The 124,934-nt window shown below is 37.0% G+C and overlaps 13 protein-coding genes and 1 pseudogene across 14 annotated transcripts; 7 read left to right on the top strand and 7 right to left on the bottom strand.

Moving 5' to 3' along the window:
* Positions 1-12,179: 12,179 nt before the first annotated feature.
* Positions 12,180-14,278, top strand: LOC143561341 (beta-glucosidase 18-like; the record flags this gene model as incomplete). The annotated part of the gene is made up of 9 exons (XM_077049457.1): positions 12,180-12,255; positions 12,340-12,414; positions 12,612-12,699; positions 12,778-13,020; positions 13,097-13,216; positions 13,296-13,545; positions 13,637-13,739; positions 13,805-13,910; positions 14,044-14,278. Coding segments are annotated over 9 exons (1,251 nt in total), but the record flags the coding sequence as incomplete, so codon positions are not given.
* Positions 14,279-22,061: 7,783 nt separating this feature from the next.
* On the top strand, positions 22,062-26,612 carry LOC143561355 (COP1-interacting protein 7-like). The gene is made up of 8 exons (XM_077049467.1): positions 22,062-22,120; positions 23,071-23,244; positions 23,318-23,430; positions 23,698-23,750; positions 23,838-23,881; positions 23,963-24,115; positions 24,180-25,365; positions 25,435-26,612. The coding sequence occupies exons 1-8, from the start codon at positions 22,062-22,064 to the stop codon at positions 26,461-26,463; spliced, it is 2,811 nt and encodes a 936-aa protein (XP_076905582.1). The 3' UTR covers positions 26,464-26,612.
* Positions 26,613-26,797: 185 nt separating this feature from the next.
* LOC143561327 (leucoanthocyanidin dioxygenase-like) lies at positions 26,798-28,735 on the bottom strand. Its single transcript, XM_077049444.1, has 2 exons — positions 28,233-28,735; positions 26,798-27,445 (listed from the first exon to the last, which is right to left on the bottom strand). Exons 1-2 carry the CDS (start codon positions 28,733-28,735, stop codon positions 26,881-26,883), a joined length of 1,068 nt encoding a protein of 355 aa, XP_076905559.1. The 3' UTR covers positions 26,798-26,880.
* Positions 28,736-31,344: 2,609 nt separating this feature from the next.
* LOC143561325 (uncharacterized) lies at positions 31,345-32,155 on the top strand. The gene is made up of 4 exons (XM_077049443.1): positions 31,345-31,466; positions 31,578-31,628; positions 31,708-31,759; positions 31,886-32,155. Exons 1-4 carry the CDS (start codon positions 31,365-31,367, stop codon positions 32,083-32,085), a joined length of 405 nt encoding a protein of 134 aa, XP_076905558.1. The 5' UTR covers positions 31,345-31,364; the 3' UTR covers positions 32,086-32,155.
* Positions 32,156-33,078: 923 nt separating this feature from the next.
* On the top strand, positions 33,079-34,993 carry LOC143561354 (phospholipase A1-IIdelta-like). The gene is made up of 2 exons (XM_077049466.1): positions 33,079-33,625; positions 33,985-34,993. The coding sequence occupies exons 1-2, from the start codon at positions 33,115-33,117 to the stop codon at positions 34,827-34,829; spliced, it is 1,356 nt and encodes a 451-aa protein (XP_076905581.1). The 5' UTR covers positions 33,079-33,114; the 3' UTR covers positions 34,830-34,993.
* A 699-nt stretch (positions 34,994-35,692) lies between these two features.
* Positions 35,693-39,925, bottom strand: LOC143561324 (plant intracellular Ras-group-related LRR protein 6-like). Its single transcript, XM_077049442.1, has 20 exons — positions 39,777-39,925; positions 38,941-39,141; positions 38,765-38,851; positions 38,603-38,678; positions 38,432-38,506; positions 38,291-38,360; positions 38,128-38,205; positions 37,974-38,034; positions 37,809-37,887; positions 37,638-37,728; positions 37,493-37,553; positions 37,340-37,407; positions 37,206-37,273; positions 36,985-37,122; positions 36,802-36,906; positions 36,594-36,718; positions 36,406-36,502; positions 36,254-36,328; positions 36,009-36,064; positions 35,693-35,905 (listed from the first exon to the last, which is right to left on the bottom strand). Exons 1-20 carry the CDS (start codon positions 39,839-39,841, stop codon positions 35,827-35,829), a joined length of 1,755 nt encoding a protein of 584 aa, XP_076905557.1. The 5' UTR covers positions 39,842-39,925; the 3' UTR covers positions 35,693-35,826.
* Positions 39,926-41,228: 1,303 nt separating this feature from the next.
* Positions 41,229-44,367, top strand: LOC143561353 (nuclear/nucleolar GTPase 2-like). Its single transcript, XM_077049465.1, has 11 exons — positions 41,229-41,498; positions 41,970-42,103; positions 42,188-42,317; positions 42,430-42,587; positions 42,696-42,797; positions 42,880-42,984; positions 43,075-43,203; positions 43,288-43,428; positions 43,513-43,613; positions 43,710-43,767; positions 43,869-44,367. Exons 1-11 carry the CDS (start codon positions 41,249-41,251, stop codon positions 44,145-44,147), a joined length of 1,587 nt encoding a protein of 528 aa, XP_076905580.1. The 5' UTR covers positions 41,229-41,248; the 3' UTR covers positions 44,148-44,367.
* A 237-nt stretch (positions 44,368-44,604) lies between these two features.
* LOC143561352 (MLO-like protein 11) lies at positions 44,605-48,048 on the top strand. Its single transcript, XM_077049464.1, has 15 exons — positions 44,605-45,072; positions 45,153-45,210; positions 45,304-45,491; positions 45,575-45,691; positions 45,771-45,831; positions 45,910-46,004; positions 46,085-46,159; positions 46,277-46,362; positions 46,580-46,629; positions 46,724-46,764; positions 46,926-47,096; positions 47,250-47,285; positions 47,386-47,453; positions 47,549-47,609; positions 47,695-48,048. Exons 1-15 carry the CDS (start codon positions 44,941-44,943, stop codon positions 48,046-48,048), a joined length of 1,593 nt encoding a protein of 530 aa, XP_076905579.1. The 5' UTR covers positions 44,605-44,940.
* Positions 48,049-48,085: 37 nt separating this feature from the next.
* LOC143561340 (uncharacterized) lies at positions 48,086-51,114 on the bottom strand. The gene is made up of 8 exons (XM_077049456.1): positions 50,669-51,114; positions 49,200-49,245; positions 49,055-49,104; positions 48,913-48,954; positions 48,706-48,819; positions 48,537-48,615; positions 48,388-48,459; positions 48,086-48,305 (listed from the first exon to the last, which is right to left on the bottom strand). The coding sequence occupies exons 1-8, from the start codon at positions 51,112-51,114 to the stop codon at positions 48,258-48,260; spliced, it is 897 nt and encodes a 298-aa protein (XP_076905571.1). The 3' UTR covers positions 48,086-48,257.
* Positions 51,115-51,769: 655 nt separating this feature from the next.
* On the bottom strand, positions 51,770-56,476 carry LOC143561323 (E3 ubiquitin-protein ligase RMA1H1-like; annotated as a pseudogene). Its single transcript, XR_013140286.1, has 3 exons — positions 56,394-56,476; positions 55,053-55,301; positions 51,770-52,209 (listed from the first exon to the last, which is right to left on the bottom strand). The product of XR_013140286.1 is annotated as an E3 ubiquitin-protein ligase RMA1H1-like (transcript).
* A 4,591-nt stretch (positions 56,477-61,067) lies between these two features.
* On the bottom strand, positions 61,068-63,011 carry LOC143561351 (uncharacterized). The gene is made up of 2 exons (XM_077049463.1): positions 62,743-63,011; positions 61,068-61,621 (listed from the first exon to the last, which is right to left on the bottom strand). The coding sequence occupies exons 1-2, from the start codon at positions 62,939-62,941 to the stop codon at positions 61,308-61,310; spliced, it is 513 nt and encodes a 170-aa protein (XP_076905578.1). The 5' UTR covers positions 62,942-63,011; the 3' UTR covers positions 61,068-61,307.
* A 1,466-nt stretch (positions 63,012-64,477) lies between these two features.
* Positions 64,478-77,960, top strand: LOC143561339 (uncharacterized). The gene is made up of 4 exons (XM_077049455.1): positions 64,478-66,753; positions 66,904-67,102; positions 77,620-77,754; positions 77,910-77,960. The coding sequence occupies exons 1-4, from the start codon at positions 64,478-64,480 to the stop codon at positions 77,958-77,960; spliced, it is 2,661 nt and encodes an 886-aa protein (XP_076905570.1).
* Positions 77,961-79,814: 1,854 nt separating this feature from the next.
* LOC143561338 (uncharacterized) lies at positions 79,815-81,766 on the bottom strand. The gene is made up of 3 exons (XM_077049454.1): positions 81,166-81,766; positions 80,419-80,804; positions 79,815-80,312 (listed from the first exon to the last, which is right to left on the bottom strand). Exons 1-3 carry the CDS (start codon positions 81,764-81,766, stop codon positions 79,815-79,817), a joined length of 1,485 nt encoding a protein of 494 aa, XP_076905569.1.
* A 7,643-nt stretch (positions 81,767-89,409) lies between these two features.
* LOC143561337 (replication protein A 70 kDa DNA-binding subunit C-like) lies at positions 89,410-91,587 on the bottom strand. Its single transcript, XM_077049453.1, has 6 exons — positions 91,567-91,587; positions 91,169-91,436; positions 90,084-90,144; positions 89,832-89,962; positions 89,649-89,733; positions 89,410-89,554 (listed from the first exon to the last, which is right to left on the bottom strand). Exons 1-6 carry the CDS (start codon positions 91,585-91,587, stop codon positions 89,410-89,412), a joined length of 711 nt encoding a protein of 236 aa, XP_076905568.1.
* Between the last annotated feature and the right edge of the window lie 33,347 nt (positions 91,588-124,934).

The raw sequence follows: 124,934 nt of genomic DNA, 5'->3' as shown, positions 1-124,934 counted from the left end.
GTTCAATTTGGTTCAAAAGATGAACTGTTTTTCCCAGCCACCATAAACGGCTTGCATAAATTCTTCCAGAAAATTGCAGGAAATATTTTCGGTACCAATAATGTTAAATAAATGTCACCATTAATGGCAGCAGATGATTTCAATTTTTAGTTGTTATTTTTTTATTTTAAGTAATTTAAAAGAATTATATTACAAATATGTAGCACGAATACTTTGGCATAAATGTATAATAATCAATTAGTTATCAATTAACAAAATGATCTAGGCCAACTTTACATTTTTGGGCCAACTTTCTTTTTTGTGGCCCAAAATTTTGAATCGAAAAACCAATCTCGAATGGTTTTCAAAAATTCAAAAACCGAAGTATCGATATTTTGTTTGATTTTAGCAAAAAAATGAATAAAAGTAAATCATGCACACCCTTAATTCTTGGTATTTAGTTTGTATTGTCTTAACTAACCAATTCATAATATACATCTGTTATAGGTATTTGAAACATTTGAGCTTTGAAGTTAAATATGTGCGAACAATGCTGCGCAACATGTAGCTGACAAGGTAACATGCTCAAAGTTTATAATATCAATCATCGAAACAAAAGAACAATGTTGCACAAAATGCTATGAATATGCAATATGTTTTAGGTAGACTTGCTTCACTTTTAACTTCTAATAATATGATTGTAAGCTATTCGCATGCAGATTATTAAACAAGCTAACGAGCAACCACAAGATTCACCTTTAAACAAGCTAACGAACAACCACGAGTTTCTGATCATATGGATCAAACAAAGGATATGATACAAAAAGTGCCATGCTTTTAGTATTTAAAAAATGGATAATAGGATAATACATAATTCACACTTATTTTCTATTTGCTCTTAATGGAGGGTTTACGATTTTTAACTCTTAACTTCATATGTATTTAAATTCATGCCTTAAAGTCATTTTAATTTAAATAACTCATCATACTCAAATTCCAAACTCATGTTTTAGGGCTTTCTATCACAATGATAATACAGGTTAATTGTTGTAAAACTTAGTTTGAAAGGGTCCTCCAAAATGACGATACAGTGTTTTAATTCGGGTGTTAAAACTTTGAATTAACAAAAATCAAGTCGTTTTGGATCACCTTTTCGAGATCAATTTTACATCAATTGACTCGTATCCTCCTTCTATCAAAATCTCTAAAAAATAATTTTGAAATTCGGGAAAACGTATACGTTGTTAAGTCATTTTTAACGGAGGACCATGGGGGGCCAACTTTTTAAAATCTGGGAGTCAATAGGGATTATTAAAATCCAATAAACCTAAATTAAACCATGAAAAGTTTGAATGGTATATAACAATGATGAAGAGCACAAATTAAAACAATGAAACTTTGGTGGGGCTAATGTGAACATCTAGAAAATTTTGTGACAAAAATAAATAAATAAAACAAAAGTTACATTGGCATTTAGTTGTGCTTTTATATATATAAATAAAATCACCACCTTCATGAACACAATTTAAACTTTTTGAAATGATACAATTTAACCCAAATTCATTTTGTTAAAATTTGTTTTAACATAAACTTGTTTAACCAGTCAAGCAATCTAACTCAACTTGAATGTTTTACCAGGCTTAGTTTAAACCCATCATGCAACCATCCAAATTATTAACATAACATAATAAAAGTATGGAAACTTGGAAATTAATAATCTTTAATTAATACAGTTGGTCAATATTAATCCCAAATTTGAAAATAGTTTCCACTGGTCTCAACTTTCACACTATTTGTTTTCACTGGATCGCCGTTTTGAGGTAAGGTTTACATCAATCGACTCGTATTCTTATGCCGATCAAGAACCCTAAAATATCAGTTTGAAATTTGAAAAAAACTTAGCCACTTATTTGCATTTGAAGCATCACAACACAACATTTAGATTCATAATAAGGTTTTAAATGATGAGATTAAATCAATGCATTGGTAAGCAAGAATGAATGGTATTCTTATCTGATTGATGCAAACAACTTATTATAGCCCTCGATCAATAATTTGCTTTCCCATCCAACCACTAACCATGACCAGCAATATATTTGCACACTTGGATGACCTGCTATGTCATACGTTTCTACAAACCAATGAGTTGCTACTCTAGAACCCCACAGCCATGGCATACAAACGTCTACCAACAAATGAATCTCATGGCCTTTATAACACTATAACACTATCAGAAACCCTTTGGGATTATAGAATGACCCTTCAAATGACAGAGTTTCGCATATTAAACGTATCACATGTGTCCTTACAGGACACATTTATTTAACACAAACAACAACATGGACACAAAGGCCCTTCAACACAGATAGGGAACATGTAAGAACGACTTCTGTGGGAAACGAAACTCCATGTCAACATGCGTTGCACTTCGTCGATTAAGAGGCTTGGTCTGTGTTTATGAATGCTATTATTAAGTTTCAGACGAGAATGGAACAAGTTAAAGAGATGGTCTTCCCTCATGTTCCATCAAAATCAACTTTTATGGCCCATTTGGGAAACATTGACAACTCCATTCAGATACTCGGTATCTGGGAAGGCACAAAATATCATACAACCTATGGTCCGTACTCCGAGATAAGTGGACCCCATGTTCACAACCCCCGCAATCGCATCTATATCCTTGCACTTGTGGATCCCCATTACCTATTACGTTACAAACAGAAATTGTTTGCTATGTTGGTACAACAAAACTATATGAGATTGCGATCGTCAACAAACTGTTAGGAAGACCTACTACATTAATTGGTTTACGGGCGAAAAGGGTGTAATCTTCATTGAGACCCTTGTCTCTCCCACTATAGAAGTTTGTTAATGTCATATCGTTTTCTTAATTCTCATCACATTCCTACTTGTCAGTTTGTGATGCCCCAAATAAAAAGTTTTGTTTCTAGAACTTAAGTACCCGGTAATTCATAACACCATTGATCCAACATTTAAACTTTAAACTTTATAAATTATAAGTAACCCCCCTGTCAACTTAGTTACTTTGGGAGTGATAAACGAATCAGCTTTATTTACAAATATTTCCAAATAAGTGTATGTGAAGAGGTAGGTCCCAGCAGAGCCCAGTTGGACCCGCAAGACTCACCTCAAAGAGGGACGTCTGCGCAGTTGAACCCGCAAGACTCACCTTCAACAGGGACGTCTGCGCAAAGGCTAAACTCGCAAGACTCACCTTGAAGAGAGACGTCTGCGCAGAAACCAACTGGATCCGCAGGACCCACCATGCTCAGAGACGTGACGTCCTTACGCGCAGTACGCAAGCTGTTCCCGCAGGAAAAGCCTCCCAATGGTCGACGTACTCCGCCTGTTACCGCAGCAACGGATACTAGCCATCAGGGAAGGCTACCCGCGCAGCAAGGCTACACGCACAAGGCACTTAACTCTTAAATAATTCAGTAATGTCACCTGAAGAAGGAGTGAGCAAGCCGGGAACACTCCCGCACAAAGCCGGGAAAAACTCCCGCCCAAATGAGCTAGTCCGTACGATACTGGAGGATCTTTTGTACTGTACCTGACGAGGTATGGACAAAAGATCTGACCAAAGATACGATAGCTCACTGACAACAGTATGACGAGCAGCACGCTCTTGTACTGTATGTCACTATCAGCCGCTGCCTACTCACCAACCTGTCGGAGGACGTGCATAGCCTGCAGTTGGTGGAACAGGAATAGTACACAGCCGGCCTGGTCATTATCAGCCGCTGCCTACCCACCAACCACCAGCATGGCACGTGCGTAGCCCACAGTTGGCAGAACAGGAATACTATTCAGCCGGCTGTACCTGCTTGGAAACCTACCTTCGGCTATAAATACTCCAACACCTTGGAACGGTATTATCATCTCATCTCATACCATCATATCTGCTCTAGTCATTTCTCTTAATATACACTTATATTCAAGAGCAATCTAGTCTGATTCTCACGCCGGAGGGTGGCCACAAGGAGGTACCCCCCCCCCTCTCAGTGACGAGCTCACGGTGTCTGTTTTGCAGGTCATCTGAAGAACCATCTTTGCCGGATCTAACCCCTCGTGGGAAACATCTATTTAACCCCCCAGATTATCCGTAATCTGCCCGGGGTCGATTAGTGTTTCTTCATTGGCGCCATCCGTGCATAAAAGCTAGAACTTATTCTTTTTCAGTTTTTTCAAAATTCTGGAAAGATGGTTAACGTTACTCCGGTCCCAAGGCTAGCGAGTGACCAAGAAACCCCGGTAATCACAACCCCAACTACTGGGAGGAACACCGGCGAGTACACAAATTTTACGAACACTACCCCGGTTACTCAAGCCGGGGCAAGTGCAGTAAATTTTACGAACACTACCCCGGTTACCCAAGCCGGGGCAAGTGCAGTAAACAATCATCCCCTGGGATTCATTGATACCCAGGTGGAAAGACAACAGACGAGGCTCCCCCGCCAAACACTTGAACAAGTTAAAGCGTGGGCGGAAGCACGTCAGAAGGAATTCCAAGCTGAGTTGGACGAACGCTTACGTTCCATCCAACAGGCTGACGAATTTGGAAGCACTCAACAGCTCAACATGAGTAGTGAGTGCGAGTACTCGGAGGAATCCGACACCGACGCAAACCCTCGCCATAGGGCGAAAGGGAAGCGTAAGGAAACGGACTTCCAACCAAGAAGGAATTTCGGAGTCACCTTCAAACCAAGGAACGCGGGGGGAAACCCGCGCGACTTCTCCAAAACCTTTAGACCAACTGCTGCAAATGCGGGAACCTCCAAGTTTGCAAGGGACATTGCGGAAGCAATCGCCCCAAGAAGTGCCAAACAGATGTCCAACATCGGCATCTATGATGGTATATCCGACCCAGACGATCATTTGAACAGATTCATAGCGGGGGCAACCGTCAGCAACTGGACGGAACCCACGTGGTGTTATATGTTCCAGATGACGTTGGTTGGAGCAGCCAGAGCGTGGTTCGACCGTCTACCGGTCCACCACATCTACGATTGGGCAGACTTCCAACAGAAGTTCAGCCAACACTTCAGTCAACAAAGAAAGTACACTGAAGAGCAATGGACAATCCTCAACTGCATCCGAGAGGAAGATGAGTCTTTACTAGACTTCATCACGCGCTTCAATTCTAAGAAGCTAAGTCTGGGCAGTATTAGCGAAGATCTTGTTCGCGCTGCTTTCATCCAGGCGCGAAAGACCCAGAGCTCATCCGCACCTTAACGGGTAAAGATGGCATGCCATCCACATGGGATGCCATCATGACAGCAGCTAAACGCTTCGCGGAAACGGAAAAGCAACTGGGTAGAGATCTTCCCCAGAGCACAAACCTCTACACCCAGAAAACAAGAGAAAACAATATCCTTACCGCCCGACTAAACAAAAAGAGGAAGCTAGGCATTTGGGAGTCAAGGGTAAACTTTGACACCTCATCCGGCTCTCGCCCTCGGTTAGGCGGAAAGGATAACATGCGGTCGTCAAACCGGAACTCCAGATGGACGCCACTCACTAAAAGCGTCACCGAAATATTTGACACCGAGAGGCTCCCATGGCCAAAGGCTCCAATAATCCGAGAGCGTCACAACGCTGATCAGAGCAAATTCTGTGACTTCCACATGACAAGAGGCCACAACACCGAAGAATGCTTAGACTTGAAGGACATCGTCGAAGCATTTGTCAGAGATGGGACGCTCGCACACCTCGTGGCGTAATGAACGCTGAGCAGGCAATGCATGTAGAACCCCGGTTGGGGAATACAAGAAGGAAACTGCAGCTTCAATGTTGGAGACTACATACTGCGTAAACAACGAGATCCCGAACCAGGTGCATATCGGCTCGATGGCACTCCCATCCCAACAACATGGAAGGGAGCTCAATTACACAGTCTGCATGTAGATCAATTCCAAACTTGTAAAGAAATGGCCCAGAGCCACTTCTAATGGAAATGATTCTCCTTATCACATTGACGCTGATGATCTTACATTTATACTTATGAACTTTCCACACTGATATGCCGGTCTTCACCGCATACATAAGTGGGGAAGTAAGTCGTTGCGTGTGGAAGGCGGAAAAACCCGCATAAACATAAAAAACGGCAAACCTTCACGCAGGTCAGTTATAGGTGAAGTTCAGTCATCCCACTAAATGAAAGTGCCGGTCCTAACCGCACAAATCATGATAGAGGAAACCGAACTAACCTATTGACAACCGCGCGTCGAACGGTTAACTTATTCAAAACACTGATATGCCGGTCTTCACCGCATAAATAAGTGTGAAGAAATCGTTGCGTGTGGACGGCGGCAAAACCCGCGTAAGCACAAAAAACAGATGACAACCTTCACGCAGGTCAGTTATAGGTGAAGTTCAGTCATCCCACTAAATGAAAGTGCCGGTCCTAACCGCACAAATCATGAAAGAGGAAACCGAACTAACCTATTGACAACCGCGCATCGAACGGTTAACTTGTTCAAAACACTTGGAAAATTGCTAAGTTAAAATATGCATGAGCAAGTCGTATAACGTTTATAAAGCAAGAGTGACGGTCCTACCCGCACAAAAGATTTATATTCCATAAAAATTCAACTGTTACAAGAATGGCCAGGTATCTACCCGCCTACAAGAATATAAATCTATACAAAGACGTAAATCTATCCTAACAGTGGGAAAGGATTTAAAAAATCAAGCTTCAGGGCCACTCCCTCCAAACCCACTTGTACCCGCACCATCAGTTAGCTGTGGCGGTTCAAGGAAGGTCTTGAGAATGGTTAGCCCATCATCAGCAGCAGCAACTTCGTTCACCTTCTCCACCACCGGGTGCGGGAAGGCGGCATACTGGTTTACTGTTTGGTCATATACAGCTTCAGTATCCACATCATATAAAGGGAAGTTGGAAGGCGGGATGCCCTTCTCAACGAACCCTAGACCAAGCAGGAAGCCAGCCTTTTCCCCATCCTCATGAGAAGCGTTGAGGGCTGCGCTCATGGCATCGTCATATGATGTGTCCGTGAAGACCCGATGCACAACCTACAAAACAAAAATACAAGTATCAAAACCTTTTCTAAGTACAAAGAAAAGCGTAAAGATATTATGAAGCTATGCATACCTGCGACAACGCTTCTCGTAGAAGCCATTCCTTGGTAACCAGAGCCTCCTGGAGGGCAGCTTGAGCTTCATTACGGGCGCGTTCGGCTTCGTTCTTTGTAAGGTTGGCAAGCAACACATCTTTGGCTACAGCCTCTTTGACGCCCTTTAGCTTACGCTCAGTGTGGTCAAGCACCCCCCTCTGGTCCAAGATCTCTTGGAGCTTCTTGGCATCTTCCATGGCCAAGGCATCATGAGCCTGCTGGAGCCTCTCTAATTTGGCTTTGAGCTCCTCATTCTCAGTGCGTAGAGGCTCAGCAACAGCTTCAGCCTTGGTGGCCCTCTCAGTTGCGTTCCGTGCAGTTTCCTTAGCCAACCGAAGTTGTTCATTAACAGCTTAGGTAGCCTTGGAACGGGCCTCGAGACGGGCCTGAACTTCAACCTCGAGGGCCTTGAAGGTCTTCTCCTTCTCCGCAGCAACGGCGGAGAGTCTCCTGTTCTCCTCCCGGATAGCCCGCGCCTGAGCTACTTCTTGGATACGAGCCGCCTTTAACTTGTCGTTTTCACGACAAAGCAGCTCGACGCGCGGCTGCATCCGGGCAAGGAGAATTCAAAGCTCGATTGTCAGCCTACCCTCTTGGTAGCTCGACATAGCTTCTCCCAGTGCACCACTGGGGGCGGCGTGGCGCGCCCACTCGACGCAATCCACAGCCCTCCGAAGGGTGGTTCCCCGGCGGATGTTCCACCGCGGAACAAACACCTCATTCGAATCCGACACTGCAAAAACAAAAAGCAGTTAGGAAAAGATGATAAAAAACAAAAATATATATAAAAAGGCCAAATTAACCCTACGCACCTGTAGGGTCGACAGTAGGCCGGTAGCCGCCAAACCCATCACCCGAACCTAATGGATATCCATCCAAGAGGTCAGGCAGATGGGAAGGAGGCAGAGATTGGCTTGAAGCCCCGAACATACCTGCTGAACCGGCCGGGGACTAGGTAGTCGCCGGCGCCGGAGGCACGGTCGAAGCCGCTGCGGTAGAGACCATCGGAGGTGAACTCACTGGAGGTGAACTCACAACCGTGGCCGCCGCTGCGGAAGAACCCGCAGAAAATATCACCGCCGGCTCAGTGAAGGATTCCGTGAAGATCGCACTGATAGCCGACGGAGATGACGTTACAGTTGGAACAGTTGCCTCAACAGGATGAGCAACTGAACCAATACTGCTAACAGGCGCAGCCGCCTGGGTCGTCGCCTCGGGTAGGTTGACCAAACCTACCGTCATGGGTCCAGAACTGCTCCTTCCCGCATAACTTTGGAATGCAGTTGCATCCACGCCTGCATGAAGACAAGATAGTTAAATATAATGGCGGAAGGATATGCAGTTAAAGTAAATGAAAATTACACTTACAAGTCCTCTTGAGCTTGAAGGTGCGAATAGGCGGGGACGAACCCGATGGAGCCGGCCTCTTCACGCCGGTCACCGTCGTTGTACTACGTTGCCCGGAGGTGACAGCTGTCTCAACCTCCGGAACAGTGGTCTCATCACCACCAGGGTTCCCCGCCACCTCTTCACTCTCGGTCTCTGACTCTGACCGATTCCCCTGATCGGCAGTAGAGGCAACCTTCGCCTTACCCTTCCCGCCAGCAGCCTTCTTCTTCCGCGTGAAGAAAGGACCATCTGCGGATTCCTCATCAGAAGATGACAAAATTAGAGGAATTCCAGCAGAGGTTTGAGCATTGACAGGGCGAGGGTTAAATAACTCCTTACCTGGCCGCGTGGCGCCCAGAATCTGGTGGCCCGGCGGGTAGACCTCCACAAACCGATCCGCCGTTTGCTCCAAGATGGGCAACTCGTTCTCATCAAGAACACGGGTACCCATCCGAGCGGGACCACCAGCTTCCCGCGGATGCTGGAGCGATTGTAGGTCGTTTCCCTCTGAAAACAAAAAAACAGTTAGAAGAAAACTTTAAATCAGCAAAGAAGACAGAGCATACCGTAAGGGATAGAGTTCAAACCGTATTCAAGGACGATGGGAATCTGTGGCACCTCCGCCCCAGCATCCTTCCACACCCGGCTCATCCCGAGCATCACCATCCCGGACTCCGCAAAGCGGTAAACCGGAGACTGGACCCGGGAAATCTTGGAGAACCATTCCGCCTCCTCGTAGTTGAAGGCGTGAAGGTTCGGGAGAGCTCTCCCGTTCTTGAACGTCATCGCTATGGGGACGACGCGAGTGGAGATATAGAAGAACTCCCGCTTCCAAGACCGAAGACTGCGCTCGGTAGCGCATATCTTCAAACCCTTGATCCGAGTGACCAAGGTATACCACCCCTGGATGCACCTCCAGGAATAGAAGGTCATCAGGCGATCGACATGGGGCTCCACGCCCAGAATGAGGCACACCCATTCAAAATGGCGAATCTTGGCGATCGTCATTGGGTGTACCTCCGTCAGATGTACACCGTGTCTCTCCAAAACACGGTACACAAACTTCGTCATAAACGAAGAATGCGGCATACACCCCTATCTTGCCCTTGGGGGCATCGTACACCGTCTGGTGTGGCTCAGGAAACTCAGGCTCGAAAGGCTCGAGCATGAACTTCCTGACGATGTACTGATACTGGTCGACGGGAAGAGCACACTGGCACTCGCCAGCAGTACTCTTATCGTCCCTATCAGAAGTGGACGTCGGGTTCTCGGCATACACGTCAGACTCCTCGGCGGTAGCCTCAAGATCATGAACGGAAGACATGTTTTGAATGTAAAGAAGAACGATTTCAGGAGAATGCTCGACAGAAAAGTTAGAGTATTCGCCAGAAATCGTTTAGAAGAAGAAGAGAGGTGAAACTGTGAGTTGAGATGCAACCTCTCCTCCCTTTATATACTCATCGCAATGAATGCGATGAATTTAATGCGGAAGAGAGAGGAAAGCACAGGTGCAATGAAACTATGACACGTGGAATATGCAAGCTGGCAACAACTGTTGACAGGACGCGTGCCGTAAACTTCGCGGCCACGCGCCTGAAAACTCGCGCCCACGTGCCTGAAAAAGCGTCTGGAATGACCATATACTGTCACGTCGCCATAACTTCCTGCACGTCCTGACACTGTCAGAAGAAACCGTCGGACGACGTTTCAACAGTTTGGACTGTTCTTATCCTTTCACCAACTCTTCGAATTTCAAAAAGATTCAAAAAGATTCAAAACTAAGCGGGACTATACCCCTTACCTTGGCAACCAAGTAACTATAAGACAGGTACGAGTACAGTGTTAAGGCTCACATACTTAGCACCTGCAGGGAATTGAAGCCAAGAATACCTCGGCAACCAAGTAACTATAAGACAGGTGCGGGTACAGTGTCAAGGCAAAACCCTTCACATACTTAGCACCCGCAGGGAATTGAAGCCAGGAATACCTTGGAAGTAAAGTAACTATAAGACGAGTGCGGGTACAGTGTCAAGGCAAAACCCTTCACATACCTAGCACTCCGCGGGGAATTGAAACCAAAAAGGATCTTCGGGGCCATGCTTGCGGAAACGGGAATAACATCCCCGCATAGCGGGAACGTCGAGAACTAGATTGTTTGAAGCTCCAAGATGGAATTGGTTGTTTAACATAATTGATCACTATGTTCAAAACTACCAAAACCTCATGGAGAATCTATACAAGTGGAACTCAACGCTCCTGACTTGCGAGGAGGTTACAGACCTACCCGCATCGTACCCAAAGATCAGGCAGAAAAGTCGGGAATTTCTGCACGTGACATTAGGACTTCCGCGGGAAGAATCCCCATGGAAAACCTTAAAACTAAACCCTTTTCAAAACCCTTTGCTTAAGTCCAAAAGTTTACCTCACTTATTAACAATTCATGAGAAGAACATTGGACTGGAGGGACTTGAAGAGGTAGGTCCCAGCAGAGCCCAGTTGGACCCGCAAGACTCACCTCAAAGAGGGACGTCTGCGCAGTTGAACCCGCAAGACTCACCTTCAACAGGGACGTCTGCGCAAAGGCTAAACTCGCAAGACTCACCTTGAAGAGAGACGTCTGCGCAGAAACCAACTGGATCCGCAGGACCCACCATGCTCAGAGACGTGACGTCTTTACGCGCAGTACGCAAGCTGTTCCCGCAGGAAAAGCCTCCCAATGGTCGACGTACTCCGCCTGTTCCCGCAACAACGGATACTAGCCATCAGGGAAGGCTACCCGCGCAGCAAGGCTACACGCACAAGGCACTTAACTCTTAAATAATTCAGTAATGTCACCTGAAGAAGGAGTGAGCAAGCCGGGAACACTCCCGCACAAAGCCGGGAAAAACTCCCACCCAAATGAGCCAGTCCGTACGATACTGGAGGATCTTTTGTACTGTACCTGACGAGGTATGGACAAAAGATCTGACCAAAGATACGACAGCTCACTGACAACAGTATGACGAGCAGCACGCTCTTGTACTGTATGTCACTATCAGCCGCTGCCTACTCACCAACCTGTCGGAGGACGTGCATAGCCTGCAGTTGGTGGAACAGGAATAGTACACAGCCGGCCTGGTCACTATCAGCCGCTGCCTACCCACCAACCACCAGCATGGCACGTGCGTAGCCCACAGTTGGCAGAACAGGAATACTATTCAGCCGGCTGTACCTGCTTGGAAACCTACCTTTGGCTATAAATACTCCAACACCTTGGAACGGTATTATCATCTCATCTCATACCATCATATCTGCTCTAGTCATTTCTCTTAATATACACTTATATTCAAGAGCAATCTAGTCTGATTCTCACACCGGAGGGTGGTCACAAGGAGGTACCCCCCCCTTCTCAGTGACGAGCTCACGGTGTCTATTTTGCAGGTCATCTGAAGAACCATCTTTGCCGGATCTAACCCCTCGTGGGAAACATCTATTTAACCCCCCAGATTATCCGTAATCTACCCGGGGTCGATTAGTGTTTCTTCAGTATGTGTATGTTTTTATAACGTCTACTGTGTGGCGCACTGGCGCATACAATGGATTTTATTGTGCTATAATGCTTAAAACAAACCGCACAATGTGTTTACAGTTTATTCTTATTATTAACCGTCGCAGAAAGATATCGAGATCATACAGTCTCTTGGTGTAGACGCGTACCGATTTTCTATATCATGGGCAAGAATTCTTCCAAGTATGCATACAATTTTGAATTTTTTAAGTGGATACAAATATATTCTTATGTTCTTGATCCGAGATTGTTCTTGAGTTTTATCAGGAGGAAGATTTGGTGAAGCTAATCCAAATGGGATTTTGTTTTATAACAAAATATTGGATGATCTTGTACTCAAAGGTAATATGGAAATCAACTAAAAAGTGGAAAATGAACGGGTTTGGGTTATGGGTCAAAATGATCATTTTTTTGTGCGGATAGAACTGAGTCAAATGGGTTGACCCGAATTTCTTTTTGTAAAAAGATTTAATTTTTATAAATGTGTAACAGGGTTTATGCATTAGAAATAAACTAACTGTAAATTCCAACTAATGCAGGAATTACACCATTTGTGACGATTTACCATTTTGATATTCCTCAAGAACTTCAAGATCGATACGGGTCTTGGCTCAGCCCGTTAATGCAGTAACTAAAAACAAACTAATTCCATCTGTTTTATCCAAATAAACAAAAAATTTACCATTTTTAATACTTTATTTGCAGGGAAGATTATATCCACTTTGCAGAAACATGTTTCAAGAGCTTTGGTGACCGAGTAAAGCATTGGGTCACTATCAACGAGCCAAATTTATTCACACAAATGGCCTACCAAAAGGGAAAGTACCCTCCCGCCCGTTGTTCACCACCGTTTGGCAATTGCTCAGCTGGAAATTCTGACACCGAGCCTCTAATTGTTGTGCATAACATGTTATTAGCACATGCAAAGGCTGTGAAGATATACCGAAGATATTTTCAGCCAACCAACTGACCTTAATGTTGGCTTTCTTTTACAATATTAAGAATATTTGTTGACCAAATAAATGAACTTGCAGCAAAAACAAGGTGGATTAGTTGGGATTGTTGTAAATTGCTTGATGTATGAGCCTCTAACAGATAATGATCAAGAAGCTGCTAACAGGGGTCTGGCTTTCAATATTGGCTGGTATATTATTATACACACACACACACATATATTTTTATATTAAAAAGCAGCAAAACTTGATGTTGTTATTGTTGAATAGGGTGTTGGATCCACTAATTTTTGGTGATTACCCGTCAGAGATGCGTGAGTATCTTGGAAATCAACTGCCAAGATTTTCGAGTTCCGAAAGAAACTTTATGGAAGACGGTATTGACTTTATTGGGGTCAACCATTACACAACTGCATATGCAAAAGATTGCATTAATTCTAGTTGTAGTTTAACTGGAAACCGCGCAATTAATGGCTTTGTGGATACTACAGAACAGGACGGTGTTCCAATTGGTGATCCGGTATGTATGATGCGTAAAGTGTGAATTACTTTTTTTGCCCCTCGTTTACCGTTGGTTTTTTGTTAGTTTCATTGTTTAGTCGTGCTGACAGATGGGCATAGAAGTAATGCGTGTAGTTCCAAGAGGCATCAGGGAAATGATAGAATATTTAAAGGAGAGATATGACAATAAACCCATGTTTGTCACTGAAAATGGTATGCCAAAAATGTTGACTTTTTGAATTTGGTCAATATTCATGCTTACATGTTCAAAGTTGTAGGGTACTGTGAACCGTTAGCGGACAATGAAATTCAGAATGTACTTGAAGACGGCAAACGCATAGAGTATCACAAAACGTACTTGTCTTCTTTAGCCCAAGCAATCAGGTAATTAATCATATCATTTTCACGGGTTGATGAGCCGGGTAACGGGTTCAGCCCAAATTGGGTATCTTTTGGGTCGCGTAACGGGTTCATGAGTGAATCAAAATCTCACCTATAAATAGCACAATTTTGACAGTGATGGTGCTGATGTAAGAGGTTATTTTGTGTGGACACTTATGGATGATTTTGAATGGTATCATGGGTACCTTCCCACATTCGGGTTGTACTATGTTGATCGGGAAACACTTGATCGGGTCCCCAAGTTGTCTGCAGGGTGGTATAAAAATTTCTTGAACCGGCAATATATCAGAGAATACGTTAATTAAGGTTTTAGTAAAGTTATCACAACCGGATTGTATAAATGGACTTAGGTCCAGTAGGTTTTCTCATTTTACACACACCTATTCAAGGTTGATCTTGTATAGTGTAATATCTTCATTTTCATTATTTAGACAAAAAGTTTAAATATCTGATTCATTGTTGTTTGTTTTTTAAGACAAAAACTGTCTGCAATCTGATTTCATGTCATCAGAAGGTCTGCAATCTGAAAATATAATACTGTTTGTTTTATAAACTGGATTTCGTCTGCGTAAGCTGAAAATTAGTTACCTATCGTGTATATCATAGTAAATAGAAGTCATTTAACGTCTGTTGTAAACTGCTAAAATAATTGGCGGTGGTGTACGAACTATGAAAGTGGGTGGTGACAGACGATTGTGGTAGGCGGTGAACGGTGGTGGTGGACAGTGGGTGGTGGTGATGGACGGTGATGGTGGCCGACAGTGGGTGGTGGTGGTGATGAACGGTTGTGGTGGGTAGTGGACGGTGATGGTGATGGGTGGTGGTGGCAGACGGTGGTGGTGGGAGTGGACGGTGGTTGTGGCCGACGAGGGGTGGTGGTGGTGGACGGTGGTTGTGGCCGACGGGGGTGGTGGTGGCGGATGGTGGTGGTGGGTGGTGGTAGTGGACGGTGGTTATGGCCGACGGGGGTGGTGGTGGCGGCAGACGGTGGGTGGTGGTGGTGGCGGCGGACGGTGGGTGGTGGTGTTGGACATTGGGTTTTGGTAGGATGTTAAGAAGTGTGAAGAAGTTTGAAGATGGTGGATATTAGTTTATTTTTGAAGACCATATAAGCAGTTTTCAGATATTTTTATTTTTTTAAAACAAACTGTCTTCAGAGGCTTATGTCTGTGCGCCCGCAGACATAAGCCTCTTGCAGATGTTTGAAGCAAAAACAAACACACACATTTGGTGTGTAATGGTACGAGTTGTAGAATAATATGCGGTTTGTTGTATCACTGTTTTGTTGGTTACTGAACACGTTGTTATGGCTTGTTACTACATGTGCGCTTATAAGCTATGGAAAAGACTCAGCCTGATCAGTTGATCCTGACCCGAATCCTCAGCAAGCAGCACGGTGAACATGACTCAAATATCTTGAACTTGTGATTTATAGTCGATCTATAGACTTCTAGTGTATAAGCTTGATCTGAGATATAGCCCGGTGTATCTAATTCTTTTATGTTAGATATGTAAGATTGTTTGAAAAAAAATAAAATACATGAAGTCGGGCGAGAGCCCTTGCCAGCGTGACCCAACCGACCCAAACTTTGGAAGTTATATTTGGTTACCAACTTAAGATACTTAAGTTTCTTAGTGTAAAAGAGAGAAAAAGAAAGAAAGTAATTGATATGTTTGGACCTATGTTAGGACCTGGAATAATATAAAATCCTATACATTAAACTATTAAAGTGTGTTTTTCTCCAAATAAATTATATAAATTATTAGCACATTTTGTCAACCAACTTTTTTTTTTTGGCTTAGATGCATGGTTGCAACTTGCAAATGAAGCAAGATCATGCTAGACACAGTTATGATGTTCAGTTTTGACTCTACAAAGCATCTTGTAGTGTATTTAAGTTTTGATGAAACTTTAATTAATAGTTTGAATGTGTCCATGAAAAGTATGCATGAGGAAGACATATTTAATCTAAAAGTGTGAATAATTCATAAAATTATCCATTTGTTATAAATATATTAATATTATGGTTATCAACACCTAACACCTAATATAGATTAGCTTTCTCCCCAAGTTTTCCTATCCTATATATACATCTTATTGTATCTCTTTGTAATACACACCTTATTAATAATATCTCTCTCTTTTCTCCATACATCTCTTTGTCATATTACTTGGCTATTAGGTTTGTTTCACAACACTTTATCAGCACGAATTGCTTTGAAGATGGATTGCACATCATAAGGTATGTCGTCTAATTAACATATTATTGATCTTTATTATCTTAAACATAAACCATATTGTAATAAATACAATTTTGGGTTGAATTAGAAATTTGTTTTGTTGTTCTTAAATCTCTTAAAACAATATTTATACTGTAATTCATGGAGTGTTAAAAAATAAGATATACTCATGTTTTCATTAAAATTTAAAATTTGAATCACGTAAACTGTTATTGGTTTTTTTTTTGTATATATTTAATAGAGTTTTTTTTTTCCATTGTTAGTTGAGAAAGAGAAAAGGTTTAAAAGATAAACTAATTTAAATGATGATCTTTTCCACATATAAATTTAAGAATTTTATTTAGCAAAAGTCATTAGAACGAGTTTAACTACATTCATTATATGTGCAAAATTTTGTAAGATCTTTCATTGATCTTTTTATTGAGTCGATATGTCATTTATATGTACGAAATCTTCTATTTAATTCATCTTTCCTAAATTGTTCCTTTATAACCTACGTTTAAGCGTTACTCTCATATTCCTATTCTTGTTGAATTTCAATAGCACCTTTTGATTAACATGTTTATTATTATTATTTTGTTACGTTATGAATTCATGTTAATATGAATGTTGATTATTTAAATATTAGTATGTAGAATCAGTGGACCTAAGACTTGTGAAGTTATGATCCTATTTCACAATACAACAATTATTTAAGTGTATACTATTTCACAATAGTATCTATAGGAAATGCATAATGATCAGTAGTATATAATTTATATTTTTAGTTAATACATACTAGTACTAATTGATTTATATACATTTTTTGAAATATAGATTAAACCATGTGCGTATGTTTGTTTCGTATGGTTAAAGATATTATATTCTTTATATTGATCATTCATTGAGTTGATTTCACTATGGCTTTAGAATTTTAGTTAGTTTTCGAGACATAAGCTTGCACTTTATATGATATATTTTATTAGCTTTGATAATTGATGTAAGAAACAGATAAACCAACCTCATATTTAATTTGTTTGTTCCATCCCTTGAAAAAAGAATCACGATCACTTTTGTTGCATACATAAAAGAAAAGTTTAAACTCAAATTTAAAACATAAAAATTTGCAAATAAAACGTGCACTTAGCTTATATCTAAAGCACTATATTTGTTTATGTTTTAATGTATGGTGAAAATTTTATGTAAGATACCCATGTGATCATGTTGTACATGATAGGTTAGTATATAAGTTATATATTTGCTTGCAACTATGTTAAAATCTTATTTATTAAGTTTTTTTTTTAGCATAACTTATTTTATATGAAAGCATGTTATTATAACTTTGTGTGTTTTTACGGCATGATATACATGTTAAGTTATCATTCTTTTATATATATATAGTGTTGAATAGTATAATTAAACCAAAGTTATGGTTTATCATCATTATCATGAAAAAATATAAAGATTTTGATATGATACCTAAAGTGTCATACTCCATAAATCTCATTATAGATTTACAAAGGTCATAAGATTCTAGACGGATAAATCTTATTATCAAATTGCTAGTAAGATTTTAAAGTGATAAATCTTACATGAATTGGTCATATAACTACTTCTCAAATTATATTATGTGAATATAAAAATTATTTGTCACACCTCATATATGCTCTTGAAGTAGCAATATTATTATATGAGCATGAGTTGGTTTTAAGCAAATTTATATGTATGTCCAATGAAATAATGAAAACCATGAAGTTTAGTTTGTTTCTAACCCATTCTCTGAAATAAATGTGACTATAAAAATGATCGTTGTATATATCATGATCACGGACAGAATTGAGGAAACAGTAATGATGATCATGTTAATAATGAGATCGACCATCAAAATATTAGAAAATTCATGTGAATAATGAGATTGTCCACTGGAAGTGACAAAAGATATTGACCATATATGAGAACAAAATGTGGAAATGCAAAAGTGAAGTCACATAATCACTTAAAAGGATAATACGATGTTCTCTCGTATTTATAGTCATGTATTAAAGAAACACAATACATGTACGATCATAAACATGAAGTTTATGGATTATGATTATTTAATGGCATGCCCGGTTAGACCACACCGAGTCATTGATGTGAAATATATTGAAGAACCGAAAGATTTTCGTGATAATTAAACATGCAAAGTTTGCTCTAAAGTGAAATTACTTATTTCTAAGTAAAGTAGGGCACAAATCCCTAAGTATTATTGAAGTTATAAAGGATATGAACATCCTAGCATAATACCATTTAGTGTTTTAAATCGATTCATCGTCTAAATGGTTATTAAATTCACAACACGAAGTTTGTGATTTATGGTTTAGCTAATAAGATAGCAAACATATTATTCCAGATTGACATATTTATTTTCGAACTTCATATTGATTATATTCACACATAAATTGCTTTTGTTGAGACGCTAGTTGAACGTCTACAATTGATTTCGGAGCAAGTGATCATAAGAGCAAGAATTCATGTTTGCATTTGGGTACATGTATTTTACCATTAATTCACATCAAGCCAATAAGGTATAATACTTTCTCCCCGTTATAGTTACTTTTGGTCAGGAACCAAATATGTTTTCTTATATATTTTTGGTTGTGTTGTATTATTGAAATTAGTCCACCACAACGCACAAAGATTAAACCTTAAAGGTTGTTGGGAATATATATTCGAATATGAATCTATTATACTTAGCGCCATTTATGAGAGATATGTATATGGCTTACTGGTTTTCACTTTAAGTGAACTGAAATTCCCAACGTTAAGGGGAAACTAAAAGCAGTTGGAAAAGGAATGAGTATGAATGAATTATCATTGATCCTCAAAGTTAAGCATGCGAACGAAAAAGTTCAAAAGATAATTCATTTACAATGATTATTGAATCAGTTACCAGACATGTTCACTAACCTAAATAAAGTGACTAAGTCACATATACCAACTGCTAATACTCCAATTAATATTATTGTCCAAACAAAGACAAACACATATTGGTAATGAGTTTATGTCATGCCAAAAGCGTGGTAGATTAGTCGATTCTAAAGGTAAAAATTCCTCGGAAATTGGAGCAAGTAATAAAGGTGGTCAAGTCGAGGTACAGTAAAATGTCTCTTGAAAGAGATTAGACATGATGGTTCTTGAAGAATCTTAGGTACCTGAAAACAAAGAGCTCTCAATAAATTATATTGCATCATGTCTACAAAGATATATGGAATCGAAATAAAGTTGACGTCGCTATACTTTATATATATGTATAATTAGCGCTTGAAATGATGATGATGAGGATCAAGATTCTAAATCTGCCTATAAAATGATTGGCCAAAGTGGAAAGACGCAAACATGGCAGAGTTGAATTCTCTAAATAACGGAAAGTTTGTTGGACCAGCAGTCCGTACAACTAAAGTTGTAAAATGTATTTAGATACAAACGGGTATTTTATATAAGTTATGAAAATTCAATTAAATGATCTAAGGCAAAATTGGTGGCATAAGTATTTTTGCAAAGACCCATGACTAATTATAATGGTGGAATTAGTGATTTTCCGATACATAAATAGTCTGGTAATACAAAGAGAGAATTTATATGCGTTTAATAAATATTGTTATTCAGTTGATACTGAAAGTTTACAAGAAAATCTATGAAGGATTTGAACTATCAAATCATGTTAAGTAAGTTCTCGAGAACATAATGATTGTTATGTATATAGACATATATTTGTTGAACATAAATGGAACTCCTGAAGAGTTTCCCAAGGTAGTTGAATACTTAAAAGGTTAATTGATACATCTTAATGATGGAATTCTTGTGCATCAATAAGAATACACATCAAGAGAATGTACATGATGAGTACAATATCTAAATAAACAAAGAAATTGTACAATATGGAATTTTGGTATGTGATACAAAATGATGTCTTAATGAGCAAGTTTATACGGCAAAAACCCTGAAAAAGTGAATGTGTATGCATAATTTGTCAAGTTGAAAAGAAGCCCACGATGGATTGGTAAATGCATCGACTTACGCTTATTACGTATGGAATAAATTATTCAGATTGAGCTTGGCACAAATCAAGAGATATTTTGATAAAGCGGGGGATAAGTTGGATATAATTAGCCATACTTTTATCAAAATTTCACTCTTAAAAGGTCATTATAATCACATTTTACAATGATGATGTACATATCACTAAGAGAAACTTATGAGCTTTTAAAGAGAAAAATCTTTTTGAAAGACGTTGACACGGTGTGATTATTGTTCGACTTATAGTTCGAATATATGTGAAATTACATGTTTATAAATCCATCAAAGTGCATCTAAAAATGTTGAGACATTTTACCATGGACATATTTAATCCCTCAGCACATTAAAATATGTCTAACAATGACTCTAGCTATATCATTGTCTATCTAAATATGAATATTATTGGTTCGGAAATACCATAATTAAATGCATTTGTGCATTATGTTGTATTGTTAGCTATATATGATTATTATTATTTTCTTTATTTGTATTTATTGGCACTTGTTTAACTAGGAGACACCACAACAGGTTAGAACATATATTTCAGGTATGAAAATATGTGTTTATAATTTTACTAACCCATCAAAACAAGTTTGGTTAGTCTTGTTGATGCAGAGAAACACAACAGGATCATAGTGTTTACCAGATGAAGCAATAAAAGTTTTCACGTGAAGATCATACAACATCATTCAACTTAAGGATTCAAATGTCAACGAACGAAGACACAAATGATTGACTATAAAAGTTTTGGGCAACTTTCATAGAAGATCAATATTTACCATTTTGACGGATATATAATTCAGGGGGAGACAATACGCGCTGCACTCTTTTTCCCTTAGCTATGGTTTTGTCCCGCTGGGTTTTCCTAGTAAGGTTTTTAACGAGGCAACATCTCCAAGCGTATTAAGTTGATAACCAAGGGGAAGTGTTATAAATATATTAATATTATGGTTATCAACACCTAACACCTAATATAGATTAGCTTTCTCCCAAGTTTTCCTATCCTATATATACATCTCATTGTATCTCTTTGTAATACACACCTTATTAATAATATCTCTCCCTTCTCCATACATCTCTTTGTCATATTACTTGGCTATTAGGCTTGTTTCACAACACCATTAACTATAATTGTTATTTATTATACCCAATAAAGGAAACTCACCCAAAAAATAACTTGCATATAAATAGAAGACACTTAAGAGTTAAACTTATATACCAAATAATTTTTAAGGTGTTTTTTTTTCCTTAACAACAATTATTACTTTCTTAAATTTTAAAGAACAGACACACAAAACCTATATTATGCAATATTTGAAACTGAGACACACCACTTAACCATTCTGAACGTCGACATTTTTTTAAGGTTAGCTAAAGGAAAAAAGAAGTAGTAAAACTAATATTTTAACTTAAAGAACTATATAATAATGAAACATTTTTTTTATAGCACAATTAAAAGAAAAAATGATTCATGTGTAATCCTTAACTATTGTAACAAATAATTGTTGTCTACCAACATGTTTAGGATAATAAAATAAACTTGAAAAGAAAAACCGAACCAAACATTGAAAACGATGGACTTAGCTTCATATGTACACACACGTGACAATGGCAGTTGAGTTGGTTGGTTGTTTTATTCCAACAATGTTGCAAAAGTAATACTCAAGTAATCTCTTCCCTACTAACTGTCACCATCATATTCGGTGCAAAAGACATCCCACCAAAATATGATTTGATCATAGTCCTTGAAAAACAAACAACAACAGTGATATGTTTTATGGGTGCTTTTGAATCACTCGTAAAATCTTCCACAGTCATCACTGGATACAACAAGTAAGTTGGAACCAAACCAAAATGGATTCAAGAATGCGGTTAGATTATGCTTTGTTTCAGCTCACTCCTACTAGAACAAGGTACCCTTGCAACCTTAATTTGTGGATGACCGTATGGTATCGGGTACTTTCGGTACCCAATTTTTGAGGTTTCGGGATTGATAGGAACATTTCAGGACGGTCGGGTATTTACCCATTTTTTGTCTTTGGTACCAGTACTGTATGGTATCAAGCATTTTCGGTATCGATACTTATTTTTGGTGATTTTCAGTATCGAGCATTTTATTTTTGGTACCGGTACTTGTATTGAGCTCATCCCTAGTTCATGCTATGTTTTTCAAGTAGCTACCACCCCATGCGATTTCACTCAGACGGCCATTTTGAAAATGGTCGTTTGAACAATGTTATATTTGGACGGTAATTATTACCACTAGGGTCAAATTTCAAAAATAATTGGTCAAGCCGGCCATCCGGACAATATCCGGATGGCTGTTCTAACAATAGACGGTCAAACTTTAATATTTTTGCGTCAAAACATCCATTCGACTCTATATGGACGGTCGTTTGACACAGTGTGAGATTAGATATCAACCGGTGTGCGTATAGATGGGCCACTGTTTTTCGGGTATTTTCAGTACCGTACCAAGCTCATCCCTTCATACTCTGTTTTTCTGGTAGCCACACCACCCCATCTGATTTCACATGGCTATCCACAAAACACTAGGACAACCATTTTGGCCAAAAAAGTCATACTTTGAAAATGGTCGTTTGAACAATATTTGGACAGTCGTTCTAATCACTAGGGGTCAAACTTTGAAAGTTATTGGTTAGAAGTTTGGCCAATATCCAGAAGGCTGTTCTAACCATAGACTGTCAAACTTAAAAATGGTAAAAAATTGTCAAAACGGCTGCCGACCTCTGTCTAGAAGGTCGTTTGACACAGTGTGAAATTATATATCAGTCGTGTGTGTATAGATGGCGTCCTGTTTTTCTCATTTTTTAACATAATATCTTGGTTCATGATTTGGAAGATGTGACTTGATTATATGTGCTGGTGATTGCAAAGAGAAACTTGCATCTGGATTATTGGAACCATGTATTTCTCATTTGAAGTTTGCTAAAGATGAGGCTGCAAAAGGGGGTTACTCCATAACTCTTTCTGCACCTGATTCTGCTTCCTGGTTCACCAAATCCACTCTTGAAAGGTTCATGTTTTTTTGTTAATAATATGTTGGTAATTGTGGGTCTTTGATCTTTTATTATGTATTTGTGTACTAGATTTGTGAGGTTTGTAAGTACTCCAGAAGTTCTTGAGAGATTCGTCACGATTGAGACCGAGATAAAGAACATAGACGGCTCGATAAACACCAATGTGACATCGGACTCACAAAGTATGTATTCTTTACTTATGTTTTATTACATTTGCAGTCAAATATCAGTATTTTTAGAGTCACCTGTTTCTCAAGTTTGATCATTTTCACCCTAAATAATGATTATTCAAAAACTTTTCTAAAAGCCACCTTATTTTATTGTTTTTACTTCTCATATATTATGAATTTTTTAAGTTAAGCTTAAACAAATTGACTCTTAAAAGAAGTCAAAATTTGTCTGTTCTTTTGAGATTGTTTATAATGACAAATGTTTTTTTTTTCGCTTAGCCATTTACAGTTTGGATGAACACTTCAACAAATCAACCGCTCTTTCCAACAAGGTATCATTTCATTCTACACATTTGACTTCCATGAAAGATTGATTGATCACTCATAAGTCATACATTTCCACTTTCAATATATTTTAGCCTGAAGATAACACAAGTGATACTCTCCATGAAGACGATTCAAAGTAAAGTATACTGAATTACCTGTATTAAATATGTTTATATTTTCTAAACTTTTATTTAAAATATTAAAATATCATAAACAGGATTCATCTTCAGCGTGCTCTAGAAACGAGAAAGGCGGTACTTCAGAAAGAGCAAGCAATGGTCTATGCGCGGGCTTTAGTTGTCGGGTTCGAGACAGACGTCCTACAAGATCTCATATGTTTTACCGATGCGTTTGGATCTCCACGTTTAAGGTATGGTAAAACATGTTTTTATTCCACATATTCACGAACGGACTAAAACATGTTTTCACAACAGGGAAGCATGCTTAAGTTTCATAGAATTGTGTCATACAAAGAGTAATGATAGAATCTGGATGGATGAGGTGGCAGCAATGCAAGCGTACTCGCGTTCACAGTATTCATATATGGAAGATGATCTTGGTCAAGAACTTAGGATTGATGTCCAAAATGGTAACTTTGCTAACAAAACACAGAATGAAAGTCCACTTCCTCAATATATGCATTCTTATCAGGGTGGGCCCATGTTTCACCCTGCATATCAAGGGTATCCTTTTCCATATTATCAAGGGAATCTGCCATGGCCTCCAGAAGATTCTAGAAGTAGTGGGAGACGTTCTCACAAGAAAAGATCAAAGAAGTTGACCCAAGACGGCGGCTCTGACTCGAGTGATTCTAGTGATTCTGATAGCTATAAAAGGAGTTCTGCAAAGAAAGTTATTATCAGAAATGTTAATTACATTACTTCCGCAAGAGATGAAGAATCAGAACACGAATCGGATGCTAACCGTGAAGGCCAAAAGGTAACACAGCAATGGAATATCTTCCAGAACCTTTTAATGAAAGATGCAGATGACCAAGAATCTATGGAGGAATATGTTTCACATAAGTTTGAGGATCCGAATATTATTACATCTGGAAATCAACCCGAGTTTACCAACATATCATCCACCACTACAAAACATGAAGAAAAAGATTGGTATTTGAAAAGCGCACCAAATAAAGGAAGTCCCGAGAGAAGCAGAGACATTTTTGAAGACCATATCGAGGTTGTGGAAAGTACAAAAGAAGTTCATTTTCAATATAATATGACCGTTCAAGATCGATCTTTAAACGAAGATTCTGATTCACGGTTAAAAACACCCAACAGTTTCATGGTTTCAGAGAGTAATGTGGCACAGAAAAAGGTTGAAGCTGTGCGTGTCAATGAGCCGAACGATTTGCACATGGTGCTTGAAAGAGACACGGCTGGTAACCAAGCTGTGCCAGCTTGGACTCCGGAAATGGAGTCAGACAATAGAAATACTAAGATTGTTAAAATGGATTCACCTGAAGTCAACAAGTCAAAGACTAAAGGTTTGGTTGAGAAAGGTCTTGTAAAAAAAGGTTCCACTGTTGAAACAAAGTCTAAAGCTTTAGCTGGAACAAGAAAGAAGACGCCTGCAGCAACGAAAACAACAATAGTGAAGGGAAGATCAGAGAAGGTACTTAAAGTTTTAACTTTTTTATATTAAATCATTGCAATTTTGATCTTAATTATTGTTTCCACATAGGAGGAAGAAAAAAGAAAGAAGATGCAGGAATTATTAAACGAACGTCAAAAAAGAATTGCTGAAAGAAGTGCTTCTACTGCTAAGACTGCAAAGAACATTAAGCCAAAAGCCCAACAGACCACAAAGAACGATAAGCCGAAAGCCCAGCAGACCATAAAGAACGATAAACCGAAATCCCAGCAGACCATAAAGAACAATAAGCCGAAAGCCCAACAGACCACAAGGAACGATAAGCCGAAAAGCCAACAGACAGCAAAGAGTATTAAGCCAAAAGCCCAACTGACAACAAACTACGATAAGTTTAAAGCTCAACAGACACCAAAAGCCCAAATTGCATCTCGAGACGTAAAAAGTTCAAATAAGGCGGTCATTAGGAGTTCCACCATTGATCGTTTGTCAACTGCGCGTGTAGTTAATCCTAAGGTGTTACCTAGTAAACCAAAGCCCGGTAATAAATCTATGAACCCACCCACCAAAAGGAATGTTGTACCGCGAACCTTGTCATCCCAAAAGGCAGCTGAAGTGGAAAAGAAAAAAGAAAATCCGAAAACGGCTAAACCTCTAGGTAATAATATTGTTGCAAAGAATTCATATGGGCTGAAAAAGAATATTGTTGAACAAAATAAATCCAAACAAGTGCCAAAAGCGTCTCAAATCAAGAAAACTGGTAATGCGGTTGCTCACATTGGATCATTGGCACCTGCATACTCAGATCATACAAAAAGTGCGAGTGAAACATTACCTAAGGCTTCTTCGGTTGCTCAAAAGGATACCGCTGTTTCGGAGAGTAACGGTGGATCAAACAATAAAGCTGTTTCTTTCAAGATTAATGAGGATTTTAATGGTGCTAAGAAAAACTCTATTGCTAAAGTGAAGTATGAAGCTCCTGTGATGGAAACGTTGGCTCGACTGCCGGCTAAGGTGAGTTCGGAAAGCAGTAGTTCCAAGAAGAAATGGAGAAGTCTTGAAACACCAAGTAAAGCTCTCAGTAGTTTCAAAAAGCTTCTATCTTTTGGCAGGAGGAGTTGAAACTTGAAAGTCTTCTATGAAGATACACAAATGTTTATACATCATTGAAGTTGTGATTGTTCGCTTGAGTTGATTTATTTTCGGTTTGAAAGATTTGATTGTAATATATAACTATATGATTCCCTATAAGTTTGATTTATCTAACATCATAATTTGCAATGTATGTTTCTTAATGATAAAATATGATAATGCATATGAATTATACCAAATACATTCAAACACATATCATACCGTCGATCGATGCTATCAAATCAAATGTAATGATGATCATCGATCAGAAATAAGTCCATTCACTCAATTATTTGTATTTTAGTTTGCTTAGGCTCTGTCTCACAACAATTCAACAACACAACAATCAAAGAAACAAACACAAGAGCTTTAAATGACCAAACAATAACCAAACAAGTTCACACAATATTATTTTGGATCAACCGTCTCATTGTTCTTCCTAAACAACTTGTGTTCCATATGCTGCTGGAAGGTTCGTGGTGGAAAGCGTGGTGGTTCCTCCTCAGAAACCGTCTCCGGGAGTGGTTTCAGGATGATCTTCTCCTTGGGCGGTTCACAGAAAACCGCCCAAGAAATCCTAACCTTCTCCTTATTCACAAGCCCTCTATGCAAAATGCTTTTGTACTTGCCATTACTAAGGATCTCAATGGTATCACCAATGTGCATAATGATCGAGTCCGGTACGCATTTGGCAGTGACCCATTTCCCTTCATAAAACAGTTGGAGACCAGGGACCATGTTGTGGAGTATGAATGTGAGTGCACTGACGTCGGTGTGAGCTTCAACGCCGAGTGCTAGCTCCGGTTGAGGGCATTTTGGGTAGTAGTTGATCTTTAGTTGAAGAAGTAGCTCCTCCATTCCTCCAATCTCTGCTTCTAGCCTCCCCTCCTCTAGTCCCAAGCCTAGAGATAACGCCGCAAATATCTTGGTGGCGAGTGCCCTTAGTTGTCTAGCGTACTCCGTCGTAGCAGGGCTGTTTAACAAGAAAAGTCCGTCGTGAAGGAAATTATTATGAAATTAATAGCGCAGTGTTTCCTAGTTTTTTTTTGAAATAAGTGAAAGGTGTTTGTACGAAATTGAAAAAGATGTTTATCCCTAAGTTTTTTAATTGAAAGAATAGAAAATAAGATTTTTTCTACCCCCCCCCCCCAACCAAAAAAAAAACAAATAAAAAAATCTTGAACTTCTTGTCATTTCCGTTGAATTTAGGAACACGAAATTATATTATATACTTTCATTCTCTTTCTTTTCTCTCCTTAATACTATTTCCATTCCATTCTTTCATTAATTAAACTCAAGAACATAACTTTCTAGGGTATTTTTAAAACATGTTTGATTTGTCGCCGGCCCAACCGATCAAATTTGCCTACAAAGGAAGAGAACTCAACATTCATAAATATTGAATTTCTTTTATAGTTATTTAATCTATAACTCGATTTTTCTTTAATAATTTATAGTATTTAATCTTTTAAAACTAAAATCTAAATGCATAATTTTCTTTTTCCATACTCTATTATGAAACCAACTAAAAATAGATTTTCTCAAAATAATATATTTTTTCTTTACCATTTACAAGACATAAAACACTTTGATTCGTAGTTTTTAAAAAAATTTATATATATGTAGTTAGATTTTAAAGAAAAAAGTTAAATACTACAAAGTAAGGAGTTATCTAAAAACCAAACATATCCTAAAAACCGTTAAAGAAACTCTTATTAATTTCTTATTATACCACAAATATAAAAAATGTATACACTTACATGTAATCGGTAGGTGTGGATGGCCAAATAGTGAGATGACGTTTATCCTCCGGGAACACAAGGTGAAAGAAGTAGTCTTCCCATTCAAGCTGGCCACAAGCATTATTAGCCAACCTACTCCCATACCCTTGAATCTTTCCCGAACCAACGTCATTACAATACTTCTCCTTCTCTTCCACCGGCTGATCAAAGAACGCCTCACCCGCCGCCTTAACACGACTAATCAAATCACTGGAGATCCCATGGTTCACGAGGTGCATGACACCCCATTCGGTAGCGGCTTTCACGATGTCATCACGACACTTTTGTTGCGTCGTTGGGTCGGTTGAGTTGATGTTGTTTAAGTCGATTGTAGGGACTTGTGGGCATTGTTGGTTTTGTTCGGACTTGAAGATGTCGGTGATGGTAGTGAGCTCGTCTTGTGTTCGGATGTATTCTTTTGGGATTTGGTGGATGCCGCTTTTGGCTAAGGTTTCGACTCGTGTGTTGATTGAAGTCACCATGGTTGTGTGTTTGTGTGTTTGTTGGGTACGTTGTAAGTTGTGAGTGATATATATTATTGTTATTATTATTATGGTGGTGGTTTTATTATGGAAGTATTAGGTGTGAAGAAGTGGTGGTTTGGACTTTGTAGTGTAACGTAACCCCCGTTCAAAAGGCATGTGGAGGATGGTCACGTGGATAGTTTTAGAAGCTAAAATAAATTATTTGTATTTGTTTATTTAGTTATGTCAAATTATTATTATTATTATTATTATTATTATTATTATTATTATTGTTATTATGTTTATTTTTTAAAAACAGTGACTCTCTTGTATTTAGGCTACTGTACTTTTCAAATTCGGAGAGTATTGTTGCCCCACCATGGGCAGACTATGTTGTCTTAATCGGCTCACGCTGGCTTCAGAGTTTGACTTGAGCGTTCCCCCAGGAAACCATATCGTTGACTGTCACTTGACAACCTTGTGCCACCACAAGAGCAGAACTCTCTAGCGTAACACACGGTGGGATGAAAACCCGGGTGGGCTCGGGGTTCAAATTGACAACTATTGCACAAGACCTAGCTTAAATCATTCATTGTCAATATCCACCAAAAGTGACATCAATGAGAATCAAACTTGAGTCTTCATTGGAAAATTCAAGACTCCTACCATTAGGCCACAAGTGATCGTGCTGAATCTGCTTTGAGTTAAAAACAACTTCCTGGGAGAACTTTGAGTTTGCTCGAAATAGAAAGGGGAATCCCCCGTTTCGGTCACTTAACGATCCAGGGCAACATCCCGGGCTACAAAACAGTCGAAGACCCATCTTCGACAAATCCGAGCACACTCGCAACACCCTTCGATGCTCGTAACTTTAACCTCGTTGATGAAGACGATGATGAAGCGGTTAATTTAGGGGACGACAACGCCCAAGAGTTGGCTCGACCCCCCGGGAGAGGAAGAAAAAAGAATGGAAAAAATGTGAAGGGTTCGTCGTCGACACAAGCCGATGTGGGAGCCCACGAAGAACTAGATCGACTAAACGATATGTTTGGTCGTTTCAAAACCCAAAGCGTGGAAAGGACCACCACCTTCCAACATATCAACGAAACCAACGAACGGCTTGCCGGTCTATCTGAATTGCGGCAAATGGGACGAGACTACGAGTTCCTCGTCTTAAACATGTTTAACAAAGATGCCACATTACTGGAAGAACGACAATAACAAAAGATGCTCGAATTTTACAACCTAGGAAATTAGTTTTTAGTTTTATGGATTTTTTTTGTTATGTATTTCTTTTTTAAAATTTAATGTATTTTTTAGTTAACTAGTTTAATGAGTTTTTATTTGTTTAATTTAATTATAAAAAGAAAATAAAATAAAAAAAGATGACGTGATGATATGATAAGGCTACAAAACATTACATTCATAAAACAAAATTTCTACCTTTATTAACTGGGCGCAGCATATCACTTTCATTAGCCTTAGAGACGAATACATCAGTGAATGAGTGAACGAACGGTATATGGAAAAGCATACTGTCAAGCTGGGCCTAGTGGAATGGGCCGACCACATTTAATACCAATCTCCAGTATCCACCCGACCCGGAAACAGACCAAATCTACCCATATCCTAAAACGAAGGGTGTTTTGGTCCTGCCTTCTTCTCTTCTACAGACACACACCGGTAAGTTCAATTAAGTTCCCGTTTGCTTCCTTCTTGTAACAAATAATAATATTAATACTAAATATTGGATTTTAGGTTTCAACTTTACTAATTAAGAAGCCACTGTTTGAGAGTGTTGATTCTAGTAGTATTATTATTATTAGTCAATTACTTGAACCTAATTTATTATTATACTAGGGTTTTGATATTCTAGCATATGCCTCAAACTCCCATTGGAAATTATTCATTCTGTTAGCCAAACTAATAAAATATACCCACCTATTGACCACCGCCATAAATGGCTTCGCCGGGATCCTAAAACCTAGAGCTGCGGCTGCTGCGTGGTGGAGGATTACGCACCCCGAGCCTCTTTCCTTTCCTCCGATCTTAACTATTGCTCCGCTCGAGTGGCCTTTGTTCCTCTTCTAATTAGCAGCAGTACGTTTACGTCCCCCTCCCCTCTGTTGTTTCAGTTATTTATGATTTCATTATTCTAGTTTCAACCCATTAATCAATCATACACATCATATAGATATAGTGGATTTTATCAAACTAACCTCTCAATTTATTCGAGCGAGCTACAAGCCACGATCTTTTTGAACAACCTATATGTATCTTAGTAAGGCCGCAAGCAATAAGTAAAAAACACACACAAAAATCAAACGAGTTAAAAATGGGTAAATACCCGATTTTAAAGTTTTAGTTACATTAAGGGTAAAATAGTCATTATATAAACTATTTCTAATAAATTAAATCAAAATGGGTAAATTTAAGGAGGGGGAAATATGCAATCGAATTTATGGGTCGGGTAAATATGCATTTAACAAGTTAGGGAGGGGGAATATGCAATTGTCCCTTTAAAATTTTGCTGTCAAAATTCATGTGAACTTATAAAGAGATTCATTGCTAAAATGTTTACGACTCGTTGTTATTGTACTTACGGCTATCTTTTGTATACAGATTTCAAAAGTTATGGCGACATCCGATGATCAAGTGGAAGGTGAAGAAGCCGAATATGTTATTCTGGACTTGGGATGCAGTTTCTGAGCAAATTCACATTCCACCTAATGCTCCTTACGTCCTCTCTGTACGTATGTTAAACTTTCAAAATTAGTAAATGGTTAAAAATGTCTCATTTCGGTTAGTTTCTGTATGCACGAGATTTTTGTTTTGATGACTTGTTTTGTTTTAAATGCAGGGCTTGGACACGTTAAACCCGATTCTAGTTATTGATGACAAAATAAAGCTGGTAATAAATCACTTCATATGCACATATTTTTAGTCAGCTAGACGTATTTTACTTTACGCGTTGATTAAGGATTTTGCAGATTGGCGAGTATGAGGAAACTGTCGGGACATGCATTGTTTTTAGTGAAAATGGTTAGTTGAAACCTTAAAAAAACCAAAACCTTTGTGTCTGTGCAGAGGTTATGGTTTTGAATCATACGTTCAACCTGTTAACTTTATGTTTTGAAATGTAACTGATTAAATAAATGTCGGTTGCAGATGCTCCTGCTGAGGTCCATGAAGAAGTGGGACCATCTGGAGCAAATTTTATTTCCGGGAAGTCTATAATCAATCCAAATCAGGTTCCTAAGAAGCAAGTCAAACCTGTTTATCAACTTCAAAAGATTCTTAGGTTTAAGTTGTTATCAGACGGTCAAACCGGGTCAACAGTTGAACAGAGTAGCATGGAACCAGTGTAGTTCAAGCAAAGAAAGGTTCTAGTCGTGTCAATCTTATTAGAGGTGACAATATAATCTGTTTTGTTTCATATAGGTTGATGATACGGGTTATTTACTAGTCTAATAGATGCACTATTAACACTTAGTTAATCGAAACTTGTTTTCTTCCTCTGCACTTGTTTTAGAGGGTATGATGGCAATGTTGTAAGTTTTTATCTATCATTTGCTATTTATACCAAAGTTACAGCCAAATGGAAATATAAGTTTGGTGAACAGCCAGTGTCCAGTGACTTTATTCAAATCCAAAAATAATCTGGAAACAACACCCATAAGCGAACCAAATCGAACCCATACGTAAAACCGAAACCGATCGATTTCATGAAACCAAAAAACCCAAATTTCAGTTTGGTATAGTTAGTCCAAACTAATTCAGATTGATTTGTACACACCTCTAGTTCTAGAGGTCAACTAAGCTGGCTCATCTGGACTAATCTCTTAATATTATTATTATGGATACCACGTGTAGAGTTTGTTTAGATATTTAATTATTAACATATCCATCACATTTATAAAATAAATTAAATATGTAACTCTTTCTATGCTAAATTATGACTAAAAACATATAACATGACAAATACACTTTTGGATTCATTCATACAATTATTATGTCTTAATAATAAAGTTAATGTAACGATACTTATGATAAAGTTAGCAAAATTATTTTTATTGGTCTTAATAGCTGTTTCTTTTTTTGTTTATTAAATGTTATATGAATAAAGTTTCCATCCTATAAATCAATTAATCATAATTAGTCATATCTAGTAAAAATCTCACTAATTGCACAAGGTTCTACTGATCGTCAAATGGTTTGACGATAGCTCATACTCACTATACCTATTATTAAAAAATGTCCGCATGTAACACGAGATGTGCGAATCCTTGCAACTTGAGATAAGATGATAGATATTTCACGTGAAATAGTCCTCTTGTTGCCCCACAATACATAAAATACATGCATACCACCAAAATCATACACTCATTCACCACCCAATGGATTCCACCACTCAATCCACAACTCCATGGCCAGAGATTCTCGGAAGCAAGAACTGGGAAGGCCTTCTTGACCCATTAGACATCACTCTCCGAACGCTCATCCTTCGTTGCGGCGACTTCTGCCAAGCCACCTATGACGCCTTCAACAACGACAACAACTCCAAGTACGCGGGCAGCAGCCGCTATGGCAAGAAGTCATTCTTCCACAAAGTCATGCTGCAGCCATCCCCTACGGATTACCAGGTCGCCTCCTTTATCTACGCCACGGCTAAAATATCCGTTCCCGAAGCCTTTTTCCTTCACTCCCGGTCCCGTGAGTCATGGGACCGGGAGAGTAACTGGATTGGGTACATCGCGACCACAAGCGATGAGGTTAGTAAAATTTTAGGCCGAAGGGAGATTTACATTGCGTGGAGGGGAACTAGTCGGGATTTGGAGTGGATTGATGTGTTGGGAGCTGATGCCGAGTCTGCAGGACCACTGTTACGACAGAAAGCGTATACTAAGGGTGAGCACGGGTCGGGTAATTCGGTTATCAAAAAACCATAACCAATTGATTTTGGCCAATCGGTTATTGGCAGTTAATTCGGTTCGATTCGTTAGCCGATAAAGCAAAACTTTTGTCATGAGCTAAAACTTTTTAAACTTTTGTTAAGAATTTGACTAGACATCAAACCAAATGAACTACAAAAATATTAAAACTACATTAGTTTATATATAGTTGGTGTAGTTTTGTTAATTCAGTTAGTTTACATCATACATTAAAATCATAACTGAACCACAATTTTCAGTTAATCAGTTATGACTTAACCGAACCATCGGTTAATTCGGTTATATGCTCTAACGTAAACTCTATACGCAAAACAGCTACTGATACTGGCGATGCCGGTAGCAGCAGCAGCGATAGCGACGACGAAGACACGCCAAAAGTTATGCGCGGTTGGTTAACGATCTACGTTTCAGACGATCCAAACTCGTCTTTCACCAAAGCAAGCGCGAGAACACAAGTTTTAACAACTGTCAGACAGTTGGTGAGCAAGTACGAAACCGAAGAAGTTAGCATAGTCATCACCGGGCACAGCCTGGGTGCGAGTTTATCCATTGTATCCGCCTTTGATCTAGCTGAAAACGGCATCACAGTACCCATTGCAGCTTTTGTTTTCGGGTCACCACAAATAGGCAACAAAGCATTCAATGACCGTTTGAATCAATTTCCTAACGTCAAGATCCTACACATTAGAAACAAGATAGACCTCATTCCGCTTTACCCGAGCCGGTTGTTAGGGTACGTGGACTCCGGGGTACAGTTTGAAATCGATACGAGGAAATCGGACAGTTTAAAGAACTCGACGAACCCGGGCGACTGGCATAACTTGCAGGGAATGCTGCATGTTGTGGCGGGTTGGAACGGGGCGGACGGGGAGTTCGAGTTGAAGGTGCCAAGAAGTTTGGCGTTGGTTAATAAGTCGAGCGAGTTTTTGAAGGAGGAGTATTTGGTACCGGGTTCATGGTGGATTGAAAAGAACAAAGGTATGAATCTGAATGCAAATGGTGAGTGGGTTTTGGACCCACCTGATGCGGAAGACATTCCGGTTCCAGAACCAGATGAACTGGATCTTCCAGTTCTGGAACCAGTAGCAGTCCTTCCGGTTACAGAAGTTGCAGTTGTAAATCCTACAACTCGTCCTAACCGTTGGTGTTCAATATTGTAATTTGATTTGTATTTGTGGTATGATTTTTAGTTTGTTGTGCAATAAGCAATATGTTTTGTAACAAACATGTTTGATGTTGTGATGGTCATCCACCATTGGGGTGTAAACGAGTCGAGCTGAATTGTTAGGGAGCTACTTGTTAATGTACCAACTATTTGACGATCGTTGATGCGTGTTTTGTGCTTGAACGGTTGAGTTTGCTGGCTATGTCATGTTCTTGCATAGACGACCTCAACAATGTGTAAAGTGTATTTGTGTCTAGGTGTGTTTACACGTCGAGCACACCACTAGTCGGGAGCTCAGGCCGCTCAGTTTTTTGAAGGTCATATATACAAATGCTTTAACTTTCATTGTTAGCATTTTGCACACTCAGTGTTTTGAAGGTCTAACTAAATTAATGACAAACAAGTCTAATAGTGTACTGTTTATTTTAAAACTTTTGTAAAAGCTAAAGTACGACGGTGTATTAAGAGAGCGTGAAAGCTGATTAGACGAGGGATATGCAATCCCACCACCCTCATAAGTGAGACACAATGGCTGTCCATCGGGAAGCCGAGAACGCCACATGAGGCCTCAAAAGACAACATCGTAGCGTATTTTAGGTGCTAAAATCTCAAACCGAGTCGGGCTTAAACAAACTAGAGACTATATTATAGCTCATTCATGAACGAGCTCGAGTTGGAGCTCGAGTTCAACCTATCTTAGTTTAAACAATTTGATATCGGGCTTCGTTCGTTTACACGCCTAACCATAACCGCTTCAGCTAATCTTTGTAACAACGATACAAACATGAAATGTTAATCAGATCATAAAACTGGTAAAGGGGATAAGGTTTCAGTACAGAGACCGTTCACATTACATTACATAAGTACCAAAAATCAACCAAACATTAAGTTTAACATTACATTCAAAATAAAAAGAAAGAATACAAATACAAACACAAACACACAACAACACACAAAACAGCTTTCCTAGAATCTATTTCAAAGAATATGTTTTACTGCCAGTAGGGTATTTTATCCTTCAGGTACATTAATATAGCTTTGGTTCCACGATCAAGAATCGTCCTTCGGATGCTGCAAAAACAGTAAAAAGTTGACATAATCGTTCTTTGTATGCTGCAAAAACAGTAAAGAGTTGGCATTTTTACCGATCAAGCAGAGATATATAAGATCATACCTTCTCAAAGGATTCCCGTCAAGTTGCAGCACTTGAAGAGTAGGTTCTAGTAAACCCTGCAAAAACCAACTTCCAACATTAGGATACGTCTGCTAAAAATCCAACGCATTTTGTGCACATATTATAAATCTCTGAACCAGAAAAGAGTGGCATAACACATAATGAGCTAACCAGATATAATTTTGTGCACAAATAACAAATTAAGGTTTAAGAACCTTGAAAAACAAAAAAGGTTCTGTACACACCAGTTCAGGAGGAAGCGTGCTGATGTTATTGTCTGAAAGGCGAAGCTCCTGAAGAGATGTAGCATTTTTTAAACCCTGCAACAAATATTAATAAATAACATACTCTAAATTAAACGAATCTGGCTCGTAACTTTAACCAGGAAGAATGTTACCTCGGGAACCAACTGAAGGGAATTTTGACACATATCAAGAATCCTTAAGTTAGGCAAACTTATTATATCCGCTCTGATCTCAGAAATCTGCATCCTCCTGTTCAATAAAAGTAAAGGTTAATGAGCTACAGAGTCATTCTGACCAAAAAGCAAGGTTTTTTTTTTTTTTTTTTTTTTAACTAAATCACCTTAAATATAGTTCCTGCAACTGGATCAAAGAAGAAAATGCAGGATTTTCTGGTAAACAGCCTGCATTGCCACTTAGATCCAGAATCTGAAGCTTGGAAGCAGTTTGAAATCCATCTAATGGAATCTAAATATGATGAATATTATAATCAGATGCTGTTTGCTTAATATTCTTTATTGACAACAATATTAAAATCTAAATTTATTTACCTTTCTAAGTGGATTATTGTCAAGCTTCAAACACACAAGCTTATGAAGTGACTCCAATATTGCACTGGGCCATTCTTTAATCTTGTTTCTTGATAAAATCAAAGTCTGCAAGCAGATAAGAACCATGATCATGAATATAGTACCAACACTTTTTAAAAAGATGCCAAATTTTATAAATATAACCTCAATGGAAGCACAGGAAGAAAGTTGAACGGGTAAATCCTTAATCGAGTTGTTTGAAAGATCAACTTTTGTAATATCACTTGTCTCCCATACTTGTGGTGGAACAACACTCAAACCGTGTCCTCCTAAACAAAGTTCCTAACAAGTAAACATAGTAGTAACAGGTGAATATCAACTCAATATAGTTATCAATTCAATCAATATAGTAAACAAGATTAAACCTTTGAACCAAGATATAACCGAGAGGCTCTAGCAATGACTTGTTCTTTACTCTCGGATGTTCCACTCTCTGCATCATAATATTATTTCAGCTCACTCCACATGTAAATGAATTATTCGTATCAACAATACATACCTTCTTCAGCTGGAAGTCTACTTCGAAGAAACCTTAATAATGCAGGAGTGGGTCCCGTCACCAATGAGCTGATAAAAGACATGAAACTTGTTAAATTTAGCTTCCTTCATAAACATAGCAAAAAAACGAGAGACGCAGTTTAGTTGTTCAAACCTTCTAAGAGTCCGTATAGGATTGCCAGTGAGCACAAGCTTTCTCAAAGTTGTCATCAAACCTAGGTAATAATAACATTTAACGTTAACTTAATAACATTTATATAATGAATAATGTATGTATATGAATAATATGCTAACCTTACCGATCTCAGGGGGAAGCCCAGATAATGAATTATTGGATAAATCCAAAACTGAAAGCTTTAATTTGCATGCCTCCACTGGATACTCTTTTAACTATAACAAATGCTCAAAAAAAAACATTGAACAATTGAAAATTCATTGATTAAAGAAGAAATTGACTTTGGTGTTTCTACCTTGTTTGAATGTAGATCAAACGACCCTAGATTTATAAGTTCTCCAATTTCTGTTGGTAATGATGTCAGTAAGTTATTCCTACATATTTAAAGAATATCAAATGCAAGTATAAACATCAAAAGAAACAAGTTTTTAACTTTTTATTCACAAGTATAGAAAAATACCCCATATAGAGTTCTGCCAATAAAGTGCAACCCTTAATTGATGATGGAATCGATGCAATTTCTGCACCAGCATGACATGGAAAATGTATCACCAAATATAGATATAAGATCAAAGTATGAAAATTTAAGGCAAAAAGGAACTTAAAATACTTACTGTTTTGATGCAAGTCAAGTCGAATGAGACGCGAAAGACTTCCAATACTCTCTGGGATATCACCAAGTGCATTTTTTGCTGCATCATTAAAGACATGACTACAGATTAAAGGATTATTAACAACCAAATGAGCTAAAACATCAAAATAAAGCATGTGACTTGCCTGCATTAAGTTCGGTGAGAAAAGTCCATGATGCAACCATTTTCTCAGAGAGCATTGTCAGCTTATTTCCCTAAAACAACAAATGCTTTATGCCCGTCAGAACCAAAAATATGAAGAAACAATATCAGCATTTTGAGATACCTCTACATCCAACTTTGACATTTTTGAGCAATTGGATAGATCTTCTGGCAAACTGGTAAGGCGGTTGTTAGCTGCCTATAAGAAACCACAATTTGCAGCATAATTTAGTACATCAATCATAATTCATAATCACAAACCTTAAAACATATTGCATTATACAGCCAAACAAACCTTGAGATCTGATAAATCTACACAGTTTCCAAGAGAACAAGGAAGATCCTTAATCTGGTTACCGGAACAATCAAACCTATAAAAATGTGTTCATGAAAACATTCAACCAGTATTCATAATGTCATACAAAATTTACAATCCAAAGTACATTAAAAAACTTACTTTATTAGAGAAACCGCGGATCCAACTTCTTCAGGTATCTCACATAACAAATTATTAGACACGTCTAATGCCTTAAGTGCTTTGAGCCTGTCGATGAATATAATAATTAATAAGATACACCAAATAGAGATAAGCAATTTTAATTAATAGGCTTTAAACAATTTAAAGTATCTTACTCTCCTATAGCAGTTGGAAGGTGAGAAAGCTTATTGTGACTAACATTCAACACTGACAACAAAGGTAAGTTTCTTATGTCTTCCTTTAGCAATTGAATGTCATTATGAGCCAATATGAGCTTTTGCAGCTCAACCGCCTCCCACCAGTTTTCACCTTCACCAACTGCATCCAAACTTTTGTACACCTCATCTGGCACTTCCCTGATACAATAAAACATGTCATGCAATTAGTGCCCGTAAACCAACTGAAGTTCGTCCTTTTAACTAATGAACCCATGAACAAGGAATTTTGTTCAATTAACTAAATGAACGAACACAAACAGAGGCCATGTTCCTTCAATTTTGTTTGTGAATGTTTGTGTTATTTGTTAATGAATTTGCTAATCTTACCATATAGATTAAATCAAACTTATTAACTATGAATATGAATGTTATAAAAAACACCAACACGAACTTGGTAGCCAAACTAAATCGTTGACACCGGGTTAGGCAAATCAAATAAAACATTGTTTGTGTGTTGTGAACCACTGACAAACAAGTTCATTTCTTAATAAACAAACACGCACAAGAAATTTCGTTTCGTGAACCGTTGGCTTGTCAAGAGCTTGTTCCATTCGGTTCGTTTAGAGCCCTACATGTAATCGATCAAGGATCGAAGAAATTACAATTGCCAAAGTAACAGCAGCTGTGAATAATTGAATTAATAGCTAGATCTTGGTGAGCCAGTGTGTGTTTTAGAATGTGAATAATTTCAAATAATAAAAGAATTGAGTAGAGTATATATTGAGCTGATATCTAACATAAAAGGCAGATGGAAATGAAATGAAATGAATTACTTGAGAGAACGATTTGAAAGATTGAGAGAGCCAGACGCTCTGGCAGCCTTTAGCATCCGATCCATTGATCTATCTCTCTTTATTCTGATCAGAATAATAATAATACTTTCAACATCGATTTAAAGATGATGCATTCATTTGATTCTCTCTCTATTTCCTTAGTTTGAAATTTAAGTCAGTCCGATGATAATGAAAGATTGCCCAAACACTTGTGCCTATTTTCATATTTGTGTAAACTTTTAAAAACTTGTATTAAATTGGACTATAAAATGGTATAATCGGTTGAACTGGGTCATATCGGGAGGTTCAACCGGTTAAATAGTTTGCCTCATAATTCTTTATAAATCTAACATCAATCCAAAACTAAATGATTCCATAACAAAAAATAATTCAAAAACACTCAATTTTTAAAAAATAGTCCTAAAGTTTGCACGTTTGAATGTTAATTGTTGGGTTAAAAGTAATTTTGAAAAAATATGGGTCGCAAATATCAAAAGTTTCTCGGACATAAAACCGGTTTGCCGGTAAAAACCGGTATTTTAGACAATAACCGCCGGTTTGATGTTCTAGTAACCGGTCAAAAATACCGGACTCAAAATACCGGTTTGCTGTGTAAAATCCGGTTCAACCGGCCGGTTTAAACCGGTTTTTAAAACACTGATATCTACACATTTTTTATTTTTTAATTATGTAGCTTTGTTATGAGTCGAGCTAATTTGGCTCAACTAGTTTATAAAATAACCGATTTTAAGTCAATATTTCAAGTTATAGCTTATATATATTAATACTTGATAATCAATTCCAATAAGTGAGCTTGCTTTGACTCAAACTCAACTATTTTATACTATGTTAGCTTGACTCAACTAGTTTATAAAATAACTGATTTTAAGTCAATATTATACTTTTAGTTTTATATATAATAAAAGATTAAAAGTATATAAAGGAGGGTCTAATATGATACAAACCTTTTAGAATAATTTCAAGAATGCCCATTCCCTAATATGGTTTCGACTATTGTCCCTTATTTGTAAAGAATTCCTCAAGTGACGCTTATATTCTTAGAGGCGTGTGACACCAAAACTAATCAGGACAAGTATTTTAGGATAAGAAAATTGTTGAGACGGGTATTTTATAAATACGCATCCCGATCAGGTTTGGCGTCACACGTCAGTATTTTATAAACTACTTGTTCACTCTAAGAATATAAGCGTGACAAGTAGATTTGGGTGAAAATTTGTGGAATTCCTTACAAACAGGGAACAATAGTCGAAATTTTCAAGAATTTTGTTGAATCTTTTTTGTGTTTTTATTTAGAGACAAAAAGTTATCTATTAAAAGTCAAGGGACTGTTTCTGTAATTCAGTACAGAATAATGTCCCAATAATAATAATAATAATAATAATAATAAAACCCTAAAGCCTAAACTACCACCAGCTGCTTACCGACCGTAATCGAACTGCAGCAAAGCAAAAATGGTGAAGAAGACGAAAGAGAAGTCCGTGAATGTATCAGGTAAGCCAAAGCACTCTCTAGACGTCAACCGGAATGCCGCCGGAAACAAAAACAAAAGCGGCGGCGGTGGCCGTACTTCTGCCACCGTCAAGCGTCTTAAGATGTACAAGATGAAGCCGACACGTGACGCCAAAGGAAACATTATAAAACATGATCTGCAGTCAAAGGAGTTGCCGTCTACTCGTATTCAGCCTGATCGCCGCTGGTTTGGTGCGCCATATTTTTATTTATGTTAGATTGTAGATTATTATTATTATTGTGTTAGTTAGGTTTATTGTTACGTAATTAAGACTGATTGATGACTTGTTGAAACATTAGATGAAGCTAATTTTAACTTCCTTTATTAATATTATTATTCTGGTTCAAACTACACGGTTTGGTTCGGTTATTAGTTGAAAAGGAAACTGAAGTCATTTCATAGGTTAATTTATTTTATTAGCCAATCGGTTTTTAGGTTTTCCAGGTTTTGGTTCGGTTTTTAGGTTTTCCAGGTTTTGGTTCGGTTTTTAGGTTTTCATAGGTTATTGCTCACTTTTAACATGTTCTGCTAATTATGTTGGACTGCATTTTTTTGTTACTGTAGATGGTGTTAATGATGTATATTTTATAATGGATGAGTTGTTGAAACATTATGTGAAGCAAATTTCAACTTTATTAATATTGTTCTGGTTAACACTGTAGGTAACACTAGGGTTGTAAATCAGAAAGAGCTTGAATTCTTTCGTGAAGAATTGCAAACTCGGCTATCGAGTAATTATAATGTGATTCTAAAGGAGAGAAAGTTGCCTATGTCACTCTTGAATGATCATCAGAAGGTATTTCAGATTTAACGTTATATTTGCTGCTTAGGATGTGATGTGATCATAGTGTAATTTTTATGTTTTTTATGTAACTTGAAGCAAGCAAGAGTTCATCTTCTTGATACTGAACCATTTGCTGATGCATTTGGGCCAAAAGGGAAAAGGAGACGTCCAAAACTAATGGCGTCTGATTATGAATCATTAGTCAAGAGGACCGATGGTTCTCAAGGTAATTTAGTTGTATCTAGTTTTGAGAGTTCAATTGTAGTTTTTTCTATAAATCTTTCTAGTGATTTGCTAATTGATTAAATCTTGTATTAATATGTGTGCCAACTTTGTAGATGCATTTGAAGAAAAATGTGGGGGTGTTGATCCGACGGATGCAAATGTGGATGGATTTAGGGATCTTGTTCGCCACACAATGTTTGAAAAGGGTCAAAGTAAACGTATATGGGGCGAGCTTTACAAAGTCATCGACTCTTCAGATGTTGTTATTCAGGTTAGTGGTTTGCTAACTCGGTTTTTGTTTCAATTGAATGTTTATGTCATCATCTTTGATTTTTGAGGGAATGAAGTAGTCTCATGGTACACATGTTTCTGATTATAGGTCTTGGATGCTAGGGATCCTCAAGGTACTCGATGTTATCATCTTGAGAAGCACTTAAAAGAGCACTGCAAACACAAGCACATGATTTTATTGCTAAACAAGGTAACGATGATCTGTTTTTGTAACTAAGGTCTGTTAAACAAGGAAACAATGATCATTAACTTTTTTGCTCACATTTATGTAGTGTGATTTGACCCCACCATGGGTCACAAAAGGATGGCTTAGGGTACTATCCAAAGAATACCCTACTCTCGCGTTTCATGCCAGCATTACTAAGTCTTATGGCAAGGTATGCTAATTGTTATTTGTTATATATGTATATGCATGACTTCTGCCATTTTAGTTTCTGTTTGATGATCTTTTGTTTAATGGCTTACAGAATTCTCTTCTATCGGTGTTGAGACAATTTTCACGCTTAAAAAGTGACAAGCAAGCTATATCGGTTGGATTTGTTGGGTACCCAAATGTTGGAAAGTCGTCAGTAATTAACACACTGCGTACTAAAAATGTAAGTTCGTTATTTCTTTTTCTTTTTCCTACCGTGTGGAGGTCTTAACCGAACTTGATTTTATTTTATGGTTTTTTTATGAAGGTTTGTAAGGTTGCTCCAATTCCTGGAGAGACGAAAGTTTGGCAATATATCACACTTACAAAAAAGATATTCTTGATCGATTGTCCTGGTGTTGTTTATGGAAGCAGTGATACTGAAACTGATATCGTTTTAAAGGGCGTGGTATGTAAATTTTAACTTTTATCATAATAACAGTTTACTTTCATTTCAAAGATTTTGCTTACGGTTGGTGTATTATATTTGCAGGTTCGAGTCACAAATTTGCATGATGCCACAGAACACATTGGTGAAGTTTTGAACCGTGTCAAGAAAGAACACCTTGAAAGAGCATACAAGATAAAAGAGTGGTATGTCTTACTTTCTGATATAGTTGTCTCATAAAGAAGTATTTTATTTTTAGAACTGCAAATTGAATTTAAATTTTATTTGATTTTATGTCACAGGGAAGACGAGAATGACTTTCTGGTTCAGTTATGCAAATTAACAGGCAAACTTTTAAGGGTAACTTTTTTTTTCCTCTCTAACGGATTGAACATGTGAAAGTAATTTGCTTTATTCAAAAAATCAGTATTGTAATATATGTTTTATGTTTGAATATACAGGGAGGTGAACCTGATTTGATGACTGCAGCAAAAATGGTTTTACATGATTGGCAGAGGGGTAAAATACCCTTTTTTGTTCCACCCCCAAAGCAAGACGGACCAGAAGAAGCTGATGTGGCAAAGGAAGATGTGGTTGTTGACGAAGACAAAGAATTGGTAGCAAAAAGAAGCATTGAGAACATTGTTTCCTCACAGCAGTTAAAAGATGTCCCTGTACAAGAGGATCTGTTTACTGAGAATGAGCTAAAGGAGGATGCTGCAAATGAAGAGTTATCATAGGTTTCGGTTTTCTTGCATAGGTTTTTTTGGTAATTTTATCTGGTTTTGATGATGTGTTTTGCTTTTCGGGCTGTTTATGCACTGGCCGTTGTAACCAATGTATGCATGCACCTTTGAGAGTGATACGTAACTAAAATTTTGTTTTATGTGCTAGAACCACAAATTTATATTCAATTGAATTGTAACAGCCAAGTGCTCCTGAATGGTGAATCAATTAAATAATTTAAGAGCAGTGCTATAAGTACATCACTGAATGGGGTGTTCGTTTAATGTACACCTTTTTCCTGTCACATAAGTCGTTTCACTTGTATACGGGCGTTTAAAGTCGAGTATTTCTATGCAAATGGGCGTGATGATTCCCCTGTAAAACGAGTGTCCGTCCTTGTTTCATGTCCTGATAATAATAAAGTTGGTTTCTTCTAGCCTCACCGATAAAAAACATATAGAATTTACATAGAATAAATGTATGAAAACGTAGTCTGACTATATTAAAAGGTCCACTATTGTCCATATAAAATAGAAACGGCTACCTAACTTAACAGAATCAATATATCAAGATTCCATGTGGAGGGACTGCTATTCCTTTCTAGAAAAATAATCGTGATTCGCTCTTCATTCATAGTTTATTTGAAAATCAAGTATTATGAATTTTTGTCTGCGGAATCAGTTCTGGATTATAGTGGGTGTACTGGACTGTAGTCGGTTCATCTATTAAGCCATCGTATGTGCTTGTTATGCTGATAAATCGATGAATGTTCTTGAATCTTAGAGGGCACATAACTTGTTAGACTAAATGTCTTCAGAGAATGCCAAAGACGAATCAAGATCTTTAGCTTTAACTCCAACATGGGCGGTTGCTATACTTTTGACAGTTTTAGTCGTTGTCTCTTTGATAGTGGAGCGATCAATTCACCGTCTGGTCAATGTAAGTCAACTCATCATCCTGCTTTCTTTCTCCTCAAACGAAACCGTCTTCATGAGCTCTTATGTTCTTCTGCATACCAGTGGTTAAAGAAAGTGAACCGCAAACCATTGCTCGCTGCTGTTGAGAAAATGAAAGAAGGTAACTGGTATATAAAACCTGTTAATTAATAACAATTAGTATTTAGTAGGATGATCGTTGATGATTGATGATTGATGGTTTGATTGTTTTCAGAGTTGATGCTTCTTGGCTTCATATCACTCCTTCTAACAGCCACTTCTAATGCTATATCCAACATTTGCATCCCTTCAAAGTTCTACAATGGCGGTCTTCACCCGTGCAGCAAGCCTGATAACAATCAACATATTAACGATAGTAAACGTAGACTTTTAAACGAATTCGATAAAAAAATCTGCAAAAAGGTGAGCCAATTATTTGTATAATCACACTACGGTTTTTCAAGCTTCCGTCTTACAAATTTATGTTCTGAACTTTGAATATGCAGAACTATGAGCCATTTGTATCATATGAAGGACTCGAGCAACTGCATCGCTTTATTTTTGTTATGGCAGTTACACATATAAGTTATAGCTGCTTAACCATGATTTTAGCAGTAATGAAGGTTTAATTCTTTGTTTATTTATTATCTTCTAATGTAGATAATATTGTAAATTTTATTAACACTGTGGTAATTTAAGCAGATTCGCAGTTGGAGGAAATGGGAGGACGATGCTCAAATGGACCGACATGGTGTTCTAAGCGGTAAATAATGGTTGTATTTAGTAAAGCTAATCGATTATTATTAATTAACTTGTTTTAAGCTTATATATGCATATGCAGAAATATCAAGAAATGAGATAATGAGGAGGCAATCTGCCATTTTAAAAGTGAACATGTCAAGTCCTTTAGTTAGGAATGGTTTCTTCACTTGGATGGTAGTCACACTATCTTTATTAAACTACTCAATGTTATTTAATATATCTTAAATCTATTTTTCTTTTATATTAATTTGCAGGTTTGTTTCTTTCGGCAATTTGGGAGTTCAGTTGTCCGTGCCGATTACCTTATGTTACGTGAAGCCTTCATCATGGTATGTACTATGAACCCCGAGCTTGTTTTATTCATTACTAATTTATAAAAACATTTTTGAACAAGTTATACCTTTATATTGACAAGCACCTTTTTTTTTGTTTTTCTTATTCTGCAGAACCACAACCTTACCTCAACATATGATTTCCACAGATACATGATTCGCTCTATGGAAGAAGAATTTCAGATGATAGTTGGCTTATGGTAAAATAAAAATAAATTATATTCTTAGATTTGATAAAGTGTAGGGATATTAAGGATTTAGTGCAGTATCCAATTATCCATTCATTTGGTTTTGGATACTATAAGAATTAAAAACAAGATTAAATAATGGAAAAAAAAAATCCTTCCTTGGTATATTTGTTGGTTTTATAATTATTATTACAGTTAAAAACTGCTGAAATTCTGTTATTTCTTGCAGCGGCCCGCTCTGGGGATTGGTGGTGGCTTTTATGCTGTTTAATGTAAAAGGTAACTTTTTTATTACTATTTCCGCATAGAAATCAATGAAACATGAGGAAGCTTTAAACAAAATTTTAATTCAGATTTTAAATCTTTTTTGCAGGATCTAATCTTTATTTCTGGATTTCTTTAATTCCTGTTGCTGTAAGTACTAAATTCTGTTAAATTAATTCTCATCATCCTTAAAGCTTTGCTTGTATATCTTATTTACAATATTGTTTGCATTTAGGGTTCTGCGCCAGTTTCTGGTCTGTTTTCTGCATAATTTCCAATAATATTATCTTGTGGTTTGTGTTTATGTTCAGCTTGTTCTACTCTTGGGAGCAAAGCTGCAACATGTGATAGCTACTTTGGCACTGGAGAGTGCTGCAATTACCGGGTATTTTACAAAAGCCAGGTTAAAGCCTCGAGACGAGCTTTTTTGGTTTAAGAAGCCAGAACTATTGTTGTCACTCGTTCATTTTATTCTTTTTCAGGTGAGTTGTGTTATACCTTAGTTACTGAAATATCAATTTAAACGTTCATAATCTTGACTTTTAATTAGTGTTAATTGGGGTTGAGTCGGCTATCAATATTGTTATTGAACATTGTTGCCTAATATGTAACCAACAATTTAATACTTGTTTCAGAACGCATTCGAGCTGGCTTCCTTCTTTTGGTTCTGGGTAATTTCATTTTGTTTGTTTTGATTACACAATAATTTATCTTTGTATGAATGTGCTTATTGTTTCTTAAGTTATTGACTGTGTGTTATGTCTGTTGCAGTGGCAATTTGGATATAATTCTTGCTTCCTAAAGCAACACATGATGGTGTATATCAGGCTAATTTTAGGGTTAGCATAAGCTACTAAATGTCATATATTTTAACTAGGATTTGTAGACCTGTTTTACTGAATAAACCTGTGTTTTATTTCTTTTAACAAATTAGGTTTGGTGCTCAGTTCCTCTGCAGCTATAGCACTTTACCATTGTATGCCCTAGTTACTCAGGTATGATTTAACACAATGCATACTTCATTTACTTTATTCATATAAAACTTTATGGTTATATATAGCAAAAGATATTACCTTGCAGATGGGTACAAATCACAAGGCAGCATTGATTCCAGAAAGAATAAGAGAAACAATCCAATGTTGGAGAAAAGAAGCAAAGAGAAGAAGAAAGATGGGAGTCTACAGTGATTATTCAACTGTCCAGACAGAAACTTGCACTGTGGTATCTTTAGAAGATTTTGACCACCAAGAGCTTCATAGTCCCCCAACAGAGGCGGCACCTGGTGATGATTTGGCAGTTGAACTACACCCCCCTGCACTCATGACACCTGGTGCCCCTCGTCTTCGACCATCGGTTTCTGTATGTTCAGTTTCACCAAGCTTTATGCTTGAAACTGTTACTAGATCATTCTCATTGCCTACCCGAAAACAGTAATAAAAAACGACACTTTAGTTTAATACTTATGACATAATATCTTAAACTCAGGCTTATTGCATTGTCACACACAAGATATCAATTCAATTATGAGAACAAAACTTTAAAAGTTACTCGTTAACATGCAGCCCACCGTAAAAACTAGAAACTATTCACGTTTGCTAACGCATGTGAAACCTAAAAACCATTAATAGCTTCAGTAGACCCGTTCACATAGGAAGATCAGGATCCAGTCTTCTTTGAATAGCAGTAGCCGCCTGTAATTCAACAATAAGATGAAGTAATCAGCACACAATATAAGGTTTTAAACTTGGACCAGTTTGAATGTTTGATACACACCTCAACATTGCCAATTTTGAACAAATAGTTCATCTCTTCTCTCAGTATAGCTTGTTCTTTCATTGCTTGTGCCTAATAAATCAAAAATAGGACAAATAAGTTCCAGTTTTGTAATTTAATAAGCTAATAAGGTTTTTCATGTTAATTACCATTCCACTTTGCATCGAGCGTTTCAATGCTTCTACTTCGGCCTCCTTCTGTTTCTCACGCTCTCTCTGCAATTCTAGTCTGAAAACAGAGCATAACCAATATTATTCAAATGACAACACAAGTTTGCAATCAAATGATATTTGTTAGTAAAAACAGAGTGAAATATACCTTCGTTGCTCTTCATCATTAAACACGACACGTTCTGATTTTGTAGCTTTCATGGAGCCCTTTTTCATGGCTTTCTCGATTTGCCTTTGGTGATAAGCATCAAGATTATAGTATCTGCAGCCAAAAGATGTAAACTTTAACAACCTCCTAACACAACTTTGACTTATAATGATCAAAATGGGTTGAAAAAATGGGTCTTTTACTTACTTTTTGGAAGGAAATGTAGCTGTGTTATGGTCCTCCATAAACCTGCACAGATACTGAAGTTAGAATTTCTTTTTTGCAATTCCAATAGTTACACTTAGCATATTCAAGTTTTTAAACAATGACTACTAAGAGTAAAACGTACTGTTTGAACATCTGCTTCTCTTCCCAATTAGGCAGACTTTCAAGGTTCACCTGAAAATCAAAAAATGAAAATAAAATTTCAAATTAGCATATGCTGATTTGCAAATACTTCATACCCTTATAAGAAAAATGTACAAAGTAATTACCTGTTTCACTTCTAACAACCATGCAGTAAACTCTGGCCGTTTGTTCCTGCAAACAAATAGAAAATCATGAGAGAAAAATATTAGAACCAAATCAAAGAACTTTCTGTGTAATAAATTGAATATATATGATTGTCTATACTTATATGTATTGTTTTGATACTATATAAGAAAAGGAAAGCTAGGGTTTGGACAGTTTAGCTATGTTGTCTGAAAACCTCTATCAGGGGAGGTAATATTATTACTTTCTTATAAAACAGTTTATGCTATGCATCTTGCTTATCTCGGGCCCTTGCTTTTCAAGCGCCTAGACCCAAGGCTCAACCGCTCAACCTTTGTACCTTTGACAACTATGACTACAAAATAAATCAAAACTGGAAGCAGCCATCTAAAATTGAAGGGCTTAACTCACCTAAATGGCTAAGACTAAGTTTATATCATATTTCTGTGAGGGTACTTATCCCACAAGATACATAGCCGGTCTGACACTCGTGGGGGACCCAGGGATTTTTTTTCATAGGGAGCAATACGGGGGCTTAACACTACTTTTAATTGGGGCAACTGGGATTTTCACATATAGTTAACCCAAAAAAATATATATTAAGGTGGGCGGCTGCTTCCTTCCCTAAAGGCTAGGTCCGCCCCTGCAGTGACACTGAAGTTTAGATAAGATACAATTCCACAAGATGCATAAGCCTGTCTGACATTGAAGTTGCTTGCAACGGTTGATTAAGGAGATAGCAAAAAACTACGCTTTATAATGCTGAGTATATAAAAATGCGCTTGAAGAAATGTCAAGAACCATCGTAGAAAACCATTTAAGTTCAACTTTGAGGTAGCAAGCACCTTTTATACTTCATCGTTGTCATGAATCACAGGTTCATGAATTATGATTATGATTATGCTACTAAAAATCATTGAAAAGAAAACCATTGCACCCAATTTGAGATTCACATGTTTATTATTATGCACTCTTTTCTCATTCTCCATATAAAAAGCTCTATCATGATTGTAAAAACCCTAACTTAGATTATCAAACAGATTCTAGTAGAAAATGAAGACAATGATAATAAACAAAAAGTACAGAAAAAGAAAGCTGGGGTCTATGCTATCTAATAAGCTCTATCATGATTCTATATATAATAAGTCAGATTAGCAGGACAGGTATCTATGCTTTTAAAACCCCTTCGAGCACACACCTAGCCCCCTAGATGAGGCGAGGAGCAGCGAAAGCGCCTCAATGCCATCCTGGCAAGATTTTGGTCTGCAAATTCCACGCAAACTGGTCCGAAACATCCAAAAGTGGTCCAGAACCAACCTAAATCATGTCTAAAAGTACCACAAATAATGTTGTTATGTTTATACTAAACTAACTTATCTCGGGCCCTAGCTTTGATTATGCTTTAACAACCATGGGTAAAACTAGTAAACTAACTTATGAAAGAGAGAACAAGAGAAAGGAAGTTACTAACCACATATCAGTCTCTCTAATAATCCCATATTTTCCCCAAGTATCAGTAGCTGCACCCTTCTTTGTCTTATCCTTCTTCTTCTTTTGATCCTTATGCTTTCTCTTCTTCTTCTTCTTTTTTAACTTATCATCTTCATCTCTTTCTTTCCTCTTTCTCTTATTCTTGTCTCTCCTTCTCTTCCTTTCTCTCTCCTCCTCCCTCCGTTTCCTTTCCTTCCTTTTCCTCCGCCTTCGTTCCTCCTCTGAGCTCCCTGTCTCCGACTCCGATTCAGAACATTCGGAATCGCGTGATTTTGACATAGACCGGTGGCTCTTCCTTTTGGTGCTCCGGTGATCGGACTCGGATGAGATATTGGATTCGGTCTCTTCGGATTTATTATTATTGTGATGCTGATGTTCACGTTTAGATGAAACTCTCTCCTCGGCTGAAGAATCGTCTCTCGCCATTGTATTAGGGGGAAACCGATAACAAAATAAACGAAAACCAATTTACTTTATACAAATCCTTCCTTTTTACTTTACAAAACTCTTGGTTTCCAACTCACTAATTATTTATCATGTATCACACTAATTCACCAACAATATAAAAAGGAAAGAGAGGGTCGATCAATCAGAAAGTGGTGCTCGTTCCTCCTCCCGCTAAAAATGGTCTTTTATGTATGCATCTAGGACCCGAGTGAGCCGGTCTATCAAATAGTGCTAGCATGGACAAGTCCGTTCCTTCTCCCGCTAAAGATGGTCTTATATATACATCCAACACTTAAGTGTCACTAAACATTCTTTTAAATTAACACCAGTAAAATAATTTCGAATCCACTTATACAATAGGAGTGAAAAATAGATCGAGGTTGAGGAGCTTGTCTCGAACACAATGGTGTAATTTCTAACTTTGAAAATTTGTTTAGGTGATGAACTATGTAAGTTCATATGTTCTAGCAATTTGCTACAAGCTTATCATTAATTAATCATTTATAAAAATGCATTTATTTATATTATTTATTCTATTAACCAAACCCATACAGATAAGTTATCATCACAACATTAATGTGAACCTAAAGAGAACCTCATCATGTGAATGCATATATTTCCTTCCTTCACAAACTCAAAACAATAAAAGACACAGCATAAAACAACAAACAAAAAAATAGTCAACCGGTTCAGGGACTTCTCAACCTGCATCACTTGTCTTCTCACCCTCGGGTTATCACCCGAAACCTGATACGACCCATAAGGATAACCACCCAAAAATCCCGAATCAGAGCTCCTGAATATCATACCACACACCATCTCACCAACCATCCCCACAATCGCGTTTGAAAAGCCGGTTGGGCTCACGGACCCTAGCTGGCCCAAACGCATAGCTTCCAAATGAGTTTGGTTGAGGCTGAGCCTGTAGAGGAACCAGATGGACCTGCTGGTTCAGATGCAAAACCGAACCACCAGGTGCTGATGGTCTGTTGGGTATGACTAGCGCTGATTGATGGGCCCGTTTCAATTTGGGTCCGGGCCTGTTTGATGATGGGGAATTGTGTGACATTCGTCAAAATTCGAATCTCGATTTATGTTTGTTTTTGTAAACTTTTAATACGTGAACTCAACTCAACAATTTAGAACCTTATTTAATTATAATATAATATTATTATATCCCTCGATCATAAATAAATCGGTGTTCGTCATATTATAGTGTCGTTAAGAAAAAAACATAAATGGTTCGAAATGATTTTCGTTAAGTTGTTATAAACTCTGAGAACCTTTAAACTTGTTTTAAACAAAATATCAAACTTGGAGGACCTGTTCTGAAAATATGTAATACATGTATATATTAACTATAAACCAACACAAACCCTAAACCTACCATTTATCACCAGGCGCCCCCTTCCATTCTTGCCGTTTTCCGGCGACATCGGACCTCCGGCGAGCACCAACCCCACCTCCGGCCATCACCTCCAACACACAGAAACACAACACAGCCGCATTCGCCGTCTCCGGCGAGCACCACCCCTGCCGGCCACCCCTCCGACGCACCAACCCCAGCCGCAACCCTTGTTTCCATCGCCGCAGCCACCTTTGCCGGCCAACACCACCACCCCTCGCGTTCCGGCAGCCCTATTTCCCCTCCGGTTCGTTTTTCCGGCGACCCCCTAGCTCCGCCGTGGACGCGGTGCTTGCCTTTCTCTCTCTCGTCGTGTCTCTCTCTCTCTCGGCACTCTCTTTCTCTTTCTCTCTCCCGCCGTGTCTCTCTCCCTCTCTCACGGCAGCTCTCTCTCTCTCTCCCTCTCTATCACGGCAGCTCTCTCTCTCTCCCTCTCTCTCACGGCAGCTCTCTCTCTCTCTGCCTCTCTCTCTCGCACCATCTCTCTCCCTCTCCGGCTGTCGTCTTCAAATCTCTGGAGACGACTCGGTTCCTTCCCGAAACAGAATCACGACTCGTGAACATATAATAGGTAAAGTTAATTCGAGTTTTAGTATTGTTGTATTCGTATAGAGATTGTCGGTTTTAAACCGTTAAAAATCGGTTATATTGTTGGTCATATAATTTGAAATGGGTTAATTTGGGTATTGAGTTGTTTTGAATCGGGTAAAAGGTGAACGATCGGATAATAGATATATCAAGTTTCTTATGGGTTTAATTGACAATTGTTATCTTGGTTTCGTTTTGGGTTATGCGTTAGTCATTAAACTAGAGTCTTGGGTTCACGTCTCATCCTAGACCGATTTTGGTATTAATCTTATACTTAACAAATAAGGGTTATTATTAGTACTAATATTACTACATAAAAACTATTATTAGTATTAATATGTTGAGTTTACTATTATAGGTATTTTATTATTAATATTATTATTACCATTATTATTACAAATATTGAAGTTAAAACTATTATTAACAAGATTATTATTATTATTATAAATATTAAAATTGTTATTAATATTATTAAATGTCATATTATTATTATTTATTAAAAATCATATTTTATCATTAATTACTAGCAATAATATCATTATAGTATATTATAAATTCGTTTAGAAATCAAACCGACATCGAGTATAATATCGTTATTTACTATCAATAATTATTATTATAATTATTATTTTTTTACCAACAACATCTTAATTAATATTAAGATCTTTATTCTCTAACTATTATTATTAGTATTATTAATAATAAGTACGGTTATTATTTTACGTCATATCGTACATATCGTTATATCTATATATGAAACACTTCTTTTAAAATTATTATTATCATTACTATCATCATCATAAATAATATTATTATAAGCTTCATTATAAATTCATTTTCATAAAACCGAACTCGTGATTTAAACCCGTCTTTTTTTCTTTTAATATTGGTTTAGTTATTTCAAAGCCCAATAAAATAATATTTTATTATTAATTATGTACGAGTCCCTAATCATTAACAAATTAACCGATAATCTGATTTACAACCGAATCTTCTCGTCCAATGTTTCCAATATAATTTCATTTTGGTTTCAAGTTCATTAATATATATTACGTTATTTATTTTAGCTAAGGTGTTTATCGTTTCAAGTCGGATCTTTCATTTACCGTTCGAGCTTCATTTATTTATCTATTTATTTCTCGGTTCATCAGTCGAGGTGAGTACTTTCATACCCCTTTTTTTTATCTTTCGTTTTGGGGTGACATTTCATACTTATCAAACTAAATGCTTTAATTACTTGCATCTTAAACCCACAAACGTGATTGTATACCTTACTTGAATAATTGCTCGATTTGGTGTTGTATGCTTATTTAACTATGTGTTTACAGCTTTTGGATGGTGAAACTATAAATCCTATACCATTTGGCAAATGGCAAGGTGTCGTTAACGTATGCTATTAACGATAACTATAAATCCTAGACTACTCGGCATCCCCTTGTAGTTAGGTGGTGCTAATGTAAGCTTGTTAGCAACTGTCATAAAATCCTAGACTAATTGCCAATAGCTAGGTGTCGCTAACTTGTTTAGCGATAACTATTTACTCCAGTTTATAGCTCTTATTTATTGTTTTGTATACAAGTTTTGTGGATTTTCATACTATACACTTATATGCTCAAACTTATGAATTGATCACCAACCTTTGTGTTGACAAACTCTATTTTATGAAATGTTACAGGTTTGACTTTTATTGACTCGAGTGCTTGATGAAAAATGTTACCAAGACTATTAGGGTATTAGTAAAACGAACAATATGAATGCTATTTGTTTATATGAACGAGATGTGTTGTTATTGATTTGTTGAAATAAATTGAGTTGAATAAATATTGTCACTTTAAATAGTGTCTTGTGTATTTGTCCAATCACGTTGCACCCCGGCATGTTCCGCCGCCTTTGGTCGGAGTGTGACAAGTTGCCACGCCCGTTAGCCCGTATAGTGGAATTAGTGATGAGTCGGAAACGTGGGCTTTACAAACCGGGCAATTGGGCTTGTTGTCTGTCTGGATATGGAGCCATTTGTATATGCAGGCCCAACAGTACAGATGGCCACATAGGGTCACCACCGGGTCTCTTGCTGAATCCAAACATATGTTGCACTCGCAAAAGCCCGTTGAAGTTTCAGAAACCGATTTTGAGGAGGAATCAAACAGTGGCGCTTGTTGGAAATCCATTAACACTGCACAAGAAGAAGAAATTGTTAAAACATAATCACACCCATGTATTGTATATAGTTATATGTATGTGACAAAAGAACATACACAGTTAACAAGATGCCTTACATAGATCAATCATAGCCTGCAACATATAAAAGAATTATGTAAGGCACTTAAGGATCATGAGCTGGTGACTCATCCTATTATTAACTTAATTAATTTACTTATTTTATTATTGACTTCAGACACCAATTATTAACTTGATTATTTTATTAGTGACTTGAGGGTGTTTGGATGCAAGTGATTATGTAAATATTGAATGATCAAATATAATAAAATGTGGTGCATACTGCAAGAGACAGTGTTTGGATGTGCATATACAAAAAGGAAAATTACCGGATTAGGCGTGTTTGACCAATATTTATCCAAAATAGGCATGGTATTAGAAACCAACCAAAATAAGCGAAATCAATGACACCTAACCCCCTTAGGCACTACCAGGGTCTAGCCCATATGGAATTTCATGCAAAAATGAGTTGGCCACGCCTTATCATGGTGTTGCTTTGTCTGGCAAGACTCCAGGGGTGGCCACGACACCTTCCTTGCCTAGACGGACAAGGCTAGAGAGGTGCCATGAAGGGCTGTCAACTGTCAAGCACCTCTGGAATCTTGGCTTGGCAGACCAGGCACCCGTGTAGTCCTGTTATTCATGTTTAAGCACCGGCTGCCTGGTGGTGTCCAAGGGGGTTGGTCAACATGCCTATTTTGGTAATTTTTTCCCTATATAAAAAGCATAGAATTTGTAGACAAAAATCAAAGAAGCCTTAAAGTTTCCATTTTCCACAGTGTTTGTCAAAATTGATTCGGATATTTTGGAACAGACAATAGGATTTGGAAAAGTATAACCTGATTATTAATACCTAAATAGTTGACATCCATACAGCCCCTAATCACAAGAATCCTAAAAACCATCCAAATATGGATCTGAACCAGCAAGCAAGCATGAACGAAGGAAGCATAATACTTGCTGAAGAAAATATAGTAGTAATAAAAACGGAAAAAAGACATATAAGGATTTGAAGCCATATATAAAGGATGAATGAAAAAGGACGAACCTTGAATTGTTTTGTTTTGAGATGAATCTTGAATGAATCTTGCATATATATAATATAATAATCTTTAGGATTCAGGAGGGAATCTATTTAATTTGTAGAGTGACCAGATGATGGATTAAAAGTGGTGAGGAGGGTACATACATCATACATATACATACATGTGTGTGTGTCATTGACAGACAGCTGTTTGGAAGGAAGGACCAGTTTCCTTCCGGCAATCAGACAGACACCTAATCATCCAATTAGGTTTCTTTTGTTTTTTGTTAGGTGTTGTGTACTTGTGTTGGGTGCAATGTTCGTTAAAGCTTTCTCAAAACTAACTTTAGTTTTTCATTTTTCTAAATTGAATTTACTTGGTGTATATAAATCATTTTACTCCCCACTATGATGAAAAGTCGCAAGGTCTCAGGTTTAAACTCGATCCTAGCTAGAATTTTTGTAGTGAGTTTAGTGGCGAAGGACCTTTCTCAAAACAGGAGATGGTGAACTTGGGCTACCCGATACTGTTTGCAATGGGAGATTTTCAAAAAGGTATATGACATAAGTATTTAGGTCTATTCATGTTAAAGTAGGGAACTTTTCAAATTAAAATCATAAATATATATTTATACTGGCTTTTGAACCTGTGTATTACACATGATTTGTCAAATGATAAAAATAAATAAGTTATATTATTTTTTAAAAGAAACAAAATGAAAAATAAAAATAAATTAAGAAATCAGGTACGATATTTTAATTGTTATTCTTAAAAGACTTTTCATGATTGAAATTGCGTGTAGCTTACATACCATATAATAAATCTAAAAGATGCATTGATGATGATAAACTGCGTTGCTATAAATGCAAGTGCCTACACAAGCCTTTGAGGCTATATCAGTTTTTATTGAAGTTGTTTTGAAATGAACCAAATCACCATTTTTTTTAAAATGATCCATGCGTATTCGATGATTGCCTCATGTCAAATCAGAACGAAACATGTGATACAATTGTAGTCTGAAATGCGACAAACACAATTTGGTAATAGGATTGTATGTCCAAAAGGTGTCTTCACATTAAGCGCAACATGTGATACAAGTTTTGTATACAAAAAAATATTGGAAAATTGGTTTTAAATACTCCCAACTATGCTCTATTGGCAAATAACAGGCCCAACTTTACACTTGGCTGGTGGCGGTCCCAACTAAAGGGGTATTTGTTTTTAACGGTCCACGACTAACGGATGACTAACTCCGTTAGTACGTTGCTTACGTGGCACGCCTAGTTGTCAACAAAGATATATGTGGCAGCTTACGTGGCAATAATCTCAAATCTTCAAACAAAAATAAAAAACCCAGATCTTCAACCAACCCACCTTTCAGCTTCAATCAACGGAACTTTCCATCGGCAACCACCACTCTGTTCACGTCGGCCACCGCCACTATGTTCACTAATGGGCCACCACCACCACTATCTTTAACCACCATCTGAAATCCCGTTATAAATCACCATCTCAAATCCCTATAACAAGCAATCAGAATATCAAATATAGGCAGTTTTAGGAGAGGATGGTTAGGCTTTTTGATTAGGGCAAAACTCCAGTAGAGTTTTGAGCAGATCTGGGTTTGTGAGCAAGTTTTAACAGGGATCGAAAAAATGATTTTGGGGTTTTTATGAGTTGCAGGTCAACTGAGCAGGGGATTGAGGTTCCGACGAGCTCATAAGTGGAAGAATTTGTTCCCTTGAAAACCTGCAAGTGGAAATACACCGGAAATATTAAACCCCCAAATCTTGAACTTTGAATCTTCTAAATCAAATGATGGTGTTAGTATAATGTATGAAGAATAACGGAGATGGTGGTAGGGTAAAAAGTTAGGGTTGGTGATAGGTTGGTAGTGTGTGCGGTGGCAGAAAAGAGGTAGGTGAAGGTGGTTTCTGGGTGGCGGCGGTGGTGGTTTCCGATTAGTGGTGGTGGGGGATGGTGGGGGCTAGGGGTAGGGTACGATGATGAAGGTTAGTTTTCCACATAAGTTGCCACATATATCTTTGTTGACAACTAGGCGTGCCACGTAAGCAACGTACTAACGGAGTTAGTCATCCGTTAGTCGTGGACCGTTAAAAACAAATACCCCTTTAGTTGGGATCGCCACCAGCCAAGTGTAAAGTTGAGCCCGTTATTTACCAATAGAGTATTTAAAACCAATTTTCCAAAAGTATTTACAAATTTGTAAACATCATTTTAAGGTCTCATTTACCATGTAAATTAATGTATTAGACAAAGTAAACGATTTATGAATTATAGATTTTTCACGTTTCACGACTTATAAAATGTATCTTCTTCATGTTTCACTATGTGTAATACACATGGTGGATAATATGAACTTAATGTAATTTTTCGTGTAACAATTTTTAAAAGATGATGATTAATGTGCATATAGACAATAATCTATAGTATAATGTCATCATATTACATATATGCACACCTAAATATATACTTTATGCAATGTTGAAAAACAACCAACCCAATAATTGATTATATTTAGCATCAAATTTTCTTGAATGATGATTATAAAACGTGGCATTTATACACCTTTAAATAGTTAATAAAATCCATCTAACGATGCTAGAACCCAACTGATAAAATGGTTTTGACTAATGGATAGTTAGGATGAATGAGATGAGATATTAGGAATTATGATGAAAAATTAGGCTATGAGTGAATGTAGGCTTGACACTTAAGCATCAACACTTTGTTTTATTAGTAGAATAACATAAGATTTGTTTTGTTGAAATGATTATGTAATAAATGTTTATGAAATTAAAAAACGAAATTTTACAGTTTCCAAAAAACAAAGAATTCGGTTTTATAACTTTTTAAGAAAAAATTCTAAATTACAGGACTCCAAATTTCTTTAGGTATAACTGATCATTGTTTTAATGCTTAAAAGTTTTTTTTAGAATGACTACGTTTATAATTTCAAATTAAAGATACAAAATTAATAATCACATTAATTGGAAATTTAAATTAAATATCATAATTAAAAATTTATATATATGAAGTGAGAAGTCTCGCATAATTCAAACTGAATTCATAAGTCTCTATTGTTAAAACATGTGTTGACATATTTAATAAAAAGTAATGTATACATTGAGCAAAATTATATTTTAGGTTTTATATTATTATAGTCATTAATGTATGCATTATTTCTTGAGATGTAACTCATGGGTCAAACCATTTTTACTAATGACCCATGGATAGCATGGAATGAGGAGAAGAGAGATTAGAAGATTAGTATGAAATTTTAATCTAGGAATGAATATGATTAGGATACCTAGGCATCATTATTTTTGTTTATTAGTATTGTAAGATTCGTTACTTTAAATGTGATACACTAGACATTTGTGTATCTGTTTATATGTTTCTCTCTCACCGCCTCTAATTGCTTGCATGCACTATGTATGAGTGATTGTTGTGATTCTTTCAATACTCACATAAATCTGGTTATAGAAAGAGTGTGTACTTATAAACTTATATCAAACAATATTATGTTAAACATATATCACATCATTGTCTATAAAAATATTAAATAAAATATTCTTAAATTTGCGGTTCTTCTTTGACGTGCCAATTTTCTTCCACTAGCTTTTGATGTCACACAGCATTTGACGTACACCAATAGAATTTCTTGCTATCCTCGACACACAATTTGAAAATCCTATGCTTATTGATGTAAAAGTAAGAGAAATAACATATTTTGATCAAACAGACTCATCTAAAAAAAACAAATCTAAACCTATACTATTCATCATACTTAATTTTTTTTTTGTTAAGCTATTATAAATTTGTTGTAATACAACTTTTTATTATAGTAATTTATAACTCATAATGTATTGTATTATTAATAACATAGTTAACTTGATTCAAATAAGAAACCAAACATGGACTTAAAATCATTAGTATTAATAAATTTAGAGAAAAAAAAATCTGTTGTGAGATTGATGAACCTAATAAATGTTTGTCAAATTAATAATTGATTCTTATAATATTTTTGACAATTTGGCTCGTATCACCAAATGGCAAATACTCGTATTTACACACATGCATATAGAATACATATCCACGTTGTGACGTCTATCACACCTGCTAGTCATTGGTCCTGAACTCCTGATGCTATCCATTCGTTTGTTTGCACGTGCATATAATTACATTACCATGTGATTATGTTTCATCTATGGGCAAAATAGTTAACAAAATTAACATGTCAAATAGTCCCAATGAACAAGGAGTTGGCAACTTGACATAGCCCCCTCAAGTATTTGTACTAGAGAAAGTTATAAAATTAGTAAAAAATCACAAATTAAAGATCTTTTGGCCATAGAATAAAATTTATAAATCAATGTGCCAATCATGTTATCATTTAACATATTTTATCACTAGCCCGTTTCAAGGCCAACTTAACAACTTAACTAGCATACACAAAAAACATAGTTATTAATTTTAAACAAGATTATTTAAGATTGATCAAATACAGATACATGTAATTAACGAGTAGATCACCTGCCAGTTTCACGAGCCAAACTACCCATGTTTCGAATGTTCCCATATTCAACCATCAATGCATTTTATGTGGACATTTTCTTTCAAGTTATATGGGCAATAAAATGTTTACCCGACTAATAGACGAGTATAAAACTGGTTTAAGACTGATCAAATATAGATAAAATAAACAAGATTAACCAACAGTTTGACATGCCAACAGTAAAACATTGGCCAATCTTGGCTATATACGTGGAACATTTCGAATTTTGGAGAGTAAATACAATACAGAAATTATTAGAGCCTGAAGTATCTGTACTTGTGGTGATATCAATACGTCGACAGCACACAAGATATAATTAAACTAAATACATGTATTTATATATACACACATAATACCTCTAAAAGAACTTCTCAATGCAGGTAGATAGGGTTGATTTGGGAACTGCACCAATAACTGCATCTTTCCTCTCTCCATCTTTGAATATAATGACAGTTGGGATGCTTTTGATACCATATCGGCTTGCAATCGCAGGACTCTCATCAGTATTAACCTTGTAACAAGCGAGTTTCCCTGTGTACTCCTTTGCAAGTTCATCAATCACAGGGTGGATCATGCGACATGGCCCGCACCATGGGGCCCAGAATTCAACCATCACAGGGACACTAGACTCCAATACAAGTGATTGCCATGTTGCATCAGTAACAGGAAGCACTGCAATTTGCCAGTTTGGAGATTGCAAAGTCAGAAGATGAGAAATTGTGTATGGATAAAAAGAGTTCATAATGATGTATGAGATGATAAATTGACAAATCATATATTGCTCACATTACAGGTGCATATACCGCTTAACTAGTTTTTGGAATATTGCTACTAACCGTAATCTATTATTGGTCAAACGGTCAAAACCAGTCATTGCCAATAACCGGTTTTTGAGTAGAAAATCCCTAACCTATGTAACTGGTTTAAAAGCGAGAATTGCACATAAGCAGCAGGGTCTAGAACCGAAGCGCAAAAGCGCGCAGATTTTTGTTTTTATAGAACCTTTTTATATATCACATAGGTCTTTAGCATCCCATATTCACATTCCATTCCCAACATTTAGCTATAAATAAGCTTTATATAGGATTTAGTATATAGATTACCTACATGTACAACCTAAAAAGCATGTGGTACAAATATTGAAGAATAAAAAATGAGCCATGTACAAAAAGCCGCCTCAGTTGCGCTTTTTTGCTTAAAAACCACGCCCGAGCTGCGCTTTTCAGACTTTTGTCGCCTTGTACTAAAAGCTGCCCAGATGCACTTTTTTGCTTTAAAACCACGCCTGAGCTGCGCTTTTCGGACTTTTGTCGCCTTGTGTAGGCAAAAGCGACTAGGCCATTGCCTTGTGTCACTTTGAGCTTCGGTTAAAGACTTAAAATGCACTTTTTAAAACCAAGTTAACCGATAATAACCTACTGATATTAACCTTATCAACATTAACCATATTAGCCTATGTTCAGTTAACCGGTTTCTCCTATAATGCACCGGTTATGATTTGCACCTCTAGTACAAATGCACATTTTAATTCTCTAATAACTAAAATGCACATCAATTTTGCTTTTGAATTAGATTTTGTATCAAAATTCTTAATACGTACTGTATAATATTCTACTAAAAGCTCAACATCATCATCTACAAAACCGTATAGAAAAATTTCCAGATAAAATTAGGTCAAAATCATCACGTAAACTTATCCACTACCTATGCAAATTCATCAGTGATTTCAAGTTCAAATCGTACATCAGTTGAACAATTATAGACCGATAACGAATTATTATTAGGATTCAAACCTTGAACGGCTTCCTGAGCCTGACACGCAATACGTGTTCCACGTCGACATAATGTAGATTTAGACCTCAGGCTCGCCGAATCTTTTGATTTCGACAAATTGAGAGAGTTCCGGCGACCGGAGACGGAGGAAGAGGCGATCGGAGACAATGGAAAGCCGGAGGTACGGAGAACTGTGAGAGTTTCAAGCACACCAGCCATTAATTCAAACGAACAAGAATATGAAAATGGAGTGTGTGTGTGTGTGTGATGACTGGTGGTTTTGGTTTCTGTTTCAGGATTAGATTATTTGGGTGGATGGATGGATGGGTATCACGTGCTTTGCACACGTTTTGTTTTGCTTTGTTCTTGGGCTGGATCATAGATTTTTGGGCCTTGTTATTGGACCACTAGTTTAAAACTTTAGATATATAGGTGAGGTGGGTAGAGTAGTATTCTCAATACTCATTAAAGGTGTACAAAACCATACCTTGTGTACCAGGTTCAGGTCGGGTTAGGGCTATTCAAAAAGCTCGAGGCTCGTTCGATAAAAGCTCGAATAAAACTAACTAAAAAAATTTGATTTGAAACATCCTGAGCTGAGTTGGCTCATTTTTGTTATCGAGCTAAAATCGACCTAGGCTCGGCTCGATCATGGCTCGGCTCGTTGGTTTGATCTTAATCTCGTTTAACTTCAAAATCAAGCTAGAGCCTTAGTTGAGTTGCCCCGTTTAATTTTGAGCTCGAGCTCGAAACCACCCTGGCTCGACTCGTGAACATCCCTAGGTTGGATATTGAACCGGGTCTTCAGGTATTTGCATACCCTATTATCGGGTTTAGATCGGGTACGGGTTCAGGTTTGGGTTTCAACATTGAAAGTCATACCCTATCCGTACCCTAATGGTAGGTTCGGGTATTAAAATCCCGGGTTTAAAAAAAAGTTGTTCCGGGTTTTTTTTCCGGGTCCGGTTCCGGTTCCAGGATCAGGTTTTTTGTGCACCAGTCTAAGGTGAGGTAGGTAGAGACGTAGAGTAGAGATGCACAAATCGGGTATTCTCAATACCCGGTTCGGGTATGATCGAGTATAGAGAATTTGGGTATTGATCATAACCGGATCAGGTATGGAACCAGTTATTGGCTTGAAAACCCAACCCGGTGTCACCGATTCCGGTAGGGTATGGAATCAGATACCCTATACCCGGGTATTTCTATACCTTATTTTTTTGGTATTTTTTAAAAAGCAGTGGACGTAAGGTGCGTTAGTAACACAATCTTTGCATTTCATGTTTTCACTTTTCTTTATTTTTTAAAGTTTTGAACTTACTCCTCTAGATCATTACAATTATTCTTAAATAATCTTTTGTATCTGATCTAGTGATCCCACATAGTAAGGAATTGTTAGTCAGATAATCAGATATCATTGTTATGTCCTTAAAAAAATGAAGTAAATAAACAGATTTAGAAAAACAAGTGGTTAATGCAAAATTGCAAATAGTCAAACATCTTCTATCCAAGTATAAGTAGACTAATTATAATCAAAGCTTTGCAAGACTTTCTAATAAAATTAAATAACTAATACAACTCATTTAAATAAGTTTAATTAGATGTATGACTATTACAATCCCACTTCATAGGAATCATCTTAGTTTCTTGGAAGGTGGCAAGTTATACATTGACCATTGAAACTCAAAAACAATTTATATGTATCACATGATAATATCAAACAAGTCAACCCATCAAACATCTTTGATTGCAGCCATGAATCCTTCACTCTTGTTCCATATCTTGTTCATCTTATTCACTGTCTTTACTTCAAAAGCCTTTTCTTTAATCTCCTACTATGATAACTGCAACTCTTTTGCTCCTGAAGCCACTCCTACTAGTAAAATGTTCACTAGATTCCCGTTTCTCGAGCCTGTAACGAGCCATTACACAGGCGGTCAAAACATTCTTGATCAAGATCCCCAATCGCAACGGTCCATACTCTTTAAAGCCACCCGTAACATATTCAGGACAAACGTTGTCGACACGTACAAAATCCAAGCCCGGTTAAGTTTCTTTTCATCATATATGTATAATCCTGATCCCGCTTCCACCTTCACTAATATCAAGCCCAATTATTCACGGGAGCATCCGCATACGTTGGTGTTTGATTTAGATGGGTTCTGGTCAGTGTCTACAAGTAAGCTTTGTATGGTTGGATCGGCTCGTTGGTCAACAAAAGAAGGTAAACCACTTAAATTAAATGCTGTTCTTAAGCTTAAATTCTATCGGTTCATAAACTTGAATAACAGTTTAGTAAGTGGAACGTTGGAGAGTTTAGCTTCCCCTAATGACTTTGACTATTTTAACCCGATTTCAATGTTGGGATTCCCTCGAGTGGCTACATTCAAATACAAATATACATTGGTATCTAATGAAGAGTGTAATGTAACTAAAACGGTGCAAGATTTGGTAATTAGTATGAAATCTCTAGACGCGTGTTCAATTTTCACGCAAAGATTCATAACTTACAAGTTGGAGTATCCAAGTAATTGCAAGAACTGTTCTTTATTTGGTCAAGATCATAATGGTTACTTGCCTACTTTCATGTCATTGAACGGGATTCAGTGTTCTAGGGAAGATAATAAAATGCGTGTTCTAGTCGAATTTCAAGACAGAAGATTTACTCGATACGATAAATCTTTCCAACCTAGCATATCATTAATTGGAGAAGGAACATGGAATGGGATAAAAGATGAGCTGTGCATTGTCGCGTGTCATATCTTGAACCAAAGTGATCCACTGGGTAGTGCCCGTGTTGGAGATTGTTCGGTTAGGCTGAGTTTGTGGTTCCCGGCGGTTCGGTCAATAACGAAAACGCATAACACCGAGGGTCAAATTTGGAGCACCAATTTGAAAGATGATTTGGGGTCGTTCAAAATGGCTAAATTTAAAAGCTTTGATCATAGCCGGGAGAATTACGGGATGAAGTATGAATATACACAAATGGAGAGAGTAAGAAGGATTTGCCCGAAAAACAAACATGTAGGAAACAAGTATCAAAGGGACGAGTATCAATCAGGGTATCATAGCTTTGACATGTATGTCAAACATAAGAACATGGTTTCGCCTGGTTTTGCAGTCGCTATGTTTGTGGGAAGCCGGGGGTTCAACGAATACACAATTGAGGCGGTATCCCCAACAGCAGATGTTTCAACCCCCACCTACAGCGGTCCAGTGAACGTCAGCTTTGAGATCAGTTTTATGCTTAACATTAGTTCTGTTTCAAGAAGCGGGATTTCGTCGCTAAATCTATCCTCTACTGATGATAACAGAGTGGAAATATCTGCAGAAGGGGTTCACGATGATGAAACGGGACAAGTTTGTATGGTTGGGTGTAGAAACTTGATAAAAAACTCTTCTTTTGATTGTGAGATACTGGTGAAATTCCAACTCCCACGAGGTAAGCAAAGTTTAATAAAGGGAAATATTGAAAGCCTACGTGAAAAAAGAGATGTTTTGTACTTCGAGAGTCTCGATATTGTTTCATACACGCTTACGGAAACTGAAGCAAGAGAATCAATGTGGAGAATGGATTTAGAAATCATCATGGTGTTGATTTCAGACACACTTACGTGTGTGTTTATAGGACGACAACTGTTTCATTTGAAGAAGACGTCTGAAATGGTTAATTCCATTTCGGTTTTGATGATGCTGATTCTTACTCTCGGGCACATGGTTCCTCTAGTTCTAAACTATGAGGCAATATTCTCTAACACTAGGAAACAGCAAAATGTACTAATTAGGAATAATGGATTGGTTGAAGTGAATGAGGTGATAGTGAGGATAGTGACAATGGTGGCTTTTGTTTTGCAGTCCCGTCTTCTTCAGTTAACATGGATTGCAAAAAAGAATCATTGGATTCACGAGATACGGACACTCTTTATCTGTTTACCTACGTATATTATTAGTGGGTTAGCAATGTTGCTAGCAAACTGGAACAACAATAGTTACACTATTTCAAGTCAACACTCCATCTGGAGATTATTGAGGTCTTATGCGGGATTAACTCTTGACGGGTTCCTATTCCCACAATTAATACTCAATATTTTCCATAATTCAAAAGGAAATGCTTTGAGTCATTAGTTTTATACAGGGACCACATTCGTGCGATTACTGCCTCATGCATATGATCTTTACAGGGGTCAAAGGTATATCAGCCATCAGTTTGATAGGTTATATATTTATGCAAATCCGAGAGCAGATTTCTACTCACCTTCTTGGGATATTGTCATTGTTTGTGGAGGCTTGGTGTTAGCAGTGATCGTTTTCTTGCAGCAATGTTTTGGTGGTCGGTTTATGTTTCCAAAGAGATTCCAGGAGCATGTCGAGTATGAAATGGTACCTGTAACAAGCAACGAGTAATCTTTCTGAGGTTATAATATGCATGATGTCATGATGTAATTGCAATTCACGTACACGAGATCTTGGTAAAATAACAGATGAGCCACACAAAAGGTAGCCAGATTCATCAACAGAATATCAAAGTCAAAATTAGTATGTTCTTGCTTTGTCTGCTTACTTGATAATCAATTATCTAAAGTCAACTATAGATTAAAAGCCATCACCATCTCAAGTTTAAGGACATTAGTCCTCCATGTAATATATTAGACTTTATTGTTAATTTGGTGATAACTCAATAGCATTATCGCATCAACCAAGAGAACAATACAAGTTAACAACGATATAAAGTTCAATGCTAACCGATAAGGGGGTGTTAATGTGCATTATCCGATAATCAGCTTGCAAGGGGTCAAACAATCAGTTTTAAATAGGTCTGGCAAAATAGTCGGGTAGGATAACATGTCTGAACCGGTTAAGGTCAAAACGGGTTCTGGTAGTACGGGCGACGGGCCGATTTTAAACTGGTTCAGTGTGGTCCTAGTCAAAACAGGTTCTAATCAAAATAGGGTCGGGTCAAAACGGGTCTGACCAAACTAGGTTCGGGTCAAAACAGGTCGCTATAAAAATACAAATGACTACAATCATCCGAAAATTTAAACAGAAACTGTGAAGTGTGAACTGAGGTTAATAATGCTAGCAGAATGTCAAGATTAAAAACTTTCTTAGTTAACAGGCTAACAGCAATCAAGCATCATGAATACATGCATACTAATCTTTAAAACCTTATTACAACAACCTTGAATTTTGAAAATAAAAACAGTAACAATCTTCAAAACCGCCTCAACACTCTCAAAAACGCACATGAGTAAGTCATTCCAGTGCTGCAAACACAGCTTCATTTTTCTTTATATTTCTACTTAAAAAAAAATAGCAGCATCATAGCAGACTAGCAGTACAATGAGAGCCAAAAAAATAAAGCAATTTTGTATTAAAAATATTTTATTTCTCATTCAGGCATTTTATCAAGCAGTTGGTATACATAAACTTCAAATTTGTTGATCACATATGCAAACATAATGAAATTAGAGACTTAATCACTCAAAATCACAATGCCTAATAAGTGTGAAACAAAGAATCATGACAGATTAAGGTAACTGAAAGTGGCATTAATAATTTGATTCCAGTGATCAAAGAGTAAACTAGGGTGATCAAAACAATTATGAGAAAAGTATTATAGTATTATTACCTGATTTGGGTCTTATCGAGTTTGAGTCGAGCCCGAGTCTCAAATAAAGTTCGTATAGTTATCAGCCCGAGCTCGAGCCTTGTATAGGCGGATCGTTTTGGCTCGTCGAGCCATAAGTATTTTTAACTTTTAATTAAACTCTTTTGGGACCTTTGTGTATTAAATATCCAGCCGAGCTTGGGCTTGTTTAAGGCGTAACACACGAGCTCGAGCCGAACTTTGGCTCGTTAAAGATTCTTCTCAATCTAACTCTTTTGGGACTTTCGATTCCTGTGTACAAGCTGAGATCGAGCCAAAAAACATAGGCTCGAATCAAGTTGAGTTTGATCTTTAGAAAAGCCTAACAAGCCGAGCTTGAGTATTACAAGACTCAGGTTTGGCTCGTTTGGTCGTTTATACCCCTACGACCCTACTTTCTTTTCATATATCTAAGTGTGTCTGTTTAGACTACTTGAAAATAACGTGTTACCCAAAAAAATAACCTATGGCCTAAGGGGGTGTTTGGGATTGCTTATATTGTGAGAGAAAATGTTTCATAAGTTACAATGTTATAACTTATTAACTTATTGAAAAGTTATAAAGAGGTAAAATAAAGAATTCCAAACACCCCTTAATATGTAAAGTCTAAATGAACCCCTTTCCAATGGTTTGGGCTAGAATTGTCGAGGCTCGTTTAAAATAATGACAACAAAGCAAGTTAAATCAAAGTGTGGATGCTTTTGTGTTATCAATTACTTCCAAAACGATCAGAATTTTGCAAACAAAAAGTCGATTATTTATGATCGCTAAAAAGAAGAAATGTTGACATCAAACAATTAGCTTTAAAGAATGGTTTTAATTAAAGTGACAACAATACGAGTTAAACAAGATATGTGGTTGTTTTTGCGTTGTCTATGGTTTCTTAAATAGTAATTAGAATATCGTTAAACAAGCAGGGCAATACGTTGATTATTCACGATCACTTTCAAAACACATGTCCGTGTACCCTCTAAGACAAAGAAAGGTTGATATTAGACAAATTCTCTTATTCTCGTCTTGTTCCCCCCTAACAATACTATAAACCCGAAATATTTTCACAACAATAAGCCTATTATTAAAATAACTCCACACATTCACCAATGTATGTATAAATTATTATACATTTGAATTATATGATCGAGTGGCAAAAATTATATAACTGTTAGAGTAAATATGTGATTTAAGTCTCGTGGTCGTTTCAACCCAAAAGAAAAGTTTTGGACAGCTGAACCTCCAACGTTTAACTTTGGTTGTGGTTTTGGCTCCCCCCAACAGTATTTCGCTCATTTTCCTCTATACAATGTACTACATTAACCTTTGAAATTTCATATATCCCGATTCCACGCCCATGTTACTATTTCATTGCATTTGAGCCATTGAACTTGGAGATTGATATTTATTGATCGAGCTATAAAAGACAAGCTACACAATATAACATATGTTTCGCTTATATGTTAGGATATAAGCAACACAAAATACCCTTCCATACCCAAACACTTGATTTAGTTGGCTCCACTCTCTACATTATGTAATGGGAGATCCATCATACAAGCCTTTACATAGTGTGTAATCGTTGTTTCTCAACTTATCAATATATTTATTAAGTGCCATTCTACACATATGTGTTTTGGATGGAGCTCCATATCATTACGCTCACTTTGATTTTAAAGACACGTCAAAAATACACTATCCTCTATATATATTATAGCGTTATATCACTTCGCTAGTCAATATGATGTAGTAAACTTGAAACCCACACAGTCCATAATTCTCATACATCTAATAAAAGTGTCCCGTGAGAGTGTATTCCATGAATTTTAGTGCAGGGATTGTGACATCTTATTATAAACAATAATTTAATTGCTTAAAAGGTTATTATTTAATTATTAATATGGCACTTAGAAATAATACAATGTTATATAATATATGTTTAACTTGAATAAAGGATAAGGGACAAGGTTTTGTTATAAGTTTGGGGAAGAAGGGTCAAGAAAAGCGCCTGAAGTGACGGGACGGTCGGTTGTTGTTTGCAACCATGCGATTCTCGTGTAAACGAACGTAGACTGAATTAGTTGAATGGACCCGACCTTTGTCAACAACCATTCATTCACCAGAATTTCATATTTGTTTTATTCCTATTGTTTTTATTACTGGACCAATATGGTCATGTACATATAGATTATTTAAATAGTTATTTATTTACAAAAGTTGCATATAGATTTAAGAATACAAAGCAATTTATTACGCATGTTCACAAGGAGGATAGGTAGGTGAAGAAACACGAGTTTACCGGTTTAACCAGAGTCAAACGAAAATTTTCACAAGTAAGATCAAATCGGTACCAAAGTTTTGAGTTTTGGTATCGGTATCAGGACCGGTATTTCCAGATTTTTTTTACCTTTAACACCGGTACCGTTTCAGTACCAGTGCAATTTTCGGGACCGGACCGGTCGGTACCGATCTAATCCCTATCTTGAACGTATATGTCCATTTGCACCTAAGGGTGTGTTCCTTAGGCCATGTGTAATGGGCGACGGATTGGGGCGATAATTGGGCGAAATGGGGCGGGGGCGGGGTTTACTTATCGCCGGTGGAGAAAATAAATAATAATATTATAATCAAATGACCGTTTGACAACGGTCAAATTTAAAAAAAAATAAAAATTAAAAAATATATAGGATTAGGTTCATTTCAGAAATAGTTTTAGAGTGAGAAGTGCGAGAAATAAATCCAACCAATCACAATTTAACCTTTTTCTTTTCTATTTATTTTATTTTAAGGGCAAATAAGTAAAAAACCAATTCTTATATTCTTGGTAAGTAACTTTACTACCGGGAAAGTTACATATCAATTTTTATTATAATTATTTTTTATTATTTATCACCTTTTCCAAATTGTGAATAACCCTTACTATCACCTTTTCCAAATTTGTGAATAACTCACACGAGATTCTAGCCAACCGATTTTTTCAAATTCTATTGAACCCAAATAATTTAATCCCATTATGTAACTTTACGTCCAATTTAACCAATAATATATTCGATAATCAAAAATCAATTTTATCCTATTCCTTTTTTTGTGATTCCATTGATGAAAATCTACATGCATCATATACGACGAAAATCTGTTTCCTTTTCTTCTTTATCCCCAGATTAATGGATAAATAAGTTATGCATAAACACTTTCATAATTAATCCATATATAACAAACTATTTATTATACCTACTTTTGTACCTACATAACAAATAGTTACATGCATACATTGTAATTCATAAACATTTCATTCTTACTTCTTACACAACAAACTATTGATCCTACATACACAAGATTTCTAAAACAGACAGAAGGGTTAAAAAACGGGTAAAAACCACAAAACAAAGTATGACATTATCCTACTATTCCTTGATCAACCAAACATTCGATCCAAACTTAGAACCTCTCTAATATGTGATCCTTTTCGTTTTTAAGTTAAATAACTAATAGAATCCTCGCCACAGATGTTTATAAACGACATATGTCTTTTAGTATTGTTTTTCATCAAACCGAACTCTCGTGAGGTTGTGAAGTCTTTAAAAGCTAAATGCCTCTCAGCCTGTTTAAAAAACCAAATAAAAAATATTAATAATAATAATCTAAAACTAGCTTTCTATTTTTTCAATACCAAACATCAAACAACCTTCTTAATAACATATACTCCAACGAAATAAATAAAGATTAAATAGATAATCATAAATCTACGTAGAGCATATATTCTTACACAATCCTAATTTATCTTTCCGGACTATGCACAATTATCTTTTGTTTCACACTTAAATTTTAACCATTTTGGTATTAACAAACCAAATGCATCAACCTTTCAGATAACCAACAATCCTTGGTAACTCACAAAGTATAGTCCCTTTACATAAAAATAAAAAATTTATAAATAAGTTATATAGAAAACGAAATAAACCGCTTACAAATACATAAATTTAGGGGTACTGCCAGTTTTGAAACTGATGTGTGCAAGCAACAACCTACATATTAAGTAAAATCCTCTATAGTGAACAAAGCACATACACAACAATTCACCATTTCATAACTATATAGCAACCTAACATCATACACCAAAACCAACCAAAAACCTTCAAATAAGTCTACACATACCATACAAAAAATCTCTACAACCTAACATCATAAAACAAATCTACACAAAAAACAATCTACATATTACCTAAATAAGCATACACAATAAACAAACTGCATACACAAGAAGCTTACAAAGAAAACAATAAGCATACATAACCGTAGTCGCCTTTACCAGTAACAAACTACTCATACAACAAACCCATTAACCCTACACAGAAAACAAACTGCATACACCTACACAAGCAACAAGCCTACACAACCGTAGTCGCCCCTACACAGTAACAAACTACTTACGCAACAAACCCATTAATCTTACACAGAAAACAAATTAAATATACCTACATAGGCAACAAGCCTACACAGAAAACAATAAGCTACATAGTAAACAACATGCATGCACAATTGTAGTTACCCTTACCCTACACAGAAAATACACTGCATACACCTACACATGCAACAAGCCTACACACAATACAATCTACACATTGCCTAAATAAGCATACACAATAAACAAATCACACACACAATAAACTCAGTAAACTACACAATAAACAACCATCATACACATCATCCACAGTCGCCCCCCCCCCTATACAGCTACACAGTAACAAGTTAAATTTTGAGATTTCTCACCTGCAATTACATATCAAGTTAAATTTTATTCTTTTTTGTAAAACTCAGTAGCTACATAGACTAATGGCAGATACAATAACGGCATGTTGCATCTTACACAGATGGTTTACCATGTTTACATCCATAACACACCAAAGGAATGCCATATCTTACGTCACTACTAACTAAAAAAACTAGTACAACAAACATACAAAGTAAACTACGCAACCTGAAATTAAACATTACACCCACAGTACACAATAACCCGCAACTCATCCAAGACTCATACACATGCCATACATTCAAGTGAAAGTACATCCACAACCACTAACATCTATGACTAACCCTCATTTATTAGGAACTAGACAACCAAAATATGAATTGTAAACAACTTCTAACACCACCAAACACCACTCAGTACATTCATTAACATTAAAACAAAACTTAACTTATAAAAACCTACGGTATTTGCAAAAAATTAATTTAGACAACATGTATGTTCTTCATTAACAAAGACTCCACATCTTACTGAAACCTAACTGTACCTACACAAATTCGTCATAAACCATTCACAACGTAACAAAAAATCGACCTTTTTCAGTCTTTTTATAACAAGGCAACAAAATTTCATGAGTGTATTAACCAAATATCAATGAAACCTAACTGTTCCTACAGCCTACACAGACCAACCCAACCCATCTGCTCTGTAACAAAAATCAATCAAAAAACCATCAATTACTTCATGTAGCACGCAGATTGCAACTTCTAAAGAACTATATTACACAAGACACAACATAAATTAGCTAGCATACCTTCAATTTCTTGTCCGCGGTTTCAGTTTCTGTCGCACCTCGCACAACACCAGTTGAACCCTAAAACCCCAATTTGTACATAACAGGGACTTTTGATTGCTTCTTATAGTTACACAAACTGATCAATCGCCTTAAAATTTATCGATTGTGTGTATCACATCACCAACTCTAAGAGGATTTCGTGGCACATGTATCCAGGGGCCGTTTACGATTGAAACCAGGGATAGTTAATACACAACTTATTTTAAGCTACACATAAAAGACCATCCTGCCCTTTTCTTCCAGAAAACTAGTGTTAAATGTTCAAAGAATTTACAAAACTGCCATTGTGTACTATTGACCATTGATTTTTATAATAAACGGTTGAGATTCACTTCTCGCACTTCTCACTACAACTACACTTCTCGCATGAACCATCCCCACAATAATATATATATATATATATATATATATATATATATATATATATAAAGATATTGGATCATTTCAGAAGTTTTTTTACAGCGAGAAGTGCGAGAAGTGAAGGTGTAACTCCATTAATCCCTAATTTCACTCCCTTTCTTATGTGTATGTGTGTTGTGTAGGTGTATATGTATGTGTGTAGGTACGTATGTTTGTATATGTGTATGTATGTTTGTATGTGTGTAGGTACATAGGTTTGAATGTGGCTCGGTACATTTATATGTTTGTAGGTTGGTTTGAATGTGTAATTAAGACATTAATACAACCAACCTACATATATGTATGTAACATCATATGAAAGGGAGTGAAATTAGGGATTAATGGAGTTATACATTCACTTCTCGCTGTAATATCACTTCTCGCAAGATCCATCCCCTATATATATATATATATATAAACATACACCCTTCTTCTCCATTTTATACATAAATCATACCCAAATTCTTACAAAAAATAAACAAAATGAATCCTAGAAACAACCCGAACCAACCGAACTACCAACTCCCTGGCTTCGGTCAAGCGTATGGTTCGCAATCGAGCCAATCGAACCAACCGAACTATCAATTCCCTGGTTTCGGTCAAAAGTATGGTTCGCAATCGAGCCAACCGAACCAACCGAACTTACAATGGAACCAACCGAGCCAACCGAACTTACAATGGAACCAACCGAGCCAACCGAACCAACCGAGCTATCCGTATCAATTTTCCGACCCGAACCTAAACATGTAAGCCAACTTTCTCAGCCCTAAAACACAATGTCGGCGTTCGGGTCTACACCACCGGAGTCGGAGCCGGTGACGGTGCCGGAGACGCAAACGGCACGGGCCTCCGGTTCAAGCCAAAAGTCGACCCGTAAATACAAAAAAAACAAAACAACCGGGGGAGCAGATGGCGCAACGTGATCATACAAGCATTGGAGCGAGGAGGAGGAGGTGGCCCTCGCAAGGGCTTGGATCGTCATTTCGGAGGATCCCGACATCGGTAAGTTTTTAATATTAAGTATTTATTAAAAATGTATTTAGTTTTTATTAAAATGTATACTAATTGTGACAAATAATTTTAATTTGTAGCTAACTTTCAAGCCACCGAGGTGTTTTGGAAGAAAGTCTTTGAAGCTTGGCTCGCTATAACCAATAAACCCAAGACTACTGAGGAAAAGAAGCGGTTCAAGCCCACTGGAAGGGGCTTAACGCCGATTGTCAAAAATTTGTCGGGATAATCAATCGGTTGCAGGGGCCCGGGTGGCGTAGCGGGCATAACGACGGCGACATTATAACTCAAGCCTTGAGCGACTTTCGAGCTCAGGGCCAAACTTTTGAGCGCCCCGAGAAACCGTTCAAGTATTTGAATTGTTATAAAAACTATGCGGGTGCGCGAAATGGAGCGGGGCACCAACCGTTCCCGTCACCCGACGAGCCGGCTCATCCCGACAATCAAAAAGGTCGAAGACATTGTCGTCGACAAATCCGAGCACACCAAACATACCCTCCGATGTTCGTAGCTTCTTCCTGGACGACACGGACAATTTAGCCGACGATGTTGATATAGATGACGACGAAGAGGTAGAGGGGTTGCCTCGACCACGCGGGAGATCGAGAAAAAATAAGGGGGAAGGTTCGTCGTCAACACAATTCAATACGGAGCCCGTTGAAATAAACGAGTTGGTCGGTCGTTTGGAAACAAATGCCACCGTAATAGGAGCCGACCTTAGAGTATCCAACAAACAACAAGAAAAGCTGAACCAGACGTTAGAATTAAAACAAATGAAAGACGACTACGAATCCCTCAAAGCGGAGGGGGTTTCACGATGAAGCCAAATTATTGTTTCAATGACGACGTGAAAAAATGCGCGAATATTACGGATATTAGTTTCTTTTTATTAGTTATGTTTTCATTTTAATTTTTTTCTTTAGTTATGTTTTTTTATATTTTTAGTTATGTATTTTTTTTAGTTATGTTTTTTTTTGTATTTCTTTTTAATTTTAATGCATTTTTATTTAATTATTTAAATAAATTGGTTTTTATTTAGTTTAATTATAAAAGAAAATAATAAAAGCCCAACTTGTAGCCCCTATACCATTACACCCCAAAAACAAATTTCCACTCCATGCTGACTGGACGTCACGTGTCACAATTCGCTCTCAATTGTAGCCCCTCCACTACACATGGACTTATTGGCATTATTCCCATTATGTCGCCCTGGTTGTTTTTTAGGTCTGGACTCGAATCCGATTTAGGTCTGGACCATATTTTCATTTGTTACAGTTATACGATATAAGTATATGACGTAAGTGATATAAATAAAATACACAAGATCAATCAAACATATTCCAACCAGAGTTTGTTTGTTTAGTGGTATTCTAAACAAGTAATATTATAAAAAGTTAACTTAAATTATTATTTTTCATGAAAAAGTTGCTCAACTTAATCTCCATATACTAAACTAAGTCAATACACATCGAACAAAATTAAGATTCTCAAATCAATGTTGCTAAACTATAGTCTCTAAACTTATGTAAAATGCATGAAGTTATTAAAAATAAGCAAAATAATGGCTTGTTACCCTAAATTATTATACCTTGAGTAAATTAAATATTTTTCAACTATAGCATCTACATTTTAGAGTTTTAAGGATTTTAATACAGTAAAACTGGATTGAGATAATTATTTCACATTTTAGAACATTCACATCTCATTCCATATATTTTCCCTATAATTTAGCAAAAAAACATCATTTCATAAATTTATCTATCATTTTTCAAAATTCTTTCACATTCTATTCCCTATTCATATTCATAAATTAATTCTTTATTGTTTTTTTCTCTTTTGTCTTATTATATAGTAAATGGTGATTGAGAGATACGTGATATATTATATGGTATGGATAAAAAATGAGTCACTGTGTTTAAGGATTTACTTTAGATTATCAAAAATTGATAACATATTATTATGCAGATAGACTAAGACAATCCTTTCACTATCAAACCGGTCAAAGCTTTGTTCCAACGACTCCTCTCTCTCTTTCTCTCTCACAGAGTGCATATTCAGACTGCCCGCCTTACATTCAGCTTCAACTTTGCCCTTCCTATTCAGGAACTCACGGTTTTGTTTTTGTTTTTACTCGATGAATGGTAAAACAAAACCGTGAGTTTATCTGGACAAAGCGGACAATATGATTTAGAAACTCAAGGTTTTGTTTAAGTAACTATGCTAAAACTGAATTATGAATATTATAGGAGTTTGATCAGTGTTACGGACTCGCATGGCACTGTGTAACCGGAAAGAGCTTCGGGTCGTTCGTGACGTACTCACCGGGAGGATTTGTTTACTTTACGGTGGACTCGTACTCTGTTCTTCTGTTCAAAACAGAGGTTCAATTGAGCCTTGCCGTCGTTGAATTTGTGGGTTTTACGATTACTTGATATGATGATACACGTCAAATTAACTTACTGATTGCCAAAACACTTTTATGGTGAATTGTGGTTGTAATTAATTGTCATAGAGTTGTGTGATTGATGTTGTGCAGATATTAGAAATTGATATTGAAAATGGTGAATTGGGTAACGTCGGTGGATGATTGTCGGTGGTATGTTTATGGCCGGGTGGTGACTGGTGAAACCTACGAGCTATTTCTGATTTTTTTATTTGGATTTTTTTCTGAAACACTAAAATGGTAAAAATATATATTTGCTAAATAGTCCCAAATTAATTTACAAAGTCCTGGTTTCAAATTTTGAGAGGTCTTTGTCTTTTTACTGGGGAAAATTACCGTAATTAATTGTTAACCAGACTAAACATTTTGTTATTAAAATAGGCAAAGTAAAGAAGTGTTCCGCTCCAAAAGCGTCTATCAATTTATATGTTATAAAGTTGCCTACGTATTTTAAAGTTTTATGAGTAAGTGTGTTTACACACTATAAGTGTCTAAATATCAACGTATAGACTACAAGGATGCCTAAATCTATTTCAAGGTTGTATGTGGCAGTGTACCTAAACTCAAGAGCTGCCTGGTGATTCTTAAGTATAAACGCGTATAAATTTCTCTATTTTTGTACGACTTTTATTTCTTTACTTGTTTTTGTAAAAGATCATGTCCACTTATCTAAAATGTTCATGAAGCATGCAATTTGGACGCTAAAAAAACATGGTTCTTTATGGGGTAATCTTCATGATGTGTTGGTGCATTTGTAATACTAGAAATGATGTTATCTTTCAAAACAAGGTGGCCACCCTATTCAAAACACGGTAGACATAAAATATTTAAGCTTTCTTTAGATTAATAATCAATCCTCTTTCCTTAGTTCGTTATGAAATAATTGATGTAATTTTTCCTTTTAATTTGCTAATTATGTTTTTCTAGTTTCTAGCCTCTACCTAGTTTAATGAAATTTACGCTTTAAAAAAAAATCTATTTCTGTATAGGTGATGCTAAACGTAACATCCTCTACTTTTACTATACGTACCCCCTCTTTCAAATTTAGCGTTAACACAATTTATACCTTTTTATTTACTTTGTTTTATTTTATTATATTTTGTTTATTATCATTAGTTTAAAAAGGGTTTATTTTACCACCTTACCTTTTTAGATAAAGTTTATATATATATATATATATATATATATATATATATATATATATATATATATATATTATAAATCATTTTTACAATTATTTTAAAACAACCTATAAACATGTTTTTCTTCTTTAGACTTTTTTTCATTTGATTTTTTAATAGGGATAGTTTACACTAATAAAATGTTGTATTAGTTTTTAACAAACAAATAAAGATTAAATAAACTATGACTTGATCAACAAGTTTGGTTCCATTTGTTGGTGTTATTAATCTCATGCACATAAATATAAAGAGAAAAATTCAAATCATTTTGATTTTTTTATTTTTATTTTGTTATTATTATTATAATTATTATTTTGTGTGTTGGGGAAGAGGCATATAATCAGAAAAAAAATATTACAATACATTTTTTTATCTTTTATATACCAATAGTTTGAGACCCGTGTATTACACAATTAATGATAATTTTAATATTTAAACATTAAGTAAAATACAATTAATAACACAATTGTCATATATTGTTACTATAATTACAAATTACATTAAAATTACAAGAATTACAAAAAAAACATTACACAAGTATTTTATAAATAAGAAAAAAATTTCTTGTACACAACATTTGTTGTTGTATTGGTCAGATTACCTTGTTTATCAAGAATCAGAATCTTTAGCCCACACCTGCTTGTAACTCTTGACAACGCGACGTATAGTTGTCCATGTGAGAACACGGGTTCTTTTAAGTACAAACATACCCTTGATAATGATTGACCTTGGCTTTTGTTTATCGTCATCGCGAAACATACTGCAAGGGGAAATTGTCGTCTTTGAAATTTGTATGCTATTTTGTTGTCTGATGAAGTCAGTGGCGAGTATCTAAAGATATAATCTGTAGTCGAGTACCGTTACATAAGCCTTCTTTCTGGTTAAGATTTCTAAGGAGCATAACAGGAACACCAACTTTTAGCACCAGTTTGTGGTTTGGTAGTCCGGATATTCTTAGACCATTAAGCAGTTCAGGAGAGTATAAAGCTGTATCAACAGTGTCATTGATATATTCTGAACTGCATATGGTATCTGAACTTAAGTACTCGACTTCATCACCTGGAAAAAACTTGAGCAAACTATCATTAATCTCATCAACAATTTCGTTTGTTGGTGCAAGTATTGCTCTATCATGAAAATAATGTTGGTTCTCGTAATTCTGTAGAATATCAGGATATACAAAGTCAAAATGTTTTGATATAGGATCAACTGAATCTTTAATAAGTAGATCGTCAGGTATATCTATCGTTGCAACACCATCATTAGGACCGCCAATATTACCTTCACCTATATCTAAAAGCAAATAATCTAGTTTCTTCAACATCAGATGACGACGTACCCATAGTTAACCTTAGGTTATTTGTTAATCTCAAGACATTGCATTCACTCCAAATGTAAGAAAAACATAGAGAGGCATTTACGATGTCTTGTCTAGTGCCTTTTTGAACTACAGGTAGGATTTGTCGAAAGTCTCCTCCAAATACAACAACTTTTCCTCCAAATAGAAAATTAGAAGATAAAACGTCTTTTAAAGACCCGTCAAGAGCTTGAAAGCCATGTTTGTGGTGCATTGGAGCTTCGTCCCAAATTATTAATTTGGTTTTTTCTAATAATTGGGCTTCATCTGTACCTGGATCCATGTAGCAAGTAGAATCCTTATTAAGATTTATCGGAATATGAAACCTAGAATGTGCTGTGCGACATCCGGTTAACAATAATGAAGCAATTCCACTTGAAGCAACAGTTAGGACGATTTCGCCTTTTGATCTTATGGCTGTTAATAAGGTCTTCCATAAGTACGTTTTACCTGTTCCACCATAACCATATACGAAGAACACACCACCTTTATTCTAGTTGAACAACCCTCATTATACGATCAAATTTTTTTTTTGCTCATTAGTAATTGAATTAAATAGAGTTTGGAACTCTACTTTTAGCAAGTTTTGATCGTATGACAACTCTTCTTGAATCAAAGTATTAGATGCAATAGATATAAGCTTGAGTTGTTTCGCAGCAAGATATTTTCAATCTCAATTAAAGTGAGGTTCTTGATTTGATCTTCGGTTAGCGATAACTCTGTTAAAATTGAATTAAAAGTTAATTTGCTATATTAATGACTATATATATAGATATAAAGATTGTAAAACTGACTTTCAAAATATTGATACCTGGTGACTTTAAAAGACATCGTTGGTTGTAAAGAATGTCATCAGAAAGCCATTTCCAAGTATTTATCCAGACATGCTCTGGTCTAGAAAGGCTGTCAGTTGACAACATTGTAGCGAACAACGTGCGTAGTCCGTGACCCAACGATAAATGGCTTGCCTCTTCAATTGCCTCAATGTATTCGTGTTCATCTTCTAACAATCCAAGAGAGTAGAAGGCATCTCTAAATGAAGGTTGAAGACGACCGTTAACGGTACGGGTTTCTTCGAACGATTGTGGAACTTTAACTCTATTCAAAAGAATTGGTAAGAAGCACGCTTCCCCAGCTGCAGGAGACACGGCATGAATTCTTCCTATGGAAAATCCCGATTTTCTTGGTTCCCAACGACGGGGTTGAGTATGCCAAACAAATTCAGTAGGTAATTCAACGTAAGTCAATTTACGCGCGCTAGCATAGTTTTCGTTGCACTTCATCCAACTAGTAAACATGGAAGAGGAGACGCTCTCAAATTTTTCCAAGACATTATCAAGATCATCATCCGCACCATAAACTACATGTTGTTGTCCAGGAAGATGGAAAGGTAGACGGGTAACAGAAGGCATCCTGTAATGGACATCATAGCCGAAAATACGCTAAGATGCCTCAGAAGAAGATAAATAACGACAATCATAAAATTGTTTGATCTCATTGACCTCTGGTTGTTCAACGTTTTCTTGTGTGTCATTTTTGAAAAAAAAAACAGTAGCTCGATCATGTCCTTTGTTGATGTATTTAATCAAATACTTTATAGATGACGCCTGATTGCACCATTCAACATTAATGTGTGACTGATATCGTTTTAATAGGTACTTGTTGTAGGGGACCACACTTCTGTTATCTAATTTAATGTCTCCTTTTTGAACAACTTGACCAGAATCGCGTCTTCTATACTGGGGATAACCTTGTGAATCGATAGATGTTGCCTAGCTAAAGTTCTTTGGGAATTTTTTTGAACATTTGTTGTCAAACATGCACAAGCAGGTCAGATTATGGGCACCACATGAACCGTGAATCATCAATTCACTCACAAGGTTATGTAATTCAGGGTCTTCATTCTTATCATGAATCTCCGCAGAAATAAAAGGGTCAACGTGTTCTACATTGGGAAGCTTATGATCGGAATGCATAAATAAGCACATATGAGCATGAGGCAAACCGTGCTTTTGAAATTTGATTGTATAAACAACTGCATGAAAAGTTTTGTTTATAAGTAAAAAATTAACGGGTTTCATTTATGTTTCTATCAAAACCGTAATACTCTTACATTAGAAAATAAGATGAACGAAACATATGTAAAGGATTCACAGCTGCTTGTACTTTGCCAAGGACCGCCTTATCCTTCAGGTCTTTTAATACGACGTCAAGCTTGACTTTAAACAATCTTCATAAGATGCTGGGCCTATCTTCTGAGTTAAGAGTGGTGTCTTTAAGAAATCTTGTCACCTCGAGCCACTTTGGGTAGCACGTTATTGTTATAAAAAAATCAGGGTATCCAAACCATTTGCACAGTGTCATAGCATCCGGGTAGTTTTGAGTCATATACCGAGCACCTCCTGTAAATGATGAAGGTAATATGACGGTGTGTCCCACTTTTGAAACACTGGATGTTCCCTGATCTCTTAGATTCATGAGGTTCTCATATGTTGATGATCTTAGTTTTGTTTGTTGACTACGTATTAAAAAAGTCTTTCGCTTTCAATCATCGTATACGCGTCAACTAAAAACTGTTGTAACAACCTCCTTGAGTTTAAAAGAATTGAGAACTGACTGAGCCTATCTTGAATCCTAAAGGCGAACCATTCCCACATTGTAGTAAAATGCCGTTTGCTGTCATCACCTTCGTTAACATCTCTATGATATATGTCAACTCGATAGCCATCTTCACCGTTAATAAATATGATTGGATATTGAAGAGAGACATATGAAGGATGTAGTTCACTTATAGGTATTATTTTCCCGCCCGTAGTAGTTACAAGAATATCACGAGGCTGAAGGGAGTCAGAAATGTCTCCTACGATTAAAGCTGCAGCTTCAGATGTTGTTGGTAGGTTGTAAGTTCTTCCATCCTTTTGTCGGTTTGCATTAATAAGACGTAATTTTAAATCAATATGAGGGTTTTCTTGCAAATAATGTCACACCCTTAAAATCCACTAACGGAGTTTTACCGTCAGAGGGTGTGAACTAACAGGATCGGAATCATTAGTTATAATCAAACCATAAAAACGTTTAAATGAAATTAAGTGCGGAAGCGTAAAAACCAAGAGATAAAAGTTGCGTCACGCAGGACGACTCAAAACCCTATAATAACAGTTTAAAATCAGGTTGCATAAAAAAAAGCGTTTCAAACAATGCATGATCCTATACCGCGCGCCCGCCTCGGCTACCTGAGAATAACATACTAAAAGTGTCAACACGGGGTTGGTGAGTTCACAAGTTTATATAAAATAAAGCGTTTAGCGTTTGCGTTCAGCGTTTTGCGTTCAGCGTTTTGCGTTAAGCGTTTTGCGTTCAGCGTTTTGCGTTAAGCGTTTTGCGTTATGTCAATTATATATCTATAGGTAGCTAGCCTATAAAACAAGTATTACTAAGTGTTCGACACCGAAGCTGACTGTTTATCATTTGCCTTGCCACCAGGTCTATCCCGACCATGGTATGTGTTTAGCCAAGATTACACCCACTCGACCTCCAGTCGAGTTTAGCGTTGGGTGGGGTTTGTCAAACCCAGTAGTACTACTCAACAATGACTCGCTATTATCCAATATTAAACGGTTCGATGTGAATGAAGGACTTTAGTTATTGCGTTTGCCACTTAGTCTTTACAAGTGATATATAATCTATATTAACAAAATCTTAAATGCGTTTTCGGAGTATGTTATCTCCCCCAAGTGAAAAGCGTTTGAAAACAGTTTAAAAGGGGTAAGTGAACTCACTGTTTGCGAAGTATTCCCAAAATAATTCACCAAGATGCGCGTCACAGAAAAACTCTCTCTAGCGTTCTAAAACAACAAGGAGATTTTCTAAGTGTCGGAACTATTATCGAGTCTCTAGACTCGGCACATAATACCTTTGCTAATATCACGTTTCGTGTTTCGTTTGTGAATCGTGTGTGACTTAACAAGTACATTTGTGATACGATACATGTGTGAACAATTATTTACGTGTCATGTATTAATAATGTACATCACTAGCAACTATTCCCCACAATGGCAATTTGGTCAAAACACCACAATTATTTAGCAAGTATTCCCCGCAGGGGCAATTTGGTCAAAACATAACAATTAACTAGCAATTATCATGTTTCATGCATTTTCACAAAATTCAGCAGCTAGTTTCACCGAGACAGAAATTCTACTTGAAAGATTATACTATACCACCGATCATAGCATCTCAATTAATTCATCAAAACTCATCACAAAAGCATACATGTATTAGGTTTCCAGAACATATTTTATTTTATTTTTATTCCACATATGTTTCTCACAATGATCAAAACATTACAGCAAACTCATAACAGTCAAATTCATGCGCAACAGAATGTTATTTGAAATTTCCGTTAAACTAAAAATTCAACAAATGCAAGACTACTTGGGTTAGGTTCCTAACTCAACAAGTCAATTTCCAGAAGTGTAACCAACCCAATTGGTCTCGTAGTTCATGAGATATAACATTTACAAAACAACCTAACAGCAGGTCTAACAACTCAGCTTTGCACAACGTTTTTGTAAAATCATTAAGGTTAACTTTTACACGTCCAAAAATTGCATATTTATATTCTTTAGAAACTAGACTCAACCTAGTTTACTGTAGTATCAATAATCTCAACCAACTTTCACATTTACACCCCGTTACAGTCAATTGAACATCAACAACACAATCTGTCCAGAAACTGTTTGCAACAAAACTTAACCTATTAACTATCTATGGACCATAATCCGTTCATATGACCTTATAGACACCATAATCATTATCCATGCACATCAAATACACATTACATCCATGATTAGGGTTTTACTTGAACTCAAAATCAAGAAACAAACGATTAACATGCAATAACACCAATACTAGCTATCAATTCAACAATCAATACATCTTTCAATCAAAACAAGACATATGAACATCATGTATATAATTTTCAGATTCTAGGGTTTATAATTATACCTTCCAAAGCACAAAAATAAGCAAGGGGAAGGTAGAAGATGACTAGAATCGGGTGTAGGATGCTTCAATTGTGAAACCCAAGATCAAAAACCAAGCAATATGTGTGTGTGTGAGCCGATCGTCAAAAACCAAGCAATATGTGGGGAGGGAGAGAAGGAGGTTAGGGTTTAGGTTAATATTAATAATAATAATATAATACACTTTGGTCCCTTAACTTCCAAATGTTACTTTTCTAGCTTAATTAACTAGTTCTAGCACATTAAGTTAATGTTTATAAGAATGTTATCACGTAACACATAAGTCTAACACATAATTATCACATAATTATTGTTTTGACGTTTTTCGTTTATTCACCAATTGTTTGCGTCAACTCGTTTGCGTTTCGGTGCAATTCCCGAAAGACTACACATGTAGTAAGTGTTAAGCGTCATTTAAACCCTAGTTTAAATGTAATGAGGCGTGCGTTATAGATTCAATGATCTTAAGTTTGAATTGACGGAGTTGAGTTAACGGAGTTAACCTGAAATTGACGATTGTCACAAATAATCTATTGCCATTCTATACGTCTTACCTAAAACATTTTGTGAATCTAACATTTCTTTCAAACGTTGAATAATTTGAAGATCCATTGCATTTTCAGCCTCAGTTGACATATTTTTAGAGTCACTGAAAAATAACATGAAATACATAAATATGAATATATACCCAAATTCTCACAAATGTAATATCGCATGCATAATAAAGTGATGTGGTACTAAAACAAAGATATTTTGTTGTATAGTTGTAAATGTGATTACATACCCAAATATTTTTTGTCGGTTTGTAAGCTCGTTGTCGGTGTCATATATGTACAACTGTGAGAATTTGGGTTTGCATCCAGGTTCAGGTTGAAGGCTTCCAATCAAATAATAATTTTGACCACTCAACCTGAATACAAATAGACCTTTTCCTCGATTAATGGCTGTATCGATTTTACCTCGCGTTGAAGTAAAAGAAAACATCGAGTTGTAACGTTTAATGTTTTTCGAAAAATATTTGCTTGTTGCGCCAATGCCTCGAAATAGGTTTTCATATCTAGGTTGGATGGGATATATTCTGGTAATTCGACCTTCCCATAACGGCAACGAAACGAGTAACTTCCTTTTGTGTTTTTGTTTTGTCCCTTTTTCGCTTCATCTTTCCAAAGTTTTGCATGACATATCACACATACAACATTTTGATCATCATGATCCAAGTAATCTGATTGTAATTTTATAAAGTTAATAAAATAATGTAATGAACAAACTATATAAGGAACAACGTAAGTAATAGTTCTTTAACAACATTTAGACACACCGGAAAAAATATCAACAACAATAACTTGAGGCTGTTGATTCGACTTTTGTGTCGTTAGAGAAGCCTGACTTGTACTTGAAGACTGAATATTTGATGTGGTTGATATGTTTCTACCCCTTTTCATATCCATTAATGTTTTCCTCGACCTACGATTATCTTGTGAGACGGAAACATCAATTTGAAAACCTAGAATTCGAATAAATAAAAAAAGGAATACTTAGTTTTAGTTCGATTATAAGTGATGATTGAATTTGATGGGAAAAAATATGTTACTCTATTTTATTTGTGTGACATATGCAGGAGACTGGCGTAGACTTGTTGGTTGAATGTTTGATGATAGTGAGATACGTTTTCGTTTCTTGTTGTCTAAATTTATCTTTTGAACCTTTCGTGCATGTTGAGCATTGGAAATACCCAATATATTACCTATATGTTTGTATTTGCATGAAAAAAGTAAATGGTATATTGATACTCAGTAGTGAGTATAATAAACTGTAACGTAAAAGAAAAATTACTAACCATTGGTAGTTTTGTCTTCAAAAGGTCTTCGTGAATTTCTGACAGCTAAAGGCAAAAAAAATCTAACTTTAGATTTATTAAATTTAGAATTCCTAAATATTTGAATTTGCATGAAAAAAAGTAGATGGTAAATGGATAACCAATAGTGAGTATAATAAACCGTAACGTAAATTACTAACCATTGGTAATGTCTAGAAAAGGTCTTCTTGCGTTTTCGACGCCCGAGGGGAAAAAATCTAAGTTAAGTATAGATCATAGTTTTTGTATTAAGATTTAATTTAGTTATATTAACTTATTGTTTAACTATAGATCATAATTAACAAATATGTTATTGATAGGGATAAAGTAATATTAATAAGATATAATATAGAATTAATACCATTGGTAGTGTCATCAGAAGGTCTCCTTGAAGTTCCGACTACAAAAGACAAAACAAAAAAAAAATAATAAGATTGCAATAGTAAGTGTAAAAACTTAAGTATTATACTTATTTTGGAAAATAAGATAACTAAATTTTGTGTTATGAACTTTTGTTGGTTAATGTAAAGTCAAATAGCATACTCCTAGTTATTGTAAAATAAACAATTGTTAGTAGGAAGACATAATAGTACTATAATACTATTTATTTTAACCAATTCGTAAATTTTTATTATAATTTAAAAACATATTATTGAACGTTACAACGTGTTGTAAAGAAATAACAAAACCATAAACCATAAGAATGAAAACATGAAATAATTAAAACATAAACCATTAAAATTTTAAATTTAAAATAGTTCATGCATAAACCAAAAAAACTCAAATGCCGATAAGTACTCAAAATTCAAATCACTCAATGCATACGGTAAGAATAAATTAAAAATGTTGAAATGATGGTTTTTCTCATTTTTCCATTTTGGGAATCAAGAGTTTGGGCTTGCCACGTTGTTCACGACCAACAGTCGCCACCGAGTGAGATTTGCTTGTAGACTGAGTCAGGGAATCATCCACATCATACACATCAATAAGATTCCTTTTTAAAGCTGGAGTGGAGCATGTCGAGTAAGTGTTCTCATTGTTGGATGCGATGGTCTTTGTAGTGCTTTTTTCCACTGCTTTTAGATTGTCATCGGTTACCGAGATAACATCCTATTAAAATAAATACAAAAAATATATTAACAAAATTGTCAACTACTATTTATAAAAGGATGTCGTAAAAGACAAATTTTGTATATTAGCCTTTTGCTTTTGTATAATAAAGGAAAGTAACTTAAAATGAAAAGTGACATACCTTTACACTAAATGCGTCAACGGACGCACCAACAGCAGTTGAGTCGGATTCTTGATGCTATTGAATTAATTAGACAAACAAACTTAAGAAATGTTCATCAATAATAATTAACCAAAACACAAGACAAATTTTGTTGAACCAAACAGATGGTTAGTACCTGGTTAGAGTTAACTTTCTTTTGAAGTTCCGCTACTATAAAAGCATCATTAGTTAGCTTGGATATATTAATATGACTGCCTGGATTATCCAAATTAAACTGATTAACGACAATCTTCATAGCAAACACATTATTCTCAAGGTTCTTTAGTTCCTTAGGAAATAGGTCCGAATCAAAAGGCCCCTACGCATAATTTAGTAATTAACTATTATTAACAAATTATATGCATAAAGTATGAACATAAAAAAAAGTAATCAATTCTTTAAAAAACATAAATTTATAACTTTAACCAGCAAGTCATAAGCATTAATCTTAAGAAGTCTGTTAGCATGCCCCTCCCATAAACATAAATCGACAACCCCCGTGGCATCTTGGACAACAAGATTAATACGATACCTACATATATGGACAAATATTGTTTTTATTAAAGATTTAACAAAAAGTAGTTGTACCATAGATATATAATTAAAAGAGTAGAATTAAGGACATAATTTAAATACCTTGGAACAGCTTCAACAATAGCTCCCTTGCACTTTTGGTTACAAAAATACTTAACACGAAACTGATTCAGAATAGGTGATCCCTCAATTGCACCTTCATTTCTTATAGGATCTTTGACCGACTTTGTGCAAACCTTGCAACTCACGTAATACCATTGCATATATTTGGACATAGGAAGAATCTTTCCACATATAAAACCTGTTTTGGCTGCAAAAACATAGAAACACAAATTTTAGTAATGAATTATTAAAAATGATTTGAATAAATTAAGTTACCTTATAAAATTCTTCGAGTTCAATGATATGACAGAACTCAGTTGAGTTAAGAAACTCCTCACGTAACGGAACACAAATAGTTGGTGCTGAAAGACGGCTACTTGATGGAGGTTTAGAAGGCAATGAACCAAGATACCTAATAAACGACAAATAAATATTACATAAAGGTGAAATAAAGTTTAAACTAATTAACAAAAAACAACAGGAAGTCAATATAAATGAAAAAAAACCTCATCTTGAATTCATTGATTTCATGTATGTCTTCGTTGATGTACATCTTACTAACATTAAGTGAATTGGAAACAGCGGGACGTCCTTGAAATAAACAAAAATAATAAAGTAGTCAAAAAATATTTAATTTAAAAGGTATCTATCTTTAGCATTATCAATAACAAATAATCAACGTATCAAACCTTCACGTATCTTGAATAACCCAAATTGTAACACAACAACTACGGGGGCTTGATCAGGATTTGCCAGAATATAGTTTGACATGTCAGGCGCGTATGTTCCCCATAGATTTAAAGGTAATTCCTTGTTGTTTCTAAAAAAATGTGAGTAAGTTTTATCATATACAAAGGTAACATATATTATAATTATAATATGAAATAAAATTGAAGTTACCCCAAGCCCTTTAACTTTAGATACATCATCTTGGTCTCCACACCATTAGATTTTTGTTTTTGTCCTCAATCGGTGAGTAATTAGCTACAACACCAATCACATCTATATTGCAAAAATTAGATTAGAATTAAGTGATGACAGTTGTAAATAAAAAGGAGATCTATAAGTAGTCATATGTTACTGGTTACAGTTGTATAAAGTTTTGGTGTAAATATAAGTCTTTTTTGGCTGTTGAGCAATGTTTTCATAACCGGACCAGAACGTATCGATTCGGACGCGTAACTGGTTTACGAGTCTGATCGGTTTAAGCGGTCGGCTCGGATTTACACCGTATAAACCGTTATAGATTTATATTTACACAAAAACTTTATACAATTATTTACACGACCTAAAGAGATTCTAAACAATATTACACCCCTATACAATATTACATGCTACAAACATATGTAAAAAGACAGATATGACCTTCATCTACGTAAACCCTGGATAAGTTAATAACCAAAAGCTATAATAAAAACCTATAATTAACTGAACAAAAACTGAAGTAATCAACTAATCATAAATCACAATATTAAATCTCTAATTTACGATAACTTGAAACACACAATAACAAATTTAGATTTAGAATATAACAAAATCCGACTTGACTGAGTTTGACCGACTCCATGTAATGTTGGCCGAGTTGAAGAGATTAATAACATCAGTAAATCACCACTAAAGTTGACAACTTTATACAATTATTTACACGACCTAAAGAGATTCTAACATCATTAAATCACCACTAAAGTTGTAATAGAATGGTTTATAATTTTATGATTTATAATTATTTTTATGTCACACTATCACAATTACCATATATATTATTGATTAACGTTTATAGTATATATGGGCAATACTTTGCTCTAACATTGGATCTTACCATATATATTATTGTTAACACTTTGACTTACCATATATAGTATTATTAACGTTTATGACCATTATAAAACATATCTCTCCTAATCATATAAACCTTTATAGATTTACACAACCTATCACACTTAAAAATTTATGATTTATAATTATTTTTCATCAATCAATCAACTCAATCAACTGTATATATTTTGTGATGTAATATAGTACTTACCAACAATGGTGTTCGGTTTAGTAACCATACCAATAAGCGCATCAATGCTTTGAAACTTGAATCCGTGCAAATCACCACCAAAATCTTCACATGGTGTAACAGTTGACTTCAGATAGAGATTGACCTTTTTGTCATTATCCACATACTTGTATGTAGGACTGGAGTCACCAACAGAAACATTCTTTATAATGTAACATGCATTTTCAGATAAGTTTATGTCAAACTTGTATATAAATTTTGGTAGTACGCTCCCATGGACCATGTTTCCCTGGCATATAAAATGAATAAAAGTCAATTTCTAAAGCCAATATAAGCCAATATAAATGAAAATAGAATGAAACTATATATATATATATATATATATATATATATATATATTAACACATAACATAACATACCTCTTCATCAATTAAGACCATGTCCTTTGAGATTAGTTGTCGGGGTTTATCAAAAATATGATTGTCCCAAAGGCAAGATGATTTTATTGTCACCTACCGATCTGTATTGAAATAATTCAAGGTTTTTTTTATCTTATTACAATTAACAATCATATAAGCATATGAAATAGTTGAAAGTAATAGATAAGAAATGCAAATGGGATGAATATGAAAAAAAAAACATACTAACCTGTTGTATGCCATAGTTGTTCTGAAGTTGTTTTCTGTGTGTGTGTGAGATAGTAGATGACATAAGATTGTGTGTTATATATAGCATTGAAAATAGTAAATAAGGAATTTTATTTTTAAAATTTAAATATTATTCCCTAAAATTAGGGGATATTTGAAGAAGTTTAAAATTAGGGGATATTTGAAAAATAAGTTGACTTGTTAATTATAGAAATTAGTTTGACTAATAATAGATATCTTCCATATAAAAATCTAACTTAATTAAGTTAATGATTTATAATTACACATTTTTTATAAACGAATTATTAGTAATATTAACAGAAACTTTGTATTTATATTGATAAATGCATAATTAAAATTAGTTATAGATATTGATATCTTTCATATAAAAGTCCAACTTAATTAAGGTTATTGACTTATAATTACACATTTTTAAAAAAAAATCATATTAGAATTAATATTATTTGAAACTTTATATTCATTATTAGTAATTAGTAAGTTGCTATAATCTATAATATTAATTATAGATATTGATATATTTCATATAAAAGTCTAAGTTAATTAATTTTTTGATTTATAATTATACATTTTTCAAAATAGTATTATTATTAATATGACCTGATCAACTTGATATAAATAGTTGAGCACGTGCAAATTTTTTCTTAGATATAAATTAGCATAAGTATATTGTGATTAAATTAGTGAATAACTATTTAGAAATAAATTTAAAAATACAAAACTGGTCAATAATCTTGTATAAGTTACATTTTTTAAATCACTCAATAAGCTATCTAGTTGACCAGGTTCATAAGTTACTCAAATTATTAACATATCTTTCATATAAAACTCTAAGTTAATTATAGATATTAGGAAGTAGTTACAATATTAAATTAATTTGGTACAAATGTATAATAATACTTGATTGTAGCTTTCCAAATTCATCTTGAACGATTTTAGTAAATCTATATTTAATCCTTGATTTATGAAATTTAGCTAAAATAGTTGAATGGTTGATAAAGAAACTCAAAATTTTGAATATTAATATATACGCGTGATTAGTATATATTTAGGGAAGACAGAAAATTTTAAAAATTGTGAGTCATTCATTTAAAATTTCTTTAAAACCTAAGTATCATTAAAAAAATTTAGATTTAAACATAGTTATGTACATTAGTAACATTTAGTAGCAGAGTGATGATTGAACTAAATTGGGTCAAACTTGATTTAAACTAACATAGGACTAATTCTTTTTTACAACCAGTCCTATCATCACACTTTTAAGAATAATATAATGAATCACGTAGAAACAATAACAGCAAAGACTGAATTTGAAATTGTGATCATAAAGCAAAAAAGCAAAATTAATTATTTACGGATTCTCCTTGTTAGCTAGTTTCAAGTTTATTATATATATATATATATATATATATATATATATATATATGAATCACTATGTGATTATGTCACATATATACAACCAATTGATAGAACATGAAAATAGATTTGCATTAGGAAGAAAAAAGATGACCATAATAAGTCATTATATTATGTTATGTGACAAAGGTGTACCGCAAAATAAGTCTCCACACGTATAGGCATTGTTGCTACAACAATTATAAGACCAATGATATTTAATAGACTGGTTAGGCTAACAGGCTTCAAGGGTTCCGGTTAACCTAACGCAAGTCGTCGGGTCCCTCTTCGTTTGCAAAACGTAGAGAGAGGTTCACTAGTTTAGTTGTTATTTGTTATGATTCACTAAGGATCCAAGACCGAGATGTTGGAACCGGTTTTTGGATGCGAGTTCTTAGTGAAGCTATGTAGTTTTTGGAGTAAGAAAGAAGCATGCAAAGTGCAAGCTTCTCAAGGAAGAAGAGAAGATCAGAGAGTATGTGTTAACTCCCAGATCTGGTGTGTCCTCTAAAGTCTGGGTTACATTCCTTTTATAGAGAAAGAAATGTAAGGCTTTTGTCTGATGGGTAAACTAGTGAATCCCTTGTTTGTGGTAGAGGGCTGAACCTTTTATGCGCGGGAGGTTATTGACTTGTGGTTAATGATATACTTTCTGAGCATATCCCTTTTTTTATGGCTGAGAGATAATGTGAACAGTGATGTGATGCGCTACTGTTCATGCTTTTACTGTTCACGTACGTGTTCTCCTTAATTGGGTGGGAAAAGGAACCTTATAACCTTCTAACCTTTTTAGCGTTAATGTGTGAGAGCCATTTTACCAGACTTTGGGATACCCCCATCATCAGCCCCCCATGTCAGAGGTTTTTGGGAAGTAGGCTCAAAGGCGTCTGACTTTTACACACATTTTTTTATTGCTTAAAGGCTTCGAGGCTTTGAACGGTTTGCTTGTTTTTTTGAATTTTTGACAAGACAGTTGATGTGATTGATTGGGTGGTTTATGCAAATAGCAGTTCCTAATAACTGCTTATTAATATCATTAACTACTCATTTCCTTCAGTTTTTCTTTTAAATTTCCTCATTATTCTACAAACATATTTATCAAGTTTCCTTCGATCGTTCACCAGGTTAGTTCAAATCTTCCCCCTTTCTTTTGAAATTATGGGTGCTCGTAAGGATTTAACGGTGAGCTATTCTCGTTTAACACAAGAGGAAGTTGAGTCGTTTTGCCTCGATTGGGGTATAGGTTTAGAGTTTAAATCAGTTGCTCCGCCGGCTGACGCTTCGATCGATCATTGTCCGGCCAGGTAAATTGCTCTTTATTGTCGCCATTTCAAGTTCTCTAACCTTCGTCACCATTTTTCGATATTTGTTTTGAATGTGTTAGAATATTATCGTATATCCTTTGGTCAGATTCACCCGTTGGGGATTGCTAGGGTTTTGCATTTTGAAAAATTTTATGTAGGGCTTTAGGGTTTGATCCGTCGTTGTGTTTTCGCCGTTTCTTCCGTCTAGCGAAGAACGACAATTGGTATACCTTTGAGCATACTCAGGTCGATACTTGTCTAATCTCTTCCATGGTTACGACCCTTGGTACCTGGAAGGATCTTTTTTTCTTCGTTTCCGATTCTATTGTTCCTTTTAAACTTGTTTGGAGACAGCCCGAGGCCGTTTTGAATGAGCCGTAGCCCTCCGATTCGGAGTTGGGCGATTTGTTTTTGAAGTATATTAGGAAGTGTCCGTCACGGCTTCGTCCTTTTCCCGAACATCTTCTCCTTTTGTTAAGACTTAGCAAATTGTGGGATAAGCCTAATCGTGATCCCGTGCTTATAATAAATGATAAGGGTATACATTTGCTTATCTTGCATTGTTTTGTTTCCATTATATGCTTATTGACAAATTTCCTTTGATTTTTGTAGCCATGTCTGCCTTGGATTTTATGAAGAGTGATGATACTTCTGATGTTGTGTTTGGAGATGTTGCGGCTACCATTGATGAGAATGCTGTTGTTCGAGGGGCGGAGCATATGTTTGAAGGTTCCGGTTATGTGGGTGTTCCAAATGTAAAAGGTTTCACCAAGTCCGTTGCTCCCAAGGTTTCCAATCGGCGTTTGTTGAAGTCCTCTGGTCCCTCATATTCACATGAGCTTGTGGACGTTAGTGATGATGTTCAGATTGCTGTGGATCAGGGTCCACGGAGCAGGAAGTACAGAGTAAGATCAAACAGGAGGCTGAATTAGAATCGTCTAGTTGGATAAATTGTCATTCTGACCAAAGGAGATGGCAATTCGGATCACCACCATCGAACTATCAATATCAGATCCCACCAACCACTGCAGAACCAAGCCGTAAGCCAAGGATGAGGGTCATCTTGCCATACAAAAAGAGATTTGTTCAATCACCAATCAAGAATCCTTATGAATCGGAGGAAGAACCCGAGGAAGAAAATGAGGAGAATGAGAACCCTTATTTCCCTCCGTATGTTGGACCAAGGCCTTCCATATCACAATAAGCTAAAGAAATCCGTGAAGAGGCAAACTTGATCGAGGAATTTTATACAACTAATATCCCCGATGAGGAAATGAATGCATATGTTGCAAATCCACACCTTTATCCACGAGAAAATGCTTATATTTTTCCAGTTGCATCCGCACCAACGGGATATCCTAACCCGCCAAATTCAGTGATGGATGAGCTGAGGAATGAGAAAGTAGACAAAAAGAGAATAGGAAAGAAGATAGTTAAGAAATGTGACAAGATGGAGAATCTTGTTAAAAAGTGGATTAGGGATTAGAAATCGTTGTTATGTACTGTGTAACATCCTACTTTCGGTTATATTAATAAAATAAAGTTCGTTTATTTTATAGCGGGTCGTTATCGGTTTAGTTGAATTGAATACGAGATGGACTTGTGTTGGGTAAATGGATATGGGTTATGGACTTGGGTTATGGAGGAATGAAGAAAGACCATGGGCTTAAGCCCATGATCAAAAATATATATACCCTTAATCCTCCATTTAATTCATTTACACATATCCCTTGCACCATCCAAAACACACACTTAAGATTCTCTCTCTAGTTCTCTCTCTCTTAACCGATATCAAGAAGGAAACCGAGAACCGACCCGAGGTAATGATAGTATTTTATTGTTTGAGCTTAAATCCGTTAGATATAATCATGAAACGACGAGCCGACACCGTTAAACCGTTTAAGTCACGAGATCCGGGTGGATTCGGGTATAAACCGAACCTATGATGAGCTTAGTTGTCACCCTAGCTCAGATCTGGATTGAGCGGGACGAAAAACAGTGAAAAAAAAGCTAAAACCCGTTTTTCCGGCGAAACCACGTTTTTCCGGCGGTTTTCCGGCAATGACGGCGCCGGAAAGGCGGCGCCGGAAAGTGGTACGAAGTTAAGGGGGAATGTCAGGGAATGTTTGACATTCCTGACCTAACCCAAGCTCGCTACAGGAATATAGCGAATTAAAGGTGATTCGCTAGCTAGTTCGTCCATGGGAACATAGCGAACTGATTACAGTTCGTGTTCAATTCGTTAAGGGAAAGGGGTGACGAATCACCCTTGATTCGTTATGACCATTTCGTTAAAGTAGATAATGAATTAGAAGGTACAATTCGCTACTTGGACTGGTTCGCTACATGGACTAATTCGTTAAGAGTCCAGTTCGTTAAAGGTTCAAATTCGTTACAAGAACCAGTTCGTTATGGTAAGTCGGTTCGTTAAGGGTAAGTAACGAATTAGAAGTTTAACAGAATGACAGAATGGTCCCTGGACTTAGAAAAGAATGATTTAATTACAAATAAACCCTTGAACTTTTAAGTAGCATATTATTCAATGATTCAAAATGCTAATGGAAAATGTGATAAGACAGTTAATGAAAATAAAATTTTTCCAAGCTGACCTGGCAGCTTAACCCCAGCCAGGGGCTCTGCCCCTTGGACCCCGCTAGGGGCTGCCGCCCCTAGAACCCCGCTGCCAGGGGCGCTGCCCCCGGACCCCATTCGTTGAGGGTAATGATTAAACTAGAAAGGCGATATGTGTAGTGATAGTTTACTGAAACGTATAATTATTATACAGTTAGTCGTGCACAGCTCAAGAAGGGAATAACCGTAAAACGGTGAACGCAACCGTATTGAGGTGAGTTTCTAACCCCACTTCCTTGTTATGTTTTCGGGGCTGTGTGCATACTCGATGTGATAGTTAATACACTTATCTTAAGTGGTAAGTGTATGCCTTGTATGATTTATGTATGATGATTGTTTAACGGTGCGTGAACGATCTTCGGATATTGCATGTACCGTCAGGTGGTAGTTAAGATATGATTGATAAGTATGATGAAAGATAGGATGTATGTATGAATATACGATGTATGCATAATGTATGTATGTTATGATGATGGTACGTGAACGCTCTTCGGTGATTGCACGTATTGTCAAGGAAAGTATGTATGAACAGGTACGGTACAGTTACACGAAACAAAGGGACCAGACCCGAAGTATGAAGGTAAGAATGAAAGTATATGCACTTACGTGTGTATGTAAGAAAGTTAAGAGGTTAAGTATGAAATGTAAGAAGGTATTGTATGATTATGTGATTAACTAGAACTCACTCAGCGTAGCTGACTTTTAGTATGCACGCAGGTGAGTAGGATGAGGCAGCTCGCTTGAGGAGACACATGGCACAGAATAAGGGGCTGGCATCGGAAGACTCAAGACGTTTAAGTTTAATGTTTTGTTTATTTTGAAAGACAAGATGTTGTTTTAAGACGAAAGTAAATCCAACACGAAAGTAGGGCTACCGGTAATGGGGCCTTACAAGTTGGTATTAACTGTTATGTTTCTTTGTAAGATAAATAATGTAAAGAAATTTTGTCTTTTCTCTGAACTTTGTTTTATTCATGTAACAGCATGTCTAAAGCTAACAGTAATCAAGAAGTACAAATGAATAATAAAGAAAATACCGTTGAAGAAAACATAAACAACGATAAAGAAAAGACAGTAGCAGAAAGCATTCAAGCAATACCAAAATACTATGTGGTCGGTATTCGCGCTTTAATAAAAGAAGCCGTAACACCACTTTATGAGTTAATGAAAAATGATCCAAGTCGAACTGCTTCCCAATCTAATAAGAGGGGGAGTTGGAGCAGAAGTGAGACTGTTAATTCAAAGAAAGAGTCTATAAAGGATACAGAATAGAAGGAGAATAAGAAAAAGGAAAGTATGAAAAAGAAAGAAGCAAGTGATGAAAGTTCGACTGCTGAAAACGACCTCCGTGATAAAACCAAGAAGTTAAAAATACACGAGGGTTGTGATTTCAAAGTGTTTAAGGTTTATAACCCCAAAGAGTTCCATGGGGATAAGGGAGTGATAGTTACCCTTCGATGGTTGGAGGAAATGGAATCAATCGTATTGATAAGCAAGTGTACGGAAAGTGAGAAAGTGCAATATACCTCTCAGATGTTCAAGGGAGAGGCATTAGAATGGTGGAATACCCTGATCGGAATCAAGGGTAGAGAAAATTTATACAATCTGGCCTGGGCAACATTTTTAGCCATGATACTAAAGAAATTTTGCCCGATTAACGAAATAGATCAAATTCAAACTAAGCTGTGGAATCATAAAGTTGTGGGAACAAACCTCAAAGAATATAATACTAAGTTTCTTGAGTACTGCAGAATTGTACCTCACTTGGTCACTCCTGAAATCAACAAAGTAACACGCTATATCTACGGGTTACCAATCGAAATCCGTGATCTTGTTCGTTCACATATGCCGTCTTCGAGGGAATCTGCTATAGGGTTGGTCGGGTATTTGATGGATGGAATGATAAGGAATCGGGATGAGAAGAAGAAGAAGGATGATGGCAAGACGCCAGTTGGAGGAAAAGTTGGGAAAAATGAGAAGAAAAAGGAAGGGGCGTTTGTGTATAGTCGCCCTATTTGTAAGTCATGTGGTAGGAGACACTTCGGAAGATGTCTTCGACCAAACAACACTGTTACATGTAATTTCTGCAAGAGACCAGGTCATGTGGAAGCAGACTGCATGAGGAAAGCAGTAGTATGTTTTGATTGTAAGGAAAGAGGACACTATAGCAATAAATGTCCAAAGAGGAAGCCGAAGACTATGACGGCTAGTGCAAGTGGCAGCGGAGTTAAGACCGATGTCAAGAAAGGAAATGCTCGTGTCTTTATGTTAGACACCCACAAGGCAGCAGATATACCGGACGTGATCACCGGTACGTTTCCTATTAATAATGTTTATGCTAGGGTTTTATTTGACTCAGTTGCGAATCAAAGTTTTATAGATTATAAATTCTGTAGTCTATTAAATGAGCCCTTAGTTAAACTAGATAAGTATTAAGAAGTCGAGACCGCTGATGGAAATGTGAGTAAAATAACCGAAGCTTTAAATAATGCCACAATTTCCTTAGTTGATCACATCATACCTATATGACTGTTACCTATGAAATTGGCAGTTTTTGATGTAGTTCTAGGTATGGATTGGTTATCCACTAATCAAGCCCATATCTTGTGTAATGATAGAGCCATTGATATTCGAACGTCTGACAATAAAACCATTCGTATCACTGGAGATAAAGAAGCGGGAAAGGTAGGAATCATTTCTAAGATAGAAGCAAGTAGTTGCTTAGGTAAGGGATGCCTTGCATTCATGGCCTATGTAACAAAATAAACTGAAACCAAGAAGATGGAGGAGGTGCCAATCGTGTCCGAATTTCAAGATGTATTTCCTGACAAGTTACCAGGAGCCCCACCAGATAGAGAGGTAGAGTTTAGGATCGAACTCATACCAGGAACGTCACCAATAACTAAGTCTCCTTATAGTTTAGCACCCACAGAAATGAAAGAATTAAAGAAGCAGTTAGATGAGCTTTTGGAGAACGGGTTTATACAACCGAGTTGGTCACCATGGGGAGCTCCAATTTTATTCGTTAAAAAGAAGGACGGATCGATGAGGATGTGTATAGATTATAGAGAACTGAATAAGGTCACAATCAAAAATAAGTATCCACTTCCAAGAATCGACGATTTGTTCGACCAGATCCAAGGAGCAAGTTATTTTTCAAAGATTGATCTTAGATCGGGTTACCATCAGTTAAAGGTACAAGAGGAAGATATACCAAAGACATCTTTTAGAACCCGATACGGACATTATGAGTTCACTGTGATGCCTTTCGGACTCACTAATGCTCCGACAGCTTTCATGGATATGATGAATCGTATTTGCAAACCGTATTTAGACAAGTTTGTTATCGTCTTCATTGATGACATTCTCGTTTATTCTAAATCCAAACACGATCATCAAGTTCATCTCAAAATCATACTTGAAACCTTAAGAAATGAGAAATTGTACGCCAAATTCTCTAAATGTGAATTCTGGTTATCCGAAGTTCAATTTCTTGGTCATGTTATAAATGAGAAGGGTATTCAAGTAGACCCAACAAAGATAGAAGCCATTACCAAGTGGGAGAAACCCAAGACGCCGACTCAAGTCAGAAGTTTCCTAGGCTTAGCCGGATATTACCGGAGGTTTATTCTAAACTTCTCCCGAATAACTGTCCCATTAACTTCACTCACAAGAAAAACAATTAAGTTTGAATGGGGACCGAAGCAAGAAGAAGCATTTGAAACACTTAAACAAAAGTTAACCAATGCGCCTATCCTGGCCTTTCCAGAAGGACTAGAGAACTTTACCATTTACTGAGATGCTTCGCACACGGGAATGTGATGTGTTTTAATGCAAGGAAAGAAAGTAATTGCTTATGCTTCGAGATAATTGAAGGTTCATGAAAATAATTACACCATACACGACCTTGAATTAGGTGCTATAGTTTTCGCGTTGAAGTTATGGCGACATTGCTTGTATGGTGTTAAGTTCATTGTATACACTGATCACAAAAGTTTGAAGCATATATTCGATCAAAAGGAATTGAATATGAGACAAAGATGTTGGACGGAAACGCTTAATGATTACGACTGTGAGATCATATATCATGAAGGAAAGGTGAATGTTGTGGCTGACGCCTTAAATAGAAAAGAACATGAGAAACCAAAGAGAGTTTGAGCTCTTAGGTTGGAACTCAAAGTTGATTTAGCTAGTCAGATCAAAGAAGCTCAGAAGTTGGCATTGGATGAAGGAAACATTAAAGCCGAAAAAGAGAACGGTACCATCGATCAACTGGTCAAAGGAAGTGATGAGATACTTAGACTCGCTACAAAGATTTGGGTACCGATGGTCGGGAGTTTAAGAGATAAGATTCTTGAAGAAGCACATAAGTCGAAGTATATGATGCATCCGGGAAGTGATAAGATGTATCATAATCTAAAAGATGATTACTAGTAGATCGGTATGAAGAAATATATTGCTTTGTATGTAGCCAAATGCCTGACGTGCTCAAAAGTGAAAGCCGAACATCAAAAGCCGTTAGGATTACTACAACAACCTGAAATACTGATATGGAAATGGGATATGATAACTATGGATTTCAACATGAAGTTACCCAAGATTTCTCGCCAAAATGATGCAATTTGGGTTATTGTAGATAGACTTACCAAGTCTGCCCATTTTATTCCAATACAAGAAATATTTAGTAAGGATAAGTTAGCACACTTGTATGTCGAAAACATAGTATCCTTACATGGTGTGCCGCTATCCATCATTTCTGATAGAGATAGTCATTTCACTTCAAATTTTTGGTCAAGCTTTCAACAGGCGATGGGGACTCGATTAAACTTAAGTACTGTATATCATCCCCAAACTGATGGCCAAAGTGAATGTACAATTCAAACCTTAGAAGACATGCTTCGTGCCTGTGTTATCGATTTAGGAGGAAGTTGGGATACTCATCTTGCTTTAATAGAATTTATGTACAACAACAGTTATCGTACGAGTATCCAAATGGCACCAATTGAAGCATTATATGGACGTAAGTTTAGAACACCTGTATGTTGGTCTAAAACAAGTGATAGTCAATTGTCAGGACCTGAAATTGTTCAAAGAACCACTGATCAAGTTATACAAATCCGTGAACGATTGAAGGCAACGAGAGATAGACAAAAGAGTTATGCGGACATTCTCCGCAAGCCATTAGAGTTCAAACAAGGCGATAAAGTATTATTAAAAGTATCGCCTTGGAAAGGTGTAATACGATTCGGGAAGAAAGGGAAATTAAGTCCACGCTTTGTAGAACCATTTAAAATACTTGATAAAATCGGACCAGTTGCTTACCGATTGGAATTACCCGATGAAATGAAAGGTATTCATGATGTGTTCCACGTATCCAATCTACGCAAATGTTTAGCCGATGAAACTCTTGCCATGCCATTAAAAGATGTCAAAATCAACGAGAAGCTTAAGTTTGTAGAACAACCAATTCAAATAGAAGATAGCATGATCAAGTTCCACAAACATAAGCGTCTCAAGCTCGTTAAAGTCAAATGGGATTCAAGACGAGGACCTGAGTATACGTGGGAGCTCGAGACAGAAATAAAGAAAAAGTATCCCCATCTATTCCAATAAATCTCGAGGACGAGATTATTCAAAAGGTGGGGAGGATGTAACACCGCGTCTTTTACCCTATAAAATTTGAGCCTGATATGCTAACTTAATAAGTATAAGGACCAAAAATGAAAATTCTGAAAACTTCACCCATTGCGATGCGCGACGGGGTAAAAATAAGCCCATCGCGTAGCGCGATGGACTTGCACACAAACCCAGAAATGGTCGGCATAACGATACGCTACGGCCCAATCACAAAAGGTCATCGCGTATCGCGATAACCATGCTAAGTCACTGGACGCGTGTCCAACCACGTGTCTACACGTGGCACGATATGATAGGCCACGTGTTATGATCCGGTAAGGCGGCATTAAATTGCGGTGCCGCGATACGCGACGGGGTGAGAGAAACCCATCGCGTATCGCGAAAGGTACCAAAATTCGCCTATAAAAGGGAGTGTCGGGCATTGAACCCATTCATCCCAATCTCACCTCCATTTACACACACTTAACATAGGAAGGCGTGTCCGATTACCGTAACGAGTCGACGTGTCATTTTCTCGAAGTTTGTGCAAGTAAAGAAGTTTTAATCAAGTAACAATCACATAAACGAGTAGATCAAGATCCTGCCTTTTTCTTATTTATCATTCTAAGTATCCAATCTAAGGTAGGAGCTACGTTTAAGTTATTTGAATTATAGCTTAGACAATCAATCGAGGCTATGGCCTTTAACTTTAATCGTGTTTTACAAACATTCACATTCATAAATTAGTTTTATAAACGTTACTTCATAATAAAGTAATGTTAACCAAAGATATATTTTGACGGGCATGTAGTAACTGTAAGGGTGGTATCACTAGTAGTAAGTTTCTTGCCTAAGGAAAAGTAATTCGTACAAATCCCAATCAACCGAGGGACCCGTTTACTTACCTGGAGAAACTTACCAACGTGTTATAACCTATTAAGACAAAGCATGCTACATCAAACGTCACATAAAAACTAAGTGTTTTCATTCACAATCAAAGATAAACGATTTCAAGGTTAAACTTAGCAATCATAGCTTAATCAAAACATCATTCAGGTATTTATACGAACCTATTATGTATAGGTTAAATATCATTCACAATCAATCAATCAGTCAAGGTTTCCAACACCGACGGTATAGGTGAATACGTTAACCTTTTTAAATCAGTCAAAACATATTTATACTCGATAAGATAAACGGGTGTTTGTCTTAACGAGTCAGTCAATATTTACATGAGATTACGTGATCTCTAAAACATTATAATATAAAGTAGAGAATAAAATCAACTTAGACCGAATACACGTGTGTCTGGATCCAAACATAACCGTTCAACCTAATCATTCAAAGGCTACGTGGCTGCGGGCTAATAGTAATAACTAGTTTACCATTAAGGGCTACGTGGCTCGGGAATAATTGTGTGTGTGGGGCAGTGGTACATAGACTGGAAGTAGAAATGCTTCCGCTGAGCTTGTAGAGAAAACTATATTTGTATTGTAATGACATTCAAATGTTTTATAGAGTCATACGTGTTTACCAACATATAGCTGACGTATTTTTCAAACCCATTGCAGGTAATTAAGCATAAGTAGCATTAGCAAGTATTAGAGTCTTAATAAAGATAGAACCACGTACAAGATGGCTCCGTTTTTGATATACTAAAATCCTTGTAATATGAAACATATCTTTTGTAAACTAATACTCGGGTATTTAATTCCCGAGTAAATTTCAATGTAAATTAATATTATACTCAAACCAAAAGTCTTCCGCTAAAATTAACCCATAACTCTAATATATTTACAAAATAGGTACCAACTCGTGGTCACACGCCTAGGCCCTAAGTTGGGGTGTGAAACTTGACTCGAAACAAGCAACGAGTCTGTGAAGACTTGTAGCTTTTGAATCTTCATCTCTTTGGCAATCTTCAGATCAGTGATCAATGCTTCATATTCAGCTTCATTGTTGGTGGTCTAAAATGCAAGTCAGAGAGCATATATGAATTCTAACCCTTCGGGGTTGATTAAAATGAGCCCAGCTCCTAACCCTTCAATGCTGGAAGCTCAATCGGTATAAAGCTTCCAGGCTTCGGGGTCAGTAGGTTCAGTGGCAGTTGTATGTATTTCCGGAATGACTTGCTTCGGTATTTCTACAATAAAATCCGCCAAGACTTGGGCTTTGACAGCTTTTCTTGGGACATAGGTGATGTTGTGTTCACCTAGCTCCACAGCCCATTTGGCCAATCGGCCTGAATTTTCTAACTTTTCAAGCACACTCTTGATGGGTTGGTCGGTGACCACTTGTATAGGGTGTGTTTGAAAGTACCTTCGAAGCATTATGGCAGTTTGAATTAAGGCCAGAGCAAGTTTTCCAAAGGAGGATATTTGATCTCTGCTAGTTTTAATGTTTTACTAAAGAAATAAACGGGTACCTGAACTTTGTTTTGTTCAATGGTTAGGACCGCGCTAATGCTTCTTCAGCAACCGAGAGATAGACAGAGATCAGTTCTCCCGTTTCGGGAGCTGCAATAGCTGGAAGTGAAGCCAAGTGTTGTTTCATTTGGTTGAAGGCTTCTTCCGCTTCTTCTGTCCATCTAAAGTCCTTTTTATTGGTGCAACCCTTTAGTGTCTTGAAGAAGGGTAGGGATTTTTCAGCGAGCTTGGAGGTAAATCGCTTCAAGGCTTCAAGCCTTCCGTTCAGGCTCTCCACTTCTTTTTTGCTTTGTGGAGATTTAGTTTTGAGAACAACCCTGACTTTGTTGGGATTGGCTTTTATGCTTTGTTTCCCTACGATGTGTCCCAAAAACTTACCTTCTTCGAATCCGAATGAACATTTTCCGGTATTGAGTTTCATGTTGATCTTCCTCAGGTTTTGGAAGGTTTCTTGTATATCATTGATCATTTGATGCTCGGTCTTTCTCTTGACCACCAGGTCATCGACATAAGCTTCCATGATTTTGCCAATTTGACGGGCAAATGCTTTGTCAACCAAACGTTGATAGGTTGCTCCGACATTTCTTAGACCGAAAGGCATCTTTTGATAACAAAAACTACCTTTGTCCGTGTGGAATGCGGTTTTTTCTTCATCTTCTACTTTCATGAGAATTTGATGATAACCCTTGTAAGCGTCGAGAAAACACTTAAAGCGATGGCCGGTTAAAGAGTCAACCTTGAGGTCTATCTTGGGTAGGGGATAGCAATCCTTCGGGCATGCTTTGTTCAAGTCTTTGAAGTCGATGCACATCCTCCAAGACTTGTCGGGATTTTGAACCATCAATGGATTAGCAACCCAAGACTGGTATTTGACCTCACGTAGGATTCCAGCTAGGACAAGCTTTTCAACTTCTTGGCATGCTGCCAAGCTTCGTTCAGGAGCTAGGATTCGCTTCTTTTGGACAACAGGCTTGACATTGGGGGGTATTTTTAGCTCACGCTCTGCAATGCTTCAAGGGATGCCCTTCATATCTTCCAGGCACCAAGCAAAGACATCGCTATAGTGTATCAACAGCTTCTCAAGGTGTGAAAGAGTTTCTTTGGAAAGGCTCGTGTTTACCCGTACCTTTTGTTCAGGATACTTTGGGTTTATGATCAATCCTTGTTCATCATCTTAGTTTTTTGAACTTTCCCCTTCAACCGTGTAAACCTCTTGGGTGGGTTGAAGGGTTGCAATTCCCCTCTCGGTGGGAAACTTTACGGCACCTTGGACAACCGAGACAGCCATGTTGAAGCACATTGTCTTGGCGTTCCTATGATTACATCATAGTTGGAAGGTATGTTGATAACCACAAAAGTGAGTGGTATGGTTTTCTTCATCTTGCCTTAGCTAAAACAGACATTAAGGGTTAGTTGGCCCAAAAGCTTCAAGGGTATATCGGCGATACCATTTATAGATGGCCTAGAGGGTTGAAGCCTTGAGCGTTCTTCCATGCTTAGTTGGTTGAAGAAATTTTCAAACATGATTTCTGTGGCTGCCCCCGTGTCAATGTAGGCCTTCTTTGTTTTGATCGTGCCCACGTTCGCTTCTACCATCAAAGGGTTTGAGAGTAAGTCACCTTGAGGTGGTGGGAAGCAGACGCACTGAAGCTCCCAAGCCTCCAAGCGTTGTCGTTTGTGGGGAACACATTGGTCTATATTCACCATATTAACTTCTTTGCTTTTTCTTTAGGCGATCTTGTCCTTGACCCCCTTTACCAAATGGGCCAATTCTCCGGAATTGACAGCTTTCTCAATTCTTCTCTTGAGTTGAAAGCAATCGTTGGTGTGGTGACCTTTTTCTTCGTGGAACTCACAGAACTGGGTGGAGTTTTCGTTTTGCTTTCTTTCGAGCAAGGGTCGAGGAGGTCGGAAGTTGTGTTTCACTTCTTCGGTGGCAAGTATCTCTTGAGGGATTTTGGTTAGAGCTGTGAAGATCACAGTCTTTTCCCTGCTTGGAAGGTTCTGACCATCAGGCCTTCGTTGATCTGAGCTTCTTGGATGTCTATCATAAGGACTGAAATTTCCTCTCTTTCGGTTGTGGCTGTTGCCTCGCCAACTAGGAGCTCTTTTTATTTGTTCTTTGAAATCAACGGCCTCTTCTCCTCGGATATGAGCCTCAGCTCGTTCGAGAGCTTCTTCAAGGTTTTAGGTAGGCACTTGTTAAAGTCCCTTGTGAGGTATTTTGGTGTGATGGTGTTCAGGAAGCCTGCCACCCTCATTTTCTCGTCGGCCCCCACATATGTCAACCCTTCCTTCTTATATCTTTCGATGAATTCTCGAAGGTTTTCATCATATTTTTGTTTTATATGGAAAATTACCGTGACATCCTTGACGTACCTCCTTTATTGTGAAAAGTTGGCCAAGAATCCTTTGCTCAGATCATCGAAGCTTCGAACACTTTGGGCAGGAAGGTCGTTGAACCATATCCTGGCTGATCCGACAAGTGTTTGCATGAACATTAAACAACATTCAGCGTGGGACCGCTTTTCGATTCTGGGAGCACCGGTAAAGATTTGGAGGTGGTCTTCGGGATCCTCGGTCCCATCATATGTTTTTATATGGGATGGCATTTTGATTTTCGTTTGAGAGTCGTAATCGGCGATTTGTTGAGAGAAACGAGATAGGTTACCGAGCTTATAGGGTTTTGCAAGGTCTTCTTCTACTGTCACACCCCCATCTTAGGCCTAGGCGTGTGACCCGATAGTTGGTACCACATTTGTAAATAAATCAGAGTTACGATTGTTAGCGGAAGGCTTTATAAAATATAAGGATTAAAGTTGTGAGATATTAAAATTACAAAAATCGAGACAAAAGTCCCGATTGGATTTACTTGTTTATAAGTTTTAACAAAAACATCATATTATAGATTTAAACAAAATTTATCTGAGCCATCGGATTCTTGAGCCTTCGTCCTTTAGCTCTAATCTTGGTTACCTGCAAAATGTTATAAAAATACGTCAGCAACGAATACTGGTGAATATGCCGACGCGAAAACATTTTCTTTTACTTTGTTGCCCCTCGAGGGTTACGCATGCCTCGGCCCATCTTGGCTTAGGAATAACAAAGTTAAAACAATATCATTATAAATTCGAGCCTCTACCTTGGTCACCCCAGCAAGACACCGCAGCGTCTCGACGTACTTAGGTACCATAAATATACACAAGGTCATTCTCACTCGAACATACTTTGGTTCGGCCCATCGTGGCTGGAGGTCGTGACCAGGTGTGGTGCGATGTGCCCACCGCATTTACCACATATGTAAGGATCCAGACAAACGTATAGTACAGCTTGAGGGCTAGGATTTTACTCTTATTCATAATGTTTTTAGAGACACTTAGTCTCATGTAAAGTTTTACACATAACACGTTTATTCATTTGAAAACAAGTTTGTAAAAGTAGGGCGTATTCAACTTTGATCGGGATCGGTTTCCAACACCGTCCTTGCGTTCTCTTTCTTGCTATCTGATGTGTAGTGAAACACACTTACTTTCCGTATCATTTTTATCATGTTTTAATTACTTTTTAGTATAATTATTAAGTTTTATGGTTTGTTTATGCTTAATATTACAAAGATGATTGTTTTCTTGTAGGTTATGAAGTTTGGTGGAAAAAAAGTTAAATTGAAGAGTTTAGGGGCTTAATTGTGCAACTTTCAAACTTACAAGTCAAGGCCTGACCCAAGCCCACATCTTAAAAGCCTTTTATAATATTATATTAAGTTAATAACACTTGTTTCCAGCCATTAATTCATTGGTAATCCCGAAATACAAAAAGAACCCTAAAACCCTAAGGGTTGCGATCGGAACTCAGCCGGCGGAAAAAGAAGAAAGAAAAGAAGAAAGAGGCGGCGGCTGAGGCTGTTGGCGGCTGGAAAAGAAAGAGGAACATCGGGGCAGCAGCTAGGGGTCATTAACAAGCATAAATCTCAGCCATACTTCATAGTAAAACACTCATAAACTTTATTTATTTTTCAAGAACCCTAACTTTATTGATTTGATCTTTTGTTTTGAATTGTTTTTGCAATTGATTGATAGTTTGTCTTGTTATTGATATTGTTTGGATCTTGAATGAGTTTAATCATGTTTATGATGATGTTTGTGATGTTTTTCTTAAGTATGCATGGCTGTCCAAAATCAATGAGTAGCTAAACTTGTTTGTTCTACCTAGGATAGATGATTGTTGAGTAGTTTAGACTTGTTTAATGGATTGTTAATGTTCAAGACTTAAATTATTGATGTAAAGTTTAACTAAACCATAAATTAGATTGTGTGTGATGACTGTGTTTTATTTGTTATTACTTATAATCCTCTTGCATTAGTTAATTGAATTGGTTTTGATTAATTGATTGCTTGTTAGACTCTTGACTTGGTGTTTTGGGTTTATTTGCGGGGTGTACAAACGTAGGGATAAGTGGGTAATATAATCATCTAAAATCAGTTAAAATACACCTTCTTTCAGACCGAGAGGTGATAAGAAGTAATATTGTCTCGTTGCTTTTACTTGTTAGAATTAAGACCGCGCGAGAGCGGGTTTTTGTCTTGTCAAGTTTGAGTGTTTATGTGCAATTAGTTGGTTTAATTTGGGTTAAGTTAAATTGTTCCTCTATCCTTGGTTGCGTAGTATTCGTTTCTATTAGGCTAGTGTGTCGGTGAGACCGAGAGGGGAGTCGGTATTTGAACACGTTAATAATTGTTTTTCCGGATTATTCTTTAAAATCAACTAAAATAAGTTAGAGTTTGTTAGAGAGACTGAGAGGTAATTTGACTTTCTTAAACAAGTTTTAGTTGTGTCATCTTTTATAACCGGTGTCTTGAATATTTTCAATCCGTTGTCTTGTTATTTCTTTCAACATAATTCATTCATAGGTGACGTCTTTATTTATTGAATTTAAACCAAAGTTTTCAAAGTATTTTGTCAAAAGTTTTCGTTTAATTAAGTTAAGTAGTTTAATCAATTCTAAATATTAAAAATCATTTAAATATTATTTTGGTGAGTCTTAGTTAGAGTTTTGTAATTATAAACGTTTTCACGTGTCTTCGAGTTCGATATCCGGACTTTCCTTATCTGTGCTATACGCGATCGGTACACTTGCCGTTTGTGTGAACTAGGATAGATTGTTTGGTTTTTAAAGCTTAGTTGCGACTTGTGTTTTATTTATATATATATTTTCGCACATTAAGTTTTTGGCGCCGTTGCCGGGGACACGGTTAGAGGCGTATTAAGAACGACTCGAGTTAAGACTTGCCTTGTTTACTACTTGTCTTTCTTATTTGTTTTGTTTGTTAGTTTAAAATAGTTTAGCTAATTAATATTTCTTTTATTTATTTTAATAGTTGTATGCGACGTACTCGATCTCTAGGACCACCAGAAGTTGAAGGATTTCCCGAACCAGAGAGAGAGCTTCTTGAGAGACGTCGTACAAAACCGTCTTCCAGTTCATCTACATCCGTCGGTAATACGTTTTCTTCTCCTACTTTTTCTGAACCCGTCAATAGGGATAGGATTATGGGCGACGCGAATCCACTACCGAGGAGGACAGTTGCAGACCGGGCCCGTCCGGTCGATGCTGGCGCGAGATCCAGCATTGCTCCACCAGCTATAGGAGTTCAAACGACTTGGCAGATTCCATCTAACGTTCTGAACACGATTGCTCATTCTGCTCAGTTTCACGGGTTGCTCCACGAGAACCCGCATTCTCATCTCACTCGTATTGCACGTATCTGCGACACATTTCATCTTGCCGGCGTATCCGAAGACGCCATAAAACTCCGAATCTTTCCGTTCTCACTCGTTGATCATGCGAGTCTGTGGCTTGAGTCCCTCCCACAGGGGTCCATTGCTACTTGGGCTGCCATGCAGACCCAATTTCTTGAAAAATACGATCCTCCGGCTAAGGCCGCTCGTTTGCGTAACCAGATTCACTCTTTCCAGATGGAGGACACCGAGAGCTTCTACGAGGCGTGGGAAAGGTTCAAAAATCTACTCGCATTATGTCCAAACCACGGCCTACAAGACTGGGCGGTTGTCGAGAAGTTCTACAACGGAGTGACGTACGCGATTCAGAGTATGCTCGACACAGCTGCAGGAGGTAATATACTGACAACGAAAGATACGGATGAGTGCATTGCCTTGTTTAACGGTTTAGCCATGAGTGGATACCAGCAACCACCAGTTAAGAGTACCAAAACCGTTGATTCCCTATCACGCGGCATGCATTCGGTCGACACGAGCACCGCACTTGCGGCACAAGTTGAAGCGTTAGCAAAGATCGTGAAGGACTTGCAGGTGAAAAGTAAGTTATTCGAGATCTGTAGAGGGGGGCACGATACCATTCAGTTCCCGGTAGGTTTCCAGGAGGAGGCAGTCGACTTCGTTAATAATCCAAACCGAAATCAACATTCTTTCAATTCTTATAATTCGGGGTGGAGAGGTAACCAAAATTCCAACTGGAGGAACGGAAATCAGTCCGGCTTCCAGCAACGTCAGAGCCTATTCCAGGATTCCGGTGAGGGACCGAGTAGTGGGGAGAAGAAGATGGCACAGCAGACACAGATGATGTCGCAACTCATGACTCGAGAGGACTCCGTCACAAAGAAACTCAAGAGAAATTCCGGGAGCACGAATCATTCATGAGAAATCAAGGAGCGTCAATTCAAAATCTCGAGCGTCAGATGGGAGAGATATCAAGTCGTCTAAATGAGAGGTCGCCAGGTACACTTCCAAGTAACACTGAACAAAATCCGAAGGCATTCGCGAAGGCTGTGACGACAAGGAGCGGTGCGGGGGCACGTAGCGAGCCCGTGATTCAAAAGGCGACGAGAGGAGTCGTTAGCGAGCCTGCGGTAGATGTAGAGGAGCAGGTAGACGAGGAGATTCAGTTGGAATCTCCACCGGCCGAGGTGCATCAAAGGGACAGACCCGGAAGTTCAGCACAGGACGAGAACCAACCACTACCCAGCACACCACCGAGAGTCTACAAACCTAGACTCCCATTTCCCGGGAGAGTCCGTAGGGATAGAGACGAGGAGCAAAACTCCAAATTTCTTGATCTTCTGAAGCAACTTCACCTTAATATTCCTTTCCTTGAGGCACTTACGCAAATGCCCAAATACGCAAAGTTTCTTAAGGATATTCTTTCGAACAAAGAGAAGTTAGCCGAAGTCTCTTCCATTCCTCTGAGTGCTGGTTGCTCTGCAGTCTTGCAGAGAAAGTTACCAGAAAAGATGTCCGATCCTGGGAGTTTCACAATCCCTGCATCTTAAGTGATAATATGGTCGTCCATGCGCTGGCAGATCTTGGTGCCAGTATTAATATCATGCCGTATTCCGTGTATCGCAAGTTGGGTCAAGGCGAACCGAGGCCTACCCGTATGAGTATCCAGCTTGCTGATCGTTCTGTGAAATACCCCCGAGGGGTGGTCGAGAGCATGCTTGTTCATGTCGACAAGTTCATCTTCCCGGTGGACTTTGTCATCCTGGACATGAACGATGACGATAGTGTCCCACTCATCTTGGGCCAACCATTCCTTGCCACTGCACAGGCATTGATCGATGTCTGCGAGGATAAATTAATCTTAAGAGTTGGGGATGAGAACGTCACCTTTGACGTTCGACAGCCACTGAAGCACCCCAAGTCTGCTGATGACTCCTTATACTTCATTGATACCATCATGGAGCATGTTGGGGAGTTTTTCAGCGAAATTTGTGGAGGATCTGCCTCCGACACCCAGATCTCGATAGGGAGATTCCGGAGATTGAAATGGTTGTCGTAACCAATCAGTCCTTAAATGACGACACCGAGTCGCATACCACTGAATCTGGCGTGTCTGCTGAGATCGTACGAGACGATCCGATGGACCGACCTTCAGTCGAGAGTCCTCCTCTTTCCTTAGAGCTTAAGGATTTACCTTCCCACCTTGAGTATGCTTTTTTAGATGAAGAGAGGAAGCTTCCGGTTATCATCGCATCTGCGTTGACCGAGGTCGAGAAGGAGAAGTTGTTGAGGGTGCTACAAGAGCACAAGGAGGCTATTGCTTGGAAGATTATCGACATCAAGGGTATCAACCCTTCGTTCTGCACTCATAAAATCCTCATGGAGGAAAATTTCAAAACTGTCGTCCAGCCGCAACGGCGGCTCAATCCGAAAATACAAGAGGTCATAAAGAAGGAGATCATTAAACTCCTTGATGCGGGGATCATTTTCCCCATTTCTGATAGTGCTTGGGTGAGTCCAGTCCAAGTGGTTCCAAAAAAGGGTGGCATGACTGTCGTCACCAACGAAAGGAACGAGCTTATTCCCACGAGGACTGTGACAGGATGGCGAGTCTGCATCGACTATCGCCGACTGAATGATGCCAACAGGAAAGACCACTTTCCTCTCCCATTCATTGATCAGATGTTAGAGCGTTTAGCAGGTCAGCAGTACTACTGCTTCCTAGATGGTTTCTCCGGGTACTTCCAGGTTCCGATAGCTCCCGACGACCAGGAGAAAACCACTTTCACCTGTCCTTACGGAACGTTTGCTTACAAACGTATGCCGTTCGGACTTTGTAACGCTCCGGCCACATTCCAGAGGTGTATGGTGGCAATTTTCCATGATATGATCGAGGACTCCATGGAGGTGTTCATGGACGATTTTTCCGTATTTGGGAGTTCCTTCGATCATTGTTTATCAAATCTCGAGAGGATGATGTCCCGCTGCGTTGACACCAACCTAGTCCTTAACTGGGAGAAATGCCATTTCATGGTTCGAGAGGGCATTGTTCTAGGTCATCGAATCTCAAGTGCGGGGATAGAGGTTGACCGGGCAAAGGTCGAGACCATTTCTAATCTCCCCCCGCCTACTGCTGTGAGATCAATTCGTAGTTTTCTAGGTCATGCCGGGTTCTACCGCCGGTTCATCAAAGATTTTTCTAAAATCGCGAGACCCATGACCAAACTTTTGGAGAAGGATGCTCCATTTATTTTTTCTGAGCAGTGTATCGAGGCGTTTGATCTTCTAAAAGACAAACTAGTTAACGCCCCGATCATGGTTGCTCCCGACTGGTCGTTACCATTCGAGTTGATGTGTAACGCGAGCGACTTCGCAGTCGGAGCGGTTCTTGGACAACGGAAGGATAAACATTTCCATCCAATCTACTATGCGAGCCGAACCTTAAATGGCGCACAGGAAAGCTATATCACCACCAAAAAAGAGCTTTTAGCTGTGGTGTTCGCTTTCGACAAATTTAGGTCCTATCTGGTTTTGTCCAAAACGATTGTTTATACGGATCATGCCGCTATTAGATATCTTTTCAGCAAGCAGGATGCTAAGCCTCGTCTTATCCGATGGATCCTGTTGCTTCAAGAGTTCGATATAGAGATCCGTGACAAAAAGGGGGCCGAGAATGTGGCGGCTGATCATCTTTCACGACTAGAGGGAGTTGATTCAGGAGATTCATGAGTTAGGATTGACGATCGTTTTCCGACGGAGAGTCTGATGTTCGTTACTGCACAAGAGGAAGGTTTTCCATGGTTTGCTGATTTCGCGAACTATCTTGCGAACGGATACCTCCTAAAGATGCCTTACCAGCAAAAGAAGAAATTCTTTGCTGACATCAAATTTTACCTTTGGGACGATCCATATCTTTTCCGTATTGGTGCTGATCAGCTTATTAGAAGGTGTGTGGATGTCAAGGAAGGATGGCAAATTTTGAGCCATTGTCATGTGGGACCGACTGGAGGTCACCACGGTGTGAGTTCTACGGCAAAAAAAGTCTTTGATTCTTGTTTTTACTGGCCGTCTATCTTTAAGGATGCTCACCTATTCGTTAAGAGTTGCGATCGTTGCCAGCGTGTCGGCAACATTTCTTCGCGGAACGAAATGCCCCAGAATGCCATTCAAGTTTGTGAGGTTTTTGATATCTGGGGTATTGATTTCACGAGACCGTTTCCATATTCGCGTGGAAACAAATACATACTTGTGGCCGTCGATTACGTATCTAAGTGGGTTGAGGCCAAATCTCTACCCACCAATGATGCCCGAGTGGTAGTCCGTTTTCTGAAAAGTCTATTTGCTCATTTTGGAGTTCCGAAAGCCTTGATCAGTGATCGAGGTACTCACTTTTGCAACTCGCAGATGGATAAGGCGTTGAAGCGTTATGGGGTCACCTATCGGCTTGCGACCGCCTACCACCCACAGACTAGCGGGCAAGTGGAAGTGAGTAATCGGGGAATCAAACGTATTCTCGAGAAAACGGTTGGTTCAAATCGTCGGTATTGGTCCGACAAATTAGATGACACTCTGTGGGCCTTCCGTACAGCCTACAAGACTCCGACTGGTTCCACACCATTTCGGATGATTTATGGGAAGGCCTGTCATCTTCCTGTTGAATTGGAACACCGCGCTTCATGGGCCCTGCAAAGGGTTAATCTTGATTTACCCGCCGCAGAGGGTAATCGTTCCATCAATTACATGAATTAGAGGAGCTCCGGGATCACGCATATGCACAATCATTTCGATATAAGGAGCATACGAAGGAACTGCATGACAGGAAATTGAAGGGTAACAAGAAGTTCAAGTGTGGGGATTAGGTTTTACTGTATAACTCACGGTTGAGGTTATTCCCGGGAAAGTTGAAATCCTGATGGTCGGGACCGTTCACGGTTACTGAGGTTTTCCCGTATGGCACGATTGAGATACAAGATTTAAGCGGGAAGTTTAAGGTGAACGACCATAGATTGAAGCACTACATTGGAGAGCCGATAACTGATCAGACAGTCGAGGTGTTCTACCTTGACTCATTCACCCGAGGAATAGTCGTGATGAATGCATCACTCGGGAGACAGCCCGAGTTGTAGAGTTTGTATTATGATTCCCTTTATTATCTGTTTATTTTATTTGTTTTATTTATATTTATATTTATAAAAACATAAAAATACAAAAAAAATAAATATTTAATAAAAGTAAAAAAAATCAAAAAATTCAAAAACACAAAAATATGTTTATTTCTTATGTTTTTGTTTTCTGTTTCGTACGCCGCTACATGCGAGCGAGTTTGAGTTGTTACATGTATTATTATGCGCATGGTAGCTCTGATGGCGTTTTGGAACTGGTTCACCCGAGGTTGCGGCCGCGAATGAAATGCTATACGGTCGTTCGTTTGAGTCATACACAGCTGATGAAGAATTTGCATCTAAACCAGGGGAGTAACCCGTTCTCTATTTTAATTTCTGTTCTTTCAAGTTTTTAATTCTATGCTTTACGTTTTATTTTTATTTTATTTCTTTTCCTTGTTCTCATCGAGGACGATTTCGTTCTAAGTGTGGGGATGGGAATTTATTTTACTTAGTTGTAGAAAAAATTTTAAAAAAAAATAAAAAATTTTAAAAATAAAAATTTTTCACTCGTTTTTCGTTTTCGTACGTTGTTCAAGTTTGATAAAAAAAAGAAAAGAAAAAAAAATGTCCCTTGTTTTTAGTTTCTTTTGCATTAAAGTGGGAGATGATGATATTTATCGAAAATCAGTTTTTCAAACTACTAATAATATGAGATAAATAAAAGAAAACGCACTTAACTTGGGATGTGTCGGTAGGCTCAGCCTTGAAAATGAAAGGGCAAATTTGATAAAACGGTTAAACGGAAATCTTTTGTGGGTAAAGCGCTTTGTCCGTGGAAAATAAGCAATGAAAGGTCGGGCCATACTCAAGCCTCAAATTTTGGTATGAAAAAGTGGAAGTATCATGAGTTTTTAAAAATCTGAATACGTTATCATATGATGCTTGGGTAGGTTTAACGTTAGAGTATGCCGTGTAGCCTATGATATAAATCTTAAAATGCTAGTTTAGTGTTTTACACCTCCTCGGCGTATGGTTTTATAACCTTAAATCCTGTATTGATGGGATGCTTCGGGTCCGGAGACCATGGGTCTGTATGCAATCTATTTAGCTGGGTATTCACAATTCCTAAGTGGGGTTGTGGATATTTAAAATAAAGCCAAAGAGCAAACCCGTATAAGTCTATAAACATGATCACAACAGTACGAAAGTACAAATACACTACAGACTTGATCATCCACGCTGTTAGCCATGTGGGGTCCCCTTGCTCGCGTCTCATTACCATTAAGAAATGGACCACAATGGACACGCTACATGTAAGCCTTACAGATAAAATTTTGCATACTCACCTATGGTTATGGATTTGGGGTATTGCTTGATAACGGGGGTATATCATGTTGTGGGGAGCACTGGCTATAAATAATTGAACCTTAATCATATCTAATGGCTGTTTGGTAGACTTTGATGCTTAAGCTTAGGTGGATAAACAATACCCTTGATCGTCTTAACTATTCATAAATATTGAGCAACAAAGTTTTAATTCTGCTAATTTTGAGGTTTAAGTCAAGTTGGGGTGGTCTGGTCCGGTAAAAGCAGAAAATAAGCGGGTCTTAATTGTGTAAACCACTGAGTAATTTTGTCGGATCTTATTTGTCCCGGTAAAGATTAAGGCATGGGTTTAGGTGGACAACAATATCGATGATCGCGGTTTTTGCGTTTTTCTGAGCTTTAAAATATAACCTATATGTTTGATTTAACTTTGATTTTCCAATTCTGATCCAACTGCATTAGACTTTTTCAGGGACGAAAAAGGTTTAAGTGTGGGGATGTTTGATGTGTAGTGAAACACACTTACTTTCCGTATCATTTTTATCATGTTTTAATTACTTTTTAGTATAATTATTAAGTTTTATGGTTTGTTGATGCTTAATATTACAAAGATGATTGTTTTCTTGTAGGTTATGAAGTTTGGTGGAAAAAAGAGTTAAATTGAAGAGTTTAGGGGCTTAATTGTGCAACTTTCAAACTTACAAGTCAAGGCCCGACCCAAGCCCACATCTTAAAAGCCTTTTATAATATTATATTAAGTTAATAACACTTGTTTCCAGCCATTAATTCATTAGTAATCCCGAAATACAAAAAGAACCCTAAAACCCTAAGGGTTGCGATCGGAACTCAGCCGGCGGAAAAAGAAGAAAGAAAAGAAGAAAGAGGCGGCGGCTGAGGCTGTTGGCGGCTGGAAAAGAAAGAGGAACATCGGGGCAGCAGCTAGGGGTCATTAACAAGCATAAATCTCAGCCATACTTCATAGTAAAACACTCATAAACTTTATTTATTTTTCAAGAACCCTAACTTTATTGATTTGATTTTTGTTTTGAATTGTTTTGCAATTGATTGATAGTTTGTCTTGTTATTGATATTGTTTGGATCTTGAATGAGTTTAATCATGTTTATGATGATGTTTGTGATGTTTTTCTTTAAGTATGCATGGCTGTCCAAAATCAATGAGTAGCTAAACTTGTTTGTTCTACCTAGGATAGATGATTGTTGAGTAGTTTAGACTTGTTTAATGGATTGTTAATGTTCAAGACTTAAATTATTGATGTAAAGTTTAACTAAACCATAAATTAGATTGTGTGTGATGGCTGTGTTTTATTTGTTATTACTTATAATCCTCTTGCATTAGTTAATTGAATTGGTTTTGATTAATTGATTGTTTGTTAGACTCTTGACTTGGTGTTTTGGGTTTATTTGCGGGGTGTACAACCGTAGGGATAAGTGGGTAATATAATCATCTAAAATCAGTTAAAATACACCTTCTTTCAGACCGAGAGGTGATAAGAAGTAATATTGTCTCGTTGCTTTTACTTGTTAGAATTAAGACCGCGCGAGAGCGGGTTTTTGTCTTGTCAAGTTTGAGTGTTTATGTGCAATTAGTTGGTTTAATTTGGGTTAAGTTAAATTGTTCCTCTATCCTTGGTTGCGTAGTATTCGTTTCTATTAGGCTAGTGTGTCGGTGAGACCGAGAGGTGAGTCGGTATTTGAACACGTTAATTATTGTTTTTCCGGTTTATTCTTTAAAATCAACTAAAATAAGTTAGAGTTTGTTAGAGAGACTGAGAGGTAATTTGAATTTCGTAAACAAGTTTTAGTTGTGTCATCTTTTATAACCGGTGTCTTGAATATTTTCAATCCGTTGTCTTGTTATTGCTTTCAATATGATTCATTCCTAGGTAGACGTCTTTATTTATTGAATTTAAACCAAAGTTTTCAAAGTATTTTGTCAAAAGTTTTCGTTTAATTAAGTTAAGTAGTTTAATCAATTCAAAATATTAAAAATCATTTAAATATTATTTTGGTGAGTCTTAGTTAGAGTTTTGTAATTATAAACGTTTTCACGTGTCTTCGAGTTCGATATCCGGACTTTCCTTATCTGTGCTATATGCGATCGGTACACTTGCCGTTTGTGTGAACTAGGATAGATTGTTTGGTTTTTAAAGCTTAGTTGCGACTTGTGTTTTATTTATATATATATTTTCGCACATCACTATCTCGCACCTATAGTACGAGTATAACTTTTTATTAGTCGGATATACAATCCGGCTTAAGACCTTTAGTCTTATTTATCTCGATGAACCTTTAGCTCAATAATCTTTTACTTTAAAACCTTTAGTTTTAAAAGTCATATTTATAAACCTTTAGTTTATTATAAAAACCCGACGTTTCCTCTTTTCTAAAAACGTATTCTTTTTCTTTTATCATATAAGAATATCCTTATTACTTATATAATAATCATAACAAAGAATTATATATAATTCACACACATATATATATATACACTTCCATATTTATTTATTTTCTTTTCTTTGTTATATAATTTCTTTCCATAAGCATCGAGTATAATTCCGACTTAGGGCATTAAGCCTTTATAATATTTTATTATTATATTAGTCGGGTAGTAAGCCTTACCTTTCCTCGGCTTATAATTCCCTAGATACTCGAGCAGCACTTCTACGCCGCTTAGTCCTTTCAACACTTAATTTGATCGCCACTTCATTTCGGCACGCAAATCGAGACACCCAATCTTCTCGGCACGCACTTCGAGATGATCGTAGGGTTGTAAAAACAGCACCACCTTCTTGTTCGGAACGTTGTCGGGGAGTGGCACGAATATCGAGGTATGGCACGTTTATCGAGGAATCGGGGTACGGTTTTTGAGGTGGATTGTTGGCACGAATTTCGAGGCTTAGAGAGAGATTAGAGAGATGATTGTAAGCTGTGTTTTGGTGTGAGTTATGAAGACCCCGGACCTGCTATTTATAGGCAAAAATTTGGGTCCCATTGCGGTACGCGCCCGCCATCAGGGAACCCGTCGCGTACCGCGACGTAGGTCTGATGACGCAGACAGTAGGTTTGCCACGTGGCAGACGGTGTGCCACGTGTTAACACGTGGCGGACGACATGCCACGTGTGGCCACGTTTCGGGACACATGGCGACCGGTGTGCCACGTGTGGACACGTGGTGAAAAGGTGTCAGACCACGTCATCGCGGTACGCGATGGCGTAGGCTCAACGGCGATCGCGTATCGCCGTTGATGTCTTCTAGAATCTTTGACCAAGCCCCATCGCGGTTCGCGATGGGCTTTTCCTTTGTCCCGTCGTGTAGTGCGATAGGATAAGAAATCATAATTTTCATTTTTAAACTTGGAGTTTGGATTTTGGCAGAATTAGTCCCTTAACTTTGGAAAGTTTACATTTTTGGCCCAAAATTCCCGTGATGTTACATCTAGCCTTGTAGCAAGGTTATAACTTGTTGCTCCTTGGTGAGTACTCAGCTCTTGGTTGATGAGCTGGGTCCATGGGAAGTGTGCCATTGTTTGAGCCATCATCTGAGGCATGAGGTTAAAGCTTTGAAGGCTTTCAGTAGTTGCTGCTATTTGGTTTGTTCCCATGGGGGTGCTCATTGCTGCACTACGAGCCAAGGACAAGGCCGCCATGGCCTGCCCCCATGAGGTGACTGTAGGAGGAGGATCACTTGAAGCTGGTGACTGCCATATTTGTTCCAGAGTGGTTTCATGCCCGAGGGGTTGTGAAGTGAACAAAGGGAAGGCTGTCGGGCTTGGCCTCACGTAGGCATAAGGAGTTGGGTTAAAAGGTAGGGAGGTCACGCTTGGACCAGCTTCCAAATGAGAAGCAGCTGGTCATGAGCTGGTAAAGAGGGGAGGTGGAGGTCCGAGTGACAGTGAGGGTTCCGAGTTGTCATAATCCAGCCTTATTCTTATCCCTTTTTCCCTTTCTTGACTCACGTGTTGGTTAAGAAGAGATTTTAGTTGTAAGAAATGCCGTGCTACACCTTCCGGTGTCAAGTCGACACGCTCTGGGATGTTTGTAACTCCTACATGAGGAGAAGGAACTCCAGATCGTGAAGGGGTTGGAGTTCGGAAAGGTGATAACTCGGGGAACAAAAGTCCCGTCGAAGTACCTCCCAGAGTGGAAAAAGGCGTGGTCACAGCCGGAATTTGTGGGCTAGCATTTGGTGTCGGTGTTCTTGACACTTGATCAACTTCTTCGAGAGATTCACTTTCCGACATGACGATTTTGATGAAAATGGAGCTACACAACTGGTCTTTAAGATAAAGTAAGCGGCGTAGCCCCACGGTGGGCGCCAACTTGTTGCTACAACAATTATAAGACCAATGATAGTGAATAGACTGGTTAGGCTAACAGGCTTCAAGGGTTCCGGTTAACATAACGCAGGTCATCGGGTCCCTCTACGTTTGCGAAACGTAGAGAGAGGTTCACTAGTTTAGTTGTTATTTGTTATGATTCACTAAGGATCTAATACCGAGATGTTGGAACCGGTTTTTGGATATGAGTTCTTAGTGAAGCTATGTAGTTTTTAGAGTAAGAAAAAATCATGCGAAGTGCAAGCTTCTCAAGGAAGAAGAGAAGATCAGAGAGTATGTGTTAACTCCCAGATCTGGTGTGTCCTCTAATGTCTGGGTTACATTCCTTTTATAGAGAAAGAAATGTAAGGCTTTTGTCCGATGGGTAAATTAGTGAATCCCTTGTTTGTGGTAGAGGGCTGACCCTTTTATGCGTGGGAGGTTATTGACTTGTGGTTAATAATATACTTTCTGAGCATATCCCCTTTTTTAAGGCTAAGAGATAATGTGAACAGTGGTTTGATGCGTTACTATTCATGCTTTTACTGTTCACGTACTTTTTCTCCTTAATTGGGCGGGAAAAGGAACCTTATAACCTTATAACATTTTTAGCGTTAATGTGTGAGAGCCATTTTACCAGACTTTGGGCTACCCCCGTCATCAGGCATTAAACAATGATCATCATCTAGATTGAAAAAGTTAGGAACCATAGTCTCCACAATATTAGAAAGTTTTAATAAGAGGGCAGGTAGGTGCTACAAATAAATATTAGTTGTTTACAAATTATGTTTAATATAAGGTAACAATTAACTTAAACTAATGAACAATCTGCAACATATTACACTTATTCAGTCACATAACATCTTCTATATGCAGACTGATGACCTTATTCATAAAGTTATCAAACTAAATCAAGCACAAATTGAAACCTAACCCAAAATATTCGTATAACTGCATCTATTTTCCGTGCATAATTTCCATATAACACGAGCGAACAGAGAATCAATAACCAGAAATGAGGTGTTTGTGAAATTAGTATGACCTAAATGCAGTTTGAATCGATTGCCTGATGAATTAGTGACAGAACCTAAAAACTTAAGGAAAATTACGCAAATCCGTCAACTAAGCACAACACATCAGTATAATTACATCTAATTTTCTGTACAGCATCTTCAGAGGCTTCATAATGCACAATATTAATCAACAACAATAATCATAACATGATTTAAAATAGCTAAATTAGGTTATAAATTTAAACCGAGAGAATGTTCGAGTTTGAATAATAATAATAATAATAATAATAATAATAATAATAATAATAATACCGAGAGGATGTTCGAGTTTGAATGTGCTTTTGGCCATGTCGATCGATCGTGAAATCAACTGCAAAAAATAGAAATAAATAAATAGGAATAAAAAATAACACAAATCGATGAGCAGATCAGATTAGATGAAGGATTTGATGAATTTCATTAAATATATATCGTATAAATCAATTGAAATTGATAAATAAATCTTAAATAATAAATTCAACGAAAATCGTACCAAAAGAGAAGATAATTGTTTGTTTGTGGATTAGGGCAAGAGCGTATAGAAAAACGGAAAGTGGGGAGGGGCGATAGTAGTGATGGTGGTGGTGGCGGCGGCCGTGGAGAGGGGCTATTTTGTTGCCGGCACCAGGGGTGGTGGTAGACGCCATGGAGAGGACGATATCTGGTGATGGAGTGGGAGAAATTTTGGATCTAGGGTTTGTTTAGACATTAGGTTTGAATAACAATTAAGTGGGTGGGTAATGACCCATGTAGGATCCATATTATAGAAAATGGGTTAAAAACTATGAGAATAGATGAGAGTATGACAAGTGACATATTGTAGTAGTTATTTATTAGAGTAGTAAGATTATTTATTACGAATATTGTACACAAAAATATAAAGAAACCAATTAGGTTAAGGGCACCCTTAACACCATTCTCATCACTCATCATATCTGTGCCAAGTCAGCTTTTCTTCGATCACTTAATATCATTATTCAGTACCCTTCAATCTAGGGGTATACATCATTTTTCATCATTCTCTATTTCCTATTTTCCTTTTTTTATTTAATACAATTTTTATATTTAGAATTAAGAATTAAATTAACACTAATAATTAAAATTTTATGCTAAAAGTATTAAAAAAAATAATTGATATCAATATTTCATACTATTAATAATTTTATTTATAGTCTTTCAATAAAAAATTTATAAAACTGTTGGTTTTATTGAAAATAATTAAAATTAACAATTATATTAATAAAAGAAAAAAAAACTATATCCAACCTAAAACACACCTGCACATCATCTTCTCGAAGTCCAAAATCCTCAAAACACATCTTCAAAACCCTAAGTTTTCAACCCACCTTCCTCGCTTCAAATCCTTCAAATAATCAACTCATATCCAACCTAAAACACTATTTTACCTTAAAAACTTAAAAAAAAAAGAAAAAAAAGGGATAAGTGGTTGCTTGACCTGACTGAGCGTGGTCAGTGGCGTCCGGTCACGTGTGACCAATTTATGGTGGGGGGGGGGGGTTTCCAATGAGACCAGTAGAATGAGAAGTGTCATGTGGCTGCTACCTAGGACGAGTGAAGATTGTCTACTGATGTATACCCATCAACCTTAGAGAAATATAATCAAAATGATTTTTAAATTCTTTAGAGAAAGTATTTTTAAAACTTTTTTTATCTTTTTTAAATTAGAAATTTTAAAATTTTGATTTAATATTTTAAATGAGACTACAAAATGGAAAAAAAAATGTTAGAGAGAAGTAATCTATCAAATAAAATTGTTAAATGAATTGAAAGTAGAGTAAGTATGACAAGTAGAGAAAGAGGTATGTTTAGCCCAACTCTTCCATAATTTTCCCTTTCTTATTTTCAATGGAGGCTGGCCTCTCTCTCAATCCATTTTGGGGGCTTAGGTTTATATTCAGCTGAGAATGTTTCCACATATGCTTTCGTAGCATCGAGAGCACAATCTTAGAAGTTATAGGACCACATTTTACGGGATTGTGGTATTGATGGTTTGGATTTGGATTATGGGTGTGCGTTGGATTGTTTGCATAGTTCCCTTCCCGATCTTGATCTTGGCGGGTTCGCTAATAAGGACACCCCCCCAAAGCCCAACATGCTTTGGCGAATGCCCTTTATAGTAAAATCGTCCAAAGTTTGGGAGAGGAGTTTAAATTAT

This window comes from Bidens hawaiensis, unplaced genomic scaffold (assembly GCF_021521415.1).
Source record: "Bidens hawaiensis isolate Kalapana, Puna unplaced genomic scaffold, B.hawaiensis_p1.1 tig00020663_1, whole genome shotgun sequence".
NCBI lineage: Eukaryota > Viridiplantae > Streptophyta > Magnoliopsida > Asterales > Asteraceae > Bidens > Bidens hawaiensis.
Note: the sequence above shows the minus strand (reverse complement) of the source record. Positions and strands in the feature narration are given on the sequence as shown.

Excerpts from the sequence above, each read along its gene's own strand:
- LOC143561355 (XM_077049467.1), top strand. The coding sequence starts at position 22,062 with ATGGATTCAAGAATGCGGTTAGATTATGCTTTGTTTCAGCTCACTCCT. Across the intron at positions 22,121-23,070 it reads CTCACTCCTACTAGAACAAG|ATGTGACTTGATTATATGTG; the intron begins GTACCCTTGCAA and ends ATGATTTGGAAG. Across the intron at positions 23,431-23,697 it reads TGTGACATCGGACTCACAAA|CCATTTACAGTTTGGATGAA; the intron begins GTATGTATTCTT and ends TTTTTCGCTTAG.
- LOC143561327 (XM_077049444.1), bottom strand. The coding sequence starts at position 28,735 with ATGGTGACTTCAATCAACACACGAGTCGAAACCTTAGCCAAAAGCGGC. Across the intron at positions 27,446-28,232 it reads TCCACACCTACCGATTACAT|CCCTGCTACGACGGAGTACG; the intron begins GTAAGTGTATAC and ends CTTGTTAAACAG.
- LOC143561325 (XM_077049443.1), top strand. The coding sequence starts at position 31,365 with ATGATCAAGTGGAAGGTGAAGAAGCCGAATATGTTATTCTGGACTTGG. Across the intron at positions 31,467-31,577 it reads ATGCTCCTTACGTCCTCTCT|GGCTTGGACACGTTAAACCC; the intron begins GTACGTATGTTA and ends TTTTAAATGCAG. Across the intron at positions 31,760-31,885 it reads CATTGTTTTTAGTGAAAATG|ATGCTCCTGCTGAGGTCCAT; the intron begins GTTAGTTGAAAC and ends TGTCGGTTGCAG.
- LOC143561354 (XM_077049466.1), top strand. The coding sequence starts at position 33,115 with ATGGATTCCACCACTCAATCCACAACTCCATGGCCAGAGATTCTCGGA. Across the intron at positions 33,626-33,984 it reads ACAGAAAGCGTATACTAAGG|CTACTGATACTGGCGATGCC; the intron begins GTGAGCACGGGT and ends TACGCAAAACAG.
- LOC143561324 (XM_077049442.1), bottom strand. The coding sequence starts at position 39,841 with ATGGATCGGATGCTAAAGGCTGCCAGAGCGTCTGGCTCTCTCAATCTT. Across the intron at positions 38,035-38,127 it reads ACTTGACTTGCATCAAAACA|AAATTGCATCGATTCCATCA; the intron begins GTAAGTATTTTA and ends ATGCTGGTGCAG. Across the intron at positions 37,888-37,973 it reads TTGGCAGAACTCTATATGGG|GAATAACTTACTGACATCAT; the intron begins GTATTTTTCTAT and ends TTAAATATGTAG.
- LOC143561353 (XM_077049465.1), top strand. The coding sequence starts at position 41,249 with ATGGTGAAGAAGACGAAAGAGAAGTCCGTGAATGTATCAGGTAAGCCA. Across the intron at positions 42,318-42,429 it reads GAGGACCGATGGTTCTCAAG|ATGCATTTGAAGAAAAATGT; the intron begins GTAATTTAGTTG and ends CCAACTTTGTAG. Across the intron at positions 43,429-43,512 it reads ATATCGTTTTAAAGGGCGTG|GTTCGAGTCACAAATTTGCA; the intron begins GTATGTAAATTT and ends TTATATTTGCAG.
- LOC143561352 (XM_077049464.1), top strand. The coding sequence starts at position 44,941 with ATGTCTTCAGAGAATGCCAAAGACGAATCAAGATCTTTAGCTTTAACT. Across the intron at positions 45,492-45,574 it reads ATAAAAAAATCTGCAAAAAG|AACTATGAGCCATTTGTATC; the intron begins GTGAGCCAATTA and ends TTGAATATGCAG. Across the intron at positions 46,160-46,276 it reads TACGTGAAGCCTTCATCATG|AACCACAACCTTACCTCAAC; the intron begins GTATGTACTATG and ends CTTATTCTGCAG.
- LOC143561340 (XM_077049456.1), bottom strand. The coding sequence starts at position 51,114 with ATGGCGAGAGACGATTCTTCAGCCGAGGAGAGAGTTTCATCTAAACGT. Across the intron at positions 48,955-49,054 it reads GAGAAGCAGATGTTCAAACA|GTTTATGGAGGACCATAACA; the intron begins GTACGTTTTACT and ends GTATCTGTGCAG. Across the intron at positions 48,306-48,387 it reads TCAAAATTGGCAATGTTGAG|GCGGCTACTGCTATTCAAAG; the intron begins GTGTGTATCAAA and ends GTTGAATTACAG.
- LOC143561351 (XM_077049463.1), bottom strand. The coding sequence starts at position 62,941 with ATGGCTGGTGTGCTTGAAACTCTCACAGTTCTCCGTACCTCCGGCTTT. Across the intron at positions 61,622-62,742 it reads GGCTCAGGAAGCCGTTCAAG|TGCTTCCTGTTACTGATGCA; the intron begins GTTTGAATCCTA and ends GGCAAATTGCAG.
- LOC143561339 (XM_077049455.1), top strand. The coding sequence starts at position 64,478 with ATGAATCCTTCACTCTTGTTCCATATCTTGTTCATCTTATTCACTGTC. Across the intron at positions 66,754-66,903 it reads TCCATCTGGAGATTATTGAG|GGGTCAAAGGTATATCAGCC; the intron begins GTCTTATGCGGG and ends TGATCTTTACAG. Across the intron at positions 67,103-77,619 it reads AGCATGTCGAGTATGAAATG|GAGTTTGATCAGTGTTACGG; the intron begins GTACCTGTAACA and ends TGAATATTATAG.
- LOC143561338 (XM_077049454.1), bottom strand. The coding sequence starts at position 81,766 with ATGCCTTCTGTTACCCGTCTACCTTTCCATCTTCCTGGACAACAACAT. Across the intron at positions 80,805-81,165 it reads ATGTCTTTTAAAGTCACCAG|GTAAAACGTACTTATGGAAG; the intron begins GTATCAATATTT and ends ATGGTGGAACAG. Across the intron at positions 80,313-80,418 it reads AAGGCACTAGACAAGACATC|AAACTAGATTATTTGCTTTT; the intron begins GTAAATGCCTCT and ends CTGATGTTGAAG.
- LOC143561337 (XM_077049453.1), bottom strand. The coding sequence starts at position 91,587 with ATGGTCTTAATTGATGAAGAG. Across the intron at positions 91,437-91,566 it reads TGGTCTTAATTGATGAAGAG|GGAAACATGGTCCATGGGAG; the intron begins GTATGTTATGTT and ends TTTATATGCCAG. Across the intron at positions 89,734-89,831 it reads GTTATTCAAGATACGTGAAG|GACGTCCCGCTGTTTCCAAT; the intron begins GTTTGATACGTT and ends GTTTATTTCAAG.